This window comes from Dermacentor silvarum, chromosome 7 (genome assembly GCF_013339745.2).
Source record: "Dermacentor silvarum isolate Dsil-2018 chromosome 7, BIME_Dsil_1.4, whole genome shotgun sequence".
NCBI lineage: Eukaryota > Metazoa > Arthropoda > Arachnida > Ixodida > Ixodidae > Dermacentor > Dermacentor silvarum.
Window position 1 is genome coordinate 72,311,832 of NC_051160.1, and position 101,447 is coordinate 72,413,278.

General features: G+C 47.7%; 2 protein-coding genes across 3 annotated transcripts; both read right to left on the reverse strand.

The window, feature by feature from the left end:
• Positions 1-4,138: 4,138 nt before the first annotated feature.
• On the reverse strand, positions 4,139-65,705 carry LOC119458207 (uncharacterized). Of its 2 annotated transcripts, none has more exons than XM_049670839.1 (16): positions 65,530-65,705; positions 54,687-54,971; positions 50,536-50,671; positions 42,454-42,726; positions 40,761-40,991; positions 40,009-40,243; positions 23,125-23,531; positions 20,801-21,209; positions 19,004-19,062; positions 16,501-16,562; positions 13,793-13,919; positions 11,431-11,553; positions 10,499-10,682; positions 7,643-8,007; positions 7,164-7,379; positions 4,139-7,059 (listed from the first exon to the last, which is right to left on the reverse strand). In XM_049670839.1, exons 2-16 carry the CDS (start codon positions 54,944-54,946, stop codon positions 6,496-6,498), a joined length of 3,651 nt encoding a protein of 1,216 aa, XP_049526796.1. In that variant the 5' UTR covers positions 54,947-54,971; positions 65,530-65,705; the 3' UTR covers positions 4,139-6,495. The 2 variants fall into 2 exon arrangements, with proteins under 2 accessions (XP_049526796.1, XP_037575959.1); XM_037720031.2 differs by having other exon boundaries at positions 23,125-23,501; positions 65,530-65,704.
• A 5,313-nt stretch (positions 65,706-71,018) lies between these two features.
• Positions 71,019-90,636, reverse strand: LOC119458209 (kelch domain-containing protein 3-like). Its single transcript, XM_037720034.2, has 9 exons — positions 90,478-90,636; positions 86,742-86,900; positions 82,754-82,941; positions 82,013-82,220; positions 80,516-80,602; positions 79,678-79,786; positions 73,881-73,978; positions 72,053-72,131; positions 71,019-71,154 (listed from the first exon to the last, which is right to left on the reverse strand). Exons 1-9 carry the CDS (start codon positions 90,623-90,625, stop codon positions 71,097-71,099), a joined length of 1,134 nt encoding a protein of 377 aa, XP_037575962.1. The 5' UTR covers positions 90,626-90,636; the 3' UTR covers positions 71,019-71,096.
• Positions 90,637-101,447: the final 10,811 nt, after the last annotated feature.

Genomic DNA, 101,447 nt, shown 5'->3' on the forward strand with positions numbered 1-101,447 from the left:
ACAGTCCCTGCAAGATTGATTTCATTACGAGGATGGCGTTCAGGTTCTCAACACCTAGTGTATTCCGCTTTTTGCTTTGACATCAGTCATACCAGGTACAATCCTTTCTGTATCTGGGTTCGTGTGCAGTAGATATATGATCTAGGTCAGTGTCAAGACATTCTTGAATTCGTATGCGTGCCATCAAATGTTTTCATCTCTCCAATTGCTACCCAGAATGATTCGGTTTACTTTTTTCCCCGGGGTGGCTACCTCGTTGCTGGTCAAACAGGAAGGAAGAATTCGCCAGTCCTGTTCAATTCTTCCGCGGTCCGGCAGCAAATGAGCATAACGCTTCTGAAGTGGAAGCACTGGCCGCCACACTGAGAGGAGTTGCTGGCGCTAGTGAACTTGACCTCGCAATAAAACGAACCAGTGGCCGGAAGCCTTTCCTTGACCTCGAAAACAACTGTGTGATAAAATATTTAACAAACTCGGAAGTCATTCGCTTCAGTTTGTTTTTCTACTTCAATACATGCAGGTATGCAGCGCTTGCAGTGGGTCAATGGGGTCCGTGGTGTCCATATGGGTCCATGGGGTCTATGTGGGTCCACGGGGTCAATGTCACTAATTCCTATTGCGCTCGGCTGGACGAAGTTCTGCAAGAGTGTCCCGAGAAGATACTCGCCTTCTGTTCGGAGCTCTGATAGGAGATTCTCAAGGGGCTGGACAAAGTTCATATTGCTTGTTGTAGAACTTCTGAACATATCTGATGAAACTTAAATAGGCCTCGGAGACGAAGTTAATGTCTTTCTGGATCTTCTCAGCCACGACTGCACGATCGTTGATGGCTGCTTCCTGGAAAAATAGTCCCAGCATATCCCTTGCATAATACACGCTCAATGCATTTGTGAAGGACGAGGCATCACGCCTCACAGGGCCGCGGAATTTTTATCTCCGTGTGGAGATAATCCTGAAAAGCGGGCCTCTCTGGACTACAACCGTACATCTGCCAACGGCTTTGGCGGATCTGCGAGTACATGCCTGCCCTCCGTGGCCAAACGCATGACATTTGGCGCACTTCGGAACCCTATACTATCACGCCGTATATGACCCGTGTGCTTGCAACGAAGGCACAAAGGGGCTCGCGACCTGGCGCCACAATGAGCACTGCACCGCTGCCAAACGCGCATCTGGTGCGGTATATGATCAAGTGCGATACCCTCCTTAAGAAACAGTCGCACAAATTTTGTCAGAAAGTCGGCACATTCGAAGCCCTACGCTTTCAACCTGTCGTTAGTGACCTCCTTCACTTCACCGCATTCACTGAATGCCCTCCGAATGTTAGCGTTCTTGACCTCCAAAGCCACCCAACGCAACTTCGGACGAACCTCTTGCCTGTTGGGGTCGATGACGATGCAAAGACGGCCCTCGACGATCAAGCGTCCTGCTTCTGTAAGCTTCGTTTTAGCGTCAACCGTTCGCAGGTTAACAGCAACGTCTTTGATGACGCCGGCGTCTTGCAGGGGTTTTCGAAAGTCTTCGATGCAATACGGACGACCCGAGAAGTCACAGTGCAGCATGACTGCACGCTTCATAACTTCACCCGATGAAACGTTGGCCAGAATAACTGAATAATCCTCGGGCATTCTACCGCGGCCGTTGACGACCGCTGTCGCAGCACGCCCGGAGCCAACCATCCTGCGTCCGCACGCGCCGGTGACCGGAAGCAGAATGACGCCACGGATGCATGCATCGACAAGCGTCATAGACCGCCTTTGTGAATTTCTCGCAGGCAAGCCAGCGCGTTGAGACGCTTCGCGCGTTTCGATTTGGCCGCCTCGACAGGCGGAACCGCTGCAATTTGTAGCGGTTGTGCGTGTTCGCAGAGTCTTGAGCACTTAGAAAAGTACACAGCTGTTCTGTAATTAATTACCGCGAAGGCATATAAGGTGTAATAAACAAAACCACAAGAGCGTTTGAATCCAGAAGCACGAAAATCAGACAAATCTGTGTACTATACCCATCATTCCCGTGGTGGCTGAACGCTTGCAGCGCGAGAGTTCCCTCTAGTAATTATTATAGGAAAGTATACGCTTCAGACGTTCTTGTGGTGTCATTTTTTACGTGTTATGTTTCTCAATTTCCAAGCTATCAGAGTTTTGAAAACATGACAAAGTAATATTTCTGTGCACACGCTCAATTACTTGAATTATTGCGTAATAAGGGCAACATGCTTAACACGATCGTATTGCTAAGTCCCAAAGCCATTCAACTCAAGAAGGACGAAGACAGACGACAACGACGTTGCGTTGGCTGTTCATATACAGTGCTTATATACGTGCTGTACGCCGGCTTCCACGTCTCCTGCGAGGTCGTGAAAATATTTAACAAACTCGGAAGTCATTCGCTACAGTTTGCTTTTATTGCGATAGCAATTATATGGACACTCAAAAGCAGATTTCTGCCGTCGGCGTCGCCGTCGCCGTGAGTTCCGTATGACGTCATTTGGAGAAGAATCGTCGCCGCGCGCCGAACGCTGTATGTGCGAGTGAAAGGGCGCGAGGGGCGCGTCTTCACGGGGAGTGAACGCACGGCGGAGAACAAACGCACGTTCTGCGCCGTGCTCGCTTAAGGGCTGCAGAAGTAGGCGTCTCTTTTATTGCGATATCAATTATATGGACACTCAAAAGCAGATTTCTGCCGTCGCCGTCGCGTGAGGTTCATAGACAAGTGACAGGAAGGTGGCTGCCACCTTCCTGTCACTTTGTCTATGTCTTCTTCTCGATTTTTTCTACTTCCAAGTTTGCTGGCATTCCAAGTATAACCATGCTTGGGGCACCCGCAGACACTGACGCCAGAAATTCCTGCAGTGATATCTGTAGGAAACGTTGCGTAAGAATTGTAGGACGCTTAAGCTTCGCCTTAAGTGGAACGCGTTAGTGTTATCGGGCTCCGTTCGCATCACATTTTTCTTTATGAGTAGGCTTCACTACAACAGACAACGTGGAAAAGCCAGCTTAAAAAGACCAAGCTTACACTGATCCCCTTAAAGTCTGCTTCACTTTGAAACACAAATGAATTGCTGGAAAGACGTTTTTACAGGAGCAAATTTAAGCCATCTAATATCAAAATGCGAAGGCCTTAGGACCTTTTTTTTATTATTTTATTAATTGTTTGCTGTTACCCCGAGGCGCGCGCGTGTCCAAAACTTAGAAAAGCTTCGTTTTCAACATTCCGCTCAATGTTGCTTAGAACCAATTTTTAATGTACAGCGAAACACCATCAGAATTAGATGCCGCTTAAGCTTCGCCTTTAAGAATGGAACGCGATAGCATTCAAGGATCCCTGGCTGCTTATCAGGCTTTATCGTATATTCAAATTACAATCCGACGCTATCACGCCTGTAGGTTGCGGTTAAGTCGTACTTTACGGTTTTTCTGACGAATTTTACTTTGAGAAATTCAATTTTGTTCACTAACGCCTTGCGCCACGCGGAGGGCCTGTGTGGTCGGGATGGTTCGGGACAAAAACCTCCTCGGTTCCGGATGACGTGGTTCGGCATGATTATTTCCGGCAACTGTCACCAACGCCGCACGCATTTTGAGCGAACGCGGGCAAAACGCCGACGGCATCGACAACAGTTCTGCGTGTTGCCGGTGCTGCGGCATGTGCAAGTTTATACAGCTGATAAAGCTAATATCATTACTCCGTATAGCTCTCTACAAATTTGCTATCGCAATTGATGCTTCGCCTTTCAGGTGAAACTGCGACAACTTTTTTTTCTTTTTGTCAATCTCCGTGCAACGGAACGTTACAAATTTTGCCAATTCGCTTTGTGTTCGGTGATAGAGGACGTGTAATAAATATACAAAAAACGAATATTCGTTGGTGCTTACCGGTTTCCGATAAGCACGGATACGGTGAAACTTCGTAATCTCGGTAGCACGCAAGGAAACTCGAAATAGCTTGTTCTTGGGGCTATTTGGTCGATACTTCATGAATCCATCGTAGCGCCAATAAAACAGACACAAACAGGACAAGACCGAACACCACGGACTCTTAACAAGCACCATAATAGCACCACAATAAGTTCTTGCAAGTAGTCCCGCTGGCCCCTGCTCGCAAACTTGCAGCGACACATGACCCAAACACTCAGTATAATATCAACGTAGTGCGTTTATTGCGGCACAAAATAGATAAAGCACTAGTGTACCTTCCAGCCCCCAAAAAACAAACATCAAGCCCACCTTGAGTTTGAAGGCTCCCATAGATACATCAGCGCTCATCTGGCGCAAAAAAAAGCAAAGAAAAAAAATGAAAAAAAAGTCAGTTTGTGCGTACCAACCTTCTCAAACAGAATGCACCTCGCATGTAAATTAATGTGCGAAAACAAGAACATACAAACGAGCGCAGCACTAAATGTAGTTTGTCATTACATGACGCAACTTACGGCAGCGAAAAAAGACGGACATTCGCTCGCCCATAGCATCAACAAAACCATCAACATATTCGCAAGCGATACGAGTCCATTCTTTAGAGCTTGCGTGTTCATTATTGGCAAATAATATTTTCGAGCTGAACCTCGCTCCGAAATGCCCCTTACGACCCCCAAATGAACAGGGGCGAAAATAAAAAAAAGCAGCACCTCTTGAACACCGCTGCCTTGAAGTGCGCAAGTTATGTTGATGTACGAAATGATTGATGCTATGTATCCAGTGAATGCGTCTCAAAGCAAATGAGGGAATGATTTATACCTTACCTAACTAGTGTTTGTAACAGCAATCTGCCGAGATATTCATGAGAACATTAAATAACTTAAAATATAATAAACAGCAAAGCCAAATAAACAAATGACTAAACAAAGAAACATATCACTAAACAAAGAAACAGAAATAAATAAATAAATAAATAAATAATCCTAACAGCTTTCCTTGGAAAGAGTTCCTGTCTTTAGAAACGGTAACAACGAGACAATGACAACAGGTTTCGGATTAAAGAAAACGCAGCGATCAGTTCTGCATGTGATTAACGACCTCAATTGGGTCAACTAACTGGATTCCAAAACAGGAATAACGTGTAACATGAAGCGAGGTCATTGTTTCGTGACAGGACGGTCGACTACATCTCTCAAGGAGCTGTAGCAAGTAATAAATAACTATGCGGTGTCATACGGGAACAAATCCATATTTTAGAGCTTCAGCAAAAAAAAAAAAAGTGCGGAGCGCAAATCACAGAACTTCAGATACCTCGCGCTCCAACGTGTTCCGGCTAGCGAAATACCATAGAAAAGCTGTACGCTGCTTGAACAGACCGAAGAAAAATAGCTTCCCTCTAGTGCGGTTCGGGAAGGTCGCAAACAATGCGACCTGAAGCTGCTTAAAATGCTTGTGCTTAAAACGAACACCGGGAAAAAGAATGATATCATCTCGACGCTTAAACTTGCACTGACAGTTGGCGTCGTGAGGGTGTACGGGTGAGGCTTCAGGGATCCATGAATAGACCCCAACAACAGGTGAGCCACGAGAAACGATGAAGTGGGTTTAGGTGGAGTACGTGACCACAGCTCACTTAGAGCAATTTACTCGAGCTTTGTAAGCAGCAGATCAAACGAGAGAACCTCCGCTAAGCAGACGCTGATGAAGATCAATAAGTTATAGCTCCGCAAGGGATAGCGAAACAAACAGGATGAGGTCGCACACTCTACGTACAAAAAAGAACAAAACAATACTCGTCCGCGCAACTTGCGCGGTATTCAATCACACCAAATACAAAGTGAGCATTCTAGAAACAGAAGCTACGCGATGACGCTGTTCTCGCAAAATCCGTCCGGATTGTTAGCGTAACTTCAAGTGACTAGTATAAATGAGAAAATAATAGTAGCAGCCAAGCCATCGACAATGTACTCGGAGGAGAATTTGCGGTTTTAAACCACGAACACTGGAATAACTTAGAGTATTTTTTTTTTGTGTCATGCACCCTGCGACTATAAAGCTTCCAGAGGTCATGTGCTTCCCGAAATGTGCGCTCGATGCGTTGACAGTATTGACACGGCCTTTCAGCATTCACAACTTCTGGCATTGCTGCAATAACCATTTAAAAATTAGAATCAGCAGTGAACTGCCGTGCCATACCACACTTTCCGCGTTGTCATCATTGGACACAACTTATGTCTATTGCAAGACTGCATTTCGTCACTTGCAGTGTGTCAGGGGCGACATCGCCACCGTTTGAACGTGGGGTACCTTATCAGAGCCGAATCCCTGCAACACAATCTAGCTTAGCCGAGTACGCAGTGAATCCTGAAAGCTACGCCGTGTACCTATCAAATTCCCTCCCCCAACAACACTCGCGGTGACAAATAATGCAAATCACAGCCAAGTAGACGTATATCTGCCAACCATCACCTAGGACAGGAATCGTGACGACGAATGAGGTGCATTTCCGGCACAAGCAGAATGGCAGGCTGCAACTATCGTTAGTGACCAACACACGCAGAGTCCCTATCTCTTTAAATTAGATATCAACGACCAGTGGAGGCGCGCTGTCTCTGTCGCCGGGTTGGCTGTTGGTGCAAATTACTGCCGCTTTGTCCTTCCCTTGGTTTACGTCAGCCACAACGAGCTTTTCAAAGCTTTCATCACCGCCAGGGACTTCAACCACGTCAGGCACTATGCCAGGGGCCAGGTCAGGGACTACGTCAGGAGCAACTTGAGGAGCAACGTGAGGAGCAACGTGAGGAGCAACGTGAGGAGCAACGTGAGGAACTTCCTCATCGGCCTCGAGTGCAGCCTCAGTGGTGGAATCTTGAGGCGTATCCACGACTAGAGTGGCGCTCTCGGGGACCTGCGCAGCGTTCAAGACTATCGTCGGTGGAGGCGCGTCAATCGCTTGCAACACAGCCGGTGCCTCCGACTGCTGTGCCTGCGTTTGCTGGTATTCGGGCAATGCCGGGATGGACAGCAGCTGCACGGTGTTCGCGGCCGCCGCCTGCCTCTGCACAATCTGCATTCCCTGAGTGCGACGACATCGGGGGCAGTTCTTGTCGTTGCCGCTGTAGTAGTAGCACGAGTTGCAGGCCTGCGTGTCGAATGAAAAGACGGTAAGATCCAAAAGCCCATAGTTTCGGAATAGGTACCGACATGACGCCACTGTCAAAGAAGAAGGAAACAAACGTGGAATACCTGGCAGTGCTGGCCGGCGAACAGGTTGCAGCGCACGCACACGGAGCAGTGGTTGGTGGAGCCGTGGAAGAGCGTGTTGGCGCACCACGAGTACTGCGCGGGGTGTCGGCACCGCGGGCACGGCATCGGGCCCGGGATGCACTCGCGCACCATCACGGAGTCCGGGCAGCAGTTGAGGCGCACCTGCTGGCACAGGTACCACGGAAGATCGGACACCTGCGAAGGTTATACACGAAGGAGCATTCCATGCAGATCAAGGCATCCTCGCTGGTCGGCGACACGTTAAATCATTGAAGCCTGTCTATTACTGTTGTGGTCGTCTCGCCCCCCACTGCAACATTCTTCATATTTTCCGATATTTCTGCAGGACAACGCGATGACGAAAATCCAAATTAAAGCATTAGATGGCCGAGAAAGACAAGCCACAGTGTACGGCGGGGAAGTCATGCACCGGCTTCGATCTTCCGCCGCACATTTACCTGGAAGACAGCCTGCATGAGGCACGGGTCGGCCTGGGCTTCCCCGAGCGGGATGCCCACGGCCTCGAGCAGGTTCAGGGGATTGTCGCAGGCCAGGCAGACGCAGCGCGCGGGGTCGCAGCGGGTGCGGGCCTTGGCGCACGAGCAGCGGGCCACGCGGCAGCTCACGCGGCACGCGCACGTCGGGGCGGCCGGCGCGCCCGACTCCGTCGCCGCCGGTGACGGCAACCCCGCGAAGGGCACGAGCGGCGACGCTCCCGGTCCTCCGCCGGGCACAGTGGAGACGGGATGGCCTGCCGCTGCAGCGACCGCCCTGTTGCGGGCCACCATACCGCGGCGTCGACCTACCGGGGTCTTCTTGGCGGCTGCGTCGTGAAGGTTGATGCGCGCAGATTGAAACACGGCAGAAACGTTTCTGCAAACGGACTTGCAACCACAAGAAATCGCTATCATTATTACTGTTCCTATTATTGGCATGGACAAGTAGATAAGTGTTGGCGCCAAGAGACGGTGCTGGCAACTTCTTTTCGCATGAAAGTATAGCGCAAGTGAAGCTGAAGTTTATTTCACAGCATATCAAAAGGAAATGCTGAGAGGCTTGACATAAAGGCAAACAAATGCCTCACAATGTGTTTTCAAAACCCCATCGATACAAAGTGACAACAATCACACGGAACACAGGGCGGCTGCAAAAAGTCGCCGTTTCGCCCGAAAGGGGAACATTGATAACGATATAAAAGCCATAAGCAACTATATATACCAAATAGGGACCGTATTTTTATCGGCTCTATAAGTTTTAGTGAACATTCCCCTAATAATTAAACTAACAAGAATGGTGTCACGCGCACACAGGCAAACAAACAGAACTCACTCGATGACCGCGAACACTGACTGTCACAACTCGAAGCGTTCGCTACCCGCCGGCAGCGGGTAGCGAACGCTTCGTGCAGCCTCTCGCTTCAACGCGTCTCCGAAACTGGAGATTACATGACCTCCAACACTAGGCGCGTGCAAGACAGCGCACATGCTGCCGCCAGCCATCTCGGCTCGCGGAACATTTGCATCCGCCGAAGATAACGTCCAAGAGAAGGCGCGGGTTAGGGAGCCTACATGCAACGAAAACGGCGTTGCATGTAGGCTCCCTAGCGCGGGTGGTGTACGTGCTCCGCCGCGTGGACAGCCACGCAGGTTTAGAGGAGAAGACCCCCGCTCACCTGCCCCCACCCTATAGTGCGCGCTCGAACGCGGTACCGCGTGCACACCTACCAACTCCCTCCCGACCTTGCGCACGCTTTATCACGTGACCTACAACACTGAGCACTCATGTCCAAGCCACCATCCTTCTCGGCTCACCCTCGCACGCTTTCCCTCACACCCACAGCTTAGGCGCGCGGGGCGCGATAGGACCCTATCGCACTTGGACTTTATGCGGAACCTCACGCCGACGCCAACGGCGAAAATTCGGCTGGAGTGTCCATGTAATTGTTATCGCAATAAAAGGAGAGAAATCATATACATCGCATAACTAAGTCCTAGAGTACTTGCATTCCAAAAAAATAATTGCCTCACAGTTAATTATAAACATCTGAAACGCACAAGAACATTTGATGAAACAATCGAAGTAAATTGAGTCGACAGGATGCCAAGTTCTGCCAACATTCGCGTGTGATGTAATTCATACTTAATCGGAACATTCAGCAAGGGACAATCAATATCTGGTCAAGTAACACGATGTCACAGAGGTAAATGAAAGAAATTAACTGAGAAAATCCGCTACACACTCAAAGCACGAAATGTCCACAGAAAAATGCAGTCACAAGCAAAATGTCACGAATGCAGAAATTCAAACATATACAGACCAGCAATCATCGTGTAGTGGCGATGGGCTCCGAATTAACTTCCGGCCGCGGAAGGTTCTGTAACGTGCGCCTGAATCTAGGCACAGGAGCTTTCGGTCATTCCACCCTCCATCGGAATGTGGCCGCTTCCGACAGAAACCGCTAGAAGGAATTCTGCCGCTAGTGTGTACGAGAGCTGCAAATGTACCGTTTCCAACAAAGTATTGCTTTATAAATGCTAAAATTTGCAATGATTACGCATATGCACAAGGCCTCCTTGCCTTACTGAGATAAAACCATAAGTGCCTGTATATTTAGAAAGCCAAATCGTAACGAATAACGCCACGAGAACGTATGAAGCCACAAGCGCGATGATTAGACAAATCCACGTACTATAATCATCATTTCTATGCTGGCGGAATGACCGCTGCGCCTGAGTTCTCTCAAGTAATTTTGTCAGCAATTTTAGTAATTTTATTATTTCAAGTGAACATATGCACTATACCCCCTCAATGCTGGTGACGCTTCCGCTATGCATATTTGTGTTTGGATCCCTTATCCGCGTACACCATTTTACTGTTGTTTTTTCCTCTTGTTTCCTGTTACCATAACTCAACGCGATGGTTCGTTTTCATACTTTAAAATTCTGTATTGATGCAATTTTTTCATCACCTTTTTTCTGGAACATTGTTTTCTTCAGCTTTGTTGTTCTCTAAAGCGTGTATGCTTATTGCTACTCTACTTGCATAATAAACCCGCCCCTCTCCCCTTTTGTAACGCAGTCCGGGCCACTATAAGGGGGTAATAAATGAAACGCAATGTCGTTTCTCGTGGGCGCATTATTAGACTGTGGTATGAATTGATCGCACGATTAACACGCCGAGTATCTTAACCGATGGAGAGTCCAAGTGATTGCTTGACTAGCACGCTGAGCAAATGAAACTGATCGAGACCAACGAAGGTATGGATCGGCTCTCGTCAATCGACCGACCGGTTGACTGATCGATCGACTGCGTACCCTTGTTGGCCTTAGCCACCTCGTGCCGCCAAGCGGCTCTGCCTGGCGCCCCGTACGGCGGAAGCGGTTCGTCAAGCTTGGTGTCGGCGTCGCTCATTCGCCGTAACATGAGCTCGTGGAATCGCGGGTTGAACTGCCACAGCAGGTGGCGAACTCGAACCACGTCGGTGTTGTTCAGCTGAACCTGCAGAGAGGAGAGGCCGTCAGAAATATTGCAACTCAGTTATGCACGCGGAGTGTACTTTCTGGAGTAACGGACTGTTGAGAAAGCTACAGAATTTCTGGGCATTGTCTACTAAAGCGCATGCATTGTTTTGGCTCGGCTGTGACTTCGCTTTTGCTTAGTTTTGCTTACGTGTTTTTCCTAGCTTATGCGCGGCTACCAATGGCCTTTCCGGTGGCAAAGAATGCTCATTGCAGGCTTTAGTAGACAACTGTCAGATTCTCTCGCCGCATCCGGCCCCTTCAAAGCGACTGCCGGAACGCCGGGCACGAGCGCGCCTCGACAGAGCAGAGCGGGCAAGAGGGAACACCAGCTGCCGCAGTAAGCACGTGAGATGTTGCGTGAGCGGAGAGAGTGCGTCGCCGCGATGGCATGTCACCCTCGCGGTCGCTCCCGCAAGCCTGTGTTACGCGCGCGTTCATTGTCCGAGCAAGCTCTCGTCCGCGTTCTAACTGCGTTCAATTGGACATTGGGCCACCCCCAAATTCTCAAGTTGGCCCACCCCCCAAATGTAACTTGGCCCACTTGCAAAGTTCAAGTTGACCCGCCCCCAAATTTCAGTTGGCCCTCTAGTAGTGACTTGCGAACATAAAAAATTATTTCGCGTTTTTAACGGCCAGTCAGCAACAAGAACCGCCTTTGAAAAGCGATCATGTCGGGGAGCTGTGTTCGGGTCTTGGGAGGATGCAGCACGTGAATGCTCCCTCGCCTTGTGCACGGGATAGTGCTCCAGATGGTCGGACAGAGATGACGTGCAGGTGGCGCTCGCGGCGCCTTTCTTCTTCGAAGGGGAGGTGCGTCGGCCCAGGAACATGACGGGTCTCGAATGCACCTGGGATAGAAGAAGGTGAGGCGCCTGTAAAACACGTGCCGCGTCTGGACGCAGACAGTGGGCCTCTTCGATTATCCGTCTTTGACAGTCCCGGACTGTCCGAAAGACGACGTACGCAACGCTCATTGGCTGAAAGCACCGTCTCGGGCAGTCCGGGACTGTCAGGAACGGATAATCGAAGAGGCCCAGTGTAGCAGTCGTAGGACACTGCCGCTATCACGGCGCCTTCAAGAGAGCGGCACACTCACTTGGACATCGTAACATGTGAAAGTTTGCTTTCTGTGTCTGAGCATCTAAATGCTTAGGAAAAAAAATTATTCCAACAAAGGACGATACGAACATTTTGAGACACAATGACGGTGCGATATCACCTAGGGCGATAACTTATATACGAGGAAGTGATCATCGCATACATGGCAACTTTTCACAGAAATGTCGGAGTCCACACAGTCTTACTGAAATATTACTACTTAGACCAATAGAAACGCACAGTTACCACAAGCGAATTTCACATTTTAAACAATGATGTTGAATGTATATAAGTACATCAAGGTTAACGCTTAAGTATTAGTACATCAAACAGAAAACGTTTATCACTAGACAGAGAGAGAGAGAGAAAGTCATAAGGGAAAGGCAGGGAGGTCAATCAGGCTGAGCCCGGTAGGCTACCCTGCACTGGGGAAGGGGGAGAAGGGATTGAAAGAGGAGAAGGAAGAGAGAAGTTCACAGCTTGCATATTTACACAGTCAAGCGTTCATCGCCGAGTTTCGTCACGGGCGGTCATACAGGCTTGTGCACTTCAAAAAACGCTGCAGCACCTTTGTAGCCTTGTACATAGCAGACCCCGGGATCTTCTCCGCCCTTCGTAGCGCAGTGCTTTATTCTACATGACTACTACTACATGACTAAATTACCATTACAGTTCAACGCACTAAACATTAGGTAGACGAGCTGGAAGATGCGAATTCCATGGACTAATTCCACAACAGTCGTGGTGCAGACCATTGCGGACGCAATTCGCGAGTTTCTGTTATAACTTTTATTGCGATAGCAATTATATGGACACTCAAAAGCAGATTTCTGCCGTCGGCGTCGCCGTCGTCGTCGCCGTCGCCGTGAGGTTCCGTATGACGTCAATGGAGATGAAATCGTCGCCGCGCGCCGAACGCTGTATGTGCGAGTGAAAGGGCGCGAGGGGCGCGCGCTTTCACGGGGAGTGAACGCACGGCGGAGAACAAACGCGCGTTCTGCGCCGTGCTCGCTTAAGGGCAGCAGAAGTAGGCGCCTCTTTCCTTCTTTACAATCACCATATATGTAGAGCAAACGCGCCTTCTTCCGACGCGCGAGAGGCCGTGGGGGAGGGGGGATGGGGGAGGGAAGGGACGCGACGTTTAGCTGCGGCACCAAGTGCCTATTTATATCAGAGGCTCCGGCAATAGTCACCAACGCCGCACGCATTTTGAGCGAACGCGGGCAAAACGCCGACGGCGTCGACAACAGTTCTGCGTGTTGCCGGTGCTGCTTCATGTCCAAGTTTATACAGCTGATAAAGCTAATATCATTACTCCGTATAGCTCTCTACAAATTTGCTATCGCAATTGATGCTTCGCCTTTCAGGTGAAACTGCGACAACTTTTTTACGTAATGAGGCGTTGTGCACTAAATCTACAAGTACAGCATTGGGAACAAATAAGCAGTTGGTTCGCGCACTCGTGACTCATCGGTGGGTGCGAATGTTCGCCGGAATAGTCAGGCTGCTTCGGCGACGTACCGTGCTCTTCTACTACGTATAGCTTCTGGTCTGTTTATGCTTGATATGGCCGCGAAGCGTCAAATTTACCGCCCTTTAAATCCATTATTACGTTTTATCGCGATAGAGGTGACGATTTGAAATATTCGAGAACCATTCGAAAAAAAGTATTCGTACATCACGGCTTCCTGGACTGAGTACACCGCCCACCAACATAGGGTGACGACTCGCCTGCTCGTTTGCTTTTGTAAAGCTCATTGCTACAGCTCTACGAAAGTGACTTCGATTCGAAAACCTAATCGAATACGAGAATATTCGATTCGTCATTCGAAAGTCTCGAACATTCGCACACTCGTAATCTATACAAGGTATAATACTACATCGTATAAGGCGTCCACCAACAATCGAGCACTCCGGTTGCCCTTCTCGTGCAATATCACGCCATGTTAAAGGGTAAACGGGGGCAGTCTGCGCGATAGAGTTGCTCACCTGGACGAGGATGTAGTCCTGCTCGCAGCGCAGCGACTGCAGCGATTGGAAGGGCACGATGACGCAGGACAGCCGCATCCCCTCGTCCTCCGAGGACGGCATGCTCTCGAACTCGTACATAAAGCGCCTGCGCATGAGCCCCCCAGCGCCATCCCCGTCTAGCTTTAAAAGATTTACTCGCTTACAGCACTGTCATTGGATTCCTTTCAACTTTGACAGCGTCACTCGCAACGCTTCACGGAACGCTAATCATTCTGACCGTCACAATTTATTTTCACCCCATTTCCTGCCTCTTCGGAATCACTAAAAAGCGTGTACAGCTGCAGGTTGGATTCATAATTTGTAAGTTGTTCAGCAGGTTTTTTTTTCCTTTATTTTTTAGGGTTCACGAAATGTGGACTCCATGCGAGTACTCTCCGCAGGACCGCAAAAATATGCGAACACAGATTATTTCATGCATACCATACTTTGAAAGCGCCTATCCAATCATTTTAAAAATATGCGTGATGTAAGACATTGTGAAAGCCAATGAATGAAGTGAACCCGCTGCATGACGACTTACTGACACGGAGTGCAGCCAGCCAGCCGCCTACCTTCCAACAAGCCTAATAACTAAACTTTCCTTTCCACAACATATTCAAATATTGGGGCACAGGTCCCATAAAATGTGCTGCGAAGTATGAGACACTTATTAAAATTTTCCTCAATGATTTTCCTTTTGATGGACGATCTTTGCGTGAACGAAAGTGTACACGGCGCCTCATGGCGACATTACATGGTGCGTTGTACACTGTGGTATAATGTACTTCTTGCACTCAGTAATACGTTGCGATGTAAGGCTGTGATCATGTAACGTTGTATTTATAATGCGCAGGGTGCTTTTGAACCACCCTATATTAACTCATGCTGTTGGCCTTTCTGGCGTTATAATGTGAAGGGGAAAAAAAAAGATGATACACGCACAACAAAGCAAGCGCAACTCATGACGCAGTCCATGAGGTTCATCATAAATAGGAAAAGAGAAAAACCTCAAACTACCTGACAGCGCTCACATAGTTTTCCTATGCATACTACTTTTGGAGCTTGCTTTGAGCAAGACGTTGCTGAACATTAAACGGAGACTAATCAGTATGAACTGCTTTCAAAATATATTCGTTAATTTCGGGGCAACAGGGTGATTATTAGAAGAGAAAGTGTAAGTAAAAGCTCTCTTTTTTTTCCCTTCGCGACGAAACGTAAACGTCGGTACGTATTATAAGATTGATGTCACAGATTTCAAAGCACTTTCTCGTACGCGGGTCGTTTCAGCGCAGTTCTCGAATCGAGCAGTATTTGGCTGCTTTAAGGTGCAGTGTAGTCCATCTTTAACGAACGACAACCATCCGGGCCAAAGCAGACGTCACATCCATGACGTGACACCCATGACGTCACAGCAAGTTGGTGCGGGAATAACTTCAAGGCGGCGGCGTCGCCCCTTGCATTTCGGTTCTGCTTCTTTCCCGGTTTATACGCTCGAAGCCTCCATTCGCGAAAAGAATGGACATTTCGCTATTACTGAAGCGCAATTTACTATCAGCTTGAACTATTATTTCGCTTTATCTCCCCTTTAATTAATGCAAAAAAAAAAGAACAGAGCGGGTCGGTAACAATTCGCGACATTGAATTCAAGCGTACAAGACATGGACACAAGACAGGACGCGTTTGTGTGGTCCGCTACATCTCCCTCGCGTTAGCGTCTTTTCACGATTGTTTTAAGGACGATATATAGCAAAATTGTCGTCCACGTAGAAACTTAACTGCATAAATTAAATGAACGTAACGAAATTGACGGACAATAGAGAGAACTCAGCACTGCTCTCAGTAACAACTGGTTTATTTCGGGAAGAAGGAAGAAAAGTCGTCATGGTTTGCGTACGCGCTTTTGAGAAAAAATTAAAAGATTGAGAAAGAAAGAAAAACGCCACTAGAAAAAAGCAAAACTCGACTGACTCTTTATCGGAGGTAAAGAACTTAGTACATGATAATCATTTCGAGCAACTTATTCTGCCTTCGCTTGACTTAACAGATATGCACTGAGTTTTGGTCGCTATTATAGCCGGGAGATGCAACCCGTAACGAAGCCAACCGGTATATTATTCTGTTTCAAGTTAGCATCGCATTTCCGGTGCAATCTGAAAGGCTGATAACACTGACATAATACTATTCGAAATATTCCGAAGGATTTGCAAATGCTTCCATATATCCGGTGCAGTTGCTCCGCAAAACCAGAACTTTTTCATATGTGCTTCACTACACCTGAGCTTTGCATAGATAACAGCGTTCTTGTTAAAAAAAAAGGAAAAAAGAAACAATGGATAGCACGGCACATTTATTTTAGCCAACACGCTCCGACACGATCGATATCCCAAAACATTCTCCTCCAGGCTGGCCTGGAACGTGGAACCGGTGAAACGCGAAGCGAGAAGCAAAATTACGAATTACTACGATAAACTGCACAGAGTTGTCTATTCGAGTGGGGCAACCGCTGCTCTCCTTAACTGAATTCCGTCTAAACGCAGCTCTAAAGGCGCTTGTCGGGGTGTCTATAGACGCACAGATAGTCACTTTTCGGCCACGGAACTGCTACACATTTAGATCAGGTCAGAAAAGACGCCGAATGCGCTGCCGATTTCGCCAGAGAGGGTAGACTTTTCTTGAGCATCACTTACCTCTTGCTGAAGATGATTTTGAACTTGTAACCTAGGTTCAGCTCGGGGTCCTCCGCTTCCAGCTGCATTTAGCCACACACAATAAATCTTTTCACCACCACCACCGCACACGGCAGCATGCTCGTATCCTTGTAGTTACTCACGGTTAACGACATTCCACCGAGGCACTTAGCGACTGGTAAAGATTATTTCTTTTTTTTTTTCGCTCCAAGAATGCAGACACCGGTGGTTATCGTTGTTTACGCGGAATGTCTTATTTTCACGATGGCTATGGCGTTCGCCTCTCCAGGGCCGAGGCAAATGCTCATACACCGATTCATTAAAAAAAGGGGGGGAAAAAGAGGGGATGGGGAATTCACGGGGTCTCTTATGCTGTCCCTAAGATGACTTGAAGTCGAAAGCTCAAGTGCTGATGCATTAAAGGAGGAGGAGGAGAGAAAGAGAAGGCAGGGATGTTAACCAGAAATGCGTCTGGTTGGCTATTAAAGACTGACACATGTACTCAACCCCCTTAATTCACTTGTCTATGTCGCTTAGTCACCCCTCTTAATTCGCTTATTCACCCCCCTTAATTTGCTTAGTGTACTTCCCTTAGTCATCACTCTTAATTCCAAAGGTCGAGGGTTCGACTCCCACCCAAAGTCGCGAGTTCGAGTGCCTTAATTAACTCTATCTTGATTATCTGTGCCCTAACTAACTTCACCCGAGTTATCACCAAAAGTGGTGGGTTCGACTCCTACCAAAGGCCGAGGGTTGCCACCCCCCTGGCAACACCCCTGTCTGTCACCAACACGATAGGGAGTAGCCGCCTTTACACTCCAGAGGTTATAGTGGCTGTAATCTATCTATCTATCTATCTATCTATCTATCTATCTATCTATCTATCTATCTCTATCTATCTATCTATCTATCTATCTATCTATCTATCTATCTATCTATCTATCTATCATCTATCTATCTATCTATCTATCTATCTATCTATCTATCTATTATCTATCTATCTATCTATCTATATATCTATCTATCTATCTATCTATCTATCTATCTATCTATCTATCTAGCTATCTATCTATCTATCTATCTATCTATCTATCTATCTATATCTAATCTATCTATCTATCTATCTATATCTATCTATCTATCTACTTAGACCACTGCACGGGCCGATTTTTTCAGCCCGGGCCCGGCCCGGGCCCGTTTTTATGTTGGGCTGCCCGCCTGAGCCCGATCAAAACTTTTATGGTGAGACCCGGGCCCGGCCCGGGCCCGGAAATAATCTCCGTTACCCGCCCGGCCCACCACCCCTTTACCTTAGGCCCGAGCCCGGCTCGAAACTGGCCTGAACCCGGCCCGAGATCGAAAATACATGTTTTTCAGAGTTGAGACGCGCGAGGATAACTCGCTGCGCGTTACAGGCACACCACCAGAAAGCCCGAGCCCGGCCCGGGCCCCGGCCCACGGGCCGGGCCGGGCTTTCGGGTAAGCCCGAACCCATGCAGTGCTCTACATCTACTATGTAGATCACACAAATGCTCCACGAGATTATAATGTTCAGAGGGAAAGGCAGCAATTTTATGCAGGTACGCATAATGAAGCTGGAACCGACGCGTGTCCTGCAAGCTTATAATCCCCATCCAAATGTGACGCTCCCAATTATGTTTCTTACATATGCACACACTATTCAATTCATTTTTTTTTTCATGTTCCAACGATATGAAGATCGTCGGAAAAAAAGTGCCATGTGGGCAGTTTGACGGGCTCTCACACTCCGTACATTATGCCAATTCGGCAAGCTAGAGATGTCCGAGAAACGAAACATTTGCAGAAATCTGTTGTGAGAAATACAATTGAACATCTTTATAACGAAGTGTTTGGGGGTTCCGAAATCATTCGTTATAAAGGTAACTGTTGTAATGGTCGGGCACCGCACCGCTCACAATAGAACCATGACGGAATTTTTCCTTCGTTATACAGGTAATGTCGCTGTAGAGACGCTCGACTGTGGGTAACATGCAGAATAAAAAAAATTATAACTGAGAAGAACCAGAAAATTATCATTGCACACTGTCACTATTATACTTTTGCAGTCATACATGTATGTAAATAGAAACACGTAAAGTGTAAAAAAATACAAATACTACGAACACCTGTAGCTTATCGTTTCACATACAAAGCTGTAATGTCACATGTATGTGAGACTGAACTCAACTATTCGTGAAACCAAACGGTCTCACCTCCTTTACCGTAGCGAAAGTCGTGCCTCTATTCTAACACTCCATATTGCATCTACCGGCCAAGCTGAAGCTCGCATACACATGAAACCGTCACTGTCAATACAACGAAGCTCCAGAGAGCAACTATGAATCGATGAAGTGTTCACTTCCAATACGACAGTGTACACTCAATCGTATTCTTTGCGTAAGCCGCATTAGAATATTTTTCGACAGTAGCGAGAGAAGCGAGTTTGTCTAGTGCCATGAGGAAGACGGGAAACGTGACTAACCAGAAAAGGTCCAATCTTCAGAGAACGCAGCGCGTAGTTGACAGCTGGGTGAGAGCGTTCTGCGAGGAAACCAGAGACAAAGTTAAATGCGCTTACAACTGGCCACCTCCCGTATGTCAGCTTTTGTAGAATGCACTTCAAGGTGGCACAGGTGGGGGATATCGTTTGCAGCAGTCTATTTCTTAAATTTTTTACGTGCGCGTGTTCGTGAGCACAGTATTTTCCGTCAATGAGTGATCGAATTATTACCTTTAACCTCAACATTCGAATTTTGTAAACTGCTAATAAACGTTCTAATTTTGTGTATTTATGTTGCGTGTATCTGAACTGTAGAACCATCAACGGTAGTATTTTCTGTATTCTTTGTTTGAACTTTTTTTTTCGAGCACATCTGTATGAATTAAGAGGAGTAGCCGGCGCCGTTTAAAGGGGCCCTGAACCCCCCCTCGTGCTTGGTGAAATAACATAGTCCGCAGGTAGCATACGCTGCTGTGAATATCTCAGCCAAGTTTAGCTGTCGTACGCGGTGCATGGAGCGCTTGAGCGGAGCGCGAAGTCACCTTTCTCTGAAACGCTCTCCTTTCAACAGAAGCCATGACCCTCACTCTTTTATGGACGCTTTATTTCGTAATAAAGCACGTTCCCATACGCGGCTGCTATTGGTCGCTGCGGTCGGCTACACCATGGCCGCCGCGGGGTGCCGCCACGAGTCCACTGGCTAAGCGCACTGCGTCTCGCTGAGGGGAACCGCGTTTGGCTTACGTTTAGGGCGTCGTAGGCACCAAAATCAGAAGTTGTGGCGTCTACGTTACCATCCAAAATGAAATTTGAACTGCGCGCCACGGCAAAATCTCGAATGCGGAGCGTTGTGGCCCCGCCCCACTCCGCCGTAGCCTTCGCAGCGCAAGCCATTGAAGAAGGAACGCGAGCACAGCGGAGGCCGTGTTTGATTGCCAATAACTCCACTTCTGCTAAACGCATTGAAGTAACTTTTGCGGCAAAATATTTCTGAAATAGCCTATTTTCACTTCAAATGCCTTTATCCACTTCGATAAAAAGTGATAATGACACCAACGTCACTTTGAACGCAGATTTTTAAAAAAGACGCAGTTTCGCCCGAAAGGCGAACCATCGATTGCGATAGCAAATTAGTAGTACGAAGTAAGGATAGTAGTTTTATCGGTCGTATAAAGTTGTAAATATTCGCTTACTAACTAAATAAACAAGCACGGTGTCACGCGCGCGCAAGTAAACATGAACACATCTCGCTCGATGACCGCGGGAGCTCGTCAAAACACAGGAGTGAGAAAGCGCGCCAGCGGCAGCGAGCAAATTGACCTTCGCGCTGGCTCTCGCTTCAACGCGAACTAAACGTCGAAAGCGCAGCGCATACGAAGATACCGGCACTCGGCGAATGCACTTTGGCACCCGCGGGCGCACACTTCGGCCGCGTCGCAGATCGCTTTCAAGATAGCTCCGTGAGCAGCAGCCGTGGAAGCAAAACGCACCCTCCCGCCCGCTCCCGTCTCCCTCGCCTCCTCCCCGTGCCTCACCGCTGAACGAAGACCGTGCACTTCCGGCCGCCTTCCTCTCTCGCGTGCGCGAGATTAAGCTGCGGTTGCCGGCTGACCCTCGCACGCTTTCACTCGCACACACAACGCACGGCGCGCGGCGACGATTTTATCGCCGTTGGACTTTATACGGAACATCACGGCGACGGCGACGATGGCGACGGCAAAAATGCGCTTTGAGTGTCCGTGTACTTGCTATCGCAATAAGAAATAAGAAATCTGGCACCGGCAGCGGTCCTGCGCGGCTTGGTCGCCGAGTCCGGCATCGCCGAGGACGACGTCGAGGCCTGCGCGGTCTGGAAGCGGCCCACGTGCACCAGGCCGGTTGCCGCGGCCAGCGGGTGGCGGAACTGTCCGGCGGACGGCGAGTGCAGCAGAATGGACCCGGGAGCCGCGGTGGCCAGGTTGATGCCGGGCGCCGCCGACAGGGCGCCGCCGTGCCTCACGGTCGGCGTCAGCAGCAGAGTCAGGTTGGACCTGGGAAACCGGAACTGCTGCTGCTGCTGCGGCGGCGGCTGCTGCTGCGGATGCTGGTGACCTTCGCCCGTCGCTTGTACGGCCTGCTGCTTCTGCGGCGTGTTCGACGAAGGGTGGGAGGCGGATGAGACGGCGATGGTTCCGGACCTTGGAGGTACCTGAGCACGGAAGGGCCGGGCACGTACCCGAGCGTAATTTTAAAGGAAACACTTGGGAGGTACATTAACAGTTGTTCAGTTCGGTCTCGTAGATACGACATGGAAACTGGTGTTTAGGGCCGCAGACACCTTTCAACTGCGCGAAGCAAATGACACACGGAGAAGCGCTTACCATTTGGCATAAATTTAAACGGGAAATGTCACTGAAATGGCGAAATCGCCCAAAAGGAGAAGCATTGACCATGATATCAAGGTTTATCGCTACGGTTGAACTCCTCGGACGGTGTTGTAATTACACGCGGGTACTGCATGTTGGCGCGACGCAGATGCTACTGAGCAGAAGGAACAGAACCCCGGCAGGCTACCAGGCACCTCAGAACGCCGGCGTAGAGTTATGTGTATGGCTCTTAGCGAGCTGCAGCGGACCAAATACAAAATAATACTTTGAAATCCGTGCCGTGACGTCACACAGACGTACCAGCGGTGGGTCTACGGCAAGAGATGGAAGAAAAAAGGAACCGACCTTTATTTTTGTCTTGCAATAATAAACAAACTCCCTACCGAGAAATGAACGAAAAAAAAAATTGCTGGCTCTACCGTTATCGAGTAGATGTAAGCATCAAATATGGCGTCTTTTGCAGCCTGTGGTGCCGTCCCCGCCTTCAACCACTTTTCTTTCAACAGTGCAGCGCACTCAGCGTCTGTCGTTACTTTTTTTTTTTTTTTAGGGGCGAAGCTCCTTAGGGTGTGGGTCTGTCCCTCCTCTGTAGTAGTAGTAGTAGTAGTAGTCGTAGTAGGTAGCCACGTCTACTTTTATGAGAAAAAAAAATTCCGAGAGTTGTGGCCGTAGCGGAATCGAACCAGGGACCTCTCGCTTCTGAACGCGTGGCGCTAACCACTACGCCACGAAGCGCACATGGACAGACGCACCACGATGGCAATAAATACCCAACATTAACGAAAGACTGCGCGTTTCTAACGCGTTTGTGCTAGCGCGTTACGGCCCGTGCAAGAAGCTGGTGTAAGACGCTGTGGCCTCTCCGCCTTACCCCCGTATTCATAAACGCTGATGGCGTCAGCAAACGCGGTGCACGTTCCGGCATGTGTAAACGGCTGCGTAAGACGCTGTGGCCTCTTCCCCTTAGAGTACTGCACGTTTCTAACGCGTTTGTGCTAGCGTCCCCTTAAGCGGGAGATGGTGCAATTATAATGAAGGGCGCTGTTATAAAATAGGAATGACGTCACATATGGCGCGTGTCATTGGTGGAAGTCAATCGTTCGATTTAGTGCGGCGAGACTGGGCGAATTACACGGAAGATTCACGGTTAACCGATGATTCCCTCCGGAGCTTCGCCCACTCATGATCATTCACCCCGTGGATATGCGGTGTTTTTTTCTTGTCGCGTCGAAGTGGTCGGCTGCAAACGTGCGGCCTTGGGTAGGTGTCCGCGGAGTGCCGGACGCTGCCGGCTTGATCACGCAGCGTGGCGCCATCTCTCGAGGCGCCGCAAAACTCGCGCCGCGGAACTCGCGGACCGCTGGCGTTGAAAAGGGAAAAGGCAAACCTGTCTGCGCCAAAGGATGCAAATCAAGTGTATGGTGCCCTGTATCTGCCTTTTGAACGCCCCTATTTTAAATGACAAACAAAACTTCAGCCTACCAGAAATTACAGATTCAGAGATATTGTGAAGAAACATTAGCGTATGTAATGGGGTTCTGTACAACGGATTGGCCGCCAGAGACCACATTTTCTTAAGTTTTGAGTTGTTGACCGGATTATCTCGTGTTCTCGCTACGATGTGCGGACGTTCTCGTTTGAGTGCCCGGATAACGTCTCTGGCTTTTGGCTCAAGGTCACTTGAAGGTCGCCGACAACGGGAGCCAAAAGCATTTCATGCTTAAAACACTCGCTTACCTGGCTGATCGCGGGCAGAGGTTGAAGCAGCGCGTTGTAGTACGTGGGGGCCGCGGGGAAACGCGACGCGCAGCCCGGGGCCGACGGCGTCCCGACGGCGGAGGAACGAGCGTTCAGGGCAACCAGGGTGTGGGTGGCGGCCGGCGCCGGTCGGGCCCTGGCGCTCCTCTGCACTTGCACGAAGGCGGGGAGCCTCTCGAACGGGCCGCGAGGCCTCTGGTGGCACGCAGTGGGCACAGCGGTGTTCACCTGTTGCTGCTTCTGTTGGACAGCGGACAGCAACGTCGTCATGGTCGCAGGCGGAGACGGAAGTTCCTGGAAGTTCGCCCGGCCCTGGGCGACATTCGACGCTTGGCCGCAGCTCTCCGGTGGGGAACCTGTGGTGTTCCAAGGTGGAACTGATGGCACTGAACAGAGGTGGCACCGTCGTGTCAAGGGTTGCTGTTTGTGAAATTATGAGAACGTGGGAAAATAAGCCGCCGAAGGGCCGGCTATCCGAATCATCAGAAATGAACTGCAGTGACTAAGGAGTGTACGAAAACTGCATGTATATAGCAACGTTACTAAAAAAAAACTTATCCTGGAGCTTTGTGCGCCAAAACCACCACCTAATTATGAGACCAGCTGTAGTGCGGGGACTCCACACTAATTTTGGCCCCCTGGGGTTCTTTAACGTGCACCCAAATCTAAATACACCAGCGCTTTTGACCCCATCAAAATGTGGCCGGCGCGGCCGGGATCTAGCTCTCGAGCTCAGCAGTGCAACGCCAAAGCGACTAAGCTATGGCTACTGGACTAATACGGCGGTTCACTTATATCAGGCATAGCTTCTCTGCAATTACTGAAGTATTAAAGCGCCAAACAGACGACACAAGAAGAGACGCTCGTCCGTGTCTCTTCTTGTGTCGTCTGTTTGGCGCTTTAATACTTCAGTAACATGCACCAACTAGCCAAACAAAAAGTTCTACTTCTCTGCAACACTCGTCGTCAGAGCGCGCTGCATGGGCGACATGCGAAAGTTTAGCCAAAGCATGCGTTACGAGAATCGACAACCTATACAGTCACGGCATAAAGGAGAAAACGTTGTGGCAGCCAGTGGCCATCATTTGCTCCGCTGCCCGGAACACAAAACGCACCACCACTTACACATGAGGTTGTTTGTTGCTGTTCATTAAAGATGAGATCCTGGGACAATAGGCCGCAGAATGGCCTGCTGTACGGAACTTCAAAAATAAACCCCCGCGATTAAGAAATGTAAATGAAAAACAGATCAAAAGAGAGAAAGGTTACGATACAGATAAGAACGCGAGTAGTTGAATCATTCAGTCACGCTGCAATTTTCAAAATGAATACGTTATATGTATGACTTCCGCTAAAATCATCTGGGTTGTACGCAATGCTTGTCAAGAAAGAGGCAAGAATTGAAGGTATACCAGGAGATTAACTATAGGGTATACTTCTAGCTGACTACCCTGTAATGGACGTAGAAGCAAAGGACAGAAACAATGAAGTCGCCAGGAGCTTGAATGTCCTGGCTGCTCCGCGTCGCACTCGCTAGAAAGTGCTGGAGGGTATGAGTGACAGCTCGCTTCCCTCATCACAGCTTCCAATCCGAGTGCGGAGGCAACAACAGGCCGCATATAGGCGTCCCGGCATTAGTTGCCGGTCGTAGGTACAATGCGAGTAAAATGCGAAATCTCACTTTTTCTACAAATCATGCGCAGCACAAGTTGCACAAGCCGCCATGGTGTTACAATATCGCGCAAATTCGAAAGTGCAAGGATTTTAGCAGAAGTGCCCCGAAAGAGGTTTCATTGCTCTCAAGGCCATAAATAAACTTCTTTTCTCCAAATGTACAAAAGTTTCAAATCGGCTGTGGCACATTGCGTCTGTTAATTCGTTTAACACGTGCGCGCGCGCACGGCGGGATACCGACGGATCCATCAGCAATTAGAAACCGCGGGAGGTTAGACAAAGAAAGCGTCTCTTAAACAAAAGCTGTTTAGTTTAAAAATAGAGACTGCAGCGACTATATCGAGAATCTTACAATTGCTGCGAGAAGCAGCCGTCGGCGCGTCAGACTCGATTTTCAACTGTATCCTATACTCAAACCTCGCTTGACAAAGCGATACGTAAACAAATTTTAAGATACTATTAATTAGGCTCACAGTGCAGAAATTACGATGCAGGAGGACGACATTACAATGAAATTTAAGAATTACAAAAATTATCTGTTCACTAACGCAAATTGGTTATGACGCAGTGGTTAGAACGTTCTGCTAAAAACCCAGTGAGACTTGGTTCGATATCAAAGTACAAATTGCTCGGACACTATTTTTACTTTAAGTCGCTCCGAGTCTACATTCGCAGCGTTATGAATGAACGAACACGATCGCCTCATCTTTTAATTATGATGGTGTTACTGCTTTTCAGAACAAAACACCTCCCTGGTTACAGCTGAAAGAAACGGCGTGGATCCACTTATTACAAGGACAGCACGTGTATGATTGCATTAGACAAAAATTAGGGGTTTGATGGTTTGAAAATCTCGTGACGGCAGCACACATGTGAGAACAGATGTTCTTGTGCTTTCCTGGGTTTGAGTGACGAAGGCAGGAAAAATGGACGCCACATTAGGCACCCTCTAGTACACCAGTGGTGTTAATTGTGCGTACCATCGTTCATGTGTCCACGTCTGTCAGTATGCCTTGCTGTTATCTCTGTCGTAATTTCCATGCGCGTTTGCCCATAGCTACAGGTAACTGTGGTAGCCACACAGGTGGCCAGCTTTGACAAGCATCCACACACACAAATCTGTTTGTGTGCTTGCTTGTCAAAGCTGGCTTTGCCGCAATAAGAGGCTTTGAATGGAGAAGCCACCTTCAGCGATCCCCTCTGGTGGCTTTTTTTTTTTTTTTTTTTTTTTTTTTTTTTTTTGTACACGGGAGGTACAGTACGCAATATTGCCACAACTTTATTAAGGGTCTCTATGAACAAGCTCCATTAAAGATTTCAATTCTTCCTTCTTTCCCAAGGCAGCAGGTAAGATGGAATGCCCTCTCCGCTTAAGACCCGTGCAAATGACCACAAGAAATTGGGCTAGAAACTAGTTGTATGTAATGCATATTTATTTTTTACTTTCATTATCAGACAAAGCTAAACTACGGCCAAGGTGACTGTTGATGAAATGGCAAGATCATCGCACGCATAATGCAAGACGTGGGGGACCGTTCCCCACCTGCGGCAAGTTTTTTTCATCCACCTTAATTTCCATCAATTTATCATTTCTTTAATTCAATTACGAAGTAGAAGTAACTTTCCCTATGTTGTCCTTGGTGTCTGTGTTCGTTGGCTTCTTTGATATCATTAATAAAAATCGGGCCCCTCGGTTTCCTTTCTTCTCGTTCACATTATATATGAAGATGAGGGGTGATGAGGAGGAAGAAAAGCTTATTACGCTAGTAAACTGCCGTTAATCCGCGCTCCATTTTTCTGCAAATCCTGCATTCCAGGCGGGCACACGTCGCAGCCCCGATTCAGTCAACACTGGAAACAAGATGCCTCAGCAGCCTGAAGCCAACGTTTCGACGAGGGGACGCGCTTACGTCATGGCTGAGGCTTCAATTGCTCGAAGGAAGGTTAAAACTGCGCGAAAAAAAAAACAGGACACGCGGAAGGAACACACAATACACCACGAGCGCAGTGTGTTCCTTCCACTTGTCCCGTTTTTTTTTTTTCGCGCAGTTTTAACCTTCCTTCAAGTATAGACCAACTATATCCTACAGGGACATTCATTTGCTCGTCCATCATGGCTCACTTCACTCAAATATCCATATTCCTGCGAGCCATTTGCCTCGTTTGGATCATAATACGCCCATGGGCACTGCTACATGCACGTGTGAGCGCAGAAGAAATATCGTCGCAAAGAACACGAGAGAGGAAAAACTGAAGGGAATGACCAAGTCGCAATGTTTGCGTCGCAATCGGCCAAGTGAGAAATATATTACCGCTCTTAACAAGCTACGTAGGGAGCCTGGCAACGCTCGCTTAGCCCTGTATAATATACACTATGTATCCTTTATTTACTTTATTGTCCGCATCGTGTAGGCTTCGAACCAGGCTCGTGGCGACGTATAACCAACTGTTTGATCTGTTCTTTCATCCTCTCCGTCTCTTTATTACTTTTCGAATTTGGCGTTTAAGCGGCAGTTTGCATCACACTGCCTGGTGTGGTGGCTGGCGACGGCATCTGCGACGTGCACGCGAACCAAGCACTAAATAAGGCGAGCTCTGCGTGTGCAAACAACTTCTGGGAAACCTATCGAGTCAAAAAAAGACGCCCATACGAGGAAAAAAAAACAAAAACGAAGGGTGGCTTCGCGAGAACGTAGTCGTTACATCACAAACGCCAGTTTCGTAAGTAATCGTGCCATCTTTCCTACAACTAGAAAGGTGTCTTGCGGTGTCGAAGAAAAAGAAACTTTACCGCGCTATCGTCTCGGCAGTAGAGCTTAAACGACGAGGTAAGGGCTTTCCCAGAGCCAATAAGATTTCGGCCAGTGTAGCGCCAGTTATTTTAGACCGATGCAGACGTTCTCACGGCGGAAGCTAGCCAACGGACTTTTGACTTCGCGTCGAGTTCTTCGATTTAGAATGTCGGCGCTAAACCAGGTGACGGCACCTCGCCCGTACATTACTAACATGTCCGCTTTACGCCCAGCAGAGGGGAGGAATATGTCAAGCTTGGAGCACTAGAGCACCCCACGCTTTATTTAGGAACAACTCGAGGACCGTATTCTTCTCCAGGAGGGCATCAAAAATGTGTTGAATATTTTGTTGCGTGCGCCCTGATGTCAATGGACTAACAGCGTGCACGCGTTTGCTAGAAAGAGGTTCAACCGACGTTCTCTGTATACACTGTCGAATGATGCATTTTCGGCAGGACCTACACGAAACACCGATCTGTCAGGAAAAATATCAGCGTGCTTCAATCGGCAGTGTATTATACGTATGCACAGATAACTTTCACTGCAAGCTAATCTTCTCAAGCCTCATTAATAACTGCCGACAAACAGGAGCATATGCTACCTTAAAGTTGGCAATCTTGCCGGCCCAGACTTTCTGATCCGGACTGCCACCTGATCCGGCCTGCTACAAACAACAGCTTAAAGAACCAGCGCAAGCTAAACCCATGCAACCAAACTATATCAACGAGCACTAGTAAACACATAAGCACACGTGTACACACGAGTGTTATGTTGTTAATTTAAACTTGTAACAGATACGCGTAGTTATGTAAACGCGTAAAGATAGAGACGTAAATGCGAAAGGCGGGCAGGTTAACCGGAAGACAAACATCCAGTTTGCTACCCTGCACTGGCGAACGGGTAAAGGGAGACAAAAAGAGAAAAGAAAGAAAATCAGAGAGAGAGAGAGAGAGAGAGAGAAGAGAATGATGCAGTGTATGGACTGGTGAAATGGGCAAGTATTTCCACGCCACACAGCGAGCAAGCGTTATGCGACGTCTCTGTCCAGTTTTTAAAGCGATAGCATTATTTGCCCAGCTAGACCCGCTTAGATGAGCACTTGTGAGAGAACATTCATCATGAGAGCATATACGCGCGTGAAGTTTCATCTCCGCGGGTGCGCGCGGAATGACTCATTATCTCTTTCCCCGTAGTCCCTTCCCCACGTGTAGGGTAGCCAACCGGGCGACCTGCCTTTTCTTCGTGCCTCACTCTCTATTGCCCCGCTTTGCGAGCATCCGCTGCCTCGGTAGTTTGCGCATTCTACAGTTCTTCTAAGGCGCACCCGGCAACAACGATGACAACGGCGAGAAGGGTGCCATGAGGACTGCAACCATGTGCCGTAGGTGACTGAATAACAACGAAATTTTTTAAAATTAAATTCTGGGGTTTTACATGCCAGAACCATAATCTGATGAAGAGGCACGCCGTGGTGGGGGAGACTCCGGAATAATTTTGCCCATCTGGGGTTTTTTAACGTACATCCAATGCACGATACACGGGCGTTTTTACACCTGCTTCTCCTGAACTCGCTGAGATGAGTATCCTTAGTCGAGAACTAAACAACGACATTCCTCCCAAAAAGTGTCCCGAGCGGACCCAAAAATAGCGATGCTAACTAATATAAGCGCTACCTGGGGCAATTAAAACAATTGCCGTTGAAACCATTAATGTGCTCCTCGCCACCAGTTTCTGATTCCTACGAAGGCCGATTCAGAAGGTAATGCCTCCGAGCCCACTACTTTCCCAGTAATACGGCAAACATTTTGAACTATCATTAATGCCACTGATTTTTGAGCTATAGACTGTCGCTTGCCTCACCTTCGTATCTCTTCTCGTTCCAGAGTAATCGAGCAATCCATGGCATCCAGTGGTGACGTCCGGTTGAAACAGTGGGTTGTAATTGAATTAATTGTAATCTATAGCTTAAACTTCAGTGCATTAATGATAAAGAGTTCAAAGTGTTTGCAGTACTATTGGCAAAGTAGTGGGCTTGGAGGCATTACTTTCTGAATCGCCCTCGTGTAGGTAGGATAAGCGCGAAGTCCACTTTTACTGCTTTGACTCTTAATCCGTTCCCAATGAGTGTCCTATCAAAATATGCCAGAAGCCGTTTAAATATCGAATACGTTCTCGCGAGAGTGCGTGAACCGGACTTTAAGACAAGCGGCAAGACAACCACAAAGACCCGATAAGAAAACCAGAAGGACGAAGCTGGCGTTTGTAAACACGGCTGAGTTCAACAGAAGCACGAGCCAAGTTTTACGCCCTATCCAAATCTGGGTAGTGACGCAACGAAGGAAAAACAGCATCGTGCGTTCGTAAACAGAGAGACAAGAGGCATATATTTAGTCTCCGAAACGAGGAACAAAAGCAGCACGAGATATTTACGGGCTAGGGAAAAAAAAGTACCGGATTTTATTCCTACTTGGCTGCCAAGAAAAACAAGCCGCAACCACCGACCTGCCGCATCGACGATTCGATCAGCACAGAAGGTGCGGTGCCGCACATTTGCCGACGAACCACAGAGTCGAGACGGTGAACCTTCACCATCCGGACGCTGTTGCCCTTTCATGTGGCACCCTGCGCACACAAAAAACTTGTTTTTGACAAAAGGGGTGTAGTTACCGGCACGTTATGCGCCATCTGGTTATACGGTATCACGCTTTTTCCTAGAGAGATTAGATCCTGAGGTTTTATGTGCCAAAACACCAGTCAGATTATGAGGCAAGGGGGTGGAGACTTCGGATTAATTTTGACTCACTCGGGTATTTTAAGGTGCACCCAAATACCAAGTACACGACCGTTTTTGCGTATCGCCCCCATCGAAATTCGGCTTCCGCGGCCATGGTCGGACTCGTGACCTCGAGCTTAGCAGCGCAACGATTTTCCTTAATCAACAGCACAAGAAGAGTAGAGGGGAGGGGGGCTTGTGTACACACATTATGAAACTCGACTGGTTGTCCGATTTTGTCGGACCGAAGCGACACACGGGATACGGGAGACGACCCGTCGTGGTGGGCCGCCGCGGTGTTTTTTGTCCGCGTGGGGTCGTTTAACGCGCAGCCAAATCCCGGTGCACTGGTGTTCCGACACAATAGAATTCCGACAACTTCCGCATGTGGCCGCCGCGGTCGGGATTCCAACCTGTGCTCAATGGCCATAGCTACAGTTGGTCACCGCGGTGCTCATTTTCATTGCACGGAACAACTGTTCAGTGTATAAGGAAGTCAAAGTTATGCGTATTCCTTAAGCAGCGTCTCAGTACAAATGTCCAGTGCCAAGCGCTGTTCCAACTACACTATATCTGCGGTGACCGTCGTTCTTGATTGCGTCACTCAAATTATGACTGGTATGTACCGTCGCGTTCGATATCGTCTGCAGACTGTGGTCGAAGTGGCTGCAAGACTCCAAAACTGCGCGGCATCGCCGACTTACAGAGCGAGAGAGAATGGATGCATAGAAAAGCAGGGAGGTTAACCAGAGGTAGTTCCGGTTGGCTACCCTGCATGAGAGGAAGGAGTAGGAGAATAAAAAGAGAAAAAGTGGAAGGGAGAGAAAGAAAGAGAGAGAGAGACGAGCACAAACAAACCGCGTACACTATAGAGCGGTAGGGGTAGCGTTCTTAAGGTCTATCGTGAAGGCCCCTAGACCGCAGGAACCTTGATAACGCGAGTAAGGCCTTCATCGCCTCACTCGCATGAGTCACCATGCTAACTGGAACGGTGCTCTACGATGTTTCCATTGTAGTCGCGGCCGTTAAATCTTGGAGCCCGACCACGGGCACAGCGTTGCAGCTCATATTTAACGCGACTGTACGTCCTGTTAGGCGCATGCCATACACACGGACGGACATTGTTTCGCGGTTCCCGATTGGCCAAAATGAACACGCATAAACTGGTGCGCCCGCCTGAATCCCTTGCTTTCACCTTGCTTCTTGCTTTGCAGCTGAATGCTTGAATGCGTGCTTCCAAACAAACAACCGTCTACCAGTCTAAACTGACTTACGCTCTCTCTCTCAGCTATCCCTTTAAGTGGATGACAGCCCTTATTTTCGCGCAAATCAAAAGCTGGTACCCACTGCATGTATACGGCGCGGAAAAGCTGCTTTTCCGAACTTCGTCGAGTTTGCCCAAGCAATATCAACGCCCCATCTTCGCTTATTTTTCCCCGAGCGGTACCGGTTCGATCCAGATCAGCGCACTCACAGCCTCGACGGCTGGACGAAGAGTTAAAAAGACCCGCGCACCTATCGCCAGAAGGTCAGTGGGAAAGAAGGAGGGTAGAAAAAAAAGAAAAAGAAGGGAGGGGGAGAAATCTAGCGGGAGGCCAACCAAAAGCTCCTCGACGAGTGATCCAGTTTCAGAATTCAGAGAAATCAAACTCGGCGCGATCAGAGCCGCGCCGGCCAGTTCACTGACCCTTCGGTCTGCGGGCATTACGCGTCATCGCGCTATACGTAAACTATGCGAAATCGTCGTTGGCTGCTTCACGATCGCAGCAGCCAGCGATAGTTTGATGCGTTTCCGAGAGCTTTACGACGCCAGTAAGCAGCCAATCTTTGCAAAAGAACGCTCCCCGGCGCCACAGTTATCGGTTGCGTTCTCTGTTTCTGTTTCGCATAGCTCCGCAGTTGCAATCACGAAGTGCAACCCTCAACCCACTTAAACGCGCCGTGTTTATTGCAGCACCATTTAACGGCTTCGTTCCGGTGTTTTATCTAAAATAGTGCTACTTAAGGCAATAACTCTGTAGTGTGTAACGAACAGATGCTGCCCGCGGGTTATGCGACACTTTTCTTTATTAAATGTAGACCACGACATGAAGAGCATATTCTTGCGGTGGTCTCAACACCCTTGACCAATTCAGTATATGAATCTTAAATAAGATGCCAATCAAACAAGCAGTTTTCGCTTTGCAACAAGTGTGCACCATCTGACGGCGATATATGCACCTAGCACAGACCCGATGGCGCTGCGACGCTTTCATTTATCACCCCAGTGTTGCCGACACCAACCGCTATGGGGTCGTAACGAAAATGTGACCTCACTCCAAATGATAGGTGAGCCACAGGTGCGTCATCGCGCTTGGAAATGTTCGCGCTTCTGACCTAGAGCGTTACAATCCGCATCATATGCAGAGCATCCACACTCGACTTCGTTATAAGCTATCGGAACTGTCGGCGCCATTGTGCATCGCGCGCCTCAATTCTTGCTTCCGCCGCTAGGCTTCCTGTTATGGCGTTTCTGAAAAAAAAAGTTAAAAAGTGAAAGTTTCTGTCGACGTGGAAAGGTTCAGTGCTAAGTGCCTAGCGGCTTCCGTGTGATTCCGTACAACGTAAGACGAACAACTTGCGTGATCACGAGCAACAAGTTCGATCCTAGGGAAATATACCGGACTCAACGTCCTTTCGCTATACGAAGCGAATATAAAAGCTCTGGACGATAGAACGATACTTCAAGCCCAAGTTCTACGTCGTCCTTGCAGATCGCGCTGCTTAAGGACAGACATTTTTGACAACGAACGGCAAAAGACGTCGAAATTTTCCTGCAGCCGGCGTGTCAATTAACGAGTGACCTCTCGAGATGACAAGAAACGTCTTCGAACCCTAATCTAAATGGACACTCTCAACAAGCGCCTATGTGCTATGCAAGCTTATATTACTCACAAAATCAAAAGACGATTTTCTTGCAACAGTTCGTATATATATATATATAAACAACCGGGAGGACGACTGCTTTGTATGAGTCATTATGAGTGAACGCTGAAACGTCGAACGCTGACGCCACGCGAAAGTGATATAGGCTGTTCAACTCCACGGCCGCGGTTCATGGACGACTGCTGCAACAGCCTGCCACATTCGTCGAAGGATGGACGCCGATCTGAGACAATTGCCCTCGTGCCTGCCTTCAAACCATGACAGCTGGCCTTTGCAAGTAAAAAAGTTGATTAACTCTGACAGGGCTAGCAGCACGACTTTCCTTTCGCGTAGTATACGCCTTCGAAGTCTTGAATGGCTTGACAGAACCTGTCATCTTAAGGCACGCAACGAAGAGAGTCAAGTCATGCAGCAGCGACGCTGTATGCGCTCTGCAAAAAGATCGACCAGGGTCACCGTGTCAACGACTACTTGCGATTACTGTCACGGTGCACCTGTTCGACACCCCGCGTCGACATTTGATGTCGGCACTCCACCTCGACCAACGACCGCCGCCGGCATCATCTTGCGTCAGCTCACAGCGTGGTGCGTAGACGACCGATGCGATATGACGCACTGTCAAACGGTCGATCATTTCTAGAGTAAGGCTTAGCGCCGTTACGTTTGCTTCAAACACGCACTCGACCGGGTGCGTATAAACAAAGCATGCCCCGTGCAAGCACTGCTTGAACACGCGACCACAAAGGCGATCGTGGTTAGCCCAGACTCGACGCCTAAGACGGTACCGCGCGCTCTTTATAAGAAGGCGTGATTTGAATGCCGGAAGGAGGCTTAGAATGAAAACGACATGAAGTGATGTGAAAAAAAAGGAGGTAATTTAGTCGCGTTCGCTTATTATCGCCCGAGCGGCTCGCAACGTCGGATCGGCTTGCGTTTTCGCTTTTTCACGTATATATCAAACAGCGATGTGGCATTTGGTCTTGGCGATGTGCTTGGGCAAGCAAGACGGCTTCGTCTCAGCTGCGAACGTGTCACTCGGTCGAATAGGTTGGGTGTACAAAATTAGCGATCCGTTAGTGACGTACGGGCTCGGGTCATTATGGCCCATGATTTTTTTTGCCAGCCGACATCATTGCTGTCGAGGTTGTCTGCTCAAGCAGTGTTTGTATCGATGTATACATGATTTGTTAACAGTCCCGCGGAGTGGCGAAGCGCATATGAGGCCAGCATCGGCTTCGGAAGAGGCCGCGGAAGGCAAATGTGGCGGCATCTATGGGGAACCAGCGCTGCCTAGGAGGCTCTACAAGACGATTTGAGTGTGCAACTAAAATATATCCTGACAGTGTCTAGCAGGAAGGCCGCGAAAATTGCACGTCACATCTTCGACGATAACAGACGCGCCTGCATCAATGTTCGCTTCAGCACGATGCGTGCAGTCAATCTCTGTCCTTGTGTACGTTCTAACACGCCGGCGCCCAGCCAGGTCAGATTTCGGCTCGCGTGGGCATCACGGTGAGCGCTGAATTTGCCGACACGAAATCGGAGCATGCGCTAGCTGTAAAAACTGGTGGCTCTGCGCTTGCCACGCTGCGGTTGTCATGCAACTATTAAGGGCTGGCTGCGCATAGCGACACGCGTACCGGCGTAATGGGCTCACGCTTTACTAAAGAGGGCAGTAAAATAATATGCCAAGAGAACGGCGTTAGCTCTGGCTCAACCCGATTGAAGTACGAGTGAATCGGAGCAATGCTCTTGTCTGAACTTCACAGAATCTCCTCGAACCAATTCGTTGCGACTGAACGAATAGTGTAGGCTCATGTCACCGCTGGGAGTGAATTCGCAATTTGGGCCCCCTAGATTATTATCATATGGACAGTTGACAAAGCAAATATTGCAGTTCCGTAAGATCACCCTTCTAGAATCTAGAGCGTCGAAAGGGCACGGAGTTGGTGGATACGTGGTTCGGTATGTCGACGGATACCAACACACTTCTAAAGATCTTTCTTGGGCTACCTAAACACGGAAAGCTTAGTCTGTCACTCGATTCAACCGCCCGGCCTATACCGATTCAACCGCCCGGCCAAAACCAACCGAGCTACTAGCACTGGTTGCACGGGGTCAAGCACGTCAACATTATAGAGCGCAAAGGAAACCTCAGGCCTATTTGAGGCAAAATAGTTGTATATAACCGTGATCCGCAGCATTCATTTAATTAAGAACACACATTGGACTGGTTTTTCCATTAGTAAAAGAAAAATCAACGCGTTAGAAATGGTGTCTAAGAAACGCTACGTGCTAAAACCAAGCCGACTGAAGCCGCGGCTCTGTAGCCGGCTTGAAGCCAACAGTAATAAAAGGTCCCAACAGATGACGCGAGAGCAGGGCGAGCGCGGGAAATTTGAATTGAATTCAGCAAAACCTACATTGAATCCATCATAGGAGGAGTGAGAGGGGAGGGGGAGAGCGTGAGGGGTTGGAGGGGTAGAAGAGAGGATGTTACGTATCAGGGGCGGAAGAAGACTATCGTCTTTCGACGTCATTTGCAGCGAAGCAAGCAGATATGCGGCCAATTTTTCTTTTTTTTTTGTTGCAATGGGAGTAGCGCACATAATGGGAGCACGACGAAGCAGACGTTGATCTTGTCCGCTTTTTACCCTGTGAAAGGGGCAGTATGCCACCTCTTTTATTAAGTTCTTTTTATCTGTTTTTCTTTATCTAAGATGAACCCTTTACCTAACGAGTTCCTATCTTAATGCATGGGAACGGAAAAATCGTTTTGCTCGGCATCCACAGCACCGAATGTGATGAGATTTGTTGTATTCAAAAGAAAAAGTTAAAATCCGATAACTTTAGTAAAGAGGTTTTTAATTCAAGCTATCAGTATTTCAAGAAAACTTCTTAAAAACTAAAGTCTCATAAAACAAGCTCATAACTAACTCAGCAATAAAAAATGATACCATGCACACTAACAAACTAAAGCTATTCATTAAGATATCTAAAGAGGACGAAATTAGCGCGCTGTGCACCACTTCGTACCACCGATAAGCGCGTATGACTTTTGCAATGTCCTCGTACACATTCTAACAAGTTCACGTAATGTGCAAACTCGTACATTAAATTTGTCTCCTACATATGCTCCAAACAGAGGCAGCTTAGAGGACCACGATATTTGTTTATGGTGCATAGAGAAAGATTTGTGAATTCTGTCCCTAAATTTTTTTTTGCCTTAGCAATTTTCGGCAATATGCGTAAAAACATTTAGACCCAAAATCAGACTTCTTTCTGTAATCGGTAGAATTCACCTGTTTACTAAATTCAGCAAATTTCATTCTGCTGGGTTGAGTGCTTGTCTAATGAGAACATTTCTGCTTTTCACATGCATTTGAATAAGGAAATCGTATAGTCGGCCCACAGGTGAAACTTTTTCCTCAAAGTTACCTCTTTTTTTAAGTTTATTTTAGGTCGCGTGTGCCAGATAGCATAATTCTGCCTGTCGAGGCGGTGGACATTAAGTGCATGAGCAATCTCAAAAAATATTTATCTAAATAGGAAAATGTAAAGTTTAACGAATGACGTTAGGGAAAATGTTGCGATTGACGAAGGAAGCCGTCGAGTTCTCAAGGCACGTCCACTTGAAACTAGATTTGGAACTAGCGCCAGTTTTCAGATAGGCACCGTCAAAGAGCAGCAAAATTTACCCTTCTACTTCTCTTAACAATAACGCCTTCCTAAGCAGTACCTGTCAAACTTAACTGGAACAGCAATGCGTTTCGTCGCGCATTTTCGTTTCGCATATATCGAACCTGCTACGACAACAAACCCGCCGTGGTGGCGTAGTGGCTATGACGTCGCGCTGCTAAGCACGAGGTCGCGGGATCGAATCCCGGCCGCGGCGGCTGCATTTCGATGTGGATGAAAGGCAAGAAACGCCCATTCACTGTGCATTGGGTGCACTTTAAAGAAGCCCAAGGGGTCAAAATTAATCCAGAGTCCCTCACTACAGCGTGCCTCCATAACCAAATCGTGGTTTTGGCACGTAAAACCCCAGGATCTAATTTTTTATAACCTCGTACGAGCCTCAGACCTCGCGAACTCACAGGCACCGGTTCGCAAATCGTGATGTGCTCTGAAGTGACTGTTTCAAAGAGATAATTAGGGTCATTTTGTTTACTAGTCAATAGACGATGTTCGAAACGTGCAAGTGCATTCCTCGACGCACTTAGTTTGGCTTAACCAAGATGGCGGACATCGGGATAGGATATCAAGGTGTTACCATGCAGGCTGGTGACGGCATTCCTGCCACCCTCCATTCCCCGCACCGCCCATGTTTTCAAGACGCATGCATCATTAATAGGAGTCATCCAAGTCTACACCCTATGGTATGGTGCCCTCTGGGTTTAAAATTAGGATCTTAAAGGCTACGCATTTGCCGGTTCAATGCGGCGGAAGCGATTCTGGGAGCCGGAAACATCTCATAGACGTCGGAATTTTGGACACCGTAGTGTCAAAAACCTCGTATCAGCGACGGCCCTCCGGTTAACAAGAACTTATCTCGAAGGCTATATACGTGTGCTGGGCGCAAGTACAGAAAAAAAATTGGGAGCCGGAAACACGCCTTAGACGACATGTTTTGGCAACCACTTATAGTTCTACTATAGGGAACGCGGTCAGCTTGGTTCGGGCAAGTTAGATGTTCGGAATGTCTGCTTACGCATTTGCATATTGTCCACTATGCATATCGATTTATTGTGTATGTCCACCTCTCCGAGCAACAGTCATCAAGGGAAATACTTGCGCGATCGGCCAGAAGTTATTTTTTTTAAGTTAGCGTAGCTTGTACTAGAGGCGCAATGCTAAAGAGACAGCGGAGCTGATGGGCACCTAGCTAGTCCTGGCTTTTGGGCTAGGCTAAGCACTACCAAGTCATGCCCAGCATTTTCCGGAATTTATTGATTATTGATCGATTATCGATTAGCTATTGATTGGCTATCGCGAGGTATTGGTCACGTATTTGGGCCAGGCTAAGCAATACCAAGTCATCCTAAGCCTTTCCCGGGATTTATTGATTATTGATCGATTATCGATTAGCTATTGATTGTCTATTGATTGACTATCGATGACTGGCTAAGCTGAAGTGGTCCCAACGATGCTTAGTTTAACTTAGCCAGGCTCAGCTTCGCCAGTTCACAGGGGTATGTGCCATTGCGCTTGGACACCTTTCTGCACTACCGCCAGGATCGGCCCACATTTTTTCCGACGCATCACGGACTTACAGCCCGCTTAAACACCTCCGCTTAAACATGTGGTTAAAAAAAGAACCTGGTGTAGTAGTGTTGAGATATCAAGTTTAATTCGTCAGTGAAACAAAGAGAACTATTGAAGTGGGCTTCTCCGCGCGGAGAATCTTATGACGGGGAAGCCAGCTCTGACGAACGGTTTTGTGGGAGTCGTGCAAGCGTGGCTATTAAGCGGTTCGCAAGTATTGATGGAAAAGCTTTAGACTGGCACCAGAAAACGAACAGTCTATATCACGTACTCGCAACGTAGAGTACAACGGTGGTGCTTCATTTAACCAACATTTTTTTTTAACTGGCTTATTGAAGTTGTATGCGGCAGATAGCGCCATTCTGTCACATCAGCTCGATGCCTCGAGTGGAACATTATTTGCAAGACAAGGCGCAGTGTGATGTTTCCCTAATGAAAGTTGCACTGTTTGGATCTGTGTATTCCCTTTAAGGCACTTAAGCCGAGCAGTAAGGAATTCATATATACAATTAGCAGATACCCACCGGAATTAGTACACTACTCAAAATATGTGGTGAACTTACTGATGTTACAGTTAACATTTATTAGCACTGCCACTTTTCTTTTTAGACACTCAGTTTTTCTGGTTGGCATTTGCATTCACTTGTAGACTGTCGGCAGGGAAAGCTTGAGCAGTCTACGCACCCTCTCCTCTCTTTGTAAGCTGAGGAGTGCGTAGGCTGAACACTGGTCAAGAGCACGCTTTCTCGAGACGTTATTTCACGTAACACGCTGGAGTGCCAACGCCCACCGCCTGCACACCGCCGCCCTCCAGCAACTCCAGCCCAGACCTCTATAGCTGACAGGCTCTCCTACGAGACGGCATCTCGCAGGTTCAGCAAGCACTGGTCAGGTCTACCAGCGACATCGCCAAAGCCATCGAAGCACTGAAAGAGAAGCCTCACTTTCTAAACATATCACAAGAGTTAGGCTCTCTCTCTCTCCCCCTCTCTCTAGAGTGTTCCGTTAGAAAAATTTCAGCATAGCGCTGCTTGCACTTGCCTCTACCATCCCAGCACCATTCCATATTAGCGTCGCTTACTTATTCAGTGCCGTGTATGCAGATGGAAGCGGCGGCACGACTTAGCTAGCGCGCGAAAAGCTAGCCGCGGGCGGCCAATAGTGCCGACTTTGTTATTCCAAGAGTATTACGGGTTTGAAGCTTTGTTTAGTTGGGCTTGTAAGTGAACGAGAGTGAGTGAGAATGACAGAAAGAGTGTAATGGTGAGGAGGAGAGTGCGCGAATGACGAGAGTTAGCGAGTGAAATGAATTAATGAATGTAGGAACCTTATTAGGAAAAAACTAAGAATGGGAAGACGAGTAAGTTAGTGGTGTTAGTAAACCAACTCTTAATAAACGTGCGTTCCACGCCAGATAGTTCCGGCATCTCTCACCATTGCGATAGTAGATCCTGGCGCCATCCGGAGCCTGCGAACCAGAACCGACGTGAGGCGACGAGATCGACGGCAGCGGCGTTGGCGGGGGCACGGGCGGATGCGGCGTTGCCACGGGATCGTCTCGCGGGCCGACGTAGGGAAAGCGCTTCAGGAAAGCGCCGGTCGGAGAAAGCGGTACCTCGGGCGCGTCGCTGGAGACGGGAGAAACCACGCCTTCTTGTCCGTGCCAGGCCTGTGGGATAGTGCATTAAAACTAAATTCAGTTTCCCCTCTTCAAATGCGAAAGTGTCACGTAAAACGTATACGGCTACACGTTTCCTGCGACCGCCAAGTTGTGGTACGCCACAATGGGGTACGCCATAAAGGGGTACGCCATAAAGGGGTACGCCATAAGGGGTACGCCATAAGGGGTACGCCATAAGGGATACGCCATAAGGGATACGCCATAAGGGATACGCCATAAGGGATACGCCATAAGGGATACGCCATAAAGGGATACGCCATAAAGGGATACGCCATAAGGGATACGCCATAAAGGGATACGCCATAAAGGGATACGCCATAAAGGGATACGCCATAAAGGGATACGCCATAAAGGGATACGCCACAAAAGTAGGTGCTTCGAACCAAACTTGTAATTTCAGTCTACATACTAAGGATTACAGCTGTTAGCGGCATCCGTTGCGGCTGCGACGGCGCAGTGAAGCTATTCGCGAAATAAGTCCGTTGACCCTCAGACGCCGCCTCACCTGGTTGGAGTAGAAGCCGGCGGCCGCTTCGAGCCCGTCGTCCAATGTCGAAAGCGAAGTGCGCAGTCCGTGTCCCATTGGCGGCAGTCTAGCGACGCCGCCATCCGCAAACTGCTGCGACTGCTGCTGGTTCCAATCTCCTCCCGTAACGGGATGCCTATGCGGAGCCGGTGTCGGAAGCGGGCAGTGGTAGTAGGGCTCGGTGGCGCCCAGGCGAAGGGAGAGGTCCATCTGCAGGCAACGTCAGAAGAGCACCGAGACTACAGTATACTCTCTTCCAACACCCCCCCCGCCCCCCTGTTCCCCCCCGTATGCACAATAGCTTTCATCATTTTTCCAAAATAAACCAGGAACGATAAGCTAAAATAAACTGGTGTAACAAAACCAGATGCAGGTGACACCACATGCCAAGCGTGGAATAATTTTGCTGCCCCTGGTTTCCGAAAAAAAAATTTTGTACTTTGGGTGAGACCTACCACTGCATCGTCACCGACGGCAAGAAATGAATGTCTTGTGCATTTTAATTGCCACCAGATGACACGGCGATCCTGGATGAAAAGTGAAATCCAGGATGAAAATTGAAATCCAGGAATCAAACCTGTATATATGTGTTGAGGAAAACGAAAGACGTTTTCAACCGAGCAAACTGGATGGATGGATGGATGGATGGATGTAAAACTTTAAACTGGAGCAATAAATATATATTCTCTATTCTCTGTACACATATGCGCAGGTGCTTATGGGTGCATGTGCTCGGAAAACTTTATCTAGTACTTTTTAATTATAACAGACCGGTTAACAGTAAGAACCGACTTTAAAATATGGTAGCTCGCTAGGATTTTGTGGGGTCTGAGGGCAGCATAGGCTGTAACCAGACACCCGGACCTCCAGGCGCTAATCTTCTGAGAGGACGAGAAACGACCATCGCGTTTTACGGAGGGTCACTCAAAGAGCGAACGAAACAGCCAATCGATAAATCGTTATCCGCCGATGCACCTGGACTTTCATAATGTGACACCGGGATCAAGGTTACGAGGTGTGCCACCGGCGGCGCTCCGAACTGTGCTCAAGACACTAGCAGACGAAGCCCCGATGCGAAGGACCACGTGACATCTGAACAGTTGAGCTTCCCCATTAAAGTCTCATCACGTGCAGTAGAACACACACGCCTGTTATCGGTCCATCCATCCGTCTATCCCCTCACCCACCCATCAGTCGCTAATAGAAGGAAGTTTGCATAATAGAAGGAAGATGTATGCACTTCGCGTCGTCACATTCCCTGTTAATTTCTCGTATATGTATTTAACGCCTAGTTTTACTGTTCCACTGACTATATTATCTTGTTTAGCACACTAATCAATGTATTTCATGTATTCCAGCGGACGTTTTCATAAATTATTATAATTGTCCGAAATCAGGTCCCCTATATTAGTTTCTGCACGTAATACGATTGTATTTAGGTTATACATCTTTGGTCTTGCTTATTACTTGGAATGGTAGCCTGCTCATTGTAATATGTTATCTTTACCGTTGTTTCTTCCATTTCTGCATTGCTTAACCACTGGTTGATCAATGCGTCACCCGGCCAGTTACCTTTGTTAGGAGGCACGGAGTGCTTGCCTACTTTTGTCGCATCTCTCGGGCATGTCCTAAACGCGTCCGAATAAATTAAAATCGAACCAAATAAGCTAACCGGCCAGTGGCTCGGCGAAGGGCACATCAGCGGGTCCCTTGAGCCTGTAGGAGGAGGCGGTGGCGGCGGTGGAGGCTGCAGTTCGTAGTAGCAGCAGCTCGTCATGGCCGCAGTGTCCGCGGCAACCGGCGGGCGTGGCTCGTCGTACCGGGCAGTCTGCTGATGCTGATCGAGGGTCGCCGGGGTGCAGCAAGCACCAGCGCCGCCGTACGGGGTGCACGACGTCGAGTCTGCCTCCGGCCAGGAGGGCGACGACGGCTCAACCTTTATGTCCTGCCGGGAATTAAGCAACAGGGTGCAGAAGTGAGCTACACAGTAATTCACAGAGTAAAAGCAAAAGACTGAAGCTACGGAGGACGTCTCAGCGAACTGGCTCTGGTATTCACTTCGACAATGTGCCATTTCTTTGAACTTTTAGCTCCCAAGACCTTTCCTTCAGAGGAAGGTTTAGCTCGGCTGCTCCTATCTAAATACATGTAAAAGGAGAATTCGTTTTTCACAGCAACCACCGCACCAAATTTGGCGAGGTTTGTTGCATTTAAATGAGAAACTTAAAATCTGGTGACAGATGGCTTTTAAATTTTTTTATTTAGGTCGTCAATATTTTTTTGTTAAAAATTGCCAAAAATCGCAAATTTTCAGACAACGAAATATCAGCAATGAAGAATGATATCACAATTCTGTGAATTGCATCAAATAGTACGTCTAAAGTGGACAAAATTGATATGTTACACATGAATAAAGTTTCGAATTTGTCCGCTTTGAATGATCTAGTGGATGCCGTTTACAGAACCGCGATATCTGTTCTTGATGCAGAGCTATTAATTTGTAAACTTCTTGCGTGTATTTTTTTTTCGAACTATGGAATTTTTTTAATTAAGAAAATCCAGGCCCTAAATCGAAATTCCGCTTCCAACAGTCACTAGAAGTTAAATTTCTCTCTCAAATGCTGCAAATTTCATAAAAATCGCTCCAGGGGTTATCTGAGAAAAGCGTCTCTGCGTTTTACATGTATTCGAAGAGGCGGCATCGGAGTTGGGCCGAGCTAAAGCTTCCTCTTAAAAAGAGTTGAAGATTTACCTTTATTTCTTATTCCGGCAAGCTTATTTATTTCTACATACTGCAGCCCTTCTGTAGGACTATCGCACGAGTGGGCACATGGTACAACTGTGTCAAAGCAAGTAAACGCGTAGAAGAACAACGCAGTCGAAGATGCAAATAAACAAGTGATAGCAAACAAACAAGCGGTGTCGCAAGAATGAACGTGTAAGAAAACAATGTAGTTCGAGGTGCAAATAACGAAGATCAATCTCAGGCTTTCAAAGACATTCATAGTAGCAGAGTGCGGTTCAACCCGTATGTTACTCCGATATCGCCGGCCATTCAACCAGGATACCATGTGACAATCATTAAGACGCAAATTGAGCTGCCAGTGAAAGTAAACAACGTTGTTATTATTTAGCGTACTTTTGCGGCATCTCCAGAACACCAGACGGGCCACCAAAGCTGAAAATCGGACTGGTTTTAGCCTTGGTCCCATCGCTACCCTTTGGGTTCCATGGAGATCCTGCGCCGCCTGCATTATTATAATCTCAGGCGCACTCCCGAGGCCTCCGTTCGTCGGTGTTAATTTCATTTCCGCACTCTAAATTGATGTGATAGGACCAAATCACACAGTAAACGTAAACTGCTTCCCGCAGAAAGAAGCGTGAGAAGAGGCGTGCTCTTTCCTGGTGCAATGGCTGCTGCCGCCGCCGGCTGGAACGTCCTGCAAATGAACTTATCCCGACGCCTTTCGCGAAATTCTACCGAAACTTGTACCTTCACTTTCTCTTCTGAAGTAATCAGACCATTACCGCACAAATAACGAAAGTGAAGTTTTCACAGAACATGAGGCCAATTTAGACGGATCAAGGCGCACTTGATCCGTCTAAATTGGCCTATCGTTTATCTTTACTGTCGCTTTAAATCACAACGTTAGGGGCACATACGGTCGGCAATCGCCCAATCTAATCTTACTGGCTAACTTCATCGGCTCGCGTCGCCACACATTCCTCATGGGAAAAAAATGATTTAAAAAAAATTCAAAGCCCTTCCACTACTGTGAAGATGGAAACCAGCGAAGCTGTGACTATGGTGGGTCTGTTGTAGTGAATATTGCCCCCACGATGTGAATGCGCGTATCGTCGTTGAGCATCACCCAACCGAACATGTCTGTCATGAGCGTTCCGGAACGGTTGAGCAACTCGCGTTGAAATCTCGCCGTCGCACCGAGGAAGTTGGCGCTAGCGTTGCCGAGGCTTGCACCACCGTTGTCGGGTTCCTGGAGGGCAAGACGACGCTGACGTTTGGCCTCAACATCGCGCTCCCGCAACTCGAGGTCGGCGGCTCTTCGCTGACGTTTCGCCTGGGCTTCGGAAGCCCTTACGCTAGAATCGACACGTCGACGACAAGCCCTTAAAGGCTCGCCGTCGACGCGTTGCTCAAACGCGTTAGGACAGGTCGTCAGTTGCTCAGGGATGCCTCATAGCCTCGTAAACTCGGCCTCCCCCCTTACGACAGAAGGGAAGTGAAATTCTACGTTGGAATGATTAGCGGCAACGCAGCCCGATGTGGAAGAAGACGACGAATGCTGGAGCAGTGGCACGAGCGCAACCCGAGGGGGCCAGGCGCGGATCCAGGGGGGATGTCCGGATGTCCTGACCCCCCCCCCCCCCTCCCTCAGATTTCTGCATCGCCCCCTCGCTGACAGGGGGATGGCCCTGTCGCAAAAAAAAAATATGGCCACCAGCATTCTTCAAAAGTATTTTTCGCGAGTACCAGTGGTATCAGCCATGTCAGTCAGCATCAGTCAGTAAAGCTAGCTCGCTCACAAGCTTAGTTGTATTCCGTAGGAGTGTGGTGTCGCGAAGTTGCCGTAGTTATTTTTTATTATGAACACCTTGGACCTCCTGGCGCCTGCCGTACCTTACTCGTCCCGTCGGTGGCGTCGAATGAACGAGGGGACGTCCCTTTTGCCAAACACGCCGAGGTCCGCTCGAGCGCCTTCGCGCCTGATTAACTTAGTTTCCCCTTGGGGTGTCAACGGTTGCCTCCTTGGCTGTCATCGGTTCCGCGACCAACCTGCTTAATAAAAGAGATCTCTTGCTGAAGTGTTCATATATAAGTAATAACAACTAACAGCTAAACTAAGAACTACGCATAGGCAACTTTTTTTAACTGTAGCACTCATTGTGATCACAGTTACACGTTGACAATATCCAGTACGAGCACAGTACCGTTCGTAGGCCACAAGTTTTTCATTGTAACTTCGCACTTTCATTGTCGTACATTAAGCATAGGAGGCTCAAGCCCGCCGCATCCGTTTATCTGAGTGAGCGTTCTCGCGGAGCGGGGCGAAGCCTCGAGCCGCGGCTGCGAAGTGGGGGAGCGTGACGTCAGCGGCTAACTGCCAGCGCGGGCCTAGGATGGCGTTGCGTGGTTAGAGAAGCGGGAGCAGATGCGCGCCTCGTATAAAAGAATGACGTCGAGTGGGAAACAAAACATGAAGACGCTCGCTCACGCTCTCGGCTAACACGCCACATCGTTCTTCTTGTAGGTGGCGTCGTGAGTCTTCATACGCGGTGATTCGCATATCGTAAACACCCAGCTTTGTAGTTGCTGCGTTGGAGCGGGGCGTTACGCCCGTATTCAAGAACGTTCCTCTAGTCAACATACCACCACGACTCAAGAGAGAAGATGGCACCGCCATCACTCCACAGAAGTGGTCACTGAGCTTCATGATCATGCACGGGAGTTCTTTAGAATTGTCGCGTCTTTATTCTCGATTATTCTGCGCAGTACGACAATTGAAATTTGGAGTCTGATATCTCGGAGCACGGACACGCTAGAATAATTCTTCCGACTGATACTGTGTAGAAACTCGACTGTCTCTAAGTTTTCAATACAAACATACCCACTATAACTGCAGTCAACAAAAAATATTGTTAAATTTTAGTTAATTGGGCTGCTCACAGCGATAATTATCATCTGACTTTGTGCCTCCCTGGCCACATAACTTATTTGTATAGGTGGTCTTCGCGTGCCTCCCAGAACCTAACTTTAAGAAAATCATACAGCTTAGTTTTGAACACCCTGTATTATCAGGCGCAGCCGCCAAGCACATGGCTGTATTGGGTAACGCCCTTTTCCTATAAGCTCGGAGAAACCGATACCTGGCTTCGCTGCAGGTCTTCTTCCTCTTTCTGGGGTTTTACGTGCCAAAACCAGTTCTGATTATGAGGCACGCCGTAGTGGAAGGCTCCGGATTAATTTTGAGCACCTGGGGTTCTTTAACCTGCACTACAACGCAAGAACACGGGCGTTTTTGCATTTCGCCTCCATCGAAATGCGGCCGCCGCGGCCGGGATTTGATCCCGCGATCTCGTGCTCAACGCCTGAGCTGACTGAGCCACCACGGAGGGCTACAGGTGTTGCTTTAGCCGTATAAAACGCGCGTTTATCGTGAGGAAAAACGGTAAATTTCGGTAAATAAGAAAGGCTACTATCATCATCATTGACAGAAGCTGACCCCCCCCCCCCCCTCCGAAAAAACCTGGATCCGCCCCTGCGAGGGGCGCCAACAAGAGAGATTGTGGTTGTGAAGAGGAAGAGCCAGCCGCGGGAGAAGACGACGGCACTCGAGCCAATGCTGATAGTTTTTTTTTTCTACACGCGGACACGATTCTGGGGGAACTAGAAAAGCAGGGGCTTTAGTAACTAGCCCTTAACAGCTTCGCTGATAAACGTGTAATGCGGCCACCACAGTCAGTTTCAAATAAGCGATTTCGAGATCGGCAGCAGAACGCCATGGCTGCTTAGCCACTGGTGCGGGTAATTGAAAATTTCTGTTCTGTATGCCGAGTGCAAGGTAGTGGATTCGATACCCTACTATGGCTTCGACCGCATCGCCACGTACGCTCGATCACGCGTTCCCGAGCAGCCATGGCATCGCAATGAGTGACGGAACACAAAATAAGCTGCGTACCAGGATTTTGATGCACGTCGGGAGCAAGCGCACGTGGCTGATATTATCCGGAAACGTTTAGCCTGGCGTCTCTAATACCCTCAGTGTCACTTAGGGGCGTGGCGTTAAAAAGACCAGCAATAAATCAATCAATTATAAACGTAACATTAAATGAAACGCGGTGGTTTTACGTGCCAAAACCACGGTATCGTTACGAGGCACATCCTATAGTGATGGACACCAGATTAATTTTCACCGCCTGTTTTTTTTTTCTTCGTTTTTTTCTTTTTTTTTTTAACTTGCGCCCAATGCACGGTAAACAAGCGTGCTTGCATTCCGCACCCATCGCAATGCGGTCGAGCGCAGCAACCTGGAGTGCAGCAGCTCAATTCAGAAAGTTTAAAAAAATAAAAGAACAAAACTGGCCGTTAACAGCGTGTTCAAAAAGGCTGGTTGGTTCATCGTTAGAAAAATACAGAAACAGCGCGACACAGGACGAGTAAAGAGCACAGGACTAACAACCAAATGCTTTATTTGCAGAAGCGGCACATAACGACATCATTGAAGGTGACACTGGCATGTTTGCGAGCCAATCTCACGCGTTCGTACGAGCACTTTGTTGAACAGAGCTTTTCAGCACAGGTTAACAGACTAAAATTAGCAAGTTACCCGACCAGCGTGTTGTGCAGCGTTGCTGGTTACCTGGCCAGAGTTAAAGAATGCCGGAAAACAAACTCCGCAGTCATAGCCTTATAAATATAGGTTCGCTGTCATTCCAAATGTACACCGCGTGTTTCCCCATAACATTATGAAAATTGCGGCTAAGGCAGGAGTGAGGGTTGTGTGCAATGCCCCTAACAAACTGAGCGGGAGAGAGAGAGAGAAAATGATTAATGAAAGGCAGGGAGGTTAACCAGGACTGAGCCCGATTGGCTACCCTACTGGGGTGAAGGGAAAAGGGAAGAGAAAGATTAAGAGAAGACGTAGCAACAGATCTCTGTTCTATCACTGACGAACACTCAGTCCGGATCACAGACGGTCACTGAGCGGGTTGTGCAAAATAGTCAACGCGGTGGATACTGTCGCGCGAAAAAAACTGCTGCTAAGAAGCACTGATCGCAAGTTCATTGAATGTACAACGCATGTCGTATATAGAATCCCGCTCACATGAAACCGTTGCTATATCGGGCAAACGGGGAGATGCATTAATGATCGCCTGCGCGAGCATGCTGCTTCACTAAAAGGTAAGCCGCACAGTCATCTGACTACCCACTGTGACATGTGTAGTTGCAGCCAGATGTTTGATAAGTGCAAAATAATTACAAGATATCACGAACAGCGCGCGCGTGAAACCTTCGAGACTTTTTGGTTATTCGCAAGCGGCGACGCATGCGCCAGTTCTGCGTCCCTCACAATGGCAACAAAAGAACTGGATTATCTCCGTGGCTAACGCTTATCCTTCTTTGTCTTTCTTTTGTGTGACCTTGAATGTCTTTATATACCGCTTCTGGAAATAAAGCATTTGGTTGTTAGTCAGCGCCCTGTCCTGTGCTCTTCACTCGTCCTGTTGTCGCTCTGTTTCTGTATTTTCTAATGAAAAACTGGGTTTTACGATCTTATTATGAGGCATGCCGTATAGGGGGACGCGGGATTTAATTATACCACCTGGGGTTCTTTAGAGCCCCATTAAATTATAGGCAGTACACTATCGAGCGTTCTTGCATTGCATTCCCCCCCCCCCCCCCCCCCCCGGGAAATGCGCCCACCGCCGCGGGTATCGAATCCACGAGCTCAGCGGGCGCAAAGCCACCAGGCTACCGCGGTTGCGTTTCGTAAAAAAAAAACACACAAAAAAATCAAATTTGTCTCGCTAACGCGGTTAAAAGGTGCTGGGGTGGATGATATTCTCGGGCGACCACTTTCGGCTATAGTTTCGCTTTCGCGAGACTCGGCCCACGTGAGTCAGCGAGATCTTTCTCGCGTTTGCCAAACCCTTGAGCGCACGCGTCCAGTGCAGATTGCAGCGGAATCTTGCGATAGTGATCGTCCGAGAATTCGTCCCCGGAATGCCCCCACTTTCCGGCGAACGTAAATGCGCACCGCGATAAATGCAACTAGTTGCGTTCCTTTATTATCACCACAGAATCGGCCGAGTTGCAACTCTCGGTGATAATTCAGACAGGGCGCTGCTCTAAACCAAAGATGAAGCTCGGACAGAACGCAACCCACATAGAACGGCTGTTTCGCAGAGGCATCCTTGCTGGTCGTATTCGCGATAAACGCAGCATTGGTCAGCGAAAGACCCGAGTGAAGAAACTCAAGACAGGCGCTGATTGACGGCTGCTGATTACTAATCAGGCGCGCACTACGCTGAACCAAACTATCCGGAACCAGCATCGAGCTAGAAGTCACAAATAGCAACGTGATTGTTACCTGCGCGATGAGTAAGGAGTCGAAAACGCAATAATCATTAAAGACTTACTGAAATAAGGCACGCATTCTTATCAGGAAGCTCGAGTGACGAATTCCATCGGCCGATTAAAAAAATGGAGGAAAAAAAAAACCTAAAAACGGAAGCAGCTGGTTCGTTCACCTCAAAGCACGTAGCATTTACGCATATCCGTGCGCATCCAGAAGATTGCGTCGTCGCTGTGGCTGATATCACGGTAATTGTTTTACGCCGAAGCATCGCGTTCACATATCCATTCAGTGCTACCCAACCAGTATCAAACTAACCAAATGTTGCTTTCTAAATTAACAATATTATCGCCACGTGTTGCAAAAAGGGCTGTCCGACGTGGTTGGCTCAACATAAGGTTTTCCTTTTTTTTCTTTTACCGCTACACGTACGATGAAGAAAGATAAAACGCCGGTCCTTCTATATAGATTCTGATGAGCGGCAAAGAACCAGAGCACGTCAAAATTTTAGCCACAAGGCTTTCACCCTTGCAGCTAAAAGCAACGTTTTTCTAGCATGCGGACGTCAAAAATTTATCTACGAATCAGAAGCAGCAAGTAAAACATCGATTAAAAAAGCAAAGGCGAGTATATACATCCGCATAGCATAGCGGTCGCACCTTGGGTTCCAGCTCTTGGTCCAGGAAGTTCCAGAAGTTGCACGCCTCGTCGTAGGCATCCGCTATGTCGCCAGTGTAGAACCGCCTCGTCGCTTGCTGATCGTCCGGGGGGCAGCCGGACCGGCAAGAGCTGACGCTGTAACGCCACATCCTTAAAAGTGAACGCGTTGCTCGTGCGGCTAGCGATAACGTTTCGGCAAAGTGGGCGAGTCACGCTGTCGCCAAAGGTGGCGATAGCGCCCAACATTGTCTCGTCATTACCGCGTGCTTTTTGAGCGCCTTCGCTTTTTTTTTTTTTTTTTTTTTTTGCCGCGTCATGCATCCAGGGGTCGTATTCTGCGACGACCACTTTCGGCGATACTATCGCTTCGGCGACAATATTGCCGGCGTCCGGCAAGCGCTGATTGGCTGGTTGAACAAATTCGGATGAGCCGATTGGCTGTTGAGCACTACGTCACGCGAAGGTCATAGTATCGCCGAGGCGATCGTCGCAGAATACGTCCCTAGAATGATCGTTACATGACGATTCCAACAGCTTTAGAGCATCGTGTGCGATGTTACCTTGTTCCAAAAAACGGATCAACGACGTGCATGCGACAGGTCATGTGCTGAAAAAAAAAAGAACCTACAGATAATTTGTGACGATGGGTATTTACTCACCGCTACAATTTATCTGTACGGTTTTTTTTTTTTAGCTTATCGCCAAGCGTCTAGACGGCCAAGCAACATTTTATGATGCGACGAGCGAGATGATAATAAATGAGTGGGTGGGTGTGTGACCTTTATTGATAATCGTGAAGGCTGGTTTGTTTTAAGCGAGCGGGGGCGTATGCCTACAATTGGTATCAAAATTTTACGGGTCGCGTGATATGAGAAAGCGCGAACTTCAGAGAAGTCTGCGACCGTATAGTCAGCACAAACCGTTCAACGCAATGGCTCTTCGCATATATCCTCCCAACACATCACATATCCTATGGAAATGCCATCCAAAACTTACCCCCTCACCCAAACCTTCATCCCTCCCACCTACCCCTTCCTCCGAGTGGCTGACCGCCGCAACCACCGTTCACGACCAACGATTCCTCGCGGGCTTCATCGGCCTATAGCGCTGAAGCACGCCGCAAGCGACGCCCTGGACTGAGGGCGTCAATGCATTTTTTTATCGCAGAATAAAGTGATTTCTCTCTCTCTATCTCTTCGCATATACCGGTACGGACTGTAAATCTGAGTACCAGCAGAATTCAGGAAGGCTAATAAGTGCTAGGCGAGCTGGTACGCGGTCAACATTGAATTAAACCAGCGAATCAGACGCGTACACAGAGACAAGACGTGCGCGGGAGGATGCTGGTCGTCCTTTACATTTCTCGTATCGTTGCGCGCGTCTAGGTCGTTTGTTTTATTTGGTGGCCGAGCAGGATGCGTGACGAAACAGCGCAAATAGTCACGTTCAATAAACTTTTGACAATGACTGTACGTGCCTACCAAACGCAATATAACCACCACTTTTTTTTCCCTTTTTTTTTCGCTGCTGACGACGAAAGAATGACGATTTGTCGTGCGTTCTCCAGCATTTCGCCGCTGTTACAAAGGGTGAATGTTGCGCTTAACCCGGGCACGCATACACAAAAGCAGTTCCTAGGTTACAGCTGCTGTAAGAACAGAGGCGCCAGCGAAGCGTTATAGCGAACAGATTAGTATATTAGCGAAGACCATCGTTGAAACGAAAAACCGTGTTTTAAACGGAAAGCATTGGGAATTCGATGCCTAATCTTGAACGCGCTCAAGAACTTCCCACGAAGTCGTAACGCGACTGCGGCCAATGGCTGTGGCCAACTCTGTAAATAACTCTTTTTTTTCTGACTGCAGTGCATGCATTTCATGTCCTATCACTACAATTCCGCTTAATTACCACTACAGACGCGAAGCACGAAATCCGCACCGGACCACTCGCTGCAACCTATACGCGATTACCCATTGCTTTTCAATCTACCAACTTGAAGAGGCCAATAGGGCGACGAAGGCCACTTTTCCTAGTGGCAGCAGCTCTTGGAGAATACTAACTGTAACCTTTCATGATACTCAAGAAACGAGGCAGCTCTTCCCGGGTGCCAGCAGAATTTCATCGCCAACATGCCGCCACTATCAAGTGCGTCTCAAAAAATGTTCTACGGGCTTAATTCCACGAGGTTCGAGTGCACCTCCCGTGTTATACCACATATTTTTTTAAAGCATCTCTGCTTTCAACGAAATGTCACTTATAACGAAATAAACTTTTTTTAGGAGGATGCAGAAATGCCCGAACGGCGAAACATCAAGGAAGGTTGGAAGCGAGAAGGAAAAGGACGGGCTTTTGATATTCGGGGGGAGAGCTGTCGATTCACAATCCAGAGAAAGAAGCCCTTCGAAATTCGATTCCAAAAATTAGGCATTGCTGTAAACACTGAAAATATTCTCTCCTTTGGGTCATCTATACATTGGGCTTTAGCCGCAGGAACGTATGCACGGCCGTCTGCGAGTTCCTTTGTGACGCAAGGAGAAATACGTGATTAACTTACCGATCAATTACTTAATATTTCACAAAATTCCAATTTTAGATTGTTCAAGAAGTTTATTACCTTCAAATTTGCTAAGGAAAATAAAAATTCCGTAGGATGATGCGTAAGCATTTCTTAGTAACGACGTGGTCTCAAGTGCTCACACTCAACACTGCTGGTAATCCTAGCACTGCCCAGCGGCTGCGGTCGTCTTGGCGCCATTGCGGTAAATGCGACAGCGCTGCGGCGACAAGAACTGCTGCTCCACACTTCTGGCTTACTAAAGGTGTGCCTAGTGCGTGCCTGATTGCACACGTCACGTGGTCACAGAGACTCGCTCGTGCCGCTGCTCGCGCATTCGTCATCGTCTTCTTTCACAGCTGGAAAAAAAAAACATTGCTGCTGGCTCCAGCTTGAAAGCGATCATCTTACGCTGAGGATGGACAGACGCTCGGGCAGTTTTCTCGTTGGGTAACCATATAAATTACTACTCATTTAAAACAATAAGAAGTAACAGTGCATTCGAATGAGAATGTCAAGTAATTTAATGACTGTCTCTTGAGCGCGCAGGCTTTCGCCTTCACCATCTTCGGCGTATGCTAAAGTGACTGTCAATTTTTGTTTCGCACTTTAATATTAGTTCAAGAAGATTTAACATAAAAGGCATGCGCGGCCGGTGTTTTGTTTTACGACATTTTTTTTTGTGGGCTGCGATTCTGAAAATTCCGAGGAATGACATTGTAAATAAGGGACCGTAAAGTGTGAGCAACTTGGGTGGTAAAACATTGCTGCTGGCTCTATCTTGAAAGCGATCGTCTTACGCGAAGGGCAGACGGACTCTCGGACAGTTTTCTCTTTGGGTAACCATAGAAATGCTTACGCACTTTAAAAACAATGTCCGCAACATTACATTGTGCACTTTAAGTTCCTTGTACAATTTCACCTTTACCCTGACACATACTTTTTCCATCGTTTTCTCTCCCCCCGCCAGTTTAACTGCCAGCTTCGTGGCCAATGTCCCGTAGGGAGTAACAATATAGGAGGCAAGCAAGGAGTGCAGAGATTCATGTCCGCGGTGACCAAAAAGGGAAGAGCGACGCCAAGGTCAGAGGCCAAGGTCAGCAGCGAGGCGAGTCTCGGTTACCGGGAAAAGGGGCCACATGGACCGAACCGAATCGACAGCGGCTATGCGACCTCAGCTCGGCGAACGGCGGCTAACGCAACCAAGGACACCGCGTCTTCGCACCGCATGAGATCAGTCTTTTTTTTTTTTTTTCGCGACGTGCGAACTCAAGTTTCCGAGCCATGCCTCACGAATGCCTTCTGAGAATACGTTACGACTGTTACGTTTATTTTGGCTGGTTATTTGTATTACGTTCTTAGCCCTTGTTAATGTAGGGCTTGTTGTGCTCTCTTTCTCTATTCAAATAAGCTTTAAGACGTAATGTAAATACGCGCATCCCGTCTCCTTTTCTGTGCAACCCCAAGCAGCGGCCCACCGATTAACCAGGGGTGTTCAGATTCGTGGGCAAGTACAGTTAATTAAAGGTAATTGGAAGGCTCCTTATCGCGAAGTCATCTCAACACAGGGGAAATGTGGATCGTATAGACTCGTACCTGGAAGGCATAGGCTGGCCTGCGTCCTGCAAGAGAGTCGACTGGCACTGCGGCAGGAAGGGGCCGGAGCCGTTGACGTCCGCCGCGGTCATCGTCGGAGCCGAGCTCTGAGAGCGGCTGTAGCCGAAGGTGCCCTCCGGCGGGGCCTCGTAAGGCGCCGGCCACGTTTCTGCGCTCGCAGGCTGGACCGTCTGATGGGTCGCACCGCAGTCGCCATCGAGAGAAGGTTGCATCGCGCCTGTGACGTTTGGCACTTCCATCTCACCCTCTCGCCGTTACCTGAGTCTATAATGGTTGGGGCCATTGGGAGATAGAGAGAGAGAGAGAAAGATCATATTATTACTACATACAATTCATTCATTCGTTCGTTCGTTTATTTAATTTAACCACAGGCATTCTTTGCTTACTTCAGCGTTTTGAGCCTATCTATCCATCCATCTATCGGTCTATCTATCTTCTTACGCCAACGCAGTGACCCAAGTTATCTACTGCAGCTTGAGCCACTAGGTAAGGCGGCAGGCCGTGAGTCTATCGTGGTCGTTTCATCGTCGTCATTCCAGATTCGTCATCTGAGTCCCATCATACTTTAATCATGCCGTCATCGGCGCGTCCTCTATACGTCGGCCCAGTGGCCCAAGTTGTCTAACAGCTTGGGACACTATGTATGAAACCGCGTTCGTGACGTCGTCGATGTCGTTCCGTCGCCGTCATTCCAGCTATGTCATCCGACTCTTGTCATGCCACCGTCGTCACGCCATCGACGTCATACAGACGTCACGCATTCCTTGCCTTATATACAGTCGTCGTGAAACCGCGGTGGTCGTTCCGTAGTCGTGCGTCACCCCCAGCTTCGTCATCCGACTTTCGTTCCTGTCGTCGTCCTCATGCCACCCTCGTCATAATGGCTTCAAGATACAGTCTTTATCCCGTAATTGTCGTCGTACACTAGTCGTCATCCCGTTGTCATCACCGCTGTCATGCCATCTTCATCATTCTATTCTCATACAGTCGTATACACTGGTTGTCATACCGTCATCGTGGTTGTATTTGCGGTCGTTCCATCGTCGTCGTACCATCAACAGTCATCGTGAGAAGAGGTCTTCTGTTATGTTCATTTATTAAATGCGTAAGCATCTCTATGCTTACCCAATGAAAAAAAATTGCCCGCCAATCCACCCTGTGAAGGTGGTTGGAAAGAGAAGCTTTTTACGCCACCCTCACGGTGACTGCGGCGCACTTGATATTTCACACACTACAACGTAACTTTAACCACGGCCTTTATTATTATTTACTTCACAACAATGTTCACTACTGCTTTATGATCGGTGTGATATACACTCAAATTTTCAGTTTTCACTGTAGTTACATTCTTTGCCAAGGTTAAATCAATGCACGTTCCGCGAATACACGTTCTGCCGTCTTTACTTTCCGTGGTCTACCCAAAGTGGGGTGGGTAGTCCAGAAAATGAACCGAAGCAGTTACTAGGCTGGAAGGGTTTCGAATGACGTCAACCCTCTTTCAAGCAGCTGCATAAGCTTTGCAACAGCTGCAATCTATGCTTACGGACCGCGCCGAGCCTGTTTCCGTTGTTTGCCCGCAGCCCTTATCATCCATCATGTTGGCTCATCACTTTGAAGCTTGTTTTTGTGGTTTTTCTTGCGAAAACGAGTGCTTAGTTGTACGCTGAATGCCTGAATTCAAGTAAGCTATACTGCTATACCTGCAATTGTTAGCTGTTCGTCGGGATCGTTTTTTTTTTTTTATTACAACGACGGACACGACAGAACCCTTGGCTGGTAGAGGTACAAAGCTTCGCTTTAAAACTGCCCGCGCGTCAGTCCGTCCGCCCGTCCGTCCGTCGGTTCGTCCCTCGCGTAAAGGCCGATTCACGCTTGGCCGACACGGCACCGATTTTGGACTGCCGACTGTTGGCGACAGCGTTTTCCTTACTTTAAACAGTTGGCCACAGCGTTTTCCGTCCTGTAAACTGCTCGCGTCATCAGTCGGCAGACCAAAATCGTTCTCGTGTCGGCGTAGTGGGAATCGGCCTTAAGACGATCGCTTTCAAGAGAGAGCCCGCAGCAGCGAGCGACGTTTTTCTTCGTGCCGCCTGGCGCTTCGACGCAAAGCGAAGCGGCGAAAACACAGCGCGCGGAGCTATCAGCAGTCGGCACTCTCTGTCGGCTTCGCAGATCGCTTTCAAGATGCGGTGCGTGCGGCCGCGCCAGAGTACGTTTTATCAGGTCCGTCCCGCCGCCGGAGTCCTTTGATCACGGGTCATAACGGTTCGACACGGATGGACAAGGAGCTAAAGAGCGATAACGGCTTATGATGATCGGAGCGTCATCAGCTGGCCTGGCGCCGCCACCTACAGTACTTTGCTTGCGTTATCAATGCACCTTGCGCCTCCGTCCGCACCAGTTTGTGTCGCCGCAGCGCTGTCGTTTGTACTGGCCGGATCAAGTGTCAAAACACTGATAATGACACCAAGGTGCGTGGATATGAGCAAGTGGCACAATGCTTACGCATACTTAGACAACTCCCGGAGGAGTTCCTGCTTAAAAGTTTATTTATTTATTTATTTATTTATTTATTTATTTATTTATTTATTTATTTATTTATTTCAATATCTACAGGACATATTCCTGCCCAAGCAGAAGGTGTTCATGAAAAATGAAGGTTGTGTGTTCGAATCGCGTACGGGTTACCACTGTCGGAAACCGACGGGTCACAGCGGAGCCTCAGAACAAGAGGACCAGCGTAGCAGGCTTTTAGAATAGCAGTGCCCGTGCCGTGCTTGCGTATCGAGCACGCGCTACCCATCTTTATTGAAGGGCCCCTCACCACGTCTGGCCATTTTGAGCTGACAAGTGCAGTGCATACAATGCGCGCTAACGATCGTGTCTGCTACTAGCGGAAACAGGTCAAATTTCAAGTTAAACGCCGTTTGTCCTTCTCCTTGCGGGTGCCGCGCTGCCAGCCGGAGAGTCGACGAATTTCGCACAAATGCGCCTACGTAGATCGCAGTGCTGTGACGTCGCTCGTAGGGACACGTGACTTCGAGAATTATTCGAGACAACATCAGTTATTTGTTTAATGTGTTGCTAAAGTTTAGGGAAATAATAAAACACAAAAACCGAATGTCTGCGTGTTTTTCTTTTACTTCGCACCGCAGCAAGAGGGAGAGTCGCGAGAAAAAGTTTGGAGACCACGGCATCAGCAAAACAATTTAATATATTCAAGCACAGCTCCACGGCTTCGAATTACCTTAATACCTTACATTGGTCAAACACGTGCATGTATAGACGCGCGCTCTTGAGTTCAGCCGGAACGCCCAGGCTGCGAAGAAAAAAAATCGTGGCACCTTTGGTCCACAAACATTTGCTCGCGACTGTACTTCCGTTTCGTCTGCTTGTTCCCACGTCGTGCAGTCACGCGCGCTGACAACGAAATTATGTCATTTTCTACCGTATTCTAGCACGTGATGATGCTCTGTGATCCGCTTGCGTCTGCCTCAGTGTTCGTGCAGCACTGACTTATACCGCTAGTCGGGCGTTCTCGTGCACAGCGTCCAAAATCGTACGCTGCGCGATTCTAGACAAACGCAACAGCTCGCACTCGAGGCCGTCACCGGAAGTGCGCCGCGCAGCAAAAAATACGACAAAGAAAAAAAAAGACGGTTATTTATTAACGAACAATCGCAGGACTTGGGCAGGATTGGAGCTATACATTAAGCACTGGATTCAAATTATGCGCTTGTGTAGTTCACATCCGGCGCTAATGCAGCTCCGCTAACGTGGAACCTGGAGAAGTGCGAAGCAGTGATGCGCCGGTGTTTTCTTTATGTTATTCTTGTGCTATTCCTGCACAAGAGGAATCGAGCGCTTGTGGGGTGGTGGCGCCCTCTCTTACGCTGTGCAGGTACTAGACTGGCGTTTCGGAAGTGCTTTTCGCGAGTTTCTGCTAATTCCCGCATATCCCTAGCTCATATACCCGGCTTAACCAATGCGTGTATGTGGCATACGTGATCTTATTATCGTTAATCGTGACATAACTTACCGAGCATATGATGTTATTGATGTCATGACCTATGAGTCACGTTAGTCGTACATTCGTACCCTTCCATGCCAATTTTGGTACATACCAAGTGAACGAGATGCGAGTTTTCGGCAGATCTTGTTTTTGCGCGTGACCACGACGACATGACATCACATTAGAAGCCGACAGCCCGGGCGTCTAAAGTGATTCGGACTTGAAAGAAAGAGGCGGGGCCCGTAACGTATGCGTCACGCGATTCTCCAGCTTCGGCATGGGAGAACGCAGGGAAGGAATATCGCTTGCGGAGGCTAGACGAGGCAAGGGGAGAGAGTGTCTCTCTTGGCAGTGGCGCTCGCCTCTTGAAAGCATGGTTTCGCGGCGCTGAAATATTTCTATCTCGGCTATTCATGAACCTATTTGAAAAATGCTTGCAGTAGACCGCTTCCTATAGAGGGCACATAACAACTTCCAGCGTATAACTAAAATTTGCTATCTGGACTATTGAGGGACTCTTTAAGGCGAACGCATTAGGTGTCTATGTTGGCGGTGCCCTTGGCGAAACTGGGCCGCGGCGAAAAATGGCCGACACCACAAATAGTAAAATCACGTGAACAAATGCTCGGATTGACGTCACATTTCTCATGGAGGTTCCTGTAAACAAAGTAAATGAACGGATTTGAAAAAAAAATTTGGTGCATTTAGGTCTGGGTGGGAATCGATCGAGCCCGGATCTCCGGGGTGCGAGACGAGCACGCTTCCCATAAGCCACGGCTGCTCCACGGTTGTGGCTTAATAAGAGTGTACCTGGTGCGTGCCTGATTGCACACGTCACGTGGTCACAGAGACGCGCTCGTGCCACTTCTCGCGCGTTCGTCGTCGTCGTCTTCCACAGCTGGTTCCGGTGCCGCTCATCATGCCAGCGTTCCCATACGGCCCCTCCCTCTGCGAAGGCGCTGACCGCACTGGCCCACTACCAGTAGGTGCGGCGATTTCGGCGAGTTCTGTCGTGCGCTCCGATGGACAGTTGCCACAATTCTTCATAAACGTATCTTAATCATCACAAGAAGTGTGCCTATTGTGCAAACAGGATTTCGCCTTAACGCTTTACAAACGTGTAACACTTGCTTAATTTTTTTTCTCGTCTTCCGCAACCGGCACCAAGTGCGCCGGCTGAGAGCGCTGAACTTAAGCGTCCTCGCGTTCCGGCGTCGGTGGGCGCTACATTACTACCAAGAATGACTCCTGTACCTACCGTATAGACTCGTGTAAAGGCCGCACTTTTTTCACAATTTTGATGGTATGCGGCCTTTACACTGGACGGCACCTTTAGGTCAAAATGGTGCCGACGCAGCCAGCTACTTGTGCCATCTTTCTAGAGGAGGCGATGCTTGAGCACACCCCAGATCTTGTGCACACCCCGGCTCTCGCCATCTGTAGTAGTGGCCCGCGAAAGTACGCAGCGCGCGAAAATTCGCCGATGCGCGCCCGCGCGGCATCGAACGCGATCGCTCCGCCGTTGAAACTTCTTTCCCAAATTTTGGGCTGCCAAGTTAAGGGTGCGGCCCTTACACGAGTCTATACGGACATATATATACGGTACAAGCGCAATACCACATACAAGCATCAAGAGGAAACACTAATAAAGCATCATTGCGATATCCGCATAGGAAATACATTCGCTATACAAATATCTACAGTATTATTCATATTATTATTAAATTGCTATTACTAAGAATATCTTGCATGCATTTGCTTATAGTGTAGGTATTTATTGTTGTGGCTGTTGCTTATAGTATTGGTATAGGTTTTTATTGATGCGTCTTCATGGATTGTCATTTAATGCTATTACTAATGCATTGACACTGCTGCCAATTATTGGCCCCCCTGGCCTCCGTCAAGCTGTATGCTTACAGCTTTTTTGCCAGGGGAGCCTTCAACACAACTTTGTATGTGTGTTGTGAATAAATTTTAATTGAATTGACTAAATTTGTAAATTTATCCGTCGCCGCTTTATCCTGTCAAACTAACGCCTTCGTACTGTCTTCTGTATGCCTCTGGAGCTATAAATCGTCTTGTACAGCCTGGCTGCGCCGGCTAAATAACCCCAATCAATCGAGTTTATTAGGCTGACGCTTGTGTCCGAGTCTTCTTTCGCTCAATTCGTTACCGCCTCCCCGCCCGCCGAAGCCCATTGGCTCGTGCTACAGGAATGGATTTGCGCCGACAACTGATGCACTTCTTCTGTCTGGGGTTTTACGTGCCAAAACCAGTTCTGATTAATGTCATCAATCAAAATTAATCCGGGGGGCTCCGGATTAATTTTGACGAACTGGAGTTCTTTAACATGCACTACAACGCAAACACACGGGCTTATTATTATTATTATTTTTGCATTTCGCCTACATCGAAATGCGGCCGCCGCGGCCGGGATTCGATCCCGCGATCTCGTGTTCGGCAGCGCGCAGCGCCTTTGCTGACTGAGCCATCGCGGCGGGTGACAACTGATGCACACCGTGCTACGCATGAAAATCGCGTATGGCGTACGATATAACCTTCCACATACAGACTGCGTTGCACGCGAGAATGTGCAGTATGTTGCATTCGCTAATTACCTCTTATCGCAGGAAATACGCGTGACGCCATGTTACGTGTAACATGGAGCTTATAAAAAGATAAAATATCGAAACCTTATATGCGAATGACACCAGCAGTATGTCGTCAGCCGCCACCTGAAGAACCTTCCAGCGATTTTTTTATTGAATAGTTACTGGCCCTGGTGGCCCAGTGTTTACAACGTTCTGCTACCGAGCAGGAGGTCCGGGGTTCGATTCATGGAGTCCTGACTGTGGCGGCCGCATTTCCATAGCTGTGGAATGCAAAACCCCTCATGTACCATGCTTCGTGTACGCGTTAAGCAACACCAAGTGGTATATGTTCGTCTGAAATTTGATTAGCTTTATTGCATTGAAAGTAAATCACACAATCTATCGAGAAGTGGGAGTAGATTTTCTTTATTTATTTAGACCGTAATTATTTTTCAAGTATCATAGAAAATTGCAAAATAAAGAAACCTGAAGAATCAAGTTTAGAACTTTAACTGAGCAACAAAAAACAATATCACAATTTTTTAAACGGCATCTATTGAGGCACCTAAAGAGGGAAAATTTGATGCACTACTCTGAAATATATGACTAATTTGTCAGTAGGAGTTTTGCTAAACCTTCGTAAACATTGTAAATAATTCAGGCAACCTGGAGACGTATAAACCACATTTCTCCACTTTGGTCGCTTTAACAGATTCAGTTTACCTTGGCTTCTTTAAGTTACCAGTTAGTTGTGCATTATGATTGCTGTGTTGTACCAAAGACGCATGCATTTTGTCTACTTTTGTAGATAAGTATAGGTGTGAAACCATAAAATATATTGCTGTAGTGACTGAGGTTGTGAATGAAGCAAGGCAACTAATGTTCTGTGTTGCAGCTACACTTATTTGCTTTGAGTTCAGAACTGATATTTCTTGTTTTTGTGGGGTCAGAGTTACCGATTTGTAAACTGTGTGCTTTACGATTTTTTTAAACCTTACCAAGTTCTGACAGTTTTTCTTTAAAATTTTAGGCGCTAAATGTAAATTCTGCTTGCCGCAATCGGTAAAACTTAGCTTATTCTCTTCATCCTTTCAAGTCATTATAGCTGCTTCAATATAGACTTCTTTTTCATGCAAAACTCGTCATAACTCCCTACGCCCTATTCGCAGCCCACGGACAAAATAAGGTATTCATGTGCTCTTATATGAGTTGCCAAAACACCTTTACGAATTACAGTGTGACGGTGTTGACCTCTGTACCGTATCAATTATTGAACGCTTCGCTTATTATACGTATGTCTTGATAAGTGGCGTGTTACGTACTGCATTTTTCTTTACTCGCTGAAATATATACAGGCTCTTTCATTGTCCATATCATACTACTGTCAGCATATTTTTTATGTGGCTTGTTTCTCGATTTATGACGTCATGTAAATTTTAGTAACGTCGCTACGTGCCTGAGAAAAATCCCGTGTATTTACGTTTACTGGAATTTAAAAAAAAGAACGACTGTTGCAGATAACATATTTGTAGTTCTTGAGCCAGATCATTCAGAGAGGCGGACATTACTTGCACGAGAAATCGAAACACGCATTCAATTTTTTTTTTCAAAAATCAACATCTAGAAATTTCTTTTTAATTTGAAGCCCTATATCAAAACTCCGCGTGTAGAGTCATTATAATACTACTTTCTCTCCCAAATGCAACAAATTTCGTTCATCTCGGTCCAGCGCTCGTCCAATAAAAGCATTTCTGCGTTTCACACATATTTGAATAGGGAAAATGGAGCTGGTCGCGAGCTGAAGCTTCCTCTTAAAGGTGACGGCCTGCGAAATTAAAGAAAAGTAAAAAGGCCGACACAGCAGTGGGGCTCGCAAACACGCGGCCGTGACGAACTGATCCCTGCGCGTAATCAGTCGAATGGCCTGCAAATATATGACACGGCAACATTCCCCGAGGTGGCCCGCTGCATTTGCGCCGCTGTTCGAGTTAGCGTGACTCGACAAATTCGGAACGTGCGCCGCAGTTTCCGATAGGTCCGACTTTCGCAGAGTTATCACACTGTGGCAACCCTGTCGCGCGCAGTACGCGAGAGGCTCGCCGCTATATTTCAGAAGTCTGTAGCGGCCACATCAAGATAAAACGCCCGGTTGGGCATGAAGCGTGTTCCGTGCTCTCCCAACGTATCCGAGAGCAGCACTGTCGGGGCGTGCAAGCGGGAGGCAGCGTCGACGCTCTTCAAATTTTGCAGGCTGTCTTTTAAGCAAAGTGCACTATACGCAATATATAACGCGCATCAAGAACTTGAAACTGATATTTCCGAATGCGCGCTGAAAGTCCAGTGTCGACGTTATGGCCGTAAAGTGATGATTATAAATCAAGTTATAGGAAACGATTAACAAGAGCGCAACAAACACTGGAGGCTTCCCTCGGGTGTCTGCTAACAGCACAGCGTGGTTTTACTCGCATGTAAAGCTTCATTTTTCTTCAATACATGCTACGCGTTAGCTAGGACAACCCTGTATGGAAATAGTTTCTGAAGTTCGCAGTTGCGCATTAACTTCGTAGCAATATGACAGCAACATCAACCCCCCCCCCCCCCCCCCCTCCCCTCCGCCCATTCGTTCGGTTTTACCCGAACAATGTTTCGTCCACTTACTCCTATTCAGTATTTAACTATGTCAGCGCTCATTCTATCGGGATTTTCCATAGCCCGAACAGCGAAGAAAAAAAAAAAAAAAGGTTCCGAGAGGATGCTTATATCTGAGAAAACGCGGTATTTGGAGCAAACGGCTTCGCTTTCAGCTGGACGGAAACACGACATTCCCGTGACGTCATGCAACTGCCACGCTTCGATACTGCTCATGCTCTATGAGTGGGCAATACACACAACAATGCCATGTTGTTTTGTAGACTGTACGGGAAGTCATTAGAAGGTGGAGGTACGGCTTCTTAAAATTGGCAAACCGCAAGAACTCATGAAAGCCCAGTTAGATGCACCCAAAGTAAGGATTCAGGTGATTGCAATACGCGCTGGATGACGGCACAACACACAAGATTAAAAAAAAAAAACATGAGAAAATGTTGGGGTGGGAAGGTTCGTGCCAGGACTCTTATATAACGTCCAAAAGATATGCGCTATAAACTGAAAATGCTGTAACGCATAACCGTGGGTCAAACACGACCTCTATAGAAGGTGAAGGAGCAGTGAAGTTCTAGTACCGTCACAGTCATCGTGTCCTTCCCTCCCCTCAAAACTAAAGTCGCTAGTGTAGGAAACAATTATTTATTCACCTCCAATGAACTGCCAGGATTTAGTTTTCGTTCAGACGAAACTATCTAGCTGCCGTCGAAGGCATGAAAATTCTAACAGTCGCATCGTACCTACAGACATCCGGTAGACCAGTTATTATGTAGCCTAATGTACGCGTCATACAGGTTGAAATTATGGGCACAAGACGGCCAGCATGTTTGCGACGTTATGTGTTCCAATAGTAGTACTGAAGATTACTAACCATCTTCTTTATACCGATTCGCTTCGTCCCTTTGTAGTACCTGACGTTGCATACCGCGCACTCCGCTTTCCACACCTTTAATTTAAACAAATTTCAAATGTTAACCAACGCAGAGAATTAACCGAGATTAATGACACTGGAATTGAAGGCAGAACGTAAAAAGCGTCAAGTTGTCGAAGCATTTGATTGAACACCTACAGAAAGCTATATCGAAGTTCTCGGCAAGTTTTATGATGATCAAAGACAAAAAACAAACATTTCTGATAATCCACGTAAGAAGCGTGCAGTTATGTAACTCCTTTCGCATACATTTCGTTAGCAAACAAAATCAGATATTGAAGAATAATCGCTTACGCATTTGTTCCGAGAAAATATGAAACAAAGTAATGGCGGGAAAACGAACCGAAAAGAAAAACGTTAAAGGTGTGTCCCATACAGTTCGGACCGTGAGAACTAAAGAAGTGTAATCGCTTAAGACATCGCTGGCCATCTAATCAAAGATGCCTGCTCTCATAAATCGCTCAAAACGACCAAGTTTTCAACATGCGGGCCAGTAAATCCAATAACTGTTCCAAGCAAGACAGTCACACGAGTCAACGAATCACCTCACGCCCAACTAATGCCGAGTAACTCGGCCAACACGCCACGTACGACGAAATCAACAAAACTGGCACTTGAAAGCCGGAGGAGTTAAATATCACTTACCACGCGCTGCGTAACAATGGGTCCGGGTAAAACTTCGCCGTGCACTAGGTCACAAGCTGCGCTGACAAAACCCGCTTCACACCCGTAGCAATTCAGACCGGACGAACGCCGTTCGTAGCTGTTAAGACAGACGGACGTAGGCGGACGGTCACAAAATCACGACTGAAGCGAAGATTCGCGGGTTCCTGGCGCGCAAATAGAGGTGAGCAACTACCCTCGCCCCTTACATCACGCGCTCGACAGGCTAGAAGCGATAACGAGCTTTAGATATCAAGATGACGCAGCGATATCGCATAGCCGCCAGCGCGGTGCCGCAGACGATTTCGGGCAGGCGCGGCAGCAGCGTCTGCACCATTGTCTGCACCGCAAGAGTCGTCTGCTACAGCTAGGTTAGCCGAAGAAACTCTTGGGGCTTACTGAGCGTATTAACGACATAAAAGGGGATAAAACTGCTACAAACCATCCTTCAGTTAACGCCTTGCCGGAGTAAAATAAATAGTGCTCACCATGCCGGTGTAAAAGTAATGACGTGAGGTGTTACGGGGCTCTCTGCTGGTAAAGAATTCGCCTCGATGTTTGTTGTTCTGCTTCAAAGCAGACGCTGCATGTGCTCCGTATGAACGCGAACTATGCCGCCAAAACACAGCGCAAGGTGGACTTCGTCCCCGCCACAGATGACTTTCAAGGTACAGTTCTGCGCCGCGCGGCCCGACGTAGAACGTGACCTGGTGCCTAGGCTATCGTCGTGTGGGGTACTTCGTTGAGGCAGTTCAGGATATCGCATGCTACTTTATGCAGATGGCCGTTCGCTTAGGCTCGACATGCTGGTTGACAGTCTGTGAGAATATACATTTCCCCATCCTGTCTCGAGGTCAATATGACGAGGGCAACGGCGGCCTCTTCTGCTGCGACGACGTTGTGCGTACGAACGGAGGCGGATGCCAGTTCCTCGTGCCTGTGTCCTGCCACGCTGATTATACCGTGCTCTCCTCATTCGGGTACTTCGCCGCACCTGTCCAGTGAGCAGTGTAGAGAGTGCCGTATCCCCTTTTATGTTGCTTTCGATCGTGCTTTTCTCGAGCCCGAGTGATATTCCGGGTGCATGTTACGCGGAATAGGGGATGGCTCATGGGTCGAAAATATGACCGTCCGGAAAATCCAATGGCACCGAAATTGATGGTGCCACCATTGATGGTCGAACCCACTACCTTTGTTGTTACTTAAGGCGAAGTTAATTAAGGTGCCACGTGGTGCCACCATGTGTTGGTGAAATAACTCTACCTTAATTAAGAGCGCTAATTAAGGCACTCGAACCCACGACCATTGGTGGGAGTCGTACCCACGACCATTGGTGTTACTTAAGGCGAAGTTAATTAAGGTGCCACCATGGTGCCACCAACAAAGGCCGTGGGTTAGAGTGCCTTAATTAACTCTACCTTAATTAAGATATAGTTAATTAAGGCAATCGATCCCACGACCCTTGATGGGAGTTGAAGCCACGATCATTGGTGTTACTTAAGGCGAAGTTAATTAATGTGCCACCATGCCACGTGGTGCCACCATGTGTTGGTGAAATAACTCTACCTTAATGAAGAGCGCTAATTAAGGCACTACAACCCACGACCTTTGGTGGGAGTCGTACCCACGACCATTGGTGTTACTTAAGGCGAAGTTAATTAAGGTGCCACCATGGTGCCACCAACAAAGGCCGTAGGTTAGAGTGCCTTAATTAACTCTACCTTAATTAAGATAGTTAATTAAGGAAATTGATCCCACGACCTTTGATGGGAGTTGAAGCCGCGATCATTGGTGTTACTTAAGGCGAATTATGTGCCACCTTGCTACGTGGTGCCACCATGTGTTGGTACATTAACTCTACCTAAATTAAGAGAGTTAATTCAGGCACTCGACCTTTGGTGGGAGTTGAACCCACGACCTTTTGCGTTAATTAAGACGACGTTAATTAAGACACAGTTAATTAATATAGAGTTAAGGCACTCGAACCCACGACCTTTGGTGGGAGTCGAACCCTCGACCGTTGGTGGGAGAAAACAACAGGAAGTAACAACACATTCGAATGAGAATTTAAAGTAATTTAGGGAATCTCGTGAGCACATAAGCTTTCGCCTTCATCCTCTTTAGCGTATGCTAAAGTGACTGTCAACTTTTTTGCTTACGTGTGGACTTGAGGAGTACTGGTTGACTGTCAGGTGTCGTCTCCGGGTATTGCAATCTTCGTAGAGTTGTTGTGCCTGTTCCAGTGAGGTTCAGGCGTGTCATTTGCGCATGTCGGTGTGCTTCTTTTAGTTCGTCTAAGGTGTTGTGGCTGCCCAGGGATAGAAGTTTCGTTGTTTCCGTGCCTGGGGAGTGGCCGATGGTTTTAACTGTTAATGCTAGGTTGAAGTTAACTTTTGCTTACGTGACTCTACTTACGATATGGGCCTGGGTCAAGCATAGTAGGTTGTCTTCCTTCATGCCATGTCTGCGACTGGCGACTCTGCTGATCATGCGAGCTACGCTGTAGGCAGTCTGTCTTAGTTATAGTGTGTTTATTTCGACCGTTATCTTGCATGTGACCACCTAATATGCGGAGTGTTTGAACTCTGGGTATAGATTTTTGCTTGGGGCATATTTCAATGGCCTCTCTAGCTGTGCTTTTTCTTCTGGATTTCTTTTTGAGGACGAGGTGCTCGGATTTTTCTCGCGTATTCGGTGACAGCGTCTGCCGCCGCTTGTAGGGCATCCTGCTGTTCTCCACACGAGCCTCGAGTTGTTCAAATTGTAATGTCGTCTGCATATATGGCGTGGCGAGCCCCATGTGGAAGTGTCATAAACAATAGACGCCAGTCAGCATTATAAGGTCAAAGGGTGTTACATCTTCCCATTCTATTGCCTTATATACCCTGGAAATCTAAAGGAAAATCTTCAATGCGCGCTGTAAAACGTCGCCGAAACGAACCCCATCCCAGCAATGAAGGAAAGCGTGATCAATTGTTTCCGGATGCTTTGATATGAGACTGGGGTGACAACCATGGCATATAAAAACCCCGTTAGTCTAAGAAAGTTGCGACCTTAAGCGTTCCATATAATTTAAAAAATAAAGTCATCTCTCTACATTGTACAGAGCCATATACAGTAGAGGTCAGGGTCAGATCGTACTAAAATGTGTCAATAGAACGCAGGTGACACCAAATATCCTAGATGGTTACGGAAACGACTTCTATCAAAACACAAAACGTAGAGAAATTAATCTCAGTTTGGTCTTTAGTGATCAGGACAGCACCCGTCCTTCCGCCAAATGTGAGCCACATATGCTTCGTCTCACTGTGGGAGAGCCACTTCTGAAAGTTGTCCAGAAGTTTCTAGAAATAATTCCGGTGGCCACGGTATGGCCTTCTAAATTTTTTCCCCGCGAGTATACCGAGGAGTTTGCCCGAACTACACGCGGGATTACCTAACGTATCCACGAAGGAGTTGGGGGCTTCAGAACTGATCGCAGTAATTTAGTCCAGGGATTCAGTGGAGCTTCGCGATTTTAATGCGATAGCATAATTGGCTCGCTTTACTCCCTCTATAGGTATCATTGCCTGGCTTCTAAAAAATGTGGGCCGATCCAGAAGGCAGTGCAGTCAGCGTCTCAAACCGCTAAGCTGTCACGAGGAAATAATGCGATAAACTGGCCCGTGCCAGACGTTTTAAAACGAGACTTTGGCACGAGAGAAGGATGGGTGTGAACGTGGCCTAATGGTTAGAGCATTGAGCTGCTGCGCTGGAAGACTCGAGCCCACCACCAGTCTGGCATTTCTTTATAGCATTATGGACAGACTTCAACTACTTAGAGCTACCTAACAGAAAACTCGAGGTGCGTTGAGCGTTCGCGAGCGCATCTCGGTGAGCCCGAAATTGAAAGTTTGTGAGAGATACGAGGCATAGAAACGCCACTTTGATAAACGAGTGTACAACGTCGCCAGTCACGCAAGCGCGCACTTACTGTAGAAGCCGTCACAATGATCACAAGTGTGCGATGTAGCACACTTCAGTTAGCGGTGCTAACTTCTGTTACAAGTCTGCATCTCGATTGCATTAGCACGCCCTCTTTATGGAGGTTGCGTACTTACTGGTGCCATCGCAGCCGCCACAATTTTGTACAGTTAGAGCGGTGAACACGTAGACGTTTTTTTTTTTTTCGGTTCATTTACCTCAGTGTCGTCGTAGAAGCTGTGTACGGGGCAATGCGGTGTCTTTGACGTCACGTGGACACCTTCAAACGAGGCGGAATCACCAGATTCTTCGGAGCTTATTGCGACCAATATTAAAGCGACGAGCAAGAGCTCTGTGTCACCGCCAATAAAGGCGCGTGAGCTCTAGCTTGAAGTCTGCAGGTCTGCTTGCGATGCTCCAAAAATATTGATGAAATATTTTTCCTACCAATGTTGGAAGCCATCACATATTGGGTACCCGGAATCCAACGAAATTCGATTACAATCCAGCGAGAGTCCAACGAAATGCAATAAGACATCGAACTAGGGTGGCTAGAATAATCGAACTGTCTTCCGGTGACAAGTGGGAAACTCCATGCTTGTTGCAGGACCTAAATAATACGCGGAAATGTATGCGAACGCTATTAGTTGTGCTGAGTGAACACGTAAAAAATAAAAGTCCATTTCAGCATATTTTTCGACTACCAAAAGAACAACTACGCCTGCATTCAAGCTACCTCAAAAAATAACTGTACTGGCGGACCTGGTAGATGATAACTACACACCTGTACGATGCTCTGCAACTTCGTACAACGCCCTGTGCAAGTATAATGCAATGCTACGTATTCATTGCCGTACAAGTCACGTCATGCATTTCAAGGTGTGGCGTGGGAGTGCAAGCCCCCCCTTGCTTCCCCCACACCGTGTCGTCGAAATCTAAACGTCGAAATCTGTCAACACGTCGAAATCTGAACGCAGCGCGCACACCTCCCTGAACACGACGATGCGAAACCGCCACCCGCAGCTGCAGCTATCAATGAAGCCGCTACAAAATGCATTGACCAGTTACGAAGTCAGTGGAGTACTACCGGGCCGATCTGCGGCGACTTTCGGTGCCTAATTACGATGCATACGAACATTTAATGGTGCTCTGATGCGCATGTTTTTTGTGATGCTCAAGAAAACATTTTGACTGTTTAAGTGCCTTTGTGAATATTCGGTGCTGAAACATGCCTCTCCCTTGTGAGGTGCATATGGGCCGATCCTAAAGTCATAGTAGCTCGCGTTGCGTATAAAGATTCTCACCGCAATCACGCATGTCGCCACTATTCTCACCACCAATACAAAGAAAGAAAACAGTGCTCTCTCAGTCAGATTATCGCGGGAAAATTAATAGTCAAAGTTCCGAAACCAGTTTGGCAGTTCTTCAAAGCTGCCGCCTATACACTGAACACTAAAATGTCATACTATACAAAGCAAGAAAAAAATTACAATGGCCACTTAAACAAGCAAAAACTTTTATATTTCGCGTAAGAAAACGGCGCCGTTCTTTGATACAGCATCGTGCCCTCGACGAGGCTTCGCAGTTCAGTGGCAGACTCGGCGGCTCGAAGTGTTCTTCGACGTCATGCAGCTGATCTCCCACCTGCGAATGAAACGTGTGAGTGAAATCAGCGCCACGAAAGATATATATCTCCACCGAAAGGTATACAGTGAAATTTCGTTGACACGATTCTGCGTAATACGTTTTTCGGGATAATACGTTTCGTTTTGTTTTCCTGATAATACGATTTCGGTTGGACAATACGTCGGCGATACGCTTTATTTTCCGGTTCCCGTGAAGATCGTATCAACGAGATTCAACTGTATACGGCACCAAACTTACACGCATATGTAAACCTCAACTGTGCATGCAGACGCAGAAGCGCGATTATACGAAGAGAAAGGAGGCGCAGATGGCCATCCAGTGATCGAGGACAACTGAAATGCGCGAACAAGTTAAGGCTATGTAACACAGCTTGAATGCTTCGATTGTTTCAGCTTTATAGACTTCGTGTGATGTCGGCATGTTTGTGGCTTTTTTGGCTTGTACACATGGGGGCTTGCAACATCACTGGCGGCAGGATAGCAGCACTACGAAAGCAAATCAAACGAAATTATCGAGTTTACGATGAAGATGATAATGATTGGTGCCACCAATGAAACGAGTGCCACCTTCGCCGCGTCGTCTGCTACATATCTGGATGCCACCCAGTGGCGCTGTAGAATGTGTTAGCTGCTCCCAATATTGCACTGTGGATACAGCACAAGCTGCCAACGAGTAAAATTCACTCGGCCGCATCGGTATACTCTTTCTATGGCATCCGTCCCTGCGCACACCAGGCTCGCTATTGACATTGATTCGACAAGAACGGTATAACCAGGCACAAGGAACCCCATGACATCCTGACTATACTGTGTTCATGTTTTTTTTTTCACGACCTGGCCCGACATGGTGCAAGTAAATAAGCACACAATATGAAGGTCATCTGTGCGTGACTTGCTTGTTTTCGTCCGGCAGGCGGCTGATGTCCATGCGGGAGTCGATCAGCACGAGAAGGCATAGCGTCTTCAGGGAAGGCGCTGCAAGGACAAACAGAACAATCTTCGAGCACAGTGCTCCTCTAACGTCAAGACAGTTCGGCAGGGAAAGCACACGCCACTTCACTCCGTTTTTTGCACTATGCATGGAACGCCGCGGTAGCTACACAAGTATATAGTATACAGTCGAACCCGGATATATCGAACCAACATATAACAAATTATTGTGTATAACGAACAGCAGTAAAATCCCCTGGAAATGTTTTGTATAAAATTTTCATTTCGTATATCGAATGACCTATACATCGAACTTTTTTGGGACCCCCTTCATATTAGATATATCTGGGTTCGACTGTAGTGTGGTCATTGATGTCTCGCTTCGCGCGTGTCGCGATGCACTTGTTTTAAGTCTGCGACGCTTTCTACGAAATAACTACTTCATATGTTGGAGCTACCACTTGTGGACGTAAGGTTACGTCAAATTAACGTATTATTTGTGCTCCCTCGTGCATCCGGCTAGTATACGACGTGCTATATATGCTGGGTCGCGAGCACAAGGCGGTGCGTTGTGGCCGCGGGTCGCAGAAACGTGGCACTCGGTTTGTTTGGTAGTAAATACAAGTTGTATGTTAAGATGCGCAACGTCTTCATTGTAATACGTACGTCGTAATTTGTGACGTAAAGAAGTATGAGGCAATGTTACGGCAAATTGTATAGGATGCATACCTATATCTTTCCTGTGTGACCCGCCGTGGTGGCGTATATATAGTGGCTCTGGCTTTGCGGTGCTAAGCCCGAGGTCGCGGGATCGAATCCCGGCCACGGCGGCCGCATTGCGATGGCGGCGAAATGAGAAAACCCGCCTTCTATACCGTACATTGGGTACACGTTAAAGAACCCCAGGTGGTCGAAATTATTCCGAAGTGTGCCCCCCCCCCCCCCCCCCCGCCCTACAGCGTGTCTCATAATCTTATCTTGGTTTTGGCACGTAAAACCGCAGACCTTAATTTCTTTTTCCCTTGTGTGACGCACTATTCTTTGGTCAGGAATGCGAGCAGTGAGGGAAGTCTTATTGGCTATCGTAGCATCGCTTGCTATGCATAAAACACGTTATTTTTTTCTATTTCTTTGTATTTTACTCTGATGGACTAGAGGGATCATAATTTCGATTGACATCCCAACAGCGCACAGTGCATTCTGAGAGCGAATGACGTCGAAGAGTGCCCAAGCAGGCAGTAACGAAACTGCCAAAACTCTTCAACAGCAGGTTCTCTTTCTCTTCATTTTGTTTTTTAAACGTGATTTCAATTACCACATCGCTGTCGTCTCTGTAATTTTAGTGAATGATTTTTACTAATTAAGAGACCGGGAACTATGGGAGAAATGCAAGACCAGGCTACTCGCTCTCTGAAAAGTACAGTTTGCTGGATGTTTGGAAAAAGTATGTGGAGACATTTTCTTTTTTCCTTCCTTTTCTTTTTTCGTAGTAAACATGATGGAATATCCATGGTAGAAAACAGTGCTAAAGACACGGACTAGGATGAAGAACACAGGGCGAGCGCTGTCCTGTCTTCTTCCTTCTAGTCCGTGTCTTTAGCGTTGTTTTCTAGCATATATGCATACGAACGAGCTCGCCTTCAAACCCTCTTAAGTCATGAGGGAGTAGTAAACGTGATGCTTCGGTGTTTCGTCACAAGACAATCATCAATAAAGCGGGCGCGGTTTCCAGTCAAGCTTTATCATCGCGTTAAGCTCGCGCACGCCTGCACACCACGCGCGCCGCTCTCTCACCAAAGTCCAGGACGTGTAGGTCCGGGTGGTCCACGAGCGACACGGTCTCGCTGGACTCGCGGAACCGGTCCAGGATACTGCCTTTACTCGACACCGGACTGCAGCGACAAAAAGGAATTAACCACACCGAGGACGCCGCGTTCATATTAATTCAAAATACCGCGAAAGAAAAAAAAAAAGAAATCGTGGGATAGTTTGGGGTGTTGCAATTATGAATTTGCCGAATATAATCGAATAGGTATGTTGGGAGGAAAAACAAACACCGGATGTCGAATCGAATATTTTCTCATTTCTAAGCAAACTGAAATATAAAATTTGTATCGGTGTGCGCTTCGTAAAAAAAAATTAAGCTTATTCAGACTGTTTGATGAATGCACGCACTGCGCCGATTTCAGCTTGACGTACGGTCAGGTCAGAAGCTTGCCGATGAACGACTGCTTTCAGTTGTCTGGTGTAGCATGAAAATGACACTACACCAGATGCAAGTGACACTTCACTTGATGCCCGTAGAGTGCTGTGCACGTTAAAGGAAGCAAGTGTGATACACGACAGCATCGTACATTGTTTTAAACATAACCTCCCGAGACCCGAACACAACTACGGGACATAATCGCTTTTGAAGGTGGTTAGTATTGTCTACTGTTGTGTTGTGAACTTGAAAAAACTATTTTTAAAATTTAAATACGACGGTTAGATGCCAAAATCTGCGTCTCCATATCTCCATGGAGATCATCATCTGCTCATCTTCGCTATGGTAAACACTGCATTTCATTCCTTAAACGCAGATATCAAGATGGAACTACGTGTAGCACATTGTCGTGGTGCGGCCGCGTCCGGAATTTGCGCCCAATATCAATGATTTCGAAACACACCTCAAGCTTGATTTCGGCCGTCTGGGACGACACAGAGGTACAGATCAATTTAGTGACAAATTTCTCCAAAGCGGACGACAGGAATATGAGTAAACCACTTCTTTACGGTTACACATGCACCGTACTTCATACTCAGAATGAATATATTGCGTAATCACTTCCGAGTGAATTTCTAAAAAAATTGTCGCAGTTGCACCCGAAAGGCGAAGCATCAATTACGATAGCAAATTAGTAGAGAGCTATAGGAGGGTTTCACAGGACGGCGCCCCCTAGATGGCGCCAGCGTCGAAACGACTGCTCCGCCATGATTCCGGTCGCCCGGCAGCCGGACGAACGTATGCGCGGGGAAAGCGAAGTACGATAGCACGGGAGTTGAGGTAGGGCTTCAGTGAAAATGGTGAACTGTGCCGTGTTTGGTTGCAACAACCACACCAAAAAGAAGCCCGGAGATCAGAACGCCTGCGATGTCGGCTTTTTCTGCATCCCAAAAGTCGTCAACCAATGCAAGCATACGAAAGAGGTCCCAGAGCGACGAAGAGCGGAGTGGCTCCGGCGTATCAATCGGAGAGACTTGGACAACTCTTTAACCCACTACCGCGTGTGCGGTAAACACTTCATTTCCGGTATGTTTTCGAGCAATGTCAAAGCGGTCGGCTTTTGCTTTAAGCTGCCGTGAAACGCTATAGTTTTCGCGGCGTGTTAAACACCTTTGTTTACGCAGCCGGAGACGGGCGCGCGCTACGTCGCAGGCTGCTGCTCGAGAAACAATCGGTTAAACGCATTAGCAGTAAAGTAATAACTACAGACGTAGACAGTTCGATAAATCACTATCGCTTGTGTGCAAATACCTTATTTTCGTTAAGTTTGCAAAAGATATGCAAGATTTGACGGAGCGGTTTTGCTTTAGGTAGGAGCTGTGTAAAGCTGCGGCGTGCTACCGACTGTTTACACATCGGTAGACGAGCGCGGGCTACGTCGCTGGTTGGTTGAGAAAGTAGTCCGCTAAGCATATTAGTAGTGAAATCGCTGCTGGTTGCGTTTCGCAGGACGCTCTTTTGTATGCAATGGCCGAAACTGATTCGGACGACGACGCGGCGGCCGTCTCCGAGTTCCCTCACCCGTGGCTGTTGCACCCATCCACTAGTGAGATAGGTGTGGGCCTCCATCGATTTGTAGGCCTTTAGTTCGTCCTTGGTCACGAAACCTGTGCCGTGAACGAGGCAGTCTTTTATGTCCGTGAAAGTAACTCCACACGCGGAAGAAGGTTCACGTCGCACACTGCTTCGTTGCCGTCGTAGTCATATATGGGTCGGCGCCGCCGCAAAAATGAACTTTTTGCACATAACGAATTTTCTCCGGACCCCGGAGGTCATGCGCGTAGGCACTAAATCTCATTATTTTGCCCGTCGAGACATATACCACGGACACAACTGCTCGCCGTCGCGAAAGGGCAAACGGGATGCCGACCTCGAACATGGCGGCAGCCGCGGACGCCGCTAGCGCCCCAAGCGGATGACGTAGAGTGCAACCCTCCTAAACGGAGTAAGGATAGTAGTTTTATCAGCTGTATAAACTTGGACATGCAGCAGCACCAGCAACGCGCAGAACTGTTGTCGACGCCGTCGGCGTTTTGCCCGCGTTCGCACCGAACGCGCGCGGCGTTGGTGATTGTTGCCGGTGCCTCTGGGGGCGCCTCGGAGGTTTTCGACGAGATCAGAATGGGACACTCGTCGAGCAGCGTCGGAAGTCTTACCCACCTTCTCGCCTCGCAAACGTTTCTATATAAATACGCATTTCGTTGACAAAAGCTCTTCGTCGCGGGTCCTACGAACAACTCGTCTCGGAGATACGAGAAATGCACCACCATACGATCGCAAAAGGACACGACGTCGTGTTTCAGTGGCTGCCGGGTCATTGCGGTATTTCCGGCAACGACCTCGCCGACGAAGCTGCTAGGAAAGCACACGAAGGAGCAAATCTTGTTTCTGTGCCTTTATCGAGGACTGACGCAGCCCAACACCTAAGCAAGCTAGCGCACAGTATGACACTGGAGAAGAGGCACACACCTGAATTCACCCAGCATCGGTTGCATTCTCTCGACCCTTCTATGCAGCTGCGGCTGTTGCCTGGATTTCCGCGAAATGAGGAAACAATGCTGTGCCGCTTACGCTTGGCTGTTGCATTCACCAATGCTTACACGTGTTTGATTGGAATGGCTGATGGCGCCGAATGTAATGCCTGCGGTGTCGATGAGACCATAGAACACGCACTATGCTACTGCCCATCTTTTCAAAACGAAAGACATGACCTGCAACGTTCTCAATATGCTTGATAGAAGACCGTGCACCTTGGGCAAGATCTTGGGACCATGGCCTCGAATATCACAGCTGAAAAAGGCCACACGTGTGCTGCTGCGATTTTTGAAAACTACAGGACTGAGTGACCGTCTATGGATCCGGACTGATTGATCATCAGTGATAGAACAGAGATCTGTTGCAACGTCGGCGATATCAACAACGGACTTTCTATTGCTCTCAATCTCTCTCTCCCCTTTTCCCTTCTCCCAGTATAGGGTAGCCAACCGGGCTCAGTCCTGCCTTTCATTAAATCATTTTCTCTCTCTCTCTCTCTCTCTTCTACGCATTTGGTGCCGCAGCTAAACGTCGCCTCCCCTCCCTCCCTCCCGTCCCCCCATGGCCTTTCGCGCGACGCAAAAAGTCGCGTTTGCACTCTATATATGGTGATTGTAAAGGAGGAAATAGACGCTTAATTCTGCCGCCCTTCAGGGAGCACGGCGCAGAACGCGCGTTTGCTCTCCGACGTGCGTTCGCGCCCCGTGAAAGCGCGCGTCCCTCGCCCCCTTTCACTCACACATACAGCGTCCGGAGCGCGGCGACGAATTCATCGCCGTTGACGTGATACGGAACCTCACGGCGACGGCGGCGACGACGGCGACGCCGACGGCAGCAATCCGCTTTGGAGTGTCCATATAATTGCTATCGCAATAAAAACGTTGAAGGCGATGTGCAATGTATTGTACAATGGGTCTTAGGAGGATATGCATACTTAGTGAGACTGTCCAAATAATAATAGAGTGCTTCGCCAAAATCGAGACAGAAAATTCGTGCCTATAGGCTACCTAAGACTAAGGTATTCTTATCGAATTACATGAAATAATTGAGCAAAAGTTACCGGCCCCGTGCATTTCGCTCCGGAACTGGTGTCTTTAAATGCTTTCCTCCAGCACAGAATCATTCTGTACAGTACCCGCTTGCGATGGTCTCTGTGGCTCGAGACTCCAGTAAGTGTTATTATTATCCATTATATTCGAACTGAAACGAATATTCGACAATTTAGAATAATAAATTCCCGAGTAGCAAAGCCTATTCGATTCGTACACGAAATTTCGAATATTACCGCACACCTAGAACTTATAGTATACCTGGTACTGCTGAAACGCGAAAGTGCGGGTGCGCTAAAGAGTGAACTTTCCCTCAGTAGGGGGCGCTCGTAAACGCTGTTCGCGTTTACGATGCTCAGCGTCATCTCAGGCATATAAGGTTCACGATCTGCGCCGCAGTATATATTGAAGGCCAATCAAACACTCGGATTATACAGCGTTCCTCTCCACGAAAAGAGTGCATTATGTGCTGTGAATTTTGTTGTTTTTGTTGTTTCGTTTCCTTGTTTGATAGTGCTTAGAGTGTAACGGCGTTTTAACTTTATTTTTATTATAAGTGTAATAGGCTAGCAGAAAGCGCGTGTTTTTTACCCTATCATCATCGGAAACAAAAAGGACTCTGAAGGGTTTGGGTACGAGCTAGTTGGTACGGATAATTCATGTTAAAACAGCGCCGAAAAAGACGGACAAGGGAAAACACGGGACGAGCGCTGTCCCATGTTCTTCCTTGTCCGTGTGCTGTCCCGTGTTTTCTCTTGTCCGTGTTTTTTTTTTTTTTTTTTTTTTTTTTTTTTTTTGGGGGGGGGGGGGTGGGGCTGTTTTAAAGTGAACAAAAACGACAATGGATATTTACAAGAATCACAAGAAAGCAATTAGAAGGGAAAATCTGTACGATAACAGAAAGGGCAGTGCCTTGCTATTTGAGACTCGAGCCGGTTGCCTAAGGACCAAAACATACCGGAGCAAACATTCGGAACTAGATGAGGCATGTGTGTGCGGAAGCAAAGATCCGGGGACCACTCAACACATTCTAATGGAATGCGACGGGGTCCACCCAGCGAGAACCGTAGGTAACGTACACCTTCCAGAAAAGTGGACGGAAGCATCAATCGGTCAGGACTCGAGATAAGCAACAGACGTTTAGAGTATTGGTGGAAAAAAGCAGGGAAGATATTGATACGACCTGATTTGATCTTAGTCATAGGTAGAGGTACAAGGTAGATATTGAGGGGAAAAAAAGAGTAATGAAATGTATTCAAAAATGCTAGATAAAAAAACATGTATAGCATACCTGATTAAATCACGCAGGCTTGGTGACTATTTGTCACCGCCCCGTTTCAAAGGGGAGGCCATTAAATCATCATCATCATCATCATCATCGCAGCAGTTGAATTGTGAGAATCAAAGAGTCGGGCTGAAGTATGGCAATTTTCTTTCCTCAGCGTCATCTCAGGCATATAAGGTTCACGATCTGCGCCGCAGTATATATTGAAGGCCAATCAAACACTCGGATTATACAGCGTTCCTCTCCACGAAAAGAGTGCATTATGTGCTGTGAATTTTGTTGTTTTTGTTGTTTCGTTTCCTTGTTTGATAGTGCTTAGAGTGTAACGGCGTTTTAACTTTATTTTTATTATAAGTGTAATAGGCTAGCAGAAAGCGCGTGTTTTTTACCCTATTCATTTCTGATCCCGTTGCTAAAACTGTCGGGCCCCATTGTTTGTCGACACGGGGAGAGTAGTACCTGGTTCCCCCGAATAGGAAGAGCCGGTTGCCGATCAGGCAGCAGCGGTGTCCCCGCCTGGCGCAGGGCCCCTTCCGCAGGAGCTTCACCTGGGCCCACTGGGAGCCCTCTGCAAACGCGGGGCCCGTTTCAACGACAGGTGTAGAAGTCTGCGGAGCAGACTCAGGACGGTAGAAAACAAGGTGAATAGCTTAAAGCGCTCTGTCTTTCGTTGTTTTTCCCACTCCTTGCGCTATTCAAAATCTTTTACTAAGCAACCCTAAAAAAAATATTGAGCTGCGGGAATAGAGAGCCTATTTTTTGGCCGCAAAAACTGCGCGTGGCAGCGGACTTCGGAGATAATGCAAAAGTCACGTTTTAGCCAAATAAAGTTCGGTAGGAAGTTTTCTTAAATTAATGGTCAGTTATAAAGAGGGGCAAACTAAATTTGTCCATTTAGGGGAACCACAAGACCCGGACGTTATCCCCCAAATCTCTGACGAGAATACATTGGTGCTCCAAACGTCATCAAAAGAAAAAAAAAAATACCCCTCCCTTTCTCTCCCCGGGCCCTTAATTCGGGAAAGGAACGTCAGCGAGGTCTCGTGCCAAATTTTCGGAGACGCAACTCTTTAAGCTGATACTCCGGTTTTCTTCAGATTTTTACAACATGAATACACACCTTCCCACGATGCTTTTCATATGTGACGACGTAATTGTTTCCGCACTGACGTAAGCGCTAAAAACTCGAAAAATGGCAAAAAGCTAACTTGTTTTAACTATATTTTTGTTATCGCCGTGGCAAAGTCGCCCCGCCCCGCATTAGCGAGAACTCTCCGAAGCACACTTATGACGGTACCTGGGCTGTATTTGTACATGTCCGCGAAGAAGGTTCCCAGGAGACCGTTGTAGCCGCCGAACACGTACATCTCGCCCTTGTAGACGACTGGAAGCAGACGTCGTTGACATTGGGCGTTTTAGGCATTGTACAGCAGTCGAGACAAGGGCGCATACAGACTGTTAAGACCATGCAGAAAGGTAAGGAATGCTGAGGGAGCGTCACGTGAAAAAATTGAAGGCTACTACTAACGATTATGTCATCATGTCAGGTGCAAGCGTGTGTGGAATGCAACGGTAGGTTTCAATGCGCATTCTTCAACCAGACTAAAGAAGATTCGAGTTAGTGAGCTTCTGCAGCTTTTTCTTTTTCTTTTTCTTTTTTCTGCACAACATCTGCGCAGACATGCGGGAGTTCTCTATGCAGACATACGGAACCTCACAGCGACAGCGTCACCTTTTGGGGCAGTCTAATATTCGTGAAGTCAGCAAAAAAGTCAATATGCGGATCCAAAGCACGTGCTGGAATCTTCGTGAAGCGAAGTGTTCGTGAAACGATTAATGAACGCTACACAACTGTTTATATTCTGCCCAGCGTGTTGCAGGTTTTGCGGCATAGCGATTAGGTGCCTGCCCGGCGTAACGCGGAACCCCCCACCACGCTATAACCCAGGTGGACCACGCTATTGCGGATTGCGCTGTCTCCGGGATTATCCCGCATTACCCGGCGAGAAATCGATCCAGCATACACGCCAAACTCCGGTAGAGAGGTGCAGAGAGCTTCGCTTTATTAAAGGAATTGTGCGTTTGAAAGCGTATGTTCCTTGCGTTGAGGATGGTTGCGCACCGTTTGTTGTTTCGTTGCATGATTCCGTAGAGAACAGACCCGGTCACCTGCACACCTGTAGGCGTAGTAGAGATGGCTATATATAAACCGATTTGTTATATGACTGCTGTCCTGTGTGTGAGTTATTCGACGAGAATGCAGCAGCAGTAACCGCTGGCAGTTAACTACGGCAGGGTTCACAAAAAAAAAAGAATTCGCTTAAAAAAAAATAATAAGAAAAACTTAGGAGGCATTGAAGCTTCGCCTTTAAGAGTACAACACGATAGAATTGAAAGGCCCTTGATTGCTTCTCACGCATCCCAGAAACTGCAGCTTATTTATGCAACCGTAATCTTTACCGGGAAACGCTTGCGGCGAATGTTATGCAGGAAGGTGAGCTTGTTCTCTTTTTTTTTCTTTCCCCCGCACGGCCGGCGGCGCCGCTGCCGCGGAAGCGCGGAGGCGACTGCCATCTGCCGGTGCTGCAAGGAACCGAGCGGCGCGCGCCGCTCTGTGATAGGTAGAAACGCGGCGCGCCGTGCTGCGATTGGTAGAAAACTTTCGCTCACGGTCAAAGCGTGGTCAACGCCGGATTTTCTGCGTAACCGCGGGTCTCTTAACGCTGTCGCTTAAAAAAAAAAAGAACTGTCAGCCCTTCCACTGGGGTGGAGATGGAAGACCAGCGAAACTCACAGGTGGCGTGGCTGCACCGGCCCAGAGGCATGGTCCCCTTGGTGACCGGGTGCACCCAGGCGCCGTTGGTGGTGTCCAGGTAGGCGAGCCGGTCGCAGTACGCCGCCTCTTCCTGGGTGTCGGCCGAGCCGCGCCGGCCGCCCCAGACGTACATGCGCCGGCCGATGGCCGCCGCCGAGTGGAAGCTGCGCCACTCTGGCGAGTTGCCCTGTGTACAACAGCATTACGCAATAGGTGCGTATGGCCAGCACGTGTGCACGGCAGCCCCTCTCGCGTTTCAGGCGAGCCGAATAAAGACCGCAACGTCATGGCACCTAATCACCTCCTATCTATAAATATGTGGGAACGGAGAAATCGTTTTGCTCAGCATCGACTGCACCGATTTTGATGAGGTGTGTTGCACCTAAAAGAAGTCATATTGCTGTCGCCCGCATCACTCAAAGAAACTCGACGTACCAGTAACTGGCGCGAGAATTGTCTACTACAGTCTATTCTGTCCCTGGCGTTCTTACAACCACTGCACACAGTGAAATACAACCGCAGGTGTTCGGGCGTCGTCACGGTAGCCGAAGTAAGCAGGCTTTGCTATACCAGTTCTGCGAATCTTGCCGTTATCGTTTTTTTTTTTTTTTTTGATGTCCCAGCTAAACTCTATGCGCGTCGTTTGAACCAGCACTAGGTTTTCCTTATACACGGGGCGTACTACAAATCCGCGTGCCATATACGCATGCATGTTCTTACCCTGGTGGCCAGGAACCTCCAGTGCATGGTGTCCAGGTCGAGCACGTGCACGTCCTGCGAGGTGCGGTCGGCCTGGTCCTCGACGCCGCCGAACACGTACATGCGGCTGCCCACCACGCACGACGAGTGGCCCTCGCGCGCACCGGGAGTCTCGCCCGTGGTGCGGGGGCGCAGCCACGTCAACGACGCTGCATGCCGCCAAGGAAAGATTTTGCTTTTATTAAATGCGAAAGGGCATCATAGTATGTCCCATGAGGCAGAGAAGTCGGCGTTGTCCTCGACGAGTGCTACCAAAGATCATCATCAGCGTGGATTAAGGAGGATCAAGGTTGGTACAAGTTAGAGCTAGGCGGATTAAGGTAGATTTGTGAAGGACACGTGACAATGTACGACGTCACGTATAACCAATTAGAGAAGTCGTAATGCTTTCGCATTCAAATCACATTAGGATATGCAAATGACTCAATTTTTATTTATTTATTTATTTATTTATTTATTTATTTATTTATTTATTTATTTATTTATTTATTTATTTATTTATTTATTTATTTTATTTATTTATTTATTTATTTATTTATTTATTTATTTATTTATTATTATTTATTATTTATTATTTATTTATTTATTTATTTATTTATTATTTATTTATTTATTTATTTATTTATTTATTTATTTATTTATTTATTTATTTATTAGAAAACCTGCAGCGCATGCAGGCATTATTGTTGGGGATACATTCCAGTAATAATTGCAAAGAAAAAAAAAGAGGACCACAAGTTCAGCCTCGAAAGGTAGTACATACAATGCTATGAGGCCATTACAAGAATTCATAGTAATAATACAGACATAGAGTAAGTAATAAAAATCTTTCTACGTCTATTTCTCCAATTATCGCGCTTGATGCTTCAGGTCGTTTTGTGGATTCGTTTGTTGCTTTTTATCTGCCTTTATTGGCCCAAATTTCTGAAGCCAGAAAGACCAGGTTTAGATAAATTCATATATACATATATATACACAACGTGTGCCAACTATCATGCACCAAGATTGTAAAAAAAATATCAGACTGCCACGTAGCTGGGCAGAACCAAGGCAATGTTGTTTGCCGTCGCTTGGAGTTACCCAGATTGCTTTTTTTCGATTCCGCCTAAGCATATAATTGGCCTTAATTAATTAACGTCTGAGTTATTATAGTTAGATGAAAAGTGTCAATGAGAAAATTGTAGAGCAACATGAAACACCCCCCATGCAGCTTTCTGTTGCACAATACGTGCTACATAAGTGTTTTTTCGAGCGTGAAAGAAGCCCCCGAATACAGGCAAAGTGCCTCGAGTGGCCAGTCGCGCGGCAATTTTTGCGTGTATTCGCGGGCTTCTTTCACGCTCGGCAAAACACTTTAATGTAGCACGTATTGAGCAACAGAAAGGTTTTTCATGTTGCTCTTCAATTTTCTCATTGACACTTTTCATCTAATTTAATAATTGCAAATTTAATTGAATAATTATTACTAATTCTCTAATTAGGCGGAATGCGAAAATTAGTCTGTCTCCATGCAAAAAACGCTCGTGTATGTACCTGGCATTGGGTACGCGTTAAGGAACCTCGGGAGGTCAAAATCATTACAGTGATTAGGAGGCACACTACGGCGTGACTCATAATCAAATGGTGGTTTTGGCACGTAAAACCCCACATTTTTTTATTATTATTATTTGAAGATACTCCGCGAGTGCATGATCACACTACGTGCAGTCTTTGTCAAAAGTATGCGGCCTACGTTGCCTGCGACCGCCACGTCGACTACTGCCTGGTTCAAGGAATTTGTTAATTCCAATGCCCCTCGGGAATAAAAAGAAGTTTTGCACTGACCATCCGTATGTGCGGATTGCCAGGAGCGGCACGGGATTCGCACCACATAGCCGAACAACAAACATGGTGAAGGCGTGGCAGAGTAGCCCGTACTTTAAAAAAAAAAAAAAAAAGGCTGTGCCATAGTTTTCAGCCCTAAATCAGTGCAGCGAAAACAGAAATCGCAGGGGAAATCCCTTGCTTCTTCGCGCCCTTGCGAGATACGGTGTAGAATTTACACAAAAACCAACAGCCTTCTCAAAGCTTTCATTCACCCTGTCACAGAGCTCCCTTTCAATGTCTTCGATAACGACAAACCCGCTTTCAAAAAAATTCCACAGTTTCTTCCGACAAGCTTGGAATGCTTGTGTAAACTTTAGCGCACGTATCCACACAGTCTTAATGTCTTAGTCCCACCTGACCTGTCTACGGTGCGTCTCCCTCGTTAAACCACTGTGCCCCGATAACGGACGTTCCAGTGCGCAGAGTTCAGCCTGCGGCACGCGTACCACATTCCTTTAGTTACGTAGCACTTCACGATCTTAGCGTATTCAGGCATCTTGTATATACAGGGTGTTTCAGCGAACACTTTCAAAATTTATTTATGGTTGCCTGTCGTAGATAGCCCAGTTCTAGTTAATGAGCTGGTCTACTCGAAGAGGCGGACATTACTTGCACAAAAAAATGAAATTGGCTGGTCTACTCAATTCTAGTTTATGAGCTGGTCTATATATATATATATATATATATATATATATATATATGTGTGTGTGTGTGTGTGTGTGTGTGTGTGTGTGTGTGTGTGTGTGTGTGTGTGTGTGTGTGTGTGTGTGTGTGTGTGTGTCTACATCGTACAGCGAAAGTAATTGCAGAAGCGGGCTTCTCCGCAGTGTAACTCTTATTGTGGAGAGGAAAGCTTTACAAAACGCTTCATTTAGTGAGTTACGCACGCACACATGGACAGCGCTCTTTAGCTGCGTCGCAAGCACCACATAAGCACTGACGCCTGTAAAGATTGCGTCCGTGACATGAGGCTCCAGCGTTCTTTAGTATCTCCAAGAGGACCTGCGGATGCCAGGCGTGGCTGAAGTACGAAAAAAAGCGCTGGGTAACGATAGAAGTTTTGTCGCACGCGACTAGGGTATTCAAGTGCTTGCCAATCGCCTGGGCACTGTACGTTTTCGAAACCTGTTCAGGGTCCCTTTCGTAAGATTCCTCGCACACATGAGGGCCTCTAATATGGCAGTCTTGATGCCTTGAGGTAGCATACGACTCTTTAATTGGCCAGTTGCTTGCTCTTAAACTTACGTACTACGTGACACTTTCGATTAAAAGGGCGTCATCCGCCGCCTCGACTACGTGCGGCGGTAGCTAGCGCTCCCGGGGATTATTTTGCGCATATACACACATACACACACCCAAGAAAGTGTTAGGGAGGATGGCCGCAGCGGCGGATTAACTTGTAAAGCACCACACGCGTAAGGCGGAAGCTGTGAGTTCGGCTATAACACCTGCAGCAAGTTGTCCTATCACCCATTTTCATTTATATTTACCTTATTTTGTCTACATTTCACATGATCACACAATACTTAGTTTTTCCTGTGCTTTCTGAGGCTTCATAGTCTTTCACTTCGTACGATTGTCACCTAAAAAATGCAAAAAGAAAACACGCCGATCCAACGCAATGTTAAAATATAAATTACGCGAAGCTAGCTCGTTTGAATTGGCGAGGTAGCAGCATTAGCGGATGACACGACCGCAGCGCAGTCACGTGCAGCTGTTAGCTGTCTCTCACGAGAACGAAGGCAATGTACAAAGTTTTTCGATGGGCGAGTGCGACACGCATTTAAATGCATTTAGGGCATCGTACCCCTCGTGTCACAGTGGCACATCCATTCTGGGGGATTGGCCAAGTATAAACACTTACCCAGTGGCACAAACCCAGTGACCCAAGTTATATATATATATATATATATATATATATATATCCACAAATCTATCTGGCGAAGAAATGACGTCGAATGCCAAACGCCTGGGCAAAAGGCAAGGAAAGCTTCGCTCTAAAACTCCGGCCAATCGGATCCCCTCATTCTACTCGTTCGTCGCACACGGAAAGGCGCGGCACACAGCCGCGAGTGTGGCATACCGGTGTCGAAGCGGTAGAGGATGCTGCAGGCGCCGTCCTCGTTTCGGCCTCCCCAGAGGTAGGCGTACTCGCCGTACGCCACCACCGTGTGACCGTACCGCTGGAAGGGCACGCTCTCCAGGTTGCTCTGCACCGGGATCAGCGTCCACCGGAGAGAGCCTGCGCGACCGCGAAATTCAATGATCGGCACGACGCACGCGAAACAGAACTGTAGGTAGGATTTTCCTATTGGTATTATCACGTAGTCAACGTCAAAAGGCTTCGTTTTCCATAACGCTATATACACAGGACTGTCAATGGTGCGTGAAATCGCGTAGCTTGAATGCTGACATTTTGCTCTTTTGTTTTCCATGAACCTTACAACACCAGGTGGCAAGTATGGAGGCTTACCAGCACTGTGAGTGTGCCTTCTATTAGGTCGCCCATGGGCATGACGCGTTGCATAAGGCGAAGATCTGCCAGAATAAAACGAATGTACCGCGCTTGATCGCAGAGGAAATTTTCACGAGCAAATGGTGCATAATATTATTTCTAATTTTCTAAAAACTGTTTCTATAGTTGTTATTAAATCATTGGCGTCATTTAAGTATCGCGACCCCCGTTTACTATATGACCCACAGCGCTCTCTTTCTGTCTCAATTTTACGCCTTGCATTTTTCGTTCCTTCGCTAATTGTGCGGTTATCAACTACTAAAGTTGCATTGTTAACTTCTAAGTTACTTCCCCATGTGTTAGTACCATTATAATGCAATGACTGTACTCTTCTTTTCAACAATATCGATAAGCTACCAGTTATGTCCTGGTAATGCCTACTGTTAATTGTCGGAGTCATGAGGGAGCTAGGTAGTGGCCGAATACTGCACCAGGGAGGCCAATTCCTGTTCTGGTGAGGGAGTGACTTTGATGAAGCTTAGTGGGCCTTCCTAGTTTGGTTGCATCTGAACTAGTATAGCCCCACTAGCTCTCGGCGATATATTTTTTTTCTTGCCGGTGTCAGGCACCACTCCATGCCTGAAAATGTGGTGGACTGGAGTAGGATTCGAACTTACGACCTTCAGATTTAAGCCGGGTATTCTACCTCTGCTCCACCACCACCAAGAAAAAAGTAAGGGATATTCGAAATTATAACGTGGGAAAGATTGAGGAAGCCGTAAAATATGGACGCAGCATTAAATCAGTAAGAAGAAAGCTTGGCATAGGACAAGGCAAGATGTATGCACTGAAAGATAAGCATGGTAATATCATCAGCAATTTCGATGACATAGTAAAAGCAGCGGAAGAATTCTATACTGACCTATACAGTACCCAAAATAGCCAAACTACTTTCATTCGAAATAGTGATGAACCAGATACAGAGGCTCCTTCTATAACTAGCGATGAAGTTAGAAGGGCTGTGAAAGACATGTCCAGGGGAAAAGCTGCTGGAGAAGATGGAATAATAGTCGATTTCATCAAGGATGGAGGAGATATCATGCTTGAAAAGCTTGTGACCCTTTATACGCAATGCCTCACAACTTCAAGTGTACCAGAGAGCTGGAAGAACGCCAACATTATTCTAATCCATAAGAAGGGAGACGTTAAAGAACTGAAGAATTATAGACACATTAGCTTGCTTTCAGTATTGTATAAAATATTCACCAAGATAATTTCCAATAGAATCAGGGCAACACTTGACTTCAGTCAACCAAGAGAACAGGCTGGCTTCAGGAAGGGATATTCTACGATGGATCATATCCATGTCATAAATCAGGTAATCGAGAAATCTGCGGAGTACAATCAACCTCTCTACATGGCTTTCATAGGTTATGAAAAAGGCATTTGATTCAGTAGAGATACCAGCAGTCATAGAGGCATTGCGGAATCAAGGAGTACAGGAGGCATACGTGAATATCTTAGCAAACATCTACAAGGATTCCACAGCTACCTTGGTTCTCCACAAGAAAAGTAGAAAGTTACCTATCAAGAAAGGGGTCAGGCAAGGAGACACAATCTCTCCAATGCTATTCACTGCATGCTTAGAAGAAGTATTCAAGCTCTTAGACTGGGAAGGCTTAGGAGTGAGGATCAACGGCGAATATCTCATCAACCTTCGGTTTGCAGATGACATTGTCCTATTCAGCAACAATGGAGACGAATAACAACAAATGATTGAGGACCTTAATCGAGAAAGTGTAAGAATTGGGTTGAAGATGAATATGCAGAAGACAAAGATACTGTTCAATAACCTGGCAAGGGAACAAGAATTCAGGATCGCCAGTCAGCCTCTAGAGTCTGTAAAGGAGTACGTTTATCTAGGTCAATTACTCACAGGGGACCCTGATCACGAGAAAGAAATTTACAGAAGAATAAAATTGGGTTGGAGTGCATACGGCAGGCATTACCAAATCCTGACTGGGAGCTTACCACTGTCGTTGAAAAGAAAAGTGTACAATCATTGCATTCTACCGGTGCTAACATATGGGGCAGAAACTTGGAGGTTAACAAAGAAGCTCGAGAACAAGTTAAGGACCGCACAAAGAGCGATGGAACGAAAAATCTTAGGACTAACGTTAAGAGACAGGAAGAGAGCGGTGTGGATCAGAGAACAAACGGGGATAGCCGATATTCTAGTTGACATTAAGCGGAAGAAATGGAGCTGGGCAGGCCATGTAATGCGTAGGATGGATAACCGGTGGACCATTAGGGTTACAGAATGGATACCAAGAGAAGGAAAGCGCAGTCGAGGTCGGCAGAAAACCAGATGGGATGATGAAGTTAGGAAATTTGCAGGCGCAAGTTGGAATACGCTAGCGCAAGACAGGGGTAATTGGAGATCGTAGGGAGAGGCCTTCGTCCTGCAGTGGACATAAAATATAGGCTGATGATGATGATGATGATGATGATGATGATGATGATGATGATGATGATGATGATGATGATGATGATGATGAATGCCTACTGTATGCGGTCGGACCCATTATTTTGCTTCTGTAAATTTCCTTCTCATGATCAGAGTCCCCTGTGAGTAATTGGTCTAGATACGCACACTCGAGGATCGCAGATAATTAGGTGGTGTGCTGAAATCAGGAAATTTGCAGGTCTAAAATTGGGTCAGCTGGTGCAAGACAAAAGTAATTGGAGGCCGCTGGCAGAGGCCTTCGTCCAGCAATGGACATAATGATGATGATGATGATGTATCGCAACGTTCGTCCACATGTTTAAACTGCGCATCCGGAAGTTCATCTGAGAATGACAGTTGCAAACACAAGCCCCCCCCCCCCCCTTCAACGTTATAAATATTGAGACGCAACGCAAGCTGTCAAACTTTAAGAAAGAGGGTAAAATAGGGAAGAAAAGAAATCCTTTAGAACGTGCAGTACAATTTATTATAAAATATCAATGAGAAACTTGGGTCTCTTTGGGTTTCTAAGCCGAAAACAACTTGCGTGCCACGGGCACGTAATCCTGTCTAATTCTCACTGAATTCTCACTGGAAGTTTCTCGTCGATATTTTATAATAAACTGTACTGCACGTTATAAAAGATTTATTTTCTTCCCTATTTTACCCTCTCTCTTTAAATTTCACAGCTGGCGTTGCTTCTCAATATTTATAACGTTGAGGGGGAGGGGGGGGGGGGGGGGGGCTTGTGTTTTCAACTGACATTCTCAGATGAACTCCCGGATGCGCAGTTCAAACACGTGGACCGTCGTGTCTTACGCGACGAAAACGCCCGGTCACGGTGCGCTCTCAACGTACCCGTGTTGAGTATGTGCACGTCCATGGGTCGGCGCATGGTGTTCATCTCCTCGGTGCAGTAGCCGCCGAACGAGTACACCTCGTCACTGATGGCCACCGCCGCGTGGTTGGTGCAGCAAGGTCCCCCTTCCACGCGCGCAGTCCACATGTTCTCGATTTGGGCAGCTGAGCGAGGAAACATCGACAGGACATGAGAGATGCATGCAATGCCGCAAATTTATCAAGCGCAATGTTATGCACAGTGAGAGAGAATTTTCACCGGCTACGCATCAGCGATCCGCAGTACATTGCAGAGCGATAGCTCGGAGCAAGCGTTATATAGTCCCTTTGTTTGACTAGAGCTGTTTCACTTTCCGCCGTCACATATATGTATCTAAAGCACTTCAAGGTTAGGTAATAATAGCCGTGTAACTCACGTTGAACTTCACTCAGGTGGGGCGCCTGCGACAACGCGAGGACCAGGAACCGGGACAAGTTGGAATCTCCAGAAGCAGCCCGTAGCGGAAGCGTAGTGATGGCGCGCGCGACGACCTGCTCTTCTTCTTTGTCGCCCGACTGTGCCAACCTAACCACGAGTGGCCTCTGTTGCTGCTGCTGCTGATGATGATTTCGCCAGGATAAATTACGTCAGTCGCGCACGAAGGAGAATGAGTGACCAGAATGTGCCTTTTGGGTTGAGGCTCACTCGGCGAGGCTCGTATTTCCGGCTTACCGACGTGTGTGCACACTTCGTTTCACTAGCTCTGTGCAGTGCAGCAACACTGGCGGCTATGGTGCTCATTGATAGGCTAATCGCAGCAGGACTCGAGTAAGCAAATCAGTATAACGACAGTCGACTGCGGGTGCTACAAAAGGGCTAGCCTGCATGCTACGACATGCGCTGCATGCAGTCCTTCCGAGAAGCTTCATTTCGACGTCGCGCGGAGGGGAATCGGAGATGGACAATGGAGGAACATTTTATTGCGATAGCAATTATATGGACACTTCAACCGGATTTCGGCCGTCGGCGTCGCCGTCGCCGTGAGGTTCGAAAAGATACAATCTTCGCCGCGCGCCGTATGCTCGAGCGGAAGCGTGCGGGGACGCGCGCATATCACGGAGAGCGAACGCACTCAATCTCCCACGCGAAAGCAAGGAAGCGGGAAGCCAATGCCGGAGGGAGCGGGGGGGGGGGGGGGGGGGGCGCACTTCTACTCTGCCAATAACCGCGCTCGTCTCGCCCGCACCGTCTCTTATCTCCCCACGGCTCTGACCTTTATGCGCCGTGCATTCGCCGCTCAGTTTCCGTTGAAGCGATAGACCGCACGTACCTTCGCCGCTGCGGCGTATATATGCGCTTGCTGCCAGCGTTTTGACAGTCGTTGTCTGCAGTCATTCAGTGTGATCTATTCACGTTTGTTTGTGCGCGCTCACACCACGCTTGTTCATTCAGTTAGTAATAGTCGGGCCACATTTTCCAACGCACGCTACACATGCAATGCTGCCCGGATCGGCAGTGCAGAGCTACAGGTGTGTCCCTTCGCACGCGCTGCCCACGGGAAGCGCTTCTCATCAACACCACCGTTTCACACGCGCCTTCTCGTGGTCATCGAGTCTCTCTTCATGTCGGTCTACTTACGCCGCAGCACACCTGCTTACTTAATCAGCTCATGTTTACTACAATTCATATTGCTACCAAAGCCGCTCACCTTACTTCGTATGACATTGCTGTGTTGCTATCGCATTCATTGCTTCGCCCTTAGGGCGAAACTGTGACATTTTTTTCTGAGAAAGACAAAGAGAGAAAAATTTAATGAAAGAAAGGTAGAGAGGCCGTCGGTCTGAGTAATATGACTCTAACCTGCAACTCTGCGCTAAGGAAGAGGTTGTGGGAAAGCCAGAGACAAGGTACAAATATGAGGGAAGTCGGTATGATGAAGTGCTGCCAAGTCTATGTTGTCTCTGTGTCTACTGCACCTCTATATGGATGGACGCTGCATGGCCCACACACCTTGACGCAGAGGGTCTATATTTTGCACAGCTGTTCTCACCACAATCATATTCGAGTGAGACCGCAGGCTACAGCAGGACGTCGATTACTTGCCGCAACATCACTTTGACGACTAATCCCGATGGGGTCGTCTCGAAGCGCTCTCGTTCTTCTCGTTGACATTCGGAGCTTCGAGCCCGCGGTGGTGAGCGCGGCCAGGTTTGCGCTATTCACTTTGCCTCTGGAAGTTCACCAGCAGACGTTGCTTTATTCGACTCTAGCTGGGACTCTACGTATTTTTTTTTATTTTTTATTGTTATTATTGCGGCAATCTTTCGAGTTTGCCTCTTAGGGGCCATCGCAATTAGAGCATTTCCTTACTTCGACTGCACATAAATATCGGTCATGGCTGCCTGCCCAGCTGAGCCATGTCGCCTGGCCGCGGTACAAATTTAAACACGTGCGGCACTGCATTGGTCGGGGCACATAAGGGCGCACCGGATGTCTAACGTAGCTCACCTTGGCGTGACCAGGTATACCCTGCCTCTCGAAAACCAGCTTAACGATTGTCGAGCGGCCAAAGCTATGAAAATCAAAGATCTTGATTGTTGAAGGCAACGTCCCTTGCGAGTTTTTTTTTTTTTTTTTTGACGATGTCAACGACGACATTAAAGATGACTCTGGTCCTAGTCCGATTACCATGCATAATAAAGACGCAGAATTCCACACGCTCGCGAGTAACCGCACGGTTTTTCTTGAGTCAATAGATGTTTTATTTATTTTTATTTTTCCTGGTATTGAACCGGACTTCATTTAACCTTTCAGGGGTCACTTTTCTAAGATAAGCATCGAGAATCTGCCTGTGTATACGGAACTCGAATTCTTCGACGTGTCGAGAGGCACGTAGACAATCGCGTAGGTCGGAGGAAGCGATCTAGCGGCAACTTTCTCATTGCAAACTCACGTCTTCAGTTGTCTTGCGGCCTTTTTTTTTTTCTACCGGGACGCCATGACGTCACAGATTTTGGCGTCGTCTGCTCGAGCCTTGTTAATTTCTTTTATTGCTAAAGGTGGACTACAGTGCATTCTAAAGGTGCCGTATAATGAGCTCAGAGTGTTTCGACTGCGCGGCAGCGACCCTAATACGAAAACAAAAAACAAAAAAATTTTTGAAATGCCCGATGTTAGACGCACACACCTGCGCTGGGGGTTTCGTCGCGAAGTTCGCCAGATGGGAGTTTGACCATTCTGTCTTCTAGTAATAAACCTCTCATCGCGCAATTCCAAGCAGACGCTTTCTTTTTTTTTTTTTAGCAAATAACTACTGAAGCTTACATACCAAAATCACGATTTGATTATGAGGCACGCCGTATAGTGGGATCAATTTTGGCCACCTGTGGTTTTGTAATGTGCACCTACAGATCTAAGTACACGAGCTTTTTTTTTTTTTTTTTTTTTTTTTGCATTTCGCCCTCATCGAAATGCAACCGCCGCGTGCCTGCTCGAACCCAGGACCTCGAGCTCAGCATCGCAGGGAATAGAGTTTCGAAAGAGTGCACTATCAGTCTAAACTGATTTAATATTCCTCTTTGGCATCCCCTATATAAGGGTGCTAAAGAGAAACACCAAATTTAAGTTCCCAGATAATGTCTTACCAACTAGCCTCCCAACGTACTGTCCTTGAGACCAAATTTAGAGTAATGTATTATTACAAAACTTCATTTGCAGTTATTTGGTGGATAAAAGGCCGGTTGTTGGCGGGAAAGGTGGACAACGTTTGTGTATTTCACGCCGAACCACAGTGACGGTACGTTTGTATGATGTGACAGATTTCAAAGTGTTCTCGAACGCTGGGCCCGTTCCTCTTCAGTAAAACTTCTCAAAGTTCACTAGGTTCAGTCCTTCGTTCCCTAAAAATACAATGCAATCCTCGTTTATTGGTAAGGTATTAACTAGTCCCGAGAGAGAGAGAGTGGGAGATAAAAAAAACAGCATGCTAAATACAAAGCAAAAAAATGAGCGCCAATAATATGGCATTCCTTTTTCTTTTTCACCTCTTTTTTTATTTACAGTTTAGCAACCACGTCGACAGTGCACTTACACATGCATCACCGCTCTTGTCCTAGCAAAAAGCTTCATAGTTTTTATTGCGAATAGCATTGTTGGCATCGTCAGACCAGTTTTACTTCCGGAAATCTAGCTGTCCACCTATCCCATCAAAAATGTCGGCCGATCCCGAAGATAGTGCAGCATGAAAATATGGGCCATTCGTATGGGTGTGTGCCGCTCTTCAATTAACCTGTATGACGCCAACTTGCATCACAATGTATGTGCCACTGGGTGTGCGCGTATTTCATAGTGGCGCCATCACCACAGCCTAGCGCTTTACAATGAAGTGTGTGATAAGCGATTATTGAATAAATAATAATTATATTCTATATACGGTGGTGTTTCCTTTTTCGTTGATTGTCTGCGAAATATCCCCGGATGAACAGCACGCGAAAGTGGATTAAAAAAAAAAGGGGGGGGGGGGGGGGGGTCACTGCCACGTAGTTTGGCCGCCTAGTGAAAATGCCTGCGCACGCCTGGTTGAACGGTGGTTTGGTTGAACGGCGTAGAAAACGTGCCCTGGTAGAACGCGGCTAGACCAAGTTTGTCGAGCGATAGCACGGTTTTGCTTGCTTTGGGAAAGGACACGGACGCTGCTCGGCGCCGTCAGAAACTATCGCATCTACAATTGCACCACAGGACAACACACAGACGCTGCTCGGAGTGGCAGCAGCATCGAGCGAATTGACTTTCATGCTTCGCCTCACTTCAACGCGAACTAAGCGCCCAAAGCACAGCGCATACGAAGCTACCAGCACTCGGTGCACTTTGTACACATCGCAGATCGCTTTGAAGATGAGGCCCGCGCGACCGCGCAGTTTGTCCACATCGCAGATCGCTTTCAAGATATGGGCGTCGACGCAGCGTACAAAGCAGCGGCCGGTAGTGGAAGGCTAAGTCCCAGTTTGACCTTGGCTGAGCTTGAAGGTCAAATCTACGGAACCAGGCGTTTTGTGGGTTTGTACCTGGAGTAGAGCTATCGCTCTAAAAAAGACAGTGTTCGGGCGACCTAGAGTTCCGCGTAGGTCCGCCAGCTTGCGTGGCAAGCAACCAAAGCTATGCGGCGAAGCCGCACTCCGTTTTTTCAGGCGACATACCTACCGTATCGCCGATCGACCTCGGGCGCTTTTCCAAAACAGAGCGTACCGAAAAATCTGATTAGATAACATAACCAAGAAAAAAAGTCGCAGTTTCTCCCGAAAGAAGCATTGATTGCGATAGCAAATTATTAGACAGCTATACGAAGTGAGGTTAGTAGTTTTATCAGCTGCATAAACTGATGTAAACATTCGCTAACTAAATTAACAAGCATGTTTTCACGCGCACACAGGCGAACACGAACACCTCTCACTCGATGACCACGGACACCCGCTGTGAGAAGGCTGACATGATGAAGAGGGGCAGCAAATTCCCCTTCGTACTACATTTCGCTTCAATGCGAACCGGGCGCGCGAGAACACAGCACTCACGAAGCCACAGCCGGAGTAGACGAGGCGATGCGCATTAACCTGTCTCCTCTTCCCCCTCCCTCCTAGGGCGCACAGTCTTCCCGCCTTCCTCCCTTGCGCACGCAAGAAAGCACTCCCGCAACAAGCCACCATCCTTTTCGGCTCACCTTCACACCTACAGCATACGACGTGTGGCCTTGATCTTGCACATTTGAACTTTATACGGAACATCACGGCGACGCCGACGACGTAACTTTGCCAGGAGTGTCCATATATTTGAAGAAAAAAAAACGCTGCTCTTTTCGGCACGTGGCGTTAGATGCGGCTCGAGCATAATGAGTGTTTTTTTTTTTTTTTACTTGGACTTCGTGCATAAAATGCGCTCGCAGGTAATTCACCTGTGCGCCATCCCCGAACTTTTCACCTGGTAACTTAAGGGTAAATTGAGCATTCCAGATAAGGCGGGAGAATGCAGCATTAATTCATCTCGACGGTAACATATTAGATTGCACCAACCATTCTTAAGGAATGTGTTGATAATGTTACTTTATTGATTCAGAAAACGCTACAGAAAGTTCAGAGTGAAAGCATCATAACAAGGACAGTCCAAGCTTGAAAATGAAATAGTTTATTCAAAACTGGATAAACAGTGGCATCGGAGGTAAAGAATCAGATGCCTTAACACAAGTTTTCTTAAAAACTGTTTGTGCCGTTCTTGTTTTATACCAACAGAGATAAATGCGCGACTCAGAGCAGTGCAGTGTTTTATATAGCTTGCAAACCCCGTTTGCAGAATATTGTACTGATGGATGAATGACCAACTATTTGTACTTAAATTCGGGTGCACCTTCAGGTTTGTTGTAGACACGTACAGCACCCACCTTCCAAGTGGCACTGTACATGTGTATCACAGCCACACTTGCAAAAAAGTGATTTCGTAATGTGCCTTTTCACTGTGGGGATTCTAAGAGTAACCTTCTGTGCACGTGTAGTGAATTGTACAGTTTTTCTCTTAAGAGTAAAGATATAGTTGCCCTGCATAATAAAGCAAAAATCAGTTAAGCCCATTGCCATCAGTTACATGAAGACACGCGTGCCTCTTGTTGCTTCCTGCTTCACGCAGGCAGTAGTAGATGTAACGTCTTTACACAGTAATAGTCCAGAAGCAACATCCGAAGCGATGCATTGTTAGGAATGTGAGCTGGCTCTTTTTACAACACTTGTGCGAAAGCACTGCGTTGCATTCCATGCACAAAACTGGTCATCCCAGCTACAACTATTGTATAATCCCGAGAGCTCACGTTATTTTTGAAAAAAAAAAAAATCAGAAAAGTCGCAGTAGCCTTTCATCTTCGACCTGTGAAGCTTTTAGCACAGCCGACAAAAGCACCTTGCTGCGAGTCAGGCGATTTAATCTGAACCATACCGACCATATTTGCCTACGCCCGCAACCTCCTGGGGACTTATTCTGCGACGATCACTTTCGTTGATACCATCGCCTTCGCGTGACGTAGTGCTCAACCAGCCAATCAGCTCATCCGGTTTTTGATCAACCAGCCAATGAGCGCGCGCCTGACGGCCGAGGCGATAGTATAGGCACCGGGCGGCCGTTGTAAGGCGCCACCGGCGCGCCGGCGATATGCTGGCGAACAGCGCCGCGAACGGCACCTAACAAAGCACTGGCATGTGAAGCAGACGACGGGACGAAGGCGCTCGGTGCTTGCAGTGATTTGGCACTGCGGGTTATAAGGGCTGACGCACCGGAAAACGCATTTACGCGTGTCTTCTTTTGAGAAAGGTCGTCACTTGTGCGAGGCAGATCACATTCGTGGCATCAAGTAGTATATAAAGCAGAAAACGAGTGCAAATTGCGATGCAAATGCATACGCAAACGGAGCTCACCGCGGCAAGCTAAGACGTGGAACTCCAGCAGTTATGTTCCAGATGTTATTTTGCTGTGCGCGTTAACATTCACGCGTATTTAATCATGTAAATAGGCGAAGAACACAACAATTATGGACAGAAAAAAAGGAGACATACGTCTTCCTTATTCTGTTTCTTGAGCTGCTTCGCCGATCGCACATGTGTCAGTCGTTCTCTGTCCGTTGTAGCTCTTTTATCTTTGCAAGGCTTCCCCATTCTTAATTGCTTATAAACTAGCCCAATCTTCAGTCACGGCCCATTTTATGTAGCTTAGCGCGACGGGAGCCGTCGGTGGCGGCGAGTGTGAACCCGCCACTGAGTTGGCGTTCGCCGTCGATGCACAGCACAGTCATTTGCCGGACTCAACCAGAGTTGGGAATAGCTAGGAAGGAAAATGTACATTAAAAGGAAGACTGATACACTGATAAGACGGCAAAATGACTACAAATCTGAGTGTTCGCCTTCGGTGCCCAAGCTGCGGAGCCATTACACTGTGGAGGCGAAGACACGCAAGTGGGACACGAAGCTCTTGCGTATGAACGGCTCTTTTATTAACGTCAGAACTAGACCATAGCAAATCAGCGTCGGAAATGTACAGTGCCCAGCGATTGAAGCGCTGGCAGCGCGCGGTTGCCGCCGTTTTTTTTTTTTTTTTCTTTTCAAACCACAGGTGAGCGCCGTGGGACCAAATGCAGTCATAATGCGTTACGAAGGTTTTCGCTTTCCCTCTACACCACAATGCACCAGTTCGGTGTCCCCAGCGCTTACAGTCAGTGCAAAAAGCGCTGGCGACCGTGCGATTCGAGTATCGCGTTTCAATTGCTGAGCACTGAACGCGCTGTTGCCTACAGACCGCACATATACATTGCCGAAAGTGATCGTCCATGTATCACTTTGCATGTATACTATAACAGCGCAGCCGAAGTCACCGCTCTTCTACTATGCACACCATTCGGTACGGAGTGCGACAATATACAAAAGGGAACACCTGCATGTATATAATCGACATTCAAACTTCCACAGAAGTTATGTATAGCCATCTGATGCGTGTATAGTTCCTGCGTGTTGCAAAATGTTGCACGTGTAACGTGCAACACTTCTCATCATAGTGTAAAAAAAAGTCGCAGTTTCGCCCGAAAGGCGAGTCATCGACTGTGACAGCAAATTAGTAGACAGCTACACGAAGTTAGAATTGTAGTTTTATCGGCCGTATAAACTTGTAAACATTCGCTAACTAATTGAACAAGCATCGTACGTGTGACGCGCGCACAAGCAAACATGAACAAATGTCACTCGATGACCGCGGATACTCGCTGTCAAAACGCTGCACTGAGGAAGCGCGGCCGCAGCAGCGAGCGAATTGACCTTCGAGCTACGTCTCGCTTCAAGGCGAACTAAACGGAGAAAACCAGCGCGCGGCGGACTCTGTCCCCGTCGCAGATCGCTTCAAGATGGCCCCGGGCGGCGGCGCCACACGCAGTTGCCACCGAAGTAGAACGCCCCCCACCCCCTTCTCTCCCCTCACCCCGGTGCCTAGCGCACGACGGAAGACGGCACGCTTCCACCCCACTTTCCTCCCTCGAGCGCGCGAAATTGAGCCGCCATCGTCGGCTCACCCTCGCACGCTTTCACTCGCACGTACAGCATACGGCGCGCGGCGACGATGCTGTACTATATACGGAACATCACGGCGACGGTAGAAGTGCGCCTGTAGTGTCCATTCAAAATCGCAATTAACGAAAGTAGAGCGTCTAAAGGTCTCGAACGCAAGCTACAGGAGCCGAATTGCAGACTGATCACTATTTTCACTTTGCGTCACTGGAGGGGAGACGCACCTCCCTCTGTATAGCCTCACTTAGCGCAGCGGGCGCCCTGCCGCTTGGCTTATTCAATCAACACGCTCTGAAGGTCCCTTCCCACAGAAAGTGATCCACAGAGAATAGGGCCCCGTGCAGGTGTTGATCCATCGTCTACATGCAAGTTGTTGTGCTGCTTGAGACAAGCCAGGTGGCACAAGATAGTTATGTCGCGTTTTATGAACTTTTACGGCATATTAGCACCAAAAACACAAGGTTAACACAAAATGGCACTAACACAGAATACCTCAAAGGGCTTAGCAGCGCATTAAAATCAAAGCTAAGAGTACAAAAAATAAGAGCATTACATAATAGTGTGCCAGACACAAGATGTCAACCTAAGTGCAGTCGAACGCATTTATAACGAAGTGCTTGGGATCTACAAAATCCTTCGTTATACAGGTCACTTCGTTGTAAAGACCGTGCACGGTATAGCACTTGCAAGAGCACCAGTGGAGCATGGCCAGCAAAAGGAAATACTTATTTAACATGAAGTCAAGAGGTGGTTAGTGAAAAAAAGTGGCTAATAATCTATTGTATATTTCGGCCAACAGTATACCGTGTGTTCCAGCCAACTTTACCCAAGCTGTTGAAATAAAATTTAAGAAAAAGGTATAAATAACACAGTGCAAGATACGATTAAAGGCCTATGGTGTTTGATCGTCAAAGGTCTGGCGACCAGGCATTAAATACGCGGGCGACCAGGGGAAATACGCGGGCGACCTGGTATTAATAGGGTCTGGCGACTTGGGTATTAAAATTGTACCTTGCACTGTGTTTTCCAAACCTTTGTTCTTGTAACCGCTTGGCTAACATTAGCAAGGACACCCCACATACCACGTGTCCCACGTAACTTCGTTTCTTCAGGCTTGGAATATTTTTTTTACGTAGCACGTATTGAACAACCGAAAGCTGGATCAATATCTTTCAGAATGGTACACAATTTTCCCACTGACGCTTTTTCATGAAGCTGATTAATTAAAAATGACTGTAATCAAGCAAAACATTTTTTTAAATATCGTCTGACTTGCTTTGAGTGACGCAAACATTACCTTGGTTCTGTCCAGCTACTTGCACACTTTTAAATTTTGGCACAAGTCACGTATGTGCGATTGTTGCTGGCTGAGAAGCGAAGTGCAGGCAGGTGGTCGATGATGTTCTTGTCGTCAACTCCCAATCGGATAGGTCCGAACGCCCCTCTGCAGCAGCAGGTTTAGTCGATGTGCTTCGCTTATAGTTCACAGAGTTCGGCGGCGTTGGTTTCCGTGATCAGTTCCTACAGCGTGGTATACTTAGCACCGCCACTGAGTGGGAGCAGAAAGATTTTTGTGACTATTGTTTTGCCTTTCCTTTGTTCCGGCTAAGACCATTACACACATTGGCGCCCCTCGTCGAAGGGTTCGGCTGTTCGGCCCAGTGGGCCTTTCTTGTTCAGTCATGGATGGGACACTGCATGCCATAGATAATGCGGTGTGCGGTGATCCCTATACGAGCGTTTGTTGTACAGAATAACAAATCAGCCATAGAGGGACACCTAAACTCCTTCGTTGTACAGGCAAACTCGTTGTAGTTGCCTTCGCTGTAGTGGTGTCCATGATACATATGAAAGATAGGAAATTGGCCGGGAGATACTGAATACTTTGTTATACAGGTAATTTCATTGTA

Excerpts from the sequence above, each read along its gene's own strand:
- LOC119458207 (XM_049670839.1), bottom strand. The coding sequence starts at position 54,946 with ATGGAAGTGCCAAACGTCACAGGCGCGATGCAACCTTCTCTCGATGGC. Across the intron at positions 19,063-20,800 it reads GCCGCGCAGGACCGCTGCCG|AACGCTCTCACCCAGCTGTC; the intron begins GTGCCAGATTTC and ends GTTTCCTCGCAG. Across the intron at positions 10,683-11,430 it reads AGCACTATCCCGTGCACAAG|GTTCAGCTGAACAACACCGA; the intron begins GCGAGGGAGCAT and ends TCCTCTCTGCAG.
- LOC119458209 (XM_037720034.2), bottom strand. The coding sequence starts at position 90,625 with ATGTGGACTGCGCGCGTGGAAGGGGGACCTTGCTGCACCAACCACGCG. Across the intron at positions 86,901-90,477 it reads CGTGCACATACTCAACACGG|GCTCTCTCCGGTGGACGCTG; the intron begins GTACGTTGAGAG and ends GCGGTCGCGCAG. Across the intron at positions 79,787-80,515 it reads CATGTACAAATACAGCCCAG|AGGGCTCCCAGTGGGCCCAG; the intron begins GTACCGTCATAA and ends CCGCGTTTGCAG.